Consider the following 144,179-nt stretch of genomic DNA (forward strand, 5'->3'; position numbering starts at 1 on the left):
GGATGGTTATTAGCATGTATACATGAATTGCTTGTATTACTTGTCTTGTTGTAAAGCATAAGTGATTTTCACTCCAAAGGCGTTCGTACATGTGGCATTATGCTTTAAGTGGTGTTTTGAGCATGATTTAGTTAACGTTGGATGATCTTTGCTAGTTTAGTTTCAAGATTACAATGAATGATTTATGATTACGTATGTGAATAGTCCTACCGCGGAGTCGTTGCATGAAAACGAGACACATAAATCGAGAAAGTAGAAACATGACACCTAGGGTGTGGTTAATAGAATGATGTGATTTGCAAAAGAGAAATGTTTTGGAAACTGCAATGTGGCCGGACTTGGTAGCCCATTGTGAGGAGTGCATGTGTAAAGTATTTTCGAAAAATCAATGGGAACCCGGAGCGGCGGAACCATTGTGGTATACTCGGGAACCTGGAGCGGCAGAACCGAGAGATGAATTGTGGTTTGGTTATCTGCGGAGAGGAGCCAACAATTGGTTTAATGATTTTCGAAAACCCACATGGTAACCCGGAGCAGCAGAACCATTGTGAGGATACTGGGGAACCCGGAGTGGCGGAATCGAGGGTTTTGAATTGTGGATTGGTTATCCGTGGAGAGGAGCCAATGCCAAATTCAATATTTTTGTGTGCCAATGGGAACCCGGTGCGGCGAAACAATTGTGAGGATACTCGGGAGACCGGAACGGCGGAACCGAGGTTGGGTGTGTTAAAACGATTTTGGAAATGTTTACTTGGTAAGTGATAAATGGAGACACGGTCCACAACGAGTCGCGTAGGAGAAACTCAAAAAATCATGGACACCAACGTTAGTTTAAATAGTGAATGTGGATGTGGATGTGTCATTGTGAACTGTTTTGTTAGATATGCATGTACTATGTGAAAATCGATAATATTATGATATAATGTTTGTAATTAAAGGGTTAGTGGGTATGGATTATTCTATTGAGATCTCGTAGCTCATGGTGTTACCTTTGGTGACCCTGACATATTATACTGGTGGCAACGCTGGTATAATGTATCAGACTTTGTAGATGATCAAGGTGAGCTGTACACCTTAGAGACCTTTGGAGCTGAAGAGTTGGCTAGGATGGAGGAGCAGGCGGAGCTGTAATTAGAAACCCTAGTCTTCCTCCCTTTTGTAATGAAAGTACTCTTATGGAGGCTGTGATGTAATAATGAGTCATACTCTATTTTGAAGTTCCAATAAAATTGTCTATTTAACGTACCCTAAATTCGGGGCTTTACATAAACTTTTCAAGTTTTGTTTTTCTTGCTACAGTATACCTTTTCCCTTCCAAATAACTTCCATGGACACTAATACTAAATTCATTATTCCTAAGCTTTCCCTTAGCAAAATCATATCATATAATTAAAGTGTGTGATAATATCTATGCCTCACTTCTTTTGTATTTTTATACGGCGCATGATTTTAGGAGTGATATTACCAGTTATCATTAGTCTCACTAATTCATACTAATAGACTCCTTGTTTCACTAATTTCCCAATAACAGCTACTTTATAAATGAGTTAGTTACAGTTTATAAATATGAGTATTCGCTTAAGTCATATTGATTATTATTATTATTCATACCAGTTCATAATACAGTACCTTAAATTTTTACAAGCTAGAACGAATATCTAAATTTTTCCTTTGAACCTAATTTGATACACATGCACGGACGAACACTTGAATTTAATATGTACATCTAGGGTTCAACAGTATAGTCCAAGCCATCAATAACAATAATTAAACATGCAAACAGTGACCAAATAGCACACACAGCAGATCAATCACAAATTAATGAATTCAAAAACAATTTTCGCTTTCAAGCCTAGAACACGGTTCCGTGAACGTGGGTTAGCAGGTGGCAGCCGTAAGGTCGAGTTACACGGCCTTGAGGTCGTGGCTCACGGACGCGAGGTGCTTGACTGGTTCGGTCAGTTTCTAGTTTCATCATTTCCTTTCAATCGGGCTTGCTAAAAAGCAACAACACTAACTTTAACTAGTACATTATACTTAGAGTTAAGGGATAAAGAAAAATCTATCTTGATCCTTGGAGTTCAAGCTAGGGTGGATAAAAATGGTCTTTTCGGAAGTGGAGCTTGGTGGCGGCAACGGTACGTGCGGTATTTTTTTTCTTTCTGTTTTCTTCTTTTCTAGTCACTCTTCTCTCCCTCTCGGAAAATTAGAAGAACAACAAACAAACAAAAAGAAAAAGGAAAAAAAATGGACAACAATCTATTAATGCTCTCTCTCTCGGCAAAAATAAGAAAAAAGAAAAGAAGAAGATAGTGGAGGATGATGGTAATGATATCTCTCCTTCTTCTTCTCTCTGCCAAAAAAAAGAAATAGGGAATAATGGGTAGTTAATATAAAGGAGGGGTGGAGTATATTGAGGGAGTGGTAGAGGAAAGTGGGAGAGTTATTGTTTTTCTCTCTCCTCTCTCTCAGCCGAATAAATGGGGGATTGGGTGGGTTTGGTTTTTGTTAGATAAAGATAAGAAGAGTTAATTTAGATTTCTAATCTTTGTATCCTTATCATCCTAGATCAATTCGAAGTTTATCTCTTATAATCCTATTTATCTTGATGGGGGTTATATATACACACACATATTAAAATTTAAAATGTTATATAGGAAATTCAAAGTAACTATATGAATTAAATATCTGGTTACAATAATTAAATCAATTAGTCTAATTTAATTAGTGAGTCTTAATAAAACATTGCAAATTTTTTTAAAAAAAATTAGGGCCAAAATTAGGATCGTTACAATATATGCAATTGAATAGATACTTAATACAGAAGATATAATATAAAAGTATATATATACTACCTATATAGGTTATACATTAAATCTTGTAATATCATCAACGAAAGAGTAAGTCGGTCTAGTCGGTAGGCGCGTAGCATGGATACCTCGGGTCCAAAGTTCAAAACACGGGGTGCGAGGAGCAACTACAGCAGACTTGGGTTTTTTTTTAAATTGACTTTTGCCGATGCAAAAGTCTCATTGCCCGTACATTCTCCAATTTTAGAACCCCATTTGCCGACAGGTTTTGCCGATGCAAACTTGTGTCGGTGAAACTATACTTTTGCCGACGAATGACAATTCACATCGGCGAAACCCTTTCCCGATATATCAAAGCCTACAACTTGCCGACGCAAAATTTTTCATCGGCGAAAACCTTTGCTGACCCATATATACTTTTACCAATGTGCTTCGTTGTATCGCCAAATCCGCATTTTCTTGTAGTGTAAAGTAGTAACAACGGAAAATCCAGAATTGGCCAAGCAAGTCAAGGAGATCAAACATGCTCTAGCCCGTTCACAGGGTGACCAAATTTTGGACTGTAAAGGACTTTGCCTCTTTCCAGATTCTCAATTGCCTGAAAGATTCAAAATGCCAAACATCGAGAAGTTCAATGGAACTGGTAACCCTACCAGCCATGTTATCAACACCCTGAAGCCAATGGGTTTGGACGACGAGCTCATTGCTCAATTATTCCAACGAACTCTCACGGGAAGCGCCCTCGATTGGTTCCTCACTCTGGAATTCATGCATTATCAAACTTGGCTCGAAATTGCCAATGCTTTTGTCAAGCAGTATGCATACAATGTCCAGATTGAGTTGACCACCTGAGATTTGGAGATGACCAAGTAGGAGTCGAGCGAAGACTTTGTTACCTTTGTGCTAGATGGAGAGAAAAGGCCGTTAAGATGAAGAACTGTCCAAATGGTGAGAAGGCACGCCCGCTTCGAGCCTGCCCAAATGGTGGTACCCATCAATCGTCCAAATATCCCAACGCCTCCCGTTGTCTGGGAAAGAATCAACCTTATAGAAGAAGTGAAGGAGTTCCAGATACAGCCATGGGTCAATCACTACGAGGAATGTGACTATAGTCAACGGATAGAAGAAGAAGATCTAAACTTCATATACATAGATCCATACAAAACAGGGGAAAGTGACTCTAACGAAATGGAAGGAGAATATGATAATCCGCTTGATGAAGTCTCCTTGGCTTCACTGTTTAACCAAGTGGAAGTAACTGATCTCTCTTATGACTGCACAATCGACGAGAAGGAAGAAGTGATGAAGACCCAGGCTGACATTTCTATTTGGGGACTGCTCATGTCCCAAAGAGGTGGCCACCATGCAAGCTTTGAAGTTGGACCCAGTTCAAAGGCACTGTTTGGCAAAAAAAAAAAGGGTGGAAAAGAGTATAAAATTGTGAAAGGCAAAGCAAAAGAAGACAACTCCGAAATGCTGCAGTAACTGAGAAGTCATAACATGGCAAAGAACATTAGACATTGCTTTTGTTTTCTAAATCAAGCTAGGACATGTTTTAGGCCCCAGTTTGGGCATTTTTATTTCTGCTAAATGAATTCCTATTTTATCTATGCTTAATAATTTGGTTCTCAAATTGTGATTGCTATATACTACAGTCTCTTTGCCAAACAAGAGAAAATTTAAGAAATCAATTTCTTTGTGTTGCTGACAGAAGGGAAAGTAGGGAATGAACTTTAGTTGCTTCTTGTCAAAACTTAGAAAGAAGACGCTATCTCCGCGAGAACACTGAGAGTTAGCTTGCCCATCATGAAAGTACAAACACGAAGGAGATTCAAAGGAAATATCTTCACCAAATTCCTCTCCAAGAAAAACAGAAGCGCTCTTGTGAGAAATGCTCGTTGGGTAACCAAAAGAACCCAAGCAAAAGTAAGAGCAAAGCCTACTAGGACAAGAAACTACAAAGGCACAGCTTAGGCAAAAGTTAAGGCATTTGAAGAAAGGCTCGCTAGGGACTCAACCTCCATCAGGTAACCTAGGCAAAATTTAGAGCATGTGAGAAGAAAAACCAAAAGTGGAAACCCAACCTCAAAGGTTGTGATTTTTGGAACTACGTAAAAGGCCTGATTCCTTGATTGAGATATGTAGGCAATCTCACATTGAGATGCGGCCCAAACATTTAGAGAGAAGGAAAAACATCAAGAGATTTGTGCTTAATGATAGGCATAGCTAACCCTGCGTATTGGGCTCGCAAAAGATGAGTATGCTTTTCTCAAGAAATTGACAATAGCAAAAGACACAAGAACTATCGTTCATCCCCTCTGACTTAAGAGTCGTTGACACAATAAGCAGGATATCTCAAAGATACTCAAATTTAGCAATAAGGCTATAAGACATAAAAAAAAAGCACGGCATAAGTCAAAACCAAGCATAAGAAGGAAGGGAAAAGAGGGTGCCACTTGGCTAAAACAAAATCTAGCTTCCTTTGAAGAATGGAAGTAATGGCCAAAGGATGGATACATCGGCTGCCATATCAATTCTTCAGCCGTGTAATAAATTCCTCGGCCGGTATTTCATTTCACACAGATTACTATATGTTTTCAAAACTCTGGTTGTTTTTCCAGGAAAAAGCAAATACTTGTTAAAAAGCCATGTTCTGACTTTCGCATGCAATCTCAAAACGTTTAGAGGCATTTTTCATTTCATGAACAAAAAGCTTGATTACAAAATCTTCACTGTGTTTGCTTTCACTACGTAAATACAATTTTTGCTTGTCTTTTTACTAACTATGAACATGAAGGAAAAGAGAAAATCCTAAATGCTAGTCATGATGGCGCCTCCGAGACAATCTCTGAGACAAAGACGGGGATTGCTCACTAGTCCCCATATCCTCCCTAGCCGGTACTCGCTCAGCCTCAAACTACAAGGAAGAGAAAACAAGCATTCAGATTCAAGAAAGGGTACAAAGCAAAGGGACATATGGGAAAAATTGGTTTGTAAAATGGATAAATCTCTTATTTTCGTTCAAAGCTTGTAGTTAATAACTTCCTTGACCGTGCGTCGGCAAGCTTATCTTGCCACGTGCGATGCTTGGAACCCTAGCACTACAAGTGTTCGATTAAATGACTATGAGTTTTAGTCCATTTTCGGACTCATCTTTACATTTGATTTTCAAGGTAAACCCTCAGAGTGAGAGCACACAGTTGTGACTCTCACTTGAGTTATCAAAGAGAACCATTAGCCGGCTGAGTCGCGGGTCGGTTGATCCCCGAGACCTTGCCGCTCGTTAATCTAGTTTAAAACTCATCTTTAGTGTCATTTTTTTTTGGCAGGATGTGGATAGCAACTACTTGGTGCCACACTGATAGTACTTCTATTTTGTTTTTTGATTTGGAACCTTGTTTTCTTCATCTTTTGGTTGGTAGAGTGTTCCAACATATGTGTGTACCTGTAAGTTGAGTGTTTGAGCTCCTTCCTTCTTGTGAGAGGAGGTAATATTTAGTGGGAGGCATTTTGTGAGGGAGAGTGGAGGGTGTTGAAGTTTCCCCTTTTGCTTCTAGTTGGTGAAGAGTTAGGCTTCGAGGGAGTAGCAGGTGAGCAGATATGGTTGCTTCTTGGTGATTCTGGTTGGCTTTCTTTGTGAGTGTCCCTGTTCTTAGGGCATTCTGTGTCTATTTTCTATTTTGCTAGTCCTTGTGTGGTACCAGATCTGGATAGGTTTTGGCATCTTGTGTGGTACCTAATTGCTGTGCTGGTTTTTTTTTTTTTTACTTTTGCTAAGTGGGCTACTCAGTTGCCCTGTGAGCATTTCACTATTTTTCTGTTGATAATGGACTTGTATTATATTTTGTTATATTGTGCTCTCAACAGTAGCTTTGTTATCATATCACTATTTTGTCAAGTGTTTCTGCTACTGTAGTGTTGTTATTCCCTTGGCATTAGTTGATTCTATCTTGTTTTAGCCTATCCTTGGGGGGTTGTCCCTTGGAACGTTTATGCTTTTCTAGGGGCATGTCCCTAGCCATTCTGTTCTTGTTACCAATTGTTCAACCTATGGCATCTGTCAAATTGTATTCTGTCAATATATTCACTGTTGCTGTTAGCATCTGCTGCATCACTGTTGCTGTCAATGTAGCTACTACTACTGCTATGCAGTCTTTGCTGTTGTTTTGCAGCTGTTTTGCTGCTAATACTGTTGTTGAGCCGCTGCTGGATGCTAACATAGAGGGTCCAGTGATATGGCTGCTATTCTGCTATTACTTTGGATGATTGGCATGATACGACTGTGATGCTTGCTGCTGCTTCTCCTACTGCTTGCTGTTGTACTGTCTTTAATCCAAGTTGGTGTCGAGTGAATTAGGGTCCAAGTTGGTGTATTCTACAATTGCAAACTATTGTTTCATACAGCTGCTGCTAATTTACTGATGGGTACAATCCAGTAAACTACTGATCTGTTCTGCTGTTCTGTTTTGTATCATATGGTTACAGCTGTGGTCTATATAGCATATCATATTGTTGATGTATCGTTGTATCGTTGTTGTACCGCTGTCAAGTACCGCTGTATGGCTGTCTTGTTGCTGTATTGCATTTGTTTTGCTGCTGTATCTTCAGCTATTGAGCTATTTTTTTGTCGTTGTCCTGCAAGTTCTGCTGCTATTTTTGCTGCTAGGTTGGATGGAAGATTGAAGGCAGATTGAGCAGCTTGCTCAGTTGCCAATTTGCAATGGTATCTATGATATTGGGTCTTGTATTCTGCTACTACTACCAGTAAACTGCTGTTTAGATTAGCTGTATTGTTCTACTACTAGCTGCTATCCATGGTGGTTTTAATGTTGTCTGGTTCAGTGAGGTTTTTCATGTGAAGTTCAGATTGTGCCATCCTCTGGCTCAAGCAGTTTTACCTAGGCATTAGGAATCTCAGTAAATTGGTTATTCCTTTTGTCATGATTGGATCTTTTATTATGTAGATTGCACTATGTGTAATCATTTTGCCATCTGTTTCGTATCCCTCTATTAGATGGATAAGAAACAGATGTTCTATTTTCTTCTAGTCCTATGTAGCCGGTTGGCGTAGACATTCTCTTTTGTTTTAGTTTTCCTTCTTTTCTTTTCCTCCTGGGGTATGCCCTTCGCAGGCTATATATTCGGTTAGCCTCCCTTTTTATTTCAAGCTATTTTACCCCAAAAAAAAAAAAAAAGTTGGCCGTCTAAATGCCGAAAACCCTTACACCTACAATCCAAACAAGCTTCTATTGTCCCTACGGGTATGATCCTGGACTTTCAGGATATTATGCTATCGACGACCTAGCCCTACGCTTGGGGTACTTCAACCTTATTTGAAGGCAAGGTTCATGGCTAAGCAGGCTGTTTGGTTTAGAGACTTTTGACGCTCACATAGAGGGAATGGGAGTGAGATGTGTGACAGCATGGCTTTGAGTCTAAGTGGAAGATTGTTAGAAAATTATACTAAAAGTCATGCTTTTGTGTAATGGATAAATATTTGTCATTTATTAATCAGTTTTATCCCCTTTTTATGAGAATCTTTTAGGAGCAATGTTTGAATAATATTATTGTATGTTGTGTATGTGTGTCTTTTATTTTATAAAGTAGATGATTCGGTGTGTATAGTTCGGCTTACACACAGAAGACCGGATCATTGGTTCTTGTGAAATATAAAATGTAGTTCACAATCGTAGATGGAACTGGACACACCATCGGTAGGACTATAGTACAATAGACTATGGGGAACGGTCTAGTTCCAACTTATTGTGCTAGTACACTTTGTGTGTATTGAACAGGACCGCATTGAGGTAATTGTCTTTATACCAACTTTATAAGACAATTAGAACCTCATGATTATTTTGAATGCTTATGCTCTTAATCCAAAGATAATTAATAGATATGTATATCTAATGTTGTTGACTTTGATTATTAGAGAGTGAGACATGGAATCCACGTCCCGGTAGGGATTGATGATACCCCCTTAAGTAAGCTTATAAGTTTCGATTATGTTAAACCCTGTAGGTGGATATTTGTATCCGACATATTGAATAAGTTAAGTGGGCAGTCTCAAGGAATTATAGATGTTGATTAAATATTGTTAAGGATTTGATTTTGATGATGATGTTTTGCTTAGAATGATCTCAATATTATTAAGATGAGATTTGTGATGATTTATATAATATTTTCTAACCTTGGTGTATTTAGAAGTATGGTTCACAGGCTTTTGGATCTCATGTCAAGCTCTGGATCTCACTTTTGGACCTCATTAGGTTCTGGACCTTAGTTTTGGATCTCATGGACTTCATCAGAATTGGACCTCAGTTTTGGACCTCATCAAGTTCTGGTCCTTACTTTTGGATCTCATGAGCCTCTTCAATATCTCTGGATGTCATTTTTGGATCTCATAGTGTCCTCCATTTGTGAAGACCAGACTTCTCTGTTATTACTCTCTCGGATCTCACTTTTGGATCTTAAAGTGAAGTCCAATATCGAAGACCAGTTTTATTCACCTCTTACTCTGTTCTCACTCAACTTTCTCTCTCCTACTTTACACATGGGTCCATATCTATTAACGCTATTTTTTGGCTCTTTAATGATTCTTAGACTTTGCATATCATCTTAGATATGATGTGGACAAATCTATTTGGTGGATTGACTTTGTTGCACATGTATTAACGTTCAGCCGTCTAAAGTTGTAAAAGGAAGAACAGAGCATTTATTTGCGAATTTCGGAGCTGTCTTTTGGAAGATACACTAAGATTTGCTTTTGGCTATATATGAAAAAGTATTCACCAGAGATTGACACTAAGAGAAAGTATTCAAGTATGATATTCACTTCACTGTAGAGTTTCTTCCTCAGACGTTTGAGAGAGAGTTTTCACTGTAGAATTTATATACTCTCTATGTGTGAGCTTACACTTGTATAATCACCCTTACTTATAGGGAATGAATTGCACCACTTAAACCCACCTTGTGAGAGAGAGAACCCAATCCACTATGTTGTCAGTTAGGATTTTGTTATAATCTAAATTGAGTTTATTTTTGGTTTGTAACTAGTCTGTGTGTACCAGTATTGGAAGATTGTAAACTGGTACGCATGTACCAGTGTTGGGAGTTTGCAAACTGGTCTGTGTGTACCAAATGAGCTGTTGTAAAGGGGTGTTGGCTCCTGTGAAATCCAACCCTATTGTAAGTACTGAGAACATAGTGGATACCAGTGAGTGTTCAGGGGAATATCATTGAATAGTGGACTAAGTAATTAGCCAAACCACTATAAAAATCCTCTGTCTCATCCCATATTTATTTTCAATACTTCATTATTTTAATTATCCGTTTGATTAGCTAATCAATCTGTTTGCAAGAGAAAAATTGTCTATTACAGGATTCAAACCTATTCACCCTCTCTAGGTTGCATTATCAAATATAATTATTAGTAATTTGATTTAATCAACGGGTATCGGTAATGTAACTCCCTGAATTTTGGGTACGTTAAAAAGACAATTTTATTTGAAACTTCAAAATAGAGTCTGGCTCATTATTACATCATAACCCCCTTAAGAGTACTTTCATTACATAAAGGAGGGAAACTAGGGTTCCTATCTACAGCTCCGCCTGCTCCTCCATCTTAGCCAGCTCCTCGGCTCCGAAAACCTCCAAGATGTAGAGTTCACCCTGCTCATCTACAAGGTCTGACACATTATACCGGCATCGTCCCCAGTATAATATGTCAGGGTTACAACAGTAACACCATGAGCTACAAAGGATCAGCAGAATAATCCCATACCCGCTAACCCATAAATTACAACAATAGGTCATACAAATAACATGCCAACACTTAACAATGACACATCCACATTCGCTATTCAACTAACGTTGGTGTCTGTGATATATGTATTTCTCCTACGCGACTCATCGTAGACTGTGTCTCATTTCCATTTACCAAATCAACATTTCCAAAACACATTTTGAACATGCCATGTTACCAATGACGCTACCATGTCCGGCTCCATTGGCAACACACAATGGGCTACCAAGTCCGGCCACATTGCGGTTTCAAAGCATCCTTACACAGAATGGGCTACCATGTCCGGCCACATTGCGGTTTCAAAAATCCATACACATAATGGGCTACCACGTCCGGCCACATTGCGGTTCTCTTGGCTCCTCTCCGCGGATAACCAAGTCACACCTCCAATGAGACTACCATATCCGGTCCCATTGGCAACACACCCCACACAATGGGCTACCATGTCCGGCCACATTGTGGTTTCAAAACACTTCTTTTCATTAACCACACCCTAAGTGCCATGTTTCTAACTTTCTCAATTTTTGTGTCTCGTTTTCATGCAATGACTCTGCGGCAGGACTTTTCACATAAGTAATCGTAAATCATTCATTGTAATCTTGAAACTAAATAAGCAAGATCATCCAACTCTATATTACTTATCATGCTCATACTATCACGTAATCATGCTCAAACATTTGGCACACAACTTAAAGCATAGTGTCACATGGACGGACACCTTTGGAGTGGATACCATTTATTCTTTATCACACATCAAACAAGTAATCTAAGTAATCACATATAAATGCTCATAACCATCCTTAAGATCATAATACGAATACTTTCATTCAAGTTTATGTTTCCAAAATCCGTTCTCTCTCCTATTTAGGAAGTTCTAAACAACATATGTTTTTCTGGAAAATAAAGTCGAGTTAAATATAAGTCATATTTCTTTTCAAACCTTTAGTAAAACACTTTTCAAGTTCTCATACATTTTAAACAATACAAACAATATGCACATTTTTATTTATACTTAGAGATAGCGTATGCAGGACTCTACCGTTCTTCTTGGCGGTAGGTACGGCTACAGAAAAGTAAGTCGACTATCGGACGGAGTGACTTCTGACGGTAAGCTTCTAGTAGTTTTGAAAGAGAAAGGTTTCTCTCGAAACTAGTTCTTGGCTAAACTACTAAACTTTTGGATCGAGAGGGTGGTCGAGTGGTGGTTTAATGGCGGCCTTGGATGAGTTTCTTGAAGAACTCAAAAAGAACTCAAGAACAAAGGAGAACAAGTTAGAACAAGGCAAGAACACAAGGATTTCTAGAGAGAGAAGTTGAAGGGTGAAGGTGTGAGTTGAATGGCATGAGGGGGGTCCTATTTATAGCAAAAACTTGGCTCCCTCTCCTCTCTCATGGCCAGCCTCCCTCTCTCTCTCTCTATCTCTCATGGATTTGCTCCATTGAATGGTCATATCAAGCCTTCCTAGCATGCTTAAGCCTTGTCAATCCAATTTAGGTGCAAGACTAGGTAATCATGGAGATTTTCTAAGGCCTTAAGGCAATCCCAGGTGAATATAACCTAGGTTGGCAAGTCTTACAAGTGTAAGAGGTTAGCCTTCCATGTTTAGTCAATCCTATGTCTAGGTTGTAGTCACAATCTAGGGTAATTAAGGGCTAGGTTCTAGGATGATTAAAGGCTAGATTGTGTGCTTGAAGTAGTTTAGGAATGGGTTGTCATGTAGTGCTAGGGTTGTGTGTAAGAATAGGCTAAAGGGTGGCTTGTGTAGGTGTACAAACACATGCACACACTTCACCATCTCTCTCTCTCTCTCTCTCTCTCTCCTCTTGGCCATATATATATATATATATATATGTGTGTGTGTGTGTGTGTGTGTGTGTGTGAGTGTGAGTGTGTGTGTGTGTGTGTGTGAGTAAGACTAAGTATGTTTAGGTCTATGTAGCCTTATAAGCCTAGGAGAAAGAGTAATGATTATGGTTAAGGCTTTCAAGTGCTAGACAATGTCCAATGGTTAATACATCTCCTAGAAAGTGTATATATCTATATATATACATATACATAGCTAAGAATACTTAGGTACTAATTAGTCCTATTAGGCCTAGGAGGAAAAGGGTAATGATTAAAGGTGGCTTCCAATGACAAGAATATTGTCCATTGGGTAATATTTTCCTAGAAAGTGTATATATGTATATATATATATAGGCATGTTTATAATAGACTATGAGGGGTGTGTGTGTGTGTGTGTATCTAGGAAAGCAACTTTGGTGGGTAACTAGGTTTAAGGCTATAATCCTTAGGTTTGCATGCATGGCAAGCATAATGATTACTCCCTCCGTCCCTTATTTTGTGTCCAGTATACCATTTTGGGTTGTCCCTTAATAAGTGTCCATTTTGTAAAGTTAGGAGGGTGAAAGTTGGTGCATTGTCTATTTTGTCCCTAAAAGTAGATTTCATTTTGAAAAGTTAGTGAGTAAAAGTGTAGTGATGATGGGTAAGTAGGGAAAGTGGAGGAAAAAGTTGATGTGAAATGTGTAATGATGATGTCTTTTTAATAAGTTGGAGTTACGAAGCAGGACACTTAAAAAGGGACGGATGGAGTACTACTTTTGGTAGCATAATGATGACTACCTTTGGTGCAATGGTCCTTAAATGTTAGGGAAAGGTAACTAAGTTGCATGGTAATTAGGTTTCTACTAACTACTTGGTTGGAAGCTAATTCTACTTGCCAAGTAGGATTTCTAGCCAAGAAATATAATTTAAAGATTTTATTTAACTCGCTAGGAAAATATTCAAGTACCTTTACAAGCATACTTGTCTTTGGGAAAGGACTAGGTTGTCTGATGTTAAAAGATATAATTTTATAAGTCTCAAATCTAATTATGACAGATTATTAAGGTTGAAAAGAATTTTTAAAGCAATTAAGCATTTTCAAATATTAAAATGAGATTTTTATTTACTAAAAATCGGAGTTGTTACAGGTAATCTTAACGTGAGAAGATATTTAAGTATTTAATATCATGGAGCTCGTAATATAATTGAGATAAGGAGGGGAGTGCAATTATATTTCTGTAGCGGGGTGAATTATAATTAGTGAAATAAGAAATAGAATCCTGGTGGGATTAGGGTTTCTTATTTACACTGAAAGCCTAGACTTATTGCTCCTTCGTCCCCTATCATAGCCCTATAAATACACATTATGCTCTCTAGGTTAGACACGTTTTTTCTATTATTCACGAATAGAGAGGCTTAGAGAGACCAAACAGATCACGAAAGAGTTCACACTCGGTTCGTGTTCTTGACGTGTGGGGAATAAAGTAGAAGATCGTAAGGTATGGTCGAGCAGAATTCATGGCATACACTAAGGTGTGCTGTAACACGTTCAACCAGCGTTCGTGACGTGGAAGTTGAGGTGAAACCCTAGTTTCGCTTTGTAGGGTTTTGCATGTTTTTTTGTTATCTAATATGTACGCGTTATTACTGGGTTCTGGGAATCGTTTCCCAATAGTGCTATTGTAGAGACCCGTATTTTCGGAATTAGTTTAAAGGTTTGATTAATGCTAGAATGTGGAACAAATGAGGGATTTATTGGATTTAGTTGATTTGGGGCCAATGCGATAGAATTGAAAGTGGGGGGGGTGAAAGTGTGATTTGTGTGTGTGTGTATATATGGCACAATTCTAATCGCAAAGAAGATTTGCAGAAAACCACGCAAGGAAAAATGCGTTTGGGCCCATTCCGGATCTCAGCTCAGTTCGCTCTTACGAATCCAAAAGTAATACTTATGGATACCGTTGGAGCTAATTTTTTACAGAGACCCACAAAATAATATTCAAAAATTTATGGATATTTTTCTAGATTTTATTGAGACCCGAAATGGAGCCAAACGCGTTTTTCTTTGCGTGGTTCCCCGGAATTCTTCTCTGCGAATAGCAGGGCTCATATATATATGTGTGTGTGTGTATTGCTCTCTGTGTCAATTTTGGAAGCTAGGGCTCGATCTCTCTTTGGGTTTTGTTCTTCGATTTCGAGGTAGGGATTTCTTGCTCATTCTATATTTTTATGAGTGATTTATGTGCTTTGATAGTGCGTCGGATCGTTGTGTTTCGTAGTAGTGCTTGCCCTTGAATTTTCTGCAGAATCATTGCTCGTAACCTTCTGGTATCGATACAACCAAAACGGTTGTATCGATACGTCAAACTTACTTTGACTCCTGGCGCTGGGGTATCGATATGCAAAATCACATCGTATCGATACCAGGATCTTATGGGACAGTTTTGCTCGCGCTGCTCCCACTTCATTGTTTTGAACCCCGATCACTTCTAACACCATTGGAACACCTCCAAACCACTTCTGAACTTGATTGTTCGTACCTTAAGTGATTCTTTGATCAATCTTTCTCCTTTGACTATCGTTGTACAAGAGGAACGTGTCAAATCCTTTGAGTGTGGTATCTCGTCTTCATCTATGTCTTAAAGTGAGCATGTGGACATTGTGGCATGATATGATGAATGATATAGACATGTTAGGTGCTATGACATGACGTGGTGATTGGTGAATTGGAAAACGTACCATAGAGTGGTTTCGAAGATCGTAGGCTATAAGGTATATCGTGGGGTGCATAGTTGGTCAATGGGGGCTTGCCTAATGGTCCGGATGAGAATAGGGTAACTCATATCCTCGTGATTCATCTCGTTGATCTTTCTAAGTTCCTTTGGTGTTCGTTCTATAAGATTCTAGTTTAGAACCTTGCGGGTGGTGCATCATAGAGTTATTTGTGGGTTTGGTACATGACGAAGGACGTTGTGATAAACTTAGAGGAATAACATGAACTTGCGTATTTGTCAATGTATATTGTGGCATGTTTACAATGTTTTCATTGCCTTGTATGACGATGAATGAAAGAATGTGAACTAATGAATGTTGTTTGCTTGTATATAGATTGATGGTGCGTGTGTGTGTGCATGAGTTGGGAATTTGAATAGGGGAGTCTCGCAACGCATGGGGTGGTAATGTGGAGACTCAAGTGGGTCCTACAACGCATGGGGTGGTAATGCGGAGACCCAAGTGGAGAGAGTTCATTGTAACACATAGGGTGGTAATACAGTTGAATTTCTCGAGAGATGGAGGGTGGTATAATCGACGTCAGAAGTACATGTTGTTTCTTGAACTATTTGCTACTTGAGATTGTGACTGTTGAAAAAGGGATAAACGATTGATCCTATCAAGGTTTTTGAAAAGAAAGGATTTTGGGTTTTGGAAAAGAATTTTTATTAAAAATCCTCTAGTATTCTTGAGCGAATCAACAGTTTCCGGTATTTGGGCACAAATCAACGGATTTCGGTATTCAAGCTCGAATCAATGGAGCTTGACTCATTTGGATTGTGTATTTCTCTAAATAATGCAAACAAAGTAAATGAGTTTTATGGAAACAGAGTTTGATTTCCGCCAATGGGAAGTTGAGAAAGATTGAGGTATTAGTGTGAGGTGTAATGAAATGGTTGCGTATCTATTGTGGATTTATTTAGATTGGAGTGAGTTTATTAATGCATATGGTTTGGCATGTGAACAGTTAGGAATACCTATAAGATGTCTAGAATGCTGTAGTCATAGTCCGTTTGTTCATTGCGGTGCCTTTTGTTTCTCATGATCGTTTATTGACACTCATTCACTCTAGCTTGTGTAAAGATATCTCTACTGGGCTAGTGTAGCGCACAACCTATTATCATTTTCAAGTACAAATCCTGATCAATAGCCCGCATGCATTGAATGCTTGGATGAAGAATAATACTTTTTGGAAGCTATCTTATGTAGTTACTTGACCATCTTTGTAATAACTTTCTTTGCAAAAAGGATGCATTTGTAACTAAGTTCTACAGATTTCCTTTCGACTGAAATAGTTGTAATCTCTTTAAACTTTGAAGTTGGATTTGTAAGTGGAACTTATGGGAATTATGGACTCTTTTGGGTATTATGCTAATTAAACGCGAGATTTTCCTTTTGAAAGATTTATCTATTTATGTTGAAAATCGAGGGCGTGATAGGTATTAGTGTAGACTGTAATCACACATATGGATTAAACAGGTCATGCTATCCGTTGATTGTAGAGGGTAGAATGTAGAACTGTGTTAATCCTTGTTTTGCAGCATTCTTACCCAGCTATTATGGCCACATACTTTTTGATTGATTTTGTGTGATTGGATCCCACGATGTTTTATTCGTGATTATTGTTATTTATTGGGTACCACGATTACTTTTCGTGGTTTTAATAATTAACATAGCATGTGTTATTTATTTGGTGCCACAAATTTTTTTTTTTTGTGGTTGTAATAATTAACGCTGCATGTGAACTTTAATGAAGGCATAAGATCGATGTATGTATGATTTTTCGATTTGAATAAAAATCAATTGGTTATTCGGAGATCGAAGATGATGAATACAAAAGACAAAGGAATTTTGACTCGCAATAGATTTTTTCCAGATTCATATGGTCTGATTGCAGGGCTATTTCGACCTAGTGTTTGGAATTAGAAAATTTGTTCTTCAAAGAAGTTTTAGATAAATTAATTTCAAATTCAACCCAATTTGAATCACTTCAATTGGAGGTCGAATGAGGAAGATATGGCCAAAATACTGAAAGCTGTGCAATTTACGCGAGAATGTATCAAATCCGATTTTTCTTATCTAAACACAATTGGATTTTGGTTTCCTTGATTGATTCAAAGTATCTAAGTCTTTCACACAAGTATTGCTGAAGGATTTCAAGTTGTAGAAGGATTCCTTATCGTTCAAAGATTGCATCTTTGACCATAATAGTTGAATTCTTTTATCTTGTGCTTCCTTATTATTTGTGTTTCTATATTGTTTGCTTATGTGATAGTTTACCATATTGAGACAACATGGTAATATTTGGCCTTTGACCTAGATCACGGTTTTTGCAAATTCGAAAATTTTGATAACCCTTACAAATTTTTTAAATAACTAAGTGGGAGAGAGAATTTATTTTGGATAAATCCCATGATCTCCATTACTAGTTTGTAGGTGATATAATTAATTTTCGGTGATGGTTTTAGAACTTTCCTCCCTATCGGACAAAATTAATTGTGGCATCATCGGTACAAACTTCCTGAAGGGATAGCTCTATGATAATTGTTGTGTGGATTACCTCTCCATCTGAGGTGGTTTATAAAGAAAAAATGGGTATAAAGCTAGGTAATGGTATACACTTAGCTATAAAATAATAATATCCTCCATATCTGAGTCATTGCTATTATTTATAGGACCGAAACTATATTGGCTATTTAATTTTGCTTGGCATGGTCTAGTGTCTAGATAGTAAAATTAAAAGGTTGTGCCTATCTACACGAATGATGAAGAAGTAGAGGACCTTCCCATCGAGGCATGCTCTTCACGATGTGTAGGGTTGCCAATCTTTTTCTTTTAACATATAGTTGAGTGAACCAATATTAAAATGAAATTCAAAGTTTTTATTGCCCTTCATAATTGTTGTTATGTTATGTTATGTGATTCTCAAATTCAAAAATGGGCTCTTTCAATCCACTTGTCATTATTCTCAAAGAAAACAAACTTACTGGACTAAATTATATTGTCTGGAAAAGAAACTTGGATATTGTGTTAGGGGCACAAATTTGTGCTATCTGTGGTGTGCCCTCGTAGACCTGATGAGCATGCCATAAAACAGAAAGCAAAGCCTTATAAAGATTGGGTTAAGGCTGATGAGATGACGCGGTGTTATATTTTGGCTTCTATGTCGAATATATTGCAATATCAGCATCAAGCTATGTTAACTACTTAAGATATGCTGCTAAACCTTGGATAAATGTTTGCGGTTTGTTTTGTTGTCTAATCTGTATGCGTTATTATTGGGTTCTGGGAATCGTTTCCCAACAATATGGTGGTCCAAAAATAGAGTGTCTATAAAAATACATTTTAAGAGACTTTGGATATACAAGGATAAAAAGTAAAGACTTATTTTTTGCTAATTTGTAAATTTTAAAAGATAATCAATCTATTAAAAACTTTAAGAACAGATAATTGATGATTATGGTGAAGAGGGTGGGTTGTGGGAGAGAAAGAGAGAAGGGTACTAATATAAGGTTATTGAAGATTGGAATTGATATTTTGTAAATTTCAGAAATATCATTAGATTTTGTTCGTTGACTTAACGGCCAAGTAACGAATCGGATTTGCAAACATCAGGAGGTGAGAATCATTTCTCACAGGCGGAGGGAGATTTTTTACATAAGGCAAACCTTAGGAGGTGTTGGTGAAATTTACCCCCAAAAAATGTTTCAAAAGTGTCTTTTGAAGGAGAAACGGGAAAAGGGACAGCAATTTCCATATTCCAGGTAACGCACCAAAGAAGGGTTAGATTACACGGATTAAATGAACAAGCGACAAACAAACAAAAAATAAAATTACAGCAACAATTTCTCAATCTATGACCCAAATTTAGATTAGGCTTTCCTTTTTAGGACGAGTTGGAAAAATTAAAAGAAAAACAATACACGTTTATCAGGAAAACCATTTCATCATTTTGCTTGTTTTCTTTTCGGTCAACACATCATTATGTTTAGTTGCTCCGATAGTACAAGTTAATCATTTTCCTTAGAATTTCTCACACAAGACCATGGACCATTCTCCTGCTAAATACTTTCTTTCTTTAGTCCAATTTTCTGAAGAAAACGCTTTAATTAGCACAATAAAAATAAAGAGGCCAATCCAATACTTGTGGATCAAAATGGTGTTAACAGGCAAGTTGAGTGGTTGCTCAATGGATAGGCAATGGTTGCCGAATGATAGGCACCATGTACTTCCATGCACTTGGGTGGTGGTTTCAAACCCCACCCGCCCCACCTCCAAGATTACGGTAAATAAATTTCTTGCCTTGTAGACACACAAAAATGGCATTGACAGTGTAAAAGGATATGCCAAGTCGCATTTTCGCTCACGAGCCAAGTATTGGTGCCAAATCCTCCATGTTTATTCATCCTTTTGTGATTCACACAATTTGTTTCCCTCTTTCAGGAGCAAACAATTCCGCACAGTTCAATAAATCAACGTCAATCTTACGCACAGAAGCAGACTAACTTGTCCCCAAGTACATGTTACTAAGTTTTACATAGGAAAAAAATCCTCACAACAGCCAACTTCCAACCGTGGCTATCTGGAGGGTTACCAAATAGGTTTGGCTTTATTAGAATTAGGGAACATAATGAGCATTTCCCATTCAAATTCATAACCAGAGAGTTCTTTTAGAGTCTGGCAGTGCGGATCTCTTGTTTTAGTAAAGGCCGTATGTATTGGTGGTAGCCGTCAGGCACAACCGATTCATTTAGAGGATCTTTCCATGCTGCTTCGTAGAGTTTTGGATATACATTTCCATCATAGCATCCAAGGATCGAGCCAAGGTAGTGGTCAGTGTAGTTAAATGCATCAACAAGAGCAATTGCGTTTGGACGAACCTAAAATCAGAAACAAGAATTTGAAGCTGCTAAGCAAATTGGTAGATTTGTTTCCAGCAGGGTTGAAAGAGAAGCAGCTAAGGAAATGTCATATGGACTCTTTCAAATGTATGACTATGAAGCAAAACACGTGACACTTCACTAAGGGTACCCGACATTTTTGCTTGCGCCAGGAAACTTAGTATTCAAGTTTACGGAAAAACACAACATAAAGCTCTCCTATGAGGCATGAAATGGTCTACAACACCTTGTAGACACTTTCCAAGTGAACGTGAGAGATATTAATAACAGCTTTTGATATTTTGGAAGAACTCCATCTCTATAACATGAAAATTAGATGAAACCAACATTAAGACACCTAAGCAGACACGCACCCATACCCAAGTCCATGTAACCCAAAAGGTGGCGTGTCCCATAAACTTCATTGTTTTTAAGCAGGGACATACTGGGGACACTGGCATCTCAATATAAACACGGATGAAAATATGACGCGAATCACTTTATAAGGTCAAAAGCTTATTTCAGGTATGATTTTCCAAAAAATAAAAGAATTATGATCAAATAAAACCCTCGTCGAACTTGTATCATTTAGAAAGGAAACAATAAGGGTCCGTTTGATTAAAAAGAAAATCATCATGGAAAGTGAAAATGAGAGTGACGTGAAAGAAAAGAAAAGAAAATTTATTTTTTTTGCTATGCGGTTGATTAAATTGAAAGTTTTTACAAGAATCTTGCAAGATACTCCTATATATAAGAGTACTAAGTTGCCCTTAATATATAATATTAATCATGATAGGAAAGGAAATGTTATGGGCATAATGAGAAATGCCATAAGAGGTGGCAACTTTCTCAAGAAAATAAAATTTCCTTGTTTTTTGCAACAAAATTCACTTTCTAGCACTTTCTACTATTTTCAGGCTAATCAAACACCAAAAAAGTATCAATTTTTTCCTCTTTCTTGTATTTTCTATACTTACACTCTCATCAAACGGACCCTAAAAATTGTAAAGATACTATTAGTTTCGGTTATTTCCGGATGGAATGTTCATATGAATAGTAACTAAATTCCTATCCTGCTATATACATAATACATCATTTATGCCGTGTCCCCCATCATGTCTATGTCACGGTTGTCACCATTTATTTAGAATTGTTGTCTCTTGTATCCATATCAGTGCTTCTTAGCCCACACCCATTCCCAAGTCCATGTAACACAAAAGGTCAAGTATTGGGTCATAGAAAGGTGATCGAGTATTCAGGACACACCTGGGAATAGAGAGATCTGAGCTCATCATTTGCAAGCGCAGCATGTTTGGGGGTGATGCAGCCAGTCAAGAGAAAATCACCTTGATGCTTGTGAAGAAGGAAGAGTGCGTAAATGTTACAGAGCACCTCTAACTGTTGCTTGACTCCCTTTCCAGGGATTTCTTGTTGCAGTTTCTCAATGAACCTGAATGAGATTAAAATTTCTTACACACAAAATATAGGAAGGTCAACAAAGATTGGATGTAACAATTTTCTTTGGGCATTCAACTCTATTGGAGATATAAGAATTAAGGATTTGAATTCTCAGAACCCGTGGTGAATACCAATTAGGAAGAGAGTAAAAGCTGCTCACTTGGAAACAACAATTAATTGGCAGTGCGCAACTGCTGCTTCCACCAAATCAGCTGAGAGTTCCGCAAAGCCTGAGGAGGAAGCATCAGACAATGTCGATCCAAAGAAGATAACTAACAATGAAAGCATCTTTTCTGTCTTTTTTTTTTTTGCTTAGCAATAGGGTTCAGGGGACGACCAGCTATGGCAATAGCAAACCCCCATGGGCGTTACCATACGGACTTTAAAAAATGCAGCAGGCCCCGCAAGGAACAAATCCTCCATAGGTTTCTACCATTCCACCAAGGGCTAGTGGATCATAGCAGGGCTTCGCAGGAGAGCAAGGTTCGAGTATGCGTCGACCGTGTGACTTGAACCTTGGACCACCCAAACCACTTAGGAGTAAGCCATTTACCACTAGGCAACAGCCCCTGGCGGTACAATGAAAGCATCTAAAGATTCTAAATATTCCCCAAGACTAATAAAGTAGACAGCCTCAGTTTCTCCCATCATTCCCGCGCCAATGTTCCTCCATGATGACTCTTCAAAGTAACAGCAGATGTAGGTATGTAGAAGATTTAAATCTTATAACATCTTGAAATACCTTCTTCTGGGTTGTCAAAGTTGCTTAAATTTTGAGCACAGGCAACAGACATTCTAGCAGCTCTTGCCTCAAATGCTTCCAATAGTGCACTAGGCTTTAGCCAATCCTTAGCTGCATGTAATCAAAGAAAACAGAATGCCAAGTAAAAAGCCAGGTTCAAAGTTGTCAAATCGAGAATCAGATTGACCCTTTTTTGAATCGTGAATCGTAATGATTCGGTCCAAATTTCAAAAATTGAAATTTTTTAAGCTTAAAGTTTGTTTTCTATTATTAATTGATAATCACATGGTCCAAGAGTCTAATAGGAAATACACTTGTACATGGTAGGAAAATAAATACTAGAGTGAAATGTATATGTGCATGTAGATGTCAAAGATTCGTTATAAAAATGAAAGATTAGCCTTAATAGTTGTGATCTTATTCTTGCTTTTTTATAAGAGAAATTAAGGCAAAACCACAAAAGTGGTTTCATATTAGTCGAATGCAAAAATTGTGATAAACCTCGATTCACCTATAGATTCGTATCGTTTTGCCGTGAATCACTAATCGAATCGTAAATTGTACAATTCACCACCGATTTTATATAAACCTTGATTCACCTATAGAGTCATACCGAATAGAATCGTGAATCGTGGGATTCTAACAACTATGGAGAATCTTAATGCATGACAGAAAAAATATACTCATGTCACACTTAAGAATGATAAAGTTGCAATTTCATAATCTCGAGGGAAAAAAAACCAGTTACATGGAAATTGTCATGCTTTGGTTGCATTGGACAGCATACCTCTTTGAACACCGCAACGACATTGCATTAAATGCTCGACTCGAGTCATATAAGCTATTGTACCGACTGGTTTCTTGCTGGACCCCAGCTGAGAAACAGTCTTCATGAGAAACCTTGCAACCTACACAAGAAAAGTACATGAGCAGATAATATGGCAGCACTGGAATATGTTTCAACTGCTTTACTAGAAACCTGGGCCTCCCTAACTCACTGTGATGGAATAATCCAGCTACATTCAAACCACATATAACGACCACGTGCTAACTTATTTAGTCAACATGGGAGATTGAAATTAGCCATCATCTAGCTATCTAGTTATGGATGAGTTGACTAGACATATGTAGGATCATATTCCGTGGTGTATGTGTTTGCAGATGATATTGTCTTAGTGGATGAAACTGCAAGGGAGGTTAGTGCTAAATCAGAAATTTGGAGAGAAGCACTAGAGTCCAAAGGATTTAGGATAAGTAGGAGTAAAACTAAGTATATGCACTGTAAGTTTAGTGACAATAGAAGTGCCCAAGCAGAAGAAGTGAGGATACAGGAGCTACCAAAAAGTGAGCATTTTAAGTATTTAGGATCAATTATTAGCAAGGATGGAGAGATTACGGACGATGCAACCTATAGGATCCAAGTTAGGTGGCTCAAGTAGAAAGCCGCTTCTCGTGTATTGTGTGATCTAAGGACACCTACAAAATTGAAAGGGGAATTTTATAGAATTGCTATACGACCAACGATGCTATACGGGATGCAGTGTTGGCCTATCAAAAAACATCAAGTGAATAAGATGAGTGTAGCTTGTTAGACTTGTCCCACATCGCTTATCTAAGCCACCTAAGCTTGGTTCATAAAATCTAGAGGCTACTCCACCTATTGCCAATTGGTTTTAGGTTGGAACCCTCCAAGAAATTTAACATGGTATCAGAGCTAGGTTTTGGGTGGCCTCACATCGTGTGGTCAAGTCTCCGTCGCCCAAGTCAACTCATCAATTCATACCTCCATGTGCATCCAAACTGCACGTGAGGGGTCGCCCGAGTCAAATCTCCTGGTTTCCTCAATTCGTACCTCCACATGCATCCGGGCTAAACGTGAGGGGGAGTGTTAGACTTGTCCCACATCGCTCACCTAAGCCACCTAAGCTTGGTTAACAAAATCTAGAAGCTACTCCACCTATTGCCAATTGGTTTTAGGTTGGAACCCTCCAAAATATTTAACATAGCTGAGGATGTTGAGTTGGATGTGTGGCAAGATTAGGAAAAACAGAATTAGAAACGAAACCATCCGTGAGATGGTAGGAGTTGTACCTATACAAGATAAATTGAGAAAAAATAGATTAAGGTGATTTGGACATATTGACCGCAGGCCTGCAGACGCAGTAGTCAAGAAGAGTGACATGATAGTAGTGGATAGTAGGGCTATGGGAATAGAAGACCTAAATAGACATTGGATGCCGTGATACAAAAGGATTTGGGCTTACTAAATCTAAGTGAACAGGTAGGCCTGGACAGAGCTCAATGGGAACATAGGATTCGTGTAGCCGACCCCAATTGATTGGGATACAAGGCTCGGTTTGGTTTGGTATCAAGCTATCTAACGCCCTAAAACAACAGTTGATAAAATGCTTGAACTCGTGAGAAGACACAGTCAGTGCATGAGGCAAAATAGTTGTGGGTATATGATGTATCTTGCAACCGGATGCACCTTTTCCAAGAACTCTGCCGGTGACCATCTCCTGGAGGAGCAAGGCCTCCTTCACAGGATTCACCTCCGGGAGGAGGCATGCTGCCTCCACAAGCTTCACCCCCAGGAGGAACATGCTTCCTCCACAAAGTTCACCTCCTGGAGGAGCATGCCTCCTCCACAACGTTCACCTCCAGGAGGAGACATGCCTCATCCACAAGGTTCACCTCCAGGAGGAGACATGCCTCCTCCACAAGCTTCACCTCCAGGAGGAGCATGCTTCCTCCACAAAGTTCACCTCCAGGATGAGCATGCTTCCTCCACAAAGTTCACCTCCAGGAGGAGACATGCCTCCTCCACAAGCTTCACCTCCAGGAGGAGCATGCCTCCTCCACAAACATGCCTCCTCCACAAGATTCACCTCCAGGAGGAGGCATGCCTCCTCCACAAGCTTCACCTCCAGGAGGAGACATGCCTCCTCTACAAGATTCACCTCCAGGAGGAGCATGCTTCCTCCACAAAGTTCACCTCCAGGAGGAACATGCTTCCTCCACAAAGTTCACCTCCCGGAGGAACATGCCTCCTCCACAATGTTCACCTCCGGGAGGAGCAAAGCTTCCTCCACAAACTGCGTCTCCAGAGGAGCAAGGCTTTCTCCAAGAATTCTCCACCAGCGGAGGGGTGAGGTCACCTCCGGGCACCTCACCTCCTACTCGACACTTCGAAGACTCCACGAACTCTTAAAGGCGACTCTATACACCGTCCTAGGCCAGGAGCAAGGCCTAGGTACCTCGCTCGGGACCTACGGAGGAATGTGGCTTGGAGGCTAGAGCAAGGGGTTTGTCAAAGAGGACGAGCTTGCCTCCGGCAAGCTCTAACTTGACAGGTCCTAGAGAGAGAGGGGGCATTGACCGCCATCTGACACCTCGGAAGAAGTATCATACCTACCGCCTACCACCTGGCACCTCGGAGCTCGTATCATACCTCGCCTGACTCGGCAGATGATACGGGTCTCCATGTATCACCGAAATAGCCCCTGTCGGCTCCTTGGTTACAAGCCCCAAGGCCTGACTTGGGACTAAGAGAGGAAAAGAGGTCAACCTCCACTCTGTCCACCAATGGGGAGGAGCCCTACACCTGGCTCTCCCTCATCTCCAAGGTTCATATAAAAGACAATCATTCAATACCGATCAACAACGATTCAACACAACTAACACCTACCTACTCTCCACTGCCATCCCTCTCTCTCTCTAAGTCCGCCCCGAGCTCTCTCCTCCTCCACCTCCGGTGGTTCCCGAGCACCGTCGTAGCAACCGCCATATACCCGGAGGGCGACCTCAGGTACTCTTCCCGCTCCTACCTCCCACATTATACTCTGCTGGGGAAGAGTGGTGCTTGCTACAATGCCTCCAAAAAAGCCAACAAGAGCTCCCGGATTGAGTGGTATTGAGGGCTTGGAGGCTACCTCCGACCCCGTCATAGAAGAAATGCAACCTATTACGCAAACCGCTATCGTCGAACAGTTGCGTTCGGTGACCGAAACCCTTGCCACGATGCAACAAAACCAAAACCTCTTGATGGAGACCGTACTCGCCCTGCAGAAGAAAAGCACCACCCCTCTTCCACCTCAGGCGGAGACGGAGGGAACTCATCCTACTGGCTCTCAAACCGAGACTCGCGACAACCAAACAGGTGAGGGAGCACAAAACCTCCAATCCAAGGAGACGCTTACTCCTCCTCCAGAGATTAGCTCCCAAAAGCCCCCCTCCACGGGCGTGGGTTCAGCCGCTGTAGTCCAGAACACGGCAAACACAACCCCCATCACTCTCGAGCAAGTGCAAGCACTCATCCAATCCGAAAAGAAATCCATCACCTTTGCTCCCGACGCAGACCTATGCCCTCCGTACCCCATAGCGGTCGCAAGCATGCCATATCCAGAGGGATACACGGTCCCTAAGTTCATCCGTTTCGACAGAAGGAAGGGGAACGCCAAGGAGCACGTCATTTGTTTTGTGGACAGCCTCGGCGTCCACAGCGGTGACCGTAACTTAAGGCTACGAGAGTTCTCCAAATCCTTGACGGACAAGGCGTACTCATGGTATGCCAATCTCGCTCCTAGCTCGGTCCTCTCTTAGGAGGACATGGTAAAAAAGTTCTACTCCAAGTTCTTTTACGCGGAGGATCGCCTCACAACCCTCCAACTGATGAAGGTGACTCAAAGGCCCTCCGAGGACTTGAATGCTTACGTCCGCCGCTTCCGCGAGCTATCGGTGGATGTTCAGGAACCGATATCGGAAGATCGCTTGGCCAAGATTTGTGTGGACGGAATGCAACCGACCTTCAAGCCTCATTTGGTCACTCACCATTTCCCAGATTTCTCCGCATTGTATGAGGCGGCCCGGAACTTGAACGAAACAGTGGAACCCCCACTTCCTCCACCTCGCTACCAACATTCTCCTCGCGCAAGGCATCCGGGTTCCAGACAAACGGCTTACGCGGCCTCTGGCCCACCACCTAGTCGAAGTCGGGGGTATCCGGCGAAACGCCCGAAGTACAATGAGCCTCCACCTCTGCCGGTAACAGCAGCGGAGGCCCAAGCATTCTTGGATGCTTGGGTACAAGACGGCAAGGTAGCACTTCCAGAAGCCAGGAAGGAACCTACTCGGAGAGATATGGAACATCCGGACTATTGCATTTATCATAGGATGGTCCGCCATCCTACCAAAGACTGTTGGGGCCTCCGAACTTTGTTCGAAAAATTTATGGTTGAAGAAGCCGTGGAGCTCACGGCGACCAAAGATGTCCTCCGGAATCCCCTCCCAAATCACAAAGATAATGGGAAAGCTGTCATGATGGTGACCATCTCCCACCATGAAGAGAATGAAGAACCCGCCGCGTGTGAAATAGCTACCACAGAAGGGCCGGAGTGCCCAAATTTTGAGGAAAGGCGGGCCTCCTCCCTCCAAAACTCTACGAAATTTAAATGGTTATTTGATCAGTTTGGCTTCTCCCAGGCAACAAGATTCGAGGCGACCAAGGCCATACTTCGCGTGGCAGAGGAGCACGGAGAGCAATGCATGGGCCTATCCGGCTCTGTGAGGAAGATTCTCCGTGACAATCATCTTCCCATCACTTGCACTGAGGCCGATCGACAACTCCCTTTCCCCCACAACAGGCCCTTGTATGTTCCGGTCACCATAAATGGGATGGAGTTTCAAAGAGGTTTTCTAGATGGCGGAGCCTCGCTCAACATCCTACCTTACTCCGTTTTCAAGGCGGCGGGCATCCCATCCGGCCATTTAGTCAACCAACCCATCACAATTTCCGGATTCGGAAACCATAGCCAACAATCCATGGGATTTGTCCAAGTGGACCTCATCGTGGGGCCGATACGATCTGCCACTAAGTTCCATGTGATCGACTCCGAGACAACTTACCAAGCCCTCCTCAGTAGGACTTGGATGCACCGATATGCAGCGGTCCCCTCCACATACCACCAATGCATGAAGGGAATATACAAGAATGGTCTGGTCACCATTGTCGGTTCTCAAAAGCCTTTCAAACCGGAAGAGTCTCACATGGCGGATGCCATATTCTACGACGACCCAAATGAGGAAGAGCCCCTGGCTCCTCCTAGGGGCATATCCCGATCCCCAAATGGGATGAGATCTCGAAGGAAGGATCTCCATCCACAAACAACCCCAACGAAAAAAAGAGGGCTAGAGATGTTATCTTGGCCAAGGCCCGAGCACCCGCGGAGGACAACGCCGGCCCCAAAGTGGTGAAGTACATGAGGCCGGACGGTAAGGAGGTCTATCGCTTGTGAAGGTGCGGGGAGCTAGCTTCCTTAGCTTCCTCCCCTGGGGAAGCCGGCTCCCAAGCGGAATGTCATGAAGTCCGCGAGGATGAAGGGGACCTCGTGGAATACCTCACTCAATGTTGCTCCTTATCTAGTCTCACGCAAAATCAACCAAACAAGCTAAAGAAGAACAAGAAGAAGAGAGAACCTCCCACAATCCAAAAGTTGACAACACCAGATGAGGGCCAGGAAGAGCAACCCCCAGCCCTCCAAGAAGTCAAGGTGGCTCCAGAATGCTTACAAGATGGGCCTCGGCCTTAGAAGCAAGAGTTAGAGGAAGTGAACTTGGCCCCGGAGGGCATGCCTCCAAAACCAATTTTTCTAGCCAAAGATCTTCCTGGAGAGAAAAAGAAGGCTTTCATTGCACTCATCCGTGAGTACATTAAGGTTTTTGCATGGAACTATGAAGAAATGCCAGGATTGGACCCCGGAGTCACCACACATAAACTCAATGTGGTGCCTTTGGCTCGTCCGGTGAAGCAAGGCGTTCGGTTTTACGAGCCTGACGTGGAGTTAAAGATCAAGGATGAAGTAGTCAAACTCCTCAAAGCCGGATTCATCAGGCCCATCCAACACCCCTCCTAGCTCTCCAGCATCGTCCCGGTGCTAAAGAAGAATGGGCAACTCCGCGTTTGCGTGGATTTTAGAGACTTGAACAAATCTTGCCCGAAGGATGAATTCCCTCTTCCTAGCATCGACACGCTTGTGGACTCGACCTCCGGGTACCACATGTTCTCATTCATGGACGGGTTTAGTGGACACAACCAAATCAAGATGGCCCCTGACGATGCACCTAAGACCTCCTTCCAGACTCCCAATGGCAACTTTTTCTACACTGTTATGCCATTCGGCTTGAAGAATGCAGGAGCCACATATCAGCGGGCGATGACCGCCATCTTCCATGATATGTTCCACGACATACTCGAGTTCTATATAGATGATCTGGTGGTCAAATCCAAAGGACAAGAGACCCATCTGGAGGACCTCCGAAGGGTATTTGAGAGATGCAAAAAGTATCGGCTACGGATGAACCCGCTGAAATGCGCATTCGGAGTCACAGTCGGCAAGTTCCTTGGCTGCATTGTCCACCGTCATGGGGTTGATCCCGACCCCGCCAAAGTCATTGCCATCCGAGAAATGCCTCGGCCCACCAATGTGGACGAACTCCGAACATTCTTGGGGCGCACATCTTATTTACGGAGGTTTATCCCCGCTATGGCTGAGATCACCCAACCGTTCAGCAATCTAATTAAGAAGGATGCCAAATTTGTCTGGACGGAGGAACACAACAAGGCATTTGAGGCTATTAAAACAGCATTAGTCTCTCCACTCACAATGACTCCTCCTCAACAAGGAAAGCCCCTCCTCCTGTACATCACCTCCACTCCCGCTCCATTGGGGCCCTCCTAGCTCAAAAGGTGGATGGAACTGAAAGACCAGTTTACTACATAAGCAGAGTTATACAAGGGGCGGAATCGCGATACTTGCCAATAGAACGCCACTGCCTTGCTCTTGTGTTCGCCGCACAGAAGCTCCGCCACTATCTCCTTTCATACCCTCTCCACCTCATCACAAAATGTGATCCAATCAGGTACATCCTCAATTGCCCTGCTCTGGCTGGTAGGCCGGCCCGATGGCTACTTTCTTTGGCAGAATATGAGATCATTTGTAAAGCCCCTCGGGCAGTTAAAAGCCAAGCTCTGGCCGATCTTTTGGCTCATTTTCCAAGTGGCCAATACGAACCCCCATCTGAAGATTTGCCAGGAGATGAGTTCCAAGTAGCCCAAGCGGAGGTTGGAGAGTGGAGCCTCAGTTTTGATGGATCATCCACGACTAAAGGTGGAGGTGCTGGAATAGTTCTAACGGCCCCTAGTGGAGGAAAGATCAACCTCTCCTACAAACTCAATTTTCATTGCTCCAACAACGAAGCCGAGTATGAAGCGCTCATCCTTGGCCTCATGGCCGCCCTGAATTGCGGCATAACCCTCCTATGCATTAAAGGGGACTCCAAACTAGTCATCCGGCAAACGAACGGCGAATATGCAATTAGAGAACCTCCACTTGCCTCTTACAGGACCATTGTACAAAGATTAACAAGCAAATTCGACGCCCTCCGCTTGGAACATGCCCCCCGCTCAGAGAATCGTCATCCCGACGCCCTCGCGACCCTCGCCTCTAAGGTGGAAGTTTCAAGGATATGCCAACCAAAATCGAAATTCTCAAGAGAAGCGTGTCTTGCTCCGTAGCCGAGATCTTCCCCGAAGAAGAAGTTGAAGATTGGAGAACCCCCATCTCCAACGAACTAAAGAGTACCTCCGCCGCCATAACCCTCAGCAATTTGAAACATTTCACCATTTATCAAGGAGTTCTATACTATAGGGGCTCCGGAGGGTTGCTAGCGCGTTGCATTGGGGAGGAAGAAGCCAAGGTCAAAATGCAGGAAGTTCATGAGCGATCATGCGAAACCGGAGACGTAAGCCTCTACAGACGACTCCAACGCCAAGGATATTATTGGCCCACCATGGCGACAGACGCGGCGGCGTTGCAGAGTAAATGTCCCAAATGTAGAGAAATCCTGTCCAAGGCAGAATGCAATTTCATCGGAGTATACAGTGATTGGAGGAAACCCTACATTGATTTTCTGACCGATGGTACCTTACCTCCTGATCGAGTTGACATGGCGATAGTCAAGAAACGAGCTCCAAAGTTCTTTGTTCACAACGAAGAACTCTTTCGAAGAAGTTTCGAAGGAAAACCTCTGAAGTGCTTAGCAGGTCCTGAAACTTCAAAAGCATTAGAAGTCGCGCACGAGACCAAGCACCAGGGAGGAGCCAAGCTATTCCAACACTTACTCCATGTAGGCTATTATTGGCCCACCATGGAAGAGGATTGCTAAAAACCATGTCAAAAGGTGTAAGGCGTGCCAAGTTCACGGCAATATGATTCATGCCCCCGCCGTTGACTTTAGAGCCATTGGAACCCCATGGCCATTCCATACTTGGGGCATGGACTTGATCGGTCCAATCAACCCTCCCTCCAGAGGAAACATTTGGATACTCACCGCCACAGAGCTCTATACAAAATGGGTGGAAGCCATCCCTCTCAAAAGGGCAACCGGACCAGCCGTCTCCAATTTCATTCGAGAGCACATCATATGCCGATTCGGAATTCCCAAAGTCATCCTCTCCGACAATGGCACACCCTTTGTCAACCGCCAAGTCGGGCAGCTCCTATTCTCCTATGACGTCACTCACCACAAGTCCACGGCCTATTATCCTAAAGGAAACGGGCAAGCGGAGGCGACCAACAAGACTCTCCTCAAAATATTGAGCCGAACGTTAGAGGATCACCAAAAGAATTGGGCATATGCCTTCCCCATGGCTCTCTGGGCTTATCGAACCTCCAAAAGAAGACCCACCCAGATGACCCCTTTCTCCTTGGTTTATGGGGCCGAGGCCGTCCTCCCCCTAGAAATTGCAATACCATCGGCACGGGTGGCGCTACGAAGCGAGGTCCTCCATGATGCAAGACCAAGCGAGTTGGAAGCACTGGACGAACGAAGGGATCGGGCGCAGGCTAACCTTCGCGTCTATCAGCGAAGGATAGCCCGAGCCTACGATGCCTTGGTTAGACCGCGACAATTCGCGGAGGGAGACTTGGTCTTGAAGGCAGCACCTCATGTCATGAAAGGGAAGTCAGCCTCCAAATTTGCCGCGAAGTGGGAAGGACCGTTCGTGGTGAAAGAAGCAAACGAGAATGGATACTACCGACTCTCGGAGCTGAACTCTAGCGTCCTCCTCGCACCCATCAACGCAAAGTGGTTGAAAGCATACCACCCTTAGCAAATGTTCCTCCTTCATTATGCAAGCTTTTATTTGGTGTAATTTACAGACACTAAGTGGGTACAAACACTAAGTAGGTTAGGATCGTAGAGAGAACACAACACAGGATTATAAGTAACTGGAATATTATTACTTGGACTAGCCTGGATTTCATTACGGGGAGAGTCCCCCTTTTATAGGAGTAAAAGAGACCTCCGGTTACATCATGAAGCCTTCCGCTTACATCATAGTACAATGCAACCATTATTATAGGTTACTATTACGTAGGACTATTTCTACAACTTCTGACTACTAAAAATTACAGACTACTTTTACATTTATTACTTACCTTTACATTTATTACCTTCCTGACTTTTACCCCTCTCCGGAAAGAGGACAATACTACCACACTTTATATTACAGTACATACCAATAATATGATACAGGAACAAACAGTAACCACCAATAATTTACATCACAGAAAAGAGAGTTGGTATGAGCACGTGATTTTCACTCTGGATCATCTGAACTACTTTCTTCATCTCTGTCAGTCAAGTGATACTGGGTCAAAAGATAGCGAATATTTTGGCGCCATTCTTCTGGATAAGCATCATTGAATTTTCAGTTTGCAGACTCATAATGGAGGAGAGATGAGGGAACGTCGGCAGGTGTTAATCCATTGAGTGAACACATTGTTTGAGTCATGACCAGATAATTTCCACTGTGGATCTCAATGCTTGGGGACTCTTGATATGCTGAAAGGAATATAGTGTGATACTCCTTTTTCCAGGTGATAGAACCATCAGGATTAGGAACACATCTGTTGTTGCGAGTTGTCCAAAAAGCAAATTGGAGATCTTCATCTGGACCTGTGGGAACTTGTCTGATCTTTTGCTGCCAGTAGGGTATGCTTCCAAAAAGCAAAAGAAATTTTAAAAAGAAATCTTCTGGGCGTTGGACTTGATTGAACGCCACATGAGCCAAATAAACCAAGACTGCTGATTTATTAAAACAGACACTTATAGTATACACATCGACTAAATACCATAAGAGGAGAAAGGCTTCTTTTTTAAAATAAAAGGTATTATGGTAAGATACTTCAAACTGAGTGAGAAAAGGATAGACAGGATGAAATGGTAGACCTTTTATGGGACCTTCATCAAGACCATACTTGAAAATACAGAGATGTTGAAGGTTTTGACACATTTGGACACATCTAGAAAGAATGGTTAACTCTAAAAGATGACACTGAAGGTGGACAGAAAAATTGACCGGATGGAAACAGGAAATCATGGGAAAACAACCAGGAACATAGGGATGTGGTTTTGTTTTGGAAAACTGGTTGATTTCTTTTTTGAGCCTTGATAAAAAATCAGGGAGGACATTTGTTTTTCCTTTTATGTGAACAGCATCAAAACTCCAATTGGAAAACCAATTTGCCCATCTGAGTAACTGTGCCTTTGGAAGGTGCTTCTGTTTGAACTTGAGCATGCTGGGAAAACTCATCATATCAGTCTCAATTAGGAAATGATGACCGATTAGATGAAATTCAAACTTCTCAATGCTCCTTTTGATTGCCAGAATTTCTTTGTAAGTAGAGTGGTAATGAAGTTCTGCTGGAGAGAATGCACCACTCTTGTATCCACAAATTCTGCGCTTTTGATCTGAATTTTCTTCCAAAAGAATTGCTCCCCAATATAGATCAGAGGCATCTGTCTGAAGGACTCTCTTTCCATCTGAAGGTATGGCTAATGGAGGAAGAGTTTTGGTTAGGGCTTTGAGGTCTTTTATAGCTTTGGTACAAAGGGCTGACCAAGGAGGAGGGGTTTTCTTTAGTAGAGCTGAGAGAGGAGTTCGGTATTGGGCCAGGTTGGGAATAAAATCAGCCATATAGTTAACAATTCCAAGGAACTGTTGAACTTGTTTGACTGTGAAATTTTCATCTGAAAAATGGTCAAGTTGGGAGGCTATATGAGGCTGGAGGGTATATTGACCTTTAGAGATGTGCATCCCTAAAAAATCAATTTCTGGTTAAGCAAGAAACATCTTTTTCTCTGAAAGCATGATGCCATGGGTTTGGACTAGGGAATGGAAAATTTGTAGTAGGACAACATGAGACTCAATATCTGGTGAAAAAAGTAGGATATCATCTATATAGACAAGGGCTGAGGATAATATAGGAGCAAATACCCGAATCATGGCCTTTTGAAACAAGGATGGAGCTGTCTTCAATCCAAAAGGCATGACTGACCACTGGAAGTGGTGATCTGGAATGCAGAAGCCGGTTTTGGGACGATCATCTGGATGGATGCCCAGTTGCCAAAAACCTGCTTTTAGGTCAAACTTTGAGAAAATTTGAGCTTTAGGCAAGTTTGCAAAAAGAACACTTCTCCGAGGAAGAGGGAATTTGTTATCCTGCAAAAAATGATTAAGAGGCTGGTAGTTGATAACCAGGCGAAGCTTTCCTCTTATCTGCTCTGTTATTTTGTTGACATAAAATGCTTCACATGCCCACTGAGAAGTTGTGGGCTCAATCAAACCCTCTGATTGAAGTTGCTGAAGTTCTTGAAGAGCAAGCTGGTAGTGTTCTGGGTTCATTCCATGATGGATAGCTTTGGTGGGGTTGATGTCTTCATTTTTCTTAAAGGGAAAGGAAATGAAGAAATCTGGATTTTTCCAAAGTGGGTTGGAACATTTGGTGAGGAACTGGGAATGGAATTCAGCACAGGAAGTTTGGATTATGGCTTCTTTAATGGTGGAGAAAGTTTTTATGGAAAAGAGATTTGGTTGGGTGGTCCAGGGTAACAAGTAGTTTTTGTATTTCAAACCTTTTTTGAGCCAGGAAACTTTGCTGAGATTTTGGAGAATATCAAAGCCTAACAATAAATCTTTCCCTGGGAGATCAGAACCATAGACTTGATGTTTTATGGTGTATCCAGGAAAAAGTTGAATGGAAACAGGCTTACTTATCAGAGTGATAACAAATGTTTCTCCATTGGCTGCTGTAAAGGGTCTGAAACAAGACTGCCAGTAAGACCTGGGGAGAATTGCTGGATTGAGAATGGAGGCTGCTGCACCAGTATCAAAGAAAGCGATGACTGGTATAGGTTTCTCATATTTTCCAAGCAATATTTTGACCTTGGCTAAAGGTTGAGCCAGCATGATGTTGGGGAACCCAATTGTTTGGACTTCATAAGGGAATGAGTCAGGATCATCAGAAGAGTCATCTGATTCTGCTGAATCGTCTGAGTCATCAAAGGTAAATGCAAGGACTGCTTCATCTGTTGCTTCATCGTCGATGGAAAATAGTGATTCTACATCAGCATCTTCAAGATCATCATCAATGAGAGCCAAAAAGTTCACCATTTTGTCTCTTGCTGCCTTATTTGGACACTGTTTTGCATAGTGCCCCTTCTTTCCGCATATGTAGCAGCGATCAGTCTTTCGCTGCCCTCTGAATTTTTTCTTCTTGAAAAATTTCCATTTTCTCCGGCGTGGGAACTTGCCAGATTTTGGAAACTTTGAAAACTTGCCAGGAGATTGAAACTTCCATTTCTGAAAGTGTTTGGACTTCCGGTATGAAGGACGGCAAGTGCACTTCTTGTCTTTGCATTTTATGGATAAGTCGGGTCGGTCACATGCTTTACCAAGAAGTTTTCCCTGTTCTTCAAGAGTTCTGAGGAATTTCTGGTGATTGCACAATTTTTCCAAAGCAATCAAAGAGTGCTGGTAAATACCACCAAGAGATGTTGCATTCAGCGTCAATCCTTTTGTCTGAAGTAATCTTGTTGTCTCATTTCCCAATGGTTCTGGAAGGGAATTGAGAAAGGCTTGCTTGAGATTGACATCATCCATGCCGTTGAGAAGATAAAATCTCTGAGACATGCGGTCATAGTGAGTCTCGAGATCTTTCCTTTTGAATGAACAGCACTTCATGCTGAGATATTCTTCTCGAACAAACTCTTTTGTGTTATTGTGGTCATTAAGAAACTCAGTATGCAGGACTGAGATGAATTGATCAAGGGTTGGCAATTGTTTGAGTTGTAGCTGTCGGTATTCACCAAGAGCTAAGTACCATTGACGTAGGCGGCCAAGAAATTTTGCTGTACACTTAGTAATGACATCACTGAGTGTAGCGTTTGGGGAAAGCATAGCAGCTGTGCACCAAGCATGAATCTCATAAAGTTTATCCAACCATTTTGATGGGGGAATGGTGTCAAAAGAGAAACCTTGGGTATGCATATTGGAATGTGAGAAGGAATCAAAGGTGGGAATTTCAGGGGGTGTATCAAACTCAGGACCTACTTCAATGATGGGATCTTCAACATGTTCTTCTGGGTTTTCAGGGTTCATCATGAAAACAGTAAGAATTGGCATAGAGTTTGTGGATTCAGTATCTGAATCAAACTCAATGGTTGGTTCAAGAGATGGGGTTTCTGGTATAGTGGCTAAGGTATGTAGGAGAGTGGAGATTGGATTTTTAGCAGGGCTAAATGTTGGTTGAACCATTAACTGGGGTGATTTAGAATTTGGGTCTGATGGTTTGGAGGGAGTGGAGGTAATTGGAGTAGATATAGATGTAGATGGTGGAGACGGAATTGTTGAGGGCTGGACAGGTTTTATCTGGGGCTTTGGGAAAGGAAGTTTTGGTGGAGATGATCTTTTTGGTGGAGGAAGAAAAGCTGATGAGCTCCCAAAGATATTGGACTCACCAAATCCTGAAGTAGGATTTATAGGTAAGGGTTGAGACATTTGAAGATACCCAAACGAACTTTGTTGAGAAGAAGATGTGAACATATCAAATGGGCTTTTTTGTTGAAAATTCTGCTGAGCTTGGAGAGAATGAAACTGGTTCTTGAGATGCTTCATTTCAGTATCCTTGTGGTAAAAGGCTGCTGAAAATGCTTGGTTGGCATAGGCCATCTGGAGAAGTTCCTGGTGAACATTCTGAATTTTCTGCTGCAAATCTCTGATAAGAAGTTCCAAGGTTGATAACTTCTTATGAACTGCATTCTCCAAATTTTGCTGGGAGTTAGCAATTCTCTGAAGAATTTTGTTCTGAGCCAGAGAATTTGCTGACTGCCAATTTATTGCTGCTTCTGCTGCTGACACTGCTTTGGTACTACCATCAGGGAGAATGGTAGTACCAAAACATCCACTCGGTTGACTCGACGAACCATCATCAGATGGAGGTTGAGGAGGAGGTGGAGATTTACAAGGAGTGGGAGGTGAAGAAGGACATATGGGACATGGTTCTTCAAAATCCTCGTCATCTTCTAGGAGACTGTCTTCTAGACAATCATCACAATCACAGGTATCAAAATAACAATGACCTGTTTCTGGATTTTTGAAATAGAAGACTGGAAGGCCACTGGGTTCAAAATATTTAATTGGAGGGCCAGGTCTAGAACCATCCACAAACATGTTAATTCTCGAGGGAAAAATAACAGGATGGGTTGAAGATGAGGCAGAGATTTCTTTTGGAAAAGTAATTTCCACGGTACCATCAGGTTTAGTGATGAAAGTTGGGTTTGAGGATTGGACAGGTATGGGCTTGTTTTGATTTTTCTCATAAGCTGTAACCCAGGATTCTGGGAGAAGCTTGAGAAGCTCAGGACGGGAAATTTGTCGTGGAACATGAACACAAGAGGCTTGGTGAGGTGCGTTAACGGTGAGGAAAAGGGCTTCATCTGTGGAGGATGGTAAGGACATGTCAAAGGCATGGTTTTGGAGACGGTAGGCCATTTGGTAGTGAAGGGTTGCGGCATATGTGGAGGAGATTTGGGAGGCACCACCAATTTGGACTTGAACCTTCAAGGCGGATAGCAGATGAGGATCTGCTAATGGCATGTTGAAATTGGGGTAGAAGGTAAAAATCACAGTTCCAGCATTTAGAGTGGTTTGAACTGTAGCAATGCATGCGTGCTGATACTGTAAAAACCTGGTATCGACCAGAGCAAGTCTGGACGTAACAGGCAAACCTTTTCTACCATGGAAAGTGACAGCAAGTCGGATTGCTCCAAAGTGAAGATGGGTAAATCCTTGTTGTTGCCAAAGACGAGGCAAATCAACCGGGATTTCCAAAGGTAAAAGTTGTTCAGCTTCAGTTGCTGCTATGAAGCACTGATCAAATTTAGAGGCTTGAACATACTCTTTTACGGAGGTTGGGCGTTTTGTGGAGAAAAGTTGGGTGACAGTCTTTTTTACAGAAGTTTGTGGTCTGACAAAAGCATTATAGGGATTTAGGAAAGGGAGATCAGTAAGAGGAACCTTACTATCATCAGGTAAGTATTCAAACTCATACAAATATTCAAGATTAGAAGAAGAAGATTAGGAATTTCTACTGGTAGAGGAACATGAAGGGACTAAGGATGACGTAGCAGAGGAGTGGGTGGTAAACAGGTGATTCATTTTTAAGAGTAGAATTCTGGGTTGTCCTTTTCTTTAGTACAACAAACCTTTTTCCTTTTTTCAACGTATAGATCTTCAACCAACTTTGATTAATAAAATTTTGTATACTAGGGTAGATAAACCGAGACACACTGCTCAATAGCCAAAAGTCTCAAGGTACTTTAACCCACTGATACAAAATTCTTTTAACCAAAATAGTTGATGAAGTTTCTGATGTGGAGGATCCTGTGAAGGCAACCACAGAGCATACGCTTCAAGTTTTTCTTTTAGAAAAGATTTGAAGTAGTTTTGGAAAAGAAGTTCCCAGAAGAGGGTTTAAGCTAGAATGGATGACAAGGCTTTGATACCAAATTTACAGACACCAAGTGGGTACAAACACTAAGTAGGTTAGGATCGTAGAGAGAACACAACACAGGATTATAAGTAACTGGAATATTATTACTTGGACTAGCCTGGATTTCATTACGGGGAGAGTCCCCCTTTTATAGGAGTAAAAGAGACCTCCGGTTACATCATGAAGCCTTCCGCTTACATCATAGTACAGTGCAACCATTATTATAGGTTACTATTACGTAGGACTATTTCTACAACTTCTGACTACTAAAAATTACAGACTACTTTTACATTTATTACTTACCTTTACATTTATTACCTTCCTGACTTTTAATCAAAGAAGTTCAAAATTCTTAAGAGCTCCATTTTATGATTGCCCTACGAGTTAATCATGTGATGGAACTCCACAAGAAGGTGAACACTATGTATTGTAGCTCCTTGTTAGGAGCTTTATCAAATTATGAGTTCAATCCCCCATGTCTCAAGTCTTTCTCCATACTTATGTATTGTACCGCCTCGTTAGGAGCCTTATCGATATGAGTTCATTCCTCCACATTTTAAGGCTTCCTCCATGATTGTTTGTTGCTATAGAAAGACTAGAAGAAAGGGAATCATCCCAACCTAAAGTTCGGCGAGCTTGATTAGACGGATAAATGATAAGTCATGCCTACGGAGTGACAACTCTACAATAAATGTTACGATTCATCCTTCGGACCACCAAGCACAAGGGAGTCCTGCATTTATAGGCCTGGCCCGAATTCCCTCATTTCCTAAATTAGTCCTACGCTTGTAGGCCTGGCCCAGATTCCCCCTACTTCCCGAATTCACTCGCCCCTTTTTCGTGAAAATCCATTTCCTAATCCCGATTCTCCTATGATTCGGGATGACGCGTCCACATCCATATTTCACCTCAAGCCATGAGACGTCAAGTCTCCAAGATTCTCCAAATGCTTTTAAAAAGGACCGGAACTCACACCATAGCAAATACAAAAAAAACCAACATCAAACACCTGAATCCTCAGGTCCTCCTCTCTTCCATTTACCTCAACCATGGCTCCTCCATCACCAATCACAAGGTTCCTCCACACTCCGACACCTCCCCAGCGGGACCTAATTCTCCGGTGTGGAGCTACATCCCGCGGATGAGGCGCCTCCCAGCCACAGGGGACACGCAATTCCTCCTGCTAAGGGAGGGAGTCGAATCTCCACCAGATTGGTTTATAAAAGGAGGTGTATCGCAACATCTGGTGGAAGAATACAACCACATGGCATCGTCTGGTCGAGCCTCCCTCACTAAGGAACTCATTCAAGCTTGGGATTCACTCCCATTGCGCCATCTCCAATTTCACCGGTCACCAAACGACCTCCCGACGCACACTCACCAACTCCGAAAAGATACAGAACTAATCCTCCCATCTAAAGTGCACCATGCCGAGGTTCTTTCAGCTCACGGCTTTGATCAACTGAGAATCACAGCCGAACAACTGATAATGTACGGCCAACCGTCGTACCGCCTCTCCGTCACAACTTTCGTCACCCCCGATCAATCCCAAGACCTCGGACCAGCCTTCCTTCCCACGGCGGAAGAACACCCAATATTCAGCAGCGACACACCAAGACCCTCCACCCGTCGCTCAATAACAATTCTATGGTGGAACTGCGAAGGAGCCACCCGCATGAGTTTCTACAAGTACTTTCTTGACACCGTCACACTGCACCAACCAGATTTGGTGGTGGTTTCCAACACATGGATCGGCGGGCATCTCGCCAAGCAAATGAGCTTAACTATTGGATTCGCCAATTCCGCCATCGTGGATCCCCTTACCCCCTACTCATTGGGAGGGATATGGATACTGTGGACTAACGAGCTCCACTGCACTATCTTGGGCACCTACCACAATGAGATCACCGCGCTGATAGACGTGCCGTCTATGTAATAAAATTACCGGAAGATCGAATCCTCCTTATAACTTGCCGGCGAACTACCCTTTCCCTACATAAAGAGGATGAGGACTTAGCTTTTCTGTTTAGGCTCTCTCCACTGCAATCGCCGCCGAGCATAATTTCATTCCATGTTTGATTATCGTACTCTAAAAAAAAAAAAAAAGACTCCATACATGATTCGCCACGGCAAATATAACTCCACGTTTCGCCTTACTCAATCGCCCATTGAAATATTGTCTAACAATATTCTCCGCCACTGCGTTGTGGGAATCGCAAGCCTAGCCTAATCGGGGGCTTGTTGATCTCCCCTTCCGGTGCTTGGCCAACCTGCCTGGCATGGGTTGACTGCCAAAGCACCGCCGGACTCCATATAAGAATCGCCATGGAAAATATAACGCCACATATCGCCCATTGAGATAGTTTACCAATATCATCCGCCACCACGATGCGAGAGTCGCAAGCCTAGCCTAATCAGGGGTTTTGGCGACCGTCCCATTCTCCATCCTGGGCTTGGCCGACCAATATGCTTAGCACTGGTCGACAGCCGAAGCACCACAGGATTATCTCCATACACGAATCGCCATTGAAATCATAATGATACCGAGCGTCGCTTTACTTTTAAATTGCCAATAGAGATATTGCTCATGATCACACAATATTCTCCTTCCCACACGCCTCGATGCTCTCATTCCGCCAAATAAAATAAAATAAAAACGACGAAATGGGGAAGACATGCCTTCCTCCTCAGAGAAATCTGGACGATACACCTAAATGGGGAAGACACGCCCCCAATGGGGAAGACACACCTCCCTCCTAAGAGAAATATGGAAGATACACCCCCCGCCTAAGGGCCATTCCCTCCTACATACTCTAAAAGTCGCGCTATTTCGGCGAAAAGAACGAAAAAGATCTCCTACGCAGCTTGTTGAAAGGATAACCAAAGGCCGAATGACAAATACAAACAAGAGATTACAAGACAAGGATGTTTCATGCATTCATTACCATAAGTCTATTACAAACAAGAAGTGAAGGCACAAAAAAAAAAAGAAAGGCAAACTGCCGAAGGATTCTCCCTCCAAACTTTTCTTTTGCTACCAAAAGTTAATTACATGAAGGTCATTACTACAATTGATAATGCTCATAAATGTGACAGTTCAAGACATTACAAAGGAAATGAGCATCAACAAAACAAAAGTGAACAACCCGGCGCCCAGTCCGTCTTCACGGCCGCAACCCTTGACCGGCATGACTAGACATATCGAATTCTCCCGAGAGGGCACCCTCGCGCTCGGCTACTTCACCCTCAAGCTTTTTCTTCCTCTTCCTCAACCGCGCCGCCGTTACTTCAACCTCCTCCAATTCTTTACTTACTTTCTCCAACCGATCCCGCCAAGCCGGGAGCTCAAGAAGAAAAGCCATTTGATCTATCCTCTTACGGAGCCAATCAACCTCCAATTGATAACTTCCCAACGCAGCCAAACCATCGTAAACAGATATAAACTCCTCAGGCGTAGCTTTTGGCAAACTGACATCCTCCAATAATTCCACAAACGATGCCAAGGAAATTAACGCCAACCTCCTAGAAAAGGTACTCACGTTGCCAAGCCAAACAAAAGTATTGGGCCACTGAAAAAAGATGTCGGACAGCAAAGGTCGATGCTCCTCCCGGGCCTCGGCAAACAACACACTAGGCTGCAACGTCACCTTCTCCTTCGTCTCCAAAGTCACAATGACACTCCCATCAGGATAGCGCGCTATCATAAAGGCACCCTCTTTCCACCAACGACGACTACTGCGCATTTCGGTCTCATTCGCCCCCTCTGGCAGGCTCGATGGTGCTAAGTCTTGCGCAATTGACTCGCCACCACCGCCCTCCTCCACATGGTTGAATCCCACCTGGTCCTCCACTAAACCAGCCTCTTCCTCACCCTCCTCCTCATCCCTTCGGTCACCATCACAATCATCCTCTTCACTCCCTTCTTCCTCCTCCATTTCCTCCTCTCCCTCTTCGCTCGGCACCACACCCGACGAACGCATGTGACGGAGTGATTTACCCTTCCATGGATGAGACCCCCCATTGCCGATTCCCCCTCATCCCCCCAGATATCATTCATAACTCCATGCACCGCCACATTTTGATCGAAAGTGCCTATCGCCTCCAAAGAATCGGAAGGCACCTCCAAACCTCCTCTGGCCGCCATTGTTGAAACCTCCACTTGTGGTGTTTTTACCACCTCTTCCACAGCATCAGGTTGAATCGCTTGCGAGCTCTCCTCACTACCTTTCCCCGGCTGAAGCACTCTCCCGGAAGACACTCCCTCATCCCCCCAGATGTCGTCCATACCTCCGTGTGCCGCCGCATGTTGATCTAAGGTATTTATCACCTCCACGGAAGTAGAAGGCACCTCTGAACCTCCTCCGGTCTCCGTTTCCAGAATCCCCACTCGTGGCATTCTTATCACCTCCTCCACAACACCAGGTTGAACCGCTTCAGAGCTCTCCTTGTTTCCCTCCGTAATCTAAAAAAAAAAGAGAGAAAAGCGTCATTACACCAACAATTTAACAAGAATAAAGAAAATTAAAGACATGCAAAGGTGACAAACCCCAACCTTCTTTCGCTTGCCGGGCTTGGCCACCTCCATAGCATCTTTTGCAGGCCTCTTTGAAGTATGCTTGCCACTCAATCGTACTCCCTCCGCCCGCCCCTCTCCAGCCCCGTCACTCACGGATACACTGCTTCCCACATCCTTCTCCACAGTACCATGTATATTTTCAGATGTTCTTTCACCCTCCCCAATACCTCCTCCTTAACATATGGCGAACGGGCACCAAACGATGCAAGGACCGGATCTTTCACCTTTGGAAGACACAACTCACCATCCTGGCTCACTACATCCTCCACTCCCAAGGACACGGGAACTCCTTTCACATATTCCAAGAAGCGTACCAGGTTATCCCTCCAATACTCCCTATAGAGTTTCGTACATCCTCCCATCCTTTTAGCCCCAGGCAATGTGATTGTATTCATTGACCTAAGCTCTGCCGGGAAAGCCGATTTCAGGAACCTCTTCCACCCATCTCCCACACCCCCCGACGGCAGAAATGGTTTCGGCACCCCCTGATCAAACCCGAATTGGCGTGCAACCCTCATCGGATCATACATCACAGAACTATACTTCCCATTCACAAAACATGGTAATTCCCCCCTCATCATACAACTCATCCTAAAAAGCTCCGCCGTGGATGCATCATCCTTATTCGCAAAGGCCACCACATCCTCCTCCGAGTACACATTAAAAGGAAATACCCCCTTCGGCGTGTTCACATACAGTCGAGCAACAAACTCTCCCTCAACATCAAGAACATCGGCAATACTACCCCGCACATCCCGGATGCCACTTCCTGACCATCGCGCCGACCGGCATACATTTCGGCACAGTTCCCCCCTCCCTCTACTACCACCCGCCCCAAAATCATTCGGTTTAGGCGCAACTTTAGGAAACCGCTCAAACAAGAACATATGAAGAAAGTTGGTGGCCACATAAATCGGCAAGTCATACCTCCCGCAAGAGCGTCGCGCCGCATCTTGAAGCATGTCTAATCTTTTGAACAAAGTCCCCAAAAACAACGGGGCCAACGGTACGGATTCCCCGGAAACAAGGATCGCCGCAAGTTCAAACAATGTCGTATCAACACCATCCTTCGGAGGACCAGGAAAAATGTACCAAGTTAGCCAATAGGCTAAGAACGCTGCCAAGTGAGCCAATTCTTTCAATCCCGGCCCGTCCGTCACTACGTGATCTTCCTCCCTCGGCCTTCGACGCACCCAAATCCTTATACCAATATCGTGCCCATTCAGTAAAGGTATTCTTCACTCCATTGTGGCCCTTCTCCCGGCGAACGGATCACCGCAGTGCATCGACCATATCTTGTTGTGAAGGAGAAAGTCTCCCGGCGGACGGGTCAACTTTTCCTAACATGGGCAACCTCAACAAACAGCTCACATCCTCCAAAGTGGGTCCTGTCTCACCCCAAGCTACCGGAAGAGTATGAGAATTGGCACTCCATCGGGACACCACGACATCCATCCACTTCCGCTCCCGCAAAACAACCAATCGCAAACTGTTCACCACGGCACGATGGACATCGGCTTTTCGCAGTAACTCCACAAAATCGGCATTCCCCAAAATGTCATCCGCCCAAGTCGCAAATGCAGTCGGAGGAACAACGTAATTCCTGTAAGCAGACAAGCAGTGTGGAAATTCACCACGCTTAACCTGGAACCTCAGTACTGACTTGGGAGAAATAAAACAACCCTCCTCCACTGAAACCTCCTTGTACCCTAACAACGGCTTGTCAACCACTTTCCCAATCTCTGCATCCGCCTCTACTACGGGGAACAATTTATCACCGCCGCCAAGATAGGGTGCCCGAAACCAGAATTCCGGACTAGGCAAGGGAGGAGGTGGCTTGTCTTTCTCCGTTTTAAGAAATTTATTGGATTTCAAAGCCGCGGAAGAAGCACGTTCCCGCCGTGGTTCTACCACGGTACCGACACGACTAGTGACAAGAAGCTTGGGCCGCGCCGTCGTTTCTTTCAACCACAATGTATCCGAACCCCAGCACCTGTCAGACAATTACCAAACAAGACAATCAAGATTCAATTTTGCGAGGGAAGGGCGCTGCATGCATCCCTTTTGCACCCTTGGCAAAAACAAGAAAGTTTCATTTTTTTGTTTTTTTTTTTCAGCAAGGGGAGGGAGCTGAATGCATCCCCCTTGCACCCTTGGTCTACAACAAAGATTCGTCATCAAGGAGGAAGCGCCGTGGCACTCCGCTTGCTCCCTCGACAAAATTACAACTTCGAAATAAACTAAAAACAAATTACCTCGAAGAACTTCGTGAAATCCACCGCACGAATCGCCTTCACAAGCTCGAGTTGCCTCCGCGAGATACACCCCACGAGTTGATTTCGATGCCCCCTTTAAACCTCCTCCTGCCGAAACACCCTCGTCGCCGAAACCCCCTCCCGCCGACACCCACTCGCCAAAACCCCCTCCAACCGACCACCCACCCGCCGACGCCTCCCCCAACCGACCCCCCCCTCCCTCGGAGCCCTCTACCCGCCGAAACCCTCTCACCCTCCTTCGGCCCGAAGCCCTCTCTTCCCCTTCTCGATTTTGCCCTCTCCCCTCTCCCCCTCGGTTTCTCTCCCTCTCTTTCTCCTCCCGCCGGCACCCACCCGCCAACACCCCCACTCACCACAAGCCCTCCGCCGAGACCCCCCTCTTGCCGAAACCCCTCCGCCGAGACCCCCTCCAGCCGAAGCCTTTCTCCCTCTCGTTTTTTTCTCTTTCCCTCTCGGTCCGGAGCTACCTCCTCCCCTCTTGGTTTATTTCCTTCTCCTCCCTCTCGGTTTCTCTCCCTCTCGGTTTCCTCGTCTCTCTCTTACCTCCCTCACCAAAGGAAAGACAAAAGGGGGAAGAGCTATTAAAAAAAGAGGGTGGAGGAGAGACTTTGGGACTTTAGTTTTGTGAGACTTGGCGGAGGACCACACCTCCCTCTTAAATTTAAATTTTTTTTTTTTCGGAGGTGTAGGACTCGGATTAACTTTGGATGTCACCTCCTCCCTCTGCAAATAACCCACTTCCTCCGGGAAGATCAAAATTTTACAAAGTCCAGGAAGTTCACTTTCTCTCTCTAAAAAAAATCCCAAGGCTCCTAAACTTTTCTTTTGGGTCGAAAGTTAAAAAAAAAAATGAGAAGGTAAAATGCATTTATACTACTCCTCCTCGCAAACTGAAGAATCACACCATTTTTGGAACGCAAGGACGTCCTTTCATACTCCTAACTCTGATCAGATATGAATTCTTCCATAAAAAGATGCTGCGAAGATCCGGTGGATATACAGTACAAGGGGACATTATTGCCCACACACACTCACCCCGCAACATGAGTCCATGCGCGCAAGGGGACATTAATGTGGATATACGATACACATCACATCCGGACAAGCATCCTTCAAAAAAAAAAAAAAACTCTTCCGGCAAGTCATCCTACGAGGAACGAGGTTCCCTCTGTGATTCAATCATGCCCGCACACACCCACCTCGTGACGTGAGTATATGCGCGCAGGGGGACATTAATGTGGGTATATGATATATCTTGCAACCGGATGCACCTTTTCCAAGAACTCTGCCGGTGACCATCTCCTGGAGGAGCAAGGCCTCCTCCACAGGATTCACCTCCGGGACCACAAGCTTCACCCCCAGGAGGAACATGCTTCCTCCACAAAGTTCATCTCCTGGAGGAGCATGCCTCCTCCACAACGTTCACCTCCAGGAGGAGACATGCCTCATCCACAAGGTTCACCTTAGGAGGAGACATGCCTCCTCCACAAGCTTCACCTCCAGGAGGAGCATGCTTCCTCCACAAAGTTCACCTCCAGGAGGAGCATGCCTCCTCCACAAAGTTTACCTCCAGGAGGAGACATGCCTCCTCCACAAGCTTCACCTCCAGGAGGAGCATGCTTCCTCCACAAGGTTCACCTCCAGGAGGAGACATGCCTCCTCCACAAGCTTCACCTCCAGGAGAGGCATGCCTCCTCCACAAGCTTCACCTCCAGGAGGAGGCATGCCTCCTCCACAAGATTCACCTCCAGGAGGAGCATGCTTCCTCCACAAAGTTCACCTCCAGGAGGAACATGCTTCCTCCACAAAGTTCACCTCCCGGAGGAGCATGCCTCCTCCACAAGATTCACCTCCCGGAGGAACATGCCTCCTCCACAATGTTCACCTCCGGGAGGAGCAAAGCTTCCTCCACAAACTGCGTCTCCGGAGGAGCAAGGCTTTCTCCAAGAATTCTCCACCCGCGGAGGGGTGAGGTCACCTCCGGGCACCTCACCTCCTACTCAACACTTCGAAGACTCCACAAACTCTTAAAGGCGACTCTATACACCGTCCTAGGCCGGGAGCAGGGCCTAGGTACCCCGCTCGGGACCTACGGAGGAATGTGGCTTGGAGGCTAGAGCAAGGGGTTTGTCAAGGAGGACGAGCTTGCCTCCAGCAAGCTCTAACTTGACCGGTCCTAGAGAGAGAGGGGCCATTGACCGCCATCTGACACCTCGGAAGAAGTATCATACCTACCGCCTACCGTCTGGCACCTCGGAACTCGTATCATACCTCGCCTGACTCGGCAGATGATACGGGTCTCCATGTATCACCGAAATAGCCCCTGTCGGCTCCTTGGTTACAAGCCCCAAGGCCTGACTTGGGACTAAGAGAGGAAAAGAGGTCAACCTCCACTCTGTCCACCAATGGGGAGGAGCCCTACACCTGGCTCTCCCTCATCTCCAAGGTTCATATAAAAGACAAGCATTCAATACCGATCAACAACGATTCAACACAACTAACACCTACCTACTCTCCACTGCCATCCCTCTCTCTCTCTAAGTCCGCCCCGAGCTCTCTCCTCCTCCACCTCCGGTGGTTCTCGAGCACCGTCGTAGCAACCGCCATATACCCGGAGGGCGACCTCAGGTACTCTTCCCGCTCCTACCTCCCACAATAGTTCATGTCCATTTTCTCAAATAATAGCACTTAAACAATAAGAATTCATAATCACATAAGATTTGGGTTTGATCTTTGTGATGGAGCTTGGAGCTGTCAAAGTCTTCAACTTTAAAAAAGTGGAATTTAAAAATACAGAAGGATAAATTTACAAGACGATGCATGCCATCCAATACATAACATGTTTAATCCATGCAGATTGGATTCAGACATCTTAATCAAAGTGCATACTTTATCCAAAGATGCAAAATGCCAAATTTAAGATCAAAATTTCAATGCCACAAACGAAAGTCCTGGATGAAGACGAATCCAAACATCTCAATCAAAGTGCATACTTCATCCAAAGATGCAAAATGCCAAATTTAAGATCAAAATTTCAATTCCACAAACAAAAGTCCTGGATGAAGACGTGTAAGGTTAAGATTCAGAAAGCAAGGTTTGAATACAGACATGAATACTCGTAAACAAGGTTCAGATTCAAGAATATTAACTCATATCACGGACCTGTAGAAGCAGCACGGTATTGTCTCCTTCATATGTACAGGCAGGGACATAAACGGCAAATAATTCTGGAAGCCCACTGCTGCAAAGGTATCCATGCCCGCCACATAATTTTCGGCACTCTTCGATGCCATCCTGTAAAAATAATGAGTGGTAAGCAATTGAGCACCATTCCATGAAACTAAATAATAGTTTATACTTGTCATGTAACTATTGTAAAATTAGATACACATCGATATATACAACTTAGGTGCACAAAATCAAAATACACGCTTGAGCAATTTTTTGAAGAAAAAAAAACTCATTTTATCGAGTACAGTTTGTCATCACCTTTCGTAGAACAAAGAAATGAACTTCCCTATCCGATCATAGCTTTCATTCTTGAACCTCACCACCTACCCGATGATTCTAATACTTGTCATTTGGCCCACTTGGGGAGCAGAGCACAGGTAAAGATATGTGTTGAACGTGGAGGAATAGATAATTGTCTCTCTCACAGGCAATTTAAAAAGGCAAAAAGAAAAGTAAAGTGAAGGCGTCAAACATCGTAAATCAGTGAACACATCCTCGGTTATTGCTTTTGATTCGATAATCGCAAGTGGGCATCTCTCACACAAATTAAAAGAATGAAAAATCTTCATATAATAGGTTAGTTGCACGAATGTCAACATAAGTTGTGTCTTAATACAAGTCTAAGCTACAGGCATCACAATCAGTGTTCTAAAAGGCGGCCACCTAGGCGCTAGGCGGTGGTCCGACGTCTAGATTAGATAGCCGACTAGTCGGGCGCCTAGTCCCTACCTAGGCGCTAGGTGGCCGACTAGTCGGCGCCTAGGCGCTAGGCTCCCCTTTCCCGCACGACTAGTGCCAAGCGATTTTTAGAACATTGATCACAATCAAGTCCTATGGAGGGAAGGGTCCAGAATGAGAAACCAAACTTCCCATTCCAGAGTAAGACTTCTCTTCCTATAATATCTTCTAGAAAACGTATTGGGACTTCAATTCCAAATTGCAATATCAGGATACATAAGGGCACCAGAGAGACGGCCATATATAGTGTGATGCCGAACAGTTTAAGCAAATACATAGTTAAATAACATCGGAATTCCAAAAATAACTTGTGTAACAGCCGATACAATAAGTACTGGCCGATATTTAGAACCCTACGGTGGGAAGATACTTGGACATTGAAACACCCCGTATTTTTCTTTCCGGACAAAAAAACGAGAATGAACATGTGCATAGTTTTGATTGTGTGGATATATCTGTTTAAAAGATTAGTCAGCACATTTATATTTAGATTATAAAGTAGTTGAGGCAGTACTAGAGGCATGCCCCCCTTGACCTATCAAATTAATGTACCCAAGCCTTGTATATTCTTATATATCAAAGCTCGTGCATGTTTTCCTCCACACCCATTTTCAATTGCCATTTCCAATTGCCAGCAATAGCATCCAACTATCATTTTAAGAAACTATACCTATTATGTCTTCATTTTACCAGAAAGAGAGAAACCCATTTTTAATACAAGAGGGGATTAGCCGTAGGCTGGTTGAAGGGAAAAAAATGGAGGTGTGGATCTAAGGTGGTCAATATTAAAGCTCAACTTTAACTAGGTGGATTTTGAGATGGAATTTACATACTTGACGGCCATGATCACGATTGATGTACCAGGTAGTGTTGCAATACATTCCTAACTAAATCTCTTTGCAAAGAGTATTCTTTTGATTATCTCATATTTGTACTCCTTTGATCTCTAAGCTATGTTGCTCGGACTCAGGTATGGGAATCGGGTGCGGGTGGTACATATCCAAGGGTCGGACACCTCAAAGCTTAAAATAGAGGATCCGGGGATATGTATCCGAATTTGGACACGGGTGCGGGGATTCGCTGAATATTTATATATAAATAGAAATTTTTATATTAGTTACAAAAAATAGTATATATATTTCTTGGATATGTATTTTTTATTTATATTATATTCAGGGAAATACTAATATTTTTTGTAATTTTTTGTTAGATAAGTCATAAGTTAAAAGATGGTGGGCTCCAAAGTAATTATTTAAAAGATGGGGTGTGGAAATTGTAAATACCCTGATTATAAATACAACAAAACGCAGCAGGTCTAGGTCTCGATAGATATGTTCTCACTTCTCTCTTCTCCACCGACATCACTGCAAGTCTGCAACTCGACCAGCCTCTCCTCAACGCTGACAATGAAACTCGACCAGCCTCTCCTCCAGTGACTTATCTTCCGCCGGCAATGATTCTTCCTCCGAAGGCGACCATCTGCTCGACGACGACGGCGAAACGATCTGCTCCGACGACGACGATGATCTTTGTCCAGGTCTCTTCTTCTTCCGACAAATCCCGTACAGATCCTGCACCCGTGTCGGGTCGGGTCGACACGGGTACTCCACCAAAAATGGCTAGTCCGCGTAACAGTCTCTAAGTTTATTGATTCAGTTATTGTCACCTTTTGTATCGTGACATAGAGAACATTTGGCTAGAAGCCATGGAACAGATTGGTGCATGCGCAAACCCACCAGGTCCCAGAGTTAAGACTTAAGAGTATGATTTGATTGCCCCATGGGCAGTCCAAAGTATTTTTATGCAGCCCATGTGGCGCATACACAATTTTGAGTTGGGTGGTGCTTGGCATGTTACCGAGATGAGCCAAGTGCGAGACTACTAGTCGTTCAGATTGACTCCGTTTGATTTGTTATCCATGTTAATTGAGCATATTCTTATTGCTAGCCATGTTTATTGTTCTCGTATTGCACATACTACCCGGCCCTTATATATTTTTCAGGTGAGGAGCAAGTTAGTGGCGGCCGAGTTGGAGATTAGAAGATTATTTTTTATTTAGAGAGTTTTGGAGCATTGTCGTTTATATTATTTGAGGATTTTAGGGCTCGTCAATTGTATGTTTTGGAGATTATTATTTTTTAGGCAATGTAGAAATTCGGGTCATCACAGATATGGGGGAAGCTACACCAGTTCTAAACCATACTTGTGTGAAAGCTTAAGGTCCTAGCATAGCCATGTAGAAAGTTGTCTCTATTCAGTGTCCAAAGCTCTCCAATAAGAGCGACATGTGGCAATTATTCACCTCTACTGTCTATTATAGTATTGACATTCAGTTTTGCCACGTTAAAAGTGCAAGGAGCAAATTGTAAGAGGCCAAATACTAATAGTTGTGAGCAGATAAACACAATCAATTAACAATTCCAATAACTAAATTCCATTCATCATGCGATTGTGGAGAATCATGTCAGAGAAAAAGCTTGATGAGCAAGGTAGTAATATGAATCAAGTAAACACTTACAGCAGTAGCAGTAGTAGTCAACGACTTCAACCCAGCAGTGCACGCATGAGCCTCAGGCAATGTTGAGAAATCATTAGCTTGCAATCTTTGGGTCACATCCGCATACAACCATTTCAACCATTCACCAATAAATCTGAAAGCATAAGCAGATGCCAGCAAAGGAAAGAGCCTACTTTGCTGCGTTTTGTAATCAATCACCTAAATAGCATCCAGGTAGCAAAAGCATTACTGAAAACAGAGCTAATGCAACAATTAAGAGTTTCTGATCATTACCAAACAGCACAAGAGCATATCCACAAACCAGTGTTGTAAAACAAGGAATTTATCACTGATTAATAGCTGGCGGGGCCTATCCGATTAGGTCCGATTAACGATTAATCGCCGATTACTAATTAATATGCACCGATTAATCGCTCAAAGGTGGCCGACCGCCCGACTAGCACCGAGCGACTTTTAGAACATTGCCACAAACATAATCACATCAAGGTTAAGCACAGTTCTTCAGACTTCAGAGACAACACAAAGCATAACTAGCAAATGAACATAGTGCCATACATCAATATGAGGCTTGCTCCATAACCAAATAATTATTTCAAAGTAGTTGAATAATACATGGCATAATCCTATCCTATCCAAGTCCCAATGTCCATACAAAACACAAATGTTGGACGGACACTGCACGAGGACGTCATCCCTTTGAAAACAAATTATGAAATTAGTACCCTTAATGGCCGGACTGGTCCATGTCCCACCCATAGACGGTTCCTAGGAGAGTCTAGACTGTGGTGTTCGGATTTGGATCAGCAGGACTAGGTGGGTTCTCTAGTTCATTCTGAACCGCTCCATCCATCTTCCTCCTTCCGACCAGCAAGAAGTCATTAGGGGTCAGCCCAACGACCCTCCGTCAACCAAGTCAGTCAAGGTGGGAGAAGAGGGAAGCACTGTTTTAGTCTTTCCTTTATATAGAGCCTCTTGGCTTGCTCTCCAAATGACGTATCGGGTTGTCCAACTGGGGTTTGATACTCAGAGACAGACCCATTCCCACCTTTTCTTTTCCTGCTCCTTCTCGCGGAATGTGTGGCATGTGGTTAGATGTAAAAGTGGGGTGATTAGCGGTCCGTGGTGACTTCAGGAGGTATCCGAATTGTTTGAGCAGCGGGTTACTGGAAATAATCTCAGGAGCTTGATTCTGAGATGTTCTTTCACTGCTACTATATATTTCCTCTGGCTTGAGAGGAATCAGAGGGTATTCCAGCATAAAGCTATGCCTGAGGAGCTGGTGGTTAGGAATATTGTTGGTAGCTTTAGAGATTATTTGTGTTCTTTGCCAAAGGTGGTTCCATCTGCCCAGAATAAGCATATATGCCTTCAATGGGGTATTCCTGCCACTGTTTTGCAGAGTAGGGAGTGATTTTGGCTGTAGAGTTTGCTTTTCCTTTTGTTGTTTAGCCTCTATGAGTCGTATAGTGGTGCTATGTTGTTTCCTTATGTATAGGTTGTGCTGGTTATAGCTTGTTCTGGGGTAGGTTGGAGACCTTGTGTATAGCCAAGGGTATGCCCGTGTAGCTTGTATTTTTGTTTGGCTTTTAAATGAAATGTGTGCTTATCGAAAATAAATAAATTGACCAGATTAGATTGATTACTGGAAGTAATGATCACTCCAAAGATCAACAACAGGTTGATGTGATGTTAAGAATTCCAGGACTGCAAGGGCATAACTCCACATAAACTAAAATTAGATTCCTTTACAGCTGTAATATGGAGACTTTTGTCAACTACCTGAGTTTCAGGTCCACCATTCTGTGGTCCAAACTGTCTACGAACAGCACTATACCGTGTAGCAATACAAACTGCACGCGATAAAGCACAGGAAGCATCTGCTACAATAGTTTGTCGGACATACACCATAGTACCATAAACTAGCTGCCTGGGAACATCTGACTGCTTATATTTCCCTTCACATGTGACCTGTGAAACCCTGAAGCATTCAAAAGAAGCTTCAGAACAGTTTTCTCTCATGGTCAAAATATAAATTAGGCAGAAGCACCCACTAATCATATTGTTTAAAGAAAGACTGCAAGTGAAATTCAATATTTAACACAAAATTGAAGGCTGCTAAATGTGGGCTGGCGATTGCACCTACGTGTAGGTGGCCATGTGTCAGACATAATCTTGTATACGTATGCTATACTGTTTATCTACTTCCTCCCCTCTTAACAAATAGAAATCAGGAGCTTGTATCAAAGCAGCTTCCATTAACCATGGAACTAATGCTTTCAAGCCAGCAACAGTACTCAAGAGTCAAGACAATACTTAAAATATGGTAGAAATGGATGAATTAAATATTTGAAGTCCACAATTATTTTGTAGTACTTACATTTGCTTGTGACTACCCAACTTTCAATTTTGGTGGTTTGTGAAGCTTAAGAACAGTCCTCTCTACTATTGCACCATCAGCTCAGTAAGTGACCAACAAACCAGGAGTCTCCTACTTAAAAATAAAAACAAAAATAATCAGTGCCTTTACCTATGTAAATAGATTTCTACAGTATGCCGTTTATTACAACCTCTGTTTGGGTTAGAATTTGGGTTAAACTTGAGGCCTTAAAGGAAGCCAACAACTGCAGCAGCCATCCTGCCCCTTGTTATAGCTGCCACTACCAAGACCACCACAACCTGCTCCGCATGATCGACTGAGGCAATATCACAACCACGACACAACCACCAGTAATCCAGTAGTCTGAAGTCTCTAGCCACCACCTCCTCGCTACCACCACAGCACAGCAACTACTTTTCTATGACCACCACCATAGTTGAATACTCGAATACAACCTTGCCAAAAAACCGATAGTACCACAAGAACAACCTTGCCATTAGCACCCACAGGACCACCACGCAGAGCACTCCATTGTGAATAGACAAAATCAGTCTTGCCACCCCATGGACCCACCAACCTACCTCCCCTCCCCAACACCTAATGGCTGAAAAAGCAATTAAGAAAAGAAAAGAAGCACTGGTACTACTACCGCAGCAGTCCTAGAAGCACTCATTATAGCCTCTGCCAACAGAAACACCACCACAGTACATCACCATCATTATCAACCCACGTCACCCACACCATTATCACACAATAATTGCTTGAAACTTGATGTTCTTTGCCAAAACAGAAAGAAAAGCTAGACTAACATGGTTTTCATGTGCTTCTTTCGTTGAACACCTTCACCTCAGACTTGCTATCTACTCAAAAAAAAAAAAAAACTGTCCAAGCACAGCCCACAGGTTATCAGGATATTTACATCATTTCAAAGTTAATTAACAACAATTCTCAGCATCTCTGTAGTCTAAATGGCAGAGCCAAAGACTGAATAGGTCGTGATAACCTTTTACTTCATTGTGGAATACACATCTGAGTATATGAGCCAACATAAGTATGCAGAAGGCATCAGAAGGCATGCATAGACAAGTATACTGTGCACACCTCATCAACATCTGATTTCTGGGGATATGCACATGATCGAATCGTAAGACCCCATTGTCCATGGTGTTGTATGCTCCATTGCCAAATTTCATTCCAATATCCCCAACAGTTATGCCCGGAAGAGGAGAGTGATCTTCCAAACTCCGTAATTGGACAATAAAACCTAAAAGGAAAAAAAAAAAAGGATAGAAGTCTTATTATTTTTGCTGCTTTTGCATGAGAAAAGGCTGATGTTTTATACTGAATTTATATAGACCGATTTCAACGATATGATAAAGACAGACTTTATAGTTACCATTTACACCATGTTCCCGACCCCCTACTATAAGGCGCGCATAAGCAATAGCATGCGTGGCCACTTTACCCAATCCACCAGGCCACCACTGTACAGAACAATGAAAGCAAGAATTATAAAAACCACTTTGAGAGAGAAAAAGAAAGGGAACAGAGGAACCTTTCCAGGTCAAAACACTAGCAAGTAGCAATGATAGATACTGAGAACCAATCACCAACAGCCAAACAGGTAATCAGAACTCAGAAGACTAAATGACACAGGGACCATATGAGGCTGATGTGCATCTTAAGTAATGAAAAGTTAACCACCAACAACTCGCCAGAAGAAACAGCTGAAAACTCTGTTAACCATTTACTCACTTTGCTAGAGGTCAATGTAGGACTATGAATAATAAACTCATCCGTTTGGGGATGGAATGTTGCTGTGGTTTCAAGACCTTGTACGTTAGAACCATGTCCTAGTTCAGTTTGAGCATAGCAGCCAATAATTTGCATCTTATATGCCAATGGCAACCATTTCTGCTGCTGCTCTTCAGTGCCTTGTCCTTTTATAGCAGGTATAAACATTCCCTGAAGACAACATAGAGAACAGTAGTAGTATGTGAGAATGTTGAAAGTTGAAATACATGCTTTCTATATGAACTGTGGCAAACCAAAGGAATATCAAACATGGTTCCACTAGACTTTGATACAATCTACTACAACAAAGGATATATGAGGAGTTGAAATGTACCCAGTGGAGATCAGTGAAAGCAGGTTCATCCACATAAAACCTCAACTTAGCCGCCTCTTCTTCTGCAATTATTAGAAATGCAATCCAAGATTAAACTAACAACCTGAAACATCTCTTAACTCTGACCAGCTAATAAAATAAGCATGGTCAAAAATCATACTAAAATGAAGGCATACCAGAGAGACGGAGGTCGACGATGGTTTTCCATGCATAAGCTGCTTTTCTAAGAGTATTTTTGAACAACTCCTTCCTGCTAAGCGTAGATCTGTTATCTTTCCGGAAGCCCTAAATCCCCAAACGATGCACAAAAATGAAAATTAGATACCAAAACGACAAGTGGCTACAAGAACCATAACAGCATCCACTAGACTTCAGAAAAAATGGCAGCAATGCCCAAGTGTTTGTTGTTTAAAGTACTTTCACTAGCTGTACCAGGATAGAAATTAGAGTCAGCTTTCCCCTTAGCCAGGTAAAGCCCAAGCTTTCGGCCTCCATTTTGGGAAGGCCCCACATTTTTATATACTAGCTATCGGGTATCTGTATATATAGGAAAAGAAAGTAATATATATATATATATATATATATATATATATATATATATATATATATATATATATATTCTCTGCAATTAGGAAAGAAGGCCCAAAATAGGAAACAAGAAGTCCAAGTACATAGTGAGGTAGTATTTCTTTCCAAAAGAACTATGTATCCAATCTTAATTGCAAACTAGTATCACCTAATACTTTTTCTTGACAAAAAGAAATCACACATTTTTCTCCTCTCTCAAAAACCAGAGGAGGAGTTTTGGTGGACTCTATAGTAACCCACTAAGTATCTCTCTCTGCACTCTGTCTCTCTATCCCGCTCTGTTCCTGGGGTAAAACTCACAAAAGGTTTTCGACAACATTATGTTACCAGTTGTATCTTGTTCAAATACAAGGCATTATGGTTTACTCAATCAATATTTTGAGGTAACAAGTTGCTTTCAATTGCTCATGGGTACATTTCAACTGAATGGTTTTTTCAATTGTTCATGGGTATATTTCAAGTGAATGATTTGTACATACTACATTGTTCGTATTAACTGCATTTTGATTTTAATTGCTTCTCTTCACATAGAAGATAACATATAAATACTATTGCTCATCCTTGTTCCATCTTTATCAGCGAAGGTGACAAATCAAGTGCTATTGTCCTGTAATTGAAGCGTTTTCTTTATTCACGTTGTGTTTAAAGTTGTTCATCACATAGAGTGTTCATTTGTTGTGATTGTTACTAGGAATAATAAATATGCCTCAAGAGAAATTAAGAGCATTAGATGTACTACCAATTTACCATCATTTGTTCCAAAACTAGACTACAAAGATCTAGGTAGTAATTTTACATCTCAAAAAATAGAAAAGTAGAAAACTAAATTTAAATTATCAAAATTATTGAAAAAATAGGAAAAGGCCCTTTTGAATTATCGCTCTAGACCTACAATTGTCTTCAGCCGGCCCTGATTGAAACCCTCAACTAAACAACAAGCATATGTCGATCCATCCATCTGCACATTGAGCCCTCTTTTCTACATTATTTATCATATAATTACATGAGAGTCTACAAGGTCCAACACAAACCAAAACAACTTTGCAACTATTTCAATTAGTAGGAACGAAGTCTACCTCAGTTAGACTTCAATAAAAGCACCTTTCAGCCTTTTGGGCTGACATTTTTACAAGAACAACTAATGAGTTCAGTAATATCATGTTTATCCACTCCACAAACTCAACCAAGATTATAACATGCTTTGTCTCATGTTAATTTATTAACCTTACGGTACCAGAGAATCATAAAACGAATTCACCTGAAAAATCAAGTCTCTAAATCAGCAATTTTAAGAGTGTCAACAGAGGTGTGGGATATGAGAGAGCAGATGGCCGAAAGCCTAAAGAAATTCACTGGAAAAAGAAAAAAAAACTGGAACTAAGGATCTGAAAGGATAAAAACTAATCCCATCCAAAAGATCCAAATCATAACTGACCATTTGTTCTCTAACTTTCTAAACAAATAATTATCTTACAGCACCAAACTAAGACATTTGGTGGCTTAAAGAGCACTTTATTTGTTTTGATAACTCAAGGTAAGCACACCTCGACTTATCCCTGGGGACCAAATCTCACCGTCCACTAGCGAAGAGTCTGATCACCGTCCACTAGCGAAGAGTCCGATCACCGTCCACTAGCGAAGAGTCCGATTAAAGTTAGGGTAAAGCCCAAATGGATTAGCGCCATAAGAATTGATAGCACCCGAAAGTTTTTGAACCTAAAACCTTAGAAGGAAGCAAAATCCTAAATCTCAAGCCTTGACCACCAGCCAACCCCCTTGGGATTTGGTTTAAAGAGCACTTGCCCGTTAAATGGTAAGTGCTACTGGTCATATCGATATACTCCCTTCTGTCACATGTTTGCTCCCAAAATTTTTGCATTCTTTGAAAAGTCAACAAAAAAGTCGTTAAGTTTTCAGAAATTACCCCTCAAAATTTTTGCATTCTTTGGCAAGGGCTCGGCACATTTAGAAACCAACCAAGCTTGAACCCTCCAAAGCTCGGCTCAGCTCATTTGAACCCCTAGACTTCCCCATACATAGCAAACAAAATGGCATGGAGATTGTAACAAACCATCCAATTATAACCTTGATTGTAATATAGATATATAATTCACCCAACAGCATTCGATACTAACTCAAAACACGCTCTGAATCAGAAGAATTCACCGAACTGACAAGATATCAAACTACCACTACCAAGTCATCAAATAGCAAGTTCAAGGGTAGTGATTAAGACAACAAAATACAATTTTCCCTAATTTGAGGAACGCCGTCAATACACACAAAACAAATCAAATCACAAAGATAAACAAATCATGAGAGAGAGAAAGGGAGAGAGTCACAGGATCGCTGGCGACGAGCTTGGAAATTCGATCGGAGACATCGAGGGCATGAGGAGAACCAGCCCAAACGATCTTCATAGCATCTACATCGAACTCGGACTTGTTCCTCTCGTGAGCCAAGTGATCCACTCCCTCCATTTCTTCTTCGTCTCCCTGTCCCTCTCCCTCTTCAAACCCTAGCTCTTCACCAATATTGGACGATAAGTGTATATTCGCGTACGTATATACGTAAATGCTAGATTAGAGGTAGTTGAGGAGTTACTAATACATATTAGTACTCCAGTAGATGCCAGATGGGGTTGTATCAAGGAGATTAAATTGTGCACGGCCCCGCCGTGTACAATGGTTGCACGGCAAAGGCATAGATGAATGCCACGTCACCTCTTGGCTTATCCAGCCCGTTTAATTTTTCTTTTTCGTTACTTTCTCATAATCAATTAGTTTTAATTTTTTTAGACTATTTATATATATTAAAAATTTAATTGTTTCAATTTTCAATCTTATTAAACCGGTGTAAACATCGTAATTTTATGTTCTCTCTAGAGCTCTCATAATTAAGTATTTGCTTCTTATTTGGGATCCTATAGAGCAGAAACTTGATTATAAGAGCCTTAGAGACAAAATTTAATTATGAACTTTTAGAATAATATGATCAGAATAAAAAGATCTTTGCATCGGTTCAAACGGATTGAAAATTGAAACACTTAAATTTTTAACCATATTTTTTTTAAATATATAAACGGTCTACAAAAATTAAGTGCTCTAATTTTCAATCTGTTTGAACCAGTGCGAAGATCTTATTATTTTGATCATTTTATTCTAAATGGTTATAATTAAATTTTGTCTCTAGAGCTCTCATAATCAAATTTCTGCACCATAGGATACCAAATAAAAAACAGATACTTAATTATGAAAGCCGTAAAGACAAAATTTAATTATGACTATTTAGAATAAAATGATCAAAATAATAAGATCTTTGGATTGGTTTATACAGATTGAAAATTTGAGCACTTAATTTTTTTAGACCGTTTATATATTAAAAAAATATGGTTAAAAACTTAAGTGCTCCAATTTTCAATCCATTTGAACCGGTGTAAAGATCTTTTTATCATGATCATATTATTCTAAAGGGTTATAATTAAATTTTGTCTCTAAGGTTATTATAATCAAGTTTCTACTTCATAGGATCTCAAATAAAGAGCAAATACTTAATTATGAGAGCTCTAAAGAGAAAAAAATATTACGATGTTTGCACCGGTTTAATAAGATTGAAAATCGACACAATTAAATTTGTAATCATATTTTTAATATATATATAGTCTAAAAAAATTAGACTAATTGAGTGTGAGAAAGTGATGAGAGAGAGAAATTGAACGGGCTAGATGGACCAAATGGTGACATGGCATTCATCTATGCCTTTGCCGTGCAAACATTGTACACGGCGGGGCCGTGCACAATTTAATCTCTGTATCAAGACCCTGTAATGATCGAAATAGAACAGAGATGTCGAGAAAATTGAGAATTAATTGGACATCAGGTAATAAGTGGAATAATAATTAAAAATAAGGATAATAAATTGATAAATAAATATGATAATGATTAGAATTCAAAATTTAAAATTCAAAAATTTTAAGGAATAAAGTCTAAAGAGTTCTACAGTCATACATGTATTTTGCTACTAGGAGTACTATATATAGGATATACGGAGTCGTATAGCTTAGATATAGATATACATCCATATCGTCATCCGTCGATAAATACCGATTGCAAGGATTTTGTGCTTCCCTATGTCATTTTGTTCTCTTCTTAGAGCATCCCCAACATCCTCGGCTGTTGGAGATTTCCGGCAAACTGGTGAGATTTACCGTCCAACAACACCCTTGCTTCGAGACCTCACCAGTACTAGCGAGGTACGGAGCCTCGCCTGTTAACTCTCTCTCTCTTCCGTACCTCGCCTGTTAACTCTCTCTCTCTCTCTCTCTCTCTCTCTCTCTCTCTCTCTCTCTCTCTCTCTCTCTCTCACACACACACACACGGATTCGGCCATCGTTCTGGTCATCGCCGTCATTGGCCTTCGTTGCCATCGTTGGCCTTCGTTGCCGTCTTTGGCCTTCATCGCCATCGTTGGCCATAGTCGGCTGGGGGTAAATCCGAGCAGAACCCTAACCAAAAAGGACAAAGTTCTGTCTGTTTTTTTTTTGTTCCATCTGCTTTTTTTTTCGGTCTCTTTATATAATATATATATATATATATATGTGGGTGTGTATATGTATGGCTTTTTGTTGTTGAGCCAAATGGCTAGACTGTTGGGTATTGCACTTGTTTGGAGGCTAGCTAAACCTTAATTCCTAACCAAAATGGCTAAAAAAAATGCTTAGACTTTTGGAAATGCTATTAAAGGGTGTGTTTGATGGCAAGGTTGAGAGGTGGGATGAGATTATGAAGGTGGTGCATGGGGCTTTCATATTTCATGTTTGTTTTGGTTTTGCCTTGTAGGATTGGTTCTTGCAATCCGAGGGGACTACGGGTCCCCCCAATCCACCGGATTGGCCATCTAATGGGGGTGTCATTTTTTTAATCCCATCTCATGGGTTTGAAGGTGGTTTAAAAGTTGAGATGCAAAACAACCCTAATCTCATTACTGTTGAACACAAATTTTGAGTCTATGAAAAAGACGGGAAAGATGATGATCAAAGTCAATTTTATTGATTGGAGAATTTGGGGTTACAATCTCTGATGAATTTCTAAGCAAAGAAATTAATTCTCTGATTCCTTTTTTTGATTGTTGAAACGAGAGTTTGATGCTTGATCTCTTGAATGATGGAATCTTCTCCAAGATTTGTGAAGAAAATGATGACTTGGGTTGAATGTTCTTCAAGACATTGAAGCTTTGATATGAAGAACTTCTTGTTGGATGCAAACTTGAATAATTCTGAAGGGTTTGAGAGCTTTGATATTCAGAGCTCTAAAGCTTGTATGCTTGAATGTGTTGATTCTTGATGGAAAAATATGAGAGGGAGCACCTCTATTATTTGAGAGGTGAGATGGAGAGTTATGGAAAATCCAACCTCCTTCGTATTTATCTCTCTAATTATTTCTCTACTTAATGTAAAATAAATAATTTGTAATTTGATAACTATCCATCTTTCTTTATTACTTTAATAAGAAAGACAATTATATGTGAAGAGAAGTACAATTATTTATTTCACCAAGTGGCTTAATTTAATTGGTCGGGCTTAAGAAAAATAATAACTGCATCACTTAGACACATGGTACCTGTGGGCAACCTGCCTGGAAAATTCTGCCGAAGGGCTCGATTTCGAAGATTTTAGAGTCGCCACCCGTGTTTTTATAAAATGGTTTGTCACCCGAGAAACCTAGAACTTGAAAATGATATTCAAATTTGAAAATGAACCAGAGATTTTGGATTCGGAAGCCAAGCTACGAGAAGGGAAGGCTTTTGTTCGGCACCCTTCTCGCCCAATACGAGGACCGGTCTTACTAAATACTTGTGGGATTTTGAAAAATGCTTATATTTTAACTTTTTAAACACATAACAAGTTGAATGTGTAGTGTTGGCATGTGCTAGAGTGTACAGTATATACAAAAGTGAAATTGAACAGAAAGTTACATGTTATAGGTGACTTGAATGCAAATTGCTCCTTTGCGCTGAGGAGTTAGTGCCCAGCACAAAACACCTTCCAGTACAACTCCTTTGTGCTGGGGTATCAGTGTCCAGCGCAAAGCAGTTGTCCAGATCAGTTTTTGAAAATGTTTTATTATTTTTTATCCAAACAGTGGATTAATTGGTAAAATGCATGAAGGGTAGCTTTTCGAGAATGTTTTGAGGTATTTCTAAATAATAAAAGACAATATTAAAGAGTATTGAAAACAAATAATAAAGGCTAAAAATGGACGTAAAAGCCCCTAGACCCCACTGATATTTGAAATGATTAGCGAGCTCAGGAGGAGATAAACCCATGATCGCGTTAGCTTGCTCGTAGCCTTGCATTGGGTTTCTGGTTTCCTCAGATCAACAGAAACCAAAAATGCAGGTAGTTTACTACCTTTTGAATGCTTGGATGAGACTTTGAGCTTCACTTTGGATGATTTGAAGGTCATTTGGAGTTGATAAATGACAAAGAAGATTTATTATGGTGGAGTATTTGAAGAAATAGAGATTTTTGGCATGGAAGTGGAATTTTTCTCTTCAAATATAAGACATTTCAGATTTTTCTTCAAGAAAAGTCAGAATATGTATATATTCTAGAGAGAGAAAGGAGTTTCAAGGATGGGGAGGGTGTGTTGTGTATTGTATTATGGAGTGGAGTAGAGTCCTTGAATGTGGCTTTAGACACCTTTATTTATAGGGAAAAAAGGACGGGGAACATCTGTGCAGGCTTAGAGTCAGCTCGATGCTTTGTAGGGTCATGATGAGATTCCTGCAACAGTCAAAGCTGTCAGTAACATAAATTTATTCCCAATGCTAGAGAGTGAGAGCGTTGGAGAGTTATTGGATTCTGTTATGCTTGACAGTTGGTGCTTTGCGCTAGACACGTGATGCCTTGTGCTGGGCAGTTGATGGGATCAGGTTCTGGGATGGTCAAAAGTCTTTGATCAAGCCTTCAAATTTACGGTTTTGTCCCGTATCATCATTGGAGATCTAAGGTAGTTCAGGGAGTCTCAATTTGGAGTGTCTATAGTTGCTCCTCTTTGGTGACTACTCGGGTGCCACAGAGGGATACGAGTATGCGTCAAAGATCAGGACACCCCAATAGAGCATCTTGGAAACCCTTAGACCGAGTAGTAAATAAGTAAACATGAGGTCGCGCTTGAGAAGCTGCCTACATACCCCTTTTGTAGGGATCAGACCTGCGTAGTTCATTGGGGTGAATGCAAATAAGCAAGACTACATTCATGGTAGCATTTCAATGCAAGAAAATAGATGGGACGGACCCTCGCAGTAGAAATTGAGTTTGAATAATTCGCAGTAAATATTGAAAGTGGGACAGACCCTCGCAGCAGAACTCTCTATGCTGAGAGATTCTTGGAATTAGAGATGGGACAGGCCCTTTGAAATTTTGATTAGAAATGGGATAGACCCCCAAGTTCTTAGAAATGGGACGGACCCTTGAATTTTTTTAGAAATGGGATGGACCTTTGAAATTAGTAGAAAATGGGATAGACCCTTGCAGAAGTTGATTGAAGTTTTCTTTGATGAAAAAGGGGCGGAACCTTGAATTTTGAATTTCCTCTTGATCGAGAAACGAGACGGGCCCTCTTGATAGAAACTGAGTTCTGAATTTGAAATTGGCCCAAAAAGTTGATTGGGATACTTGAAGTTGGATTCGGACCTTGGCGATCAAAAAGGGATGAAGTAGGCCGAGGCCTAATAGAGGCCCATTGTTTTCTGGAGAATGCTCACAGTGCTAAGGAAGTGGTCTTTGGCGCTGGGGAGTCGTTTCAGTTTCCAAACTTTTTAACTCATAACTGCCCACTTTTCAGGCGTGCCTTTTTGCTTCCTGTGCATAGTTATGACGTTTTGGACATCCAAAATGCCTTTAAAGGTAAAGGGATGACTTCCTTTTTTAATACCCATCAATATTTTCCTAAGAGGAGTTTCCTTGAATTCTCTTATTTCCAATGGCGGACCTTAGAGCTCGAGTACAGATTCTGGAAGATGAAGTGGCTCACCTGCGAGAGGTGGTCATGCTGCTTCGAGCCCAACTCTCCTCTCTGCAATCCACTGCGCATATGCTTCAAAAGGCGGTTTCGTCTCTCCAAGACGACATCTTTAAAGTGAAGATGGAGGCTCTTGACCTGGAGTTCGGGAGCTCCAAGCTTGCCAAAAAGGAGGATGACGTTGAGGGGGAAAGCGATGAAAACTCGTATGATTGTTCCGACGCTGCCAATGATGCGAGCGACAAGGCGAACTCTGGAGATGATGATGGCAGGGACAATGTTGATGACTCTGCTTTTGCAGTATTTAACCACCCCGAGAGCAACTAGGGGATGGTGTCAAGTAAATGGTCGTTTTTCTCTCTTTTCTTTTCTTGTTTTTTGTTGTTTCCTCTTCTTCTTTTTTTGTGATGCCCCGGGCCTTCGTGTCCCAGAATGTAGGAGGGCCGCAATGCTCAATTTTAGTAAAATCGGAATGGGTTAATGGAATTTATCTATTACTATTAGCAAACAAATGTTGTTTTTGCTTTAATCGACCCTCAAATGATTGATTTTAAACAAAAATTGAACAATCTTGATAACTTGGATGCTTTTTGTGCTTATCAAAAAAGTGCTTTGCGCTAACTCAAAGCACCCTTGTGATGTGGTGTTTGGAGAAAAATCCATGGCCCCTTTCAGAAAGTGTCCAGCGCTGGACATGAAGTCCTTTGCGCCGGAGACTTACACGTTGGACCTAACCCAGACGAACGGTTTTCTTTTCTTTTTCTTCCTTTTTCCTTTCACCCTTCTTTTCATTCGCGCAAAACACTGGAATTTCAAAAGGCATTCTCCCTCTCTCATTCTCTCATCTCTCCCAATCTCTTTGTTCTTTCTGAGCCTCTCTCATCCACCAATTTCTCGACTATGGAGCAATTGGACAAGTCTCCTGGTTTGGGCATAAATCTCGATACGATTATAGGGGTGTCAGAGCCAATGGGGGCTCCGACTGGTGCAGCGATAGGGCAGGAGACAACAGTGGGGGAGGAGCCGCGGGCTCCATCAACGATGGCAAATGTGGGCGTGGTGTCCCCTTTGATCTCAGAAGCGTCGGAGCCCAAGGGGACTCCGACAGTTGCAACGACGGCGACAGGGGAGGAGCCATGGGCTCTGGTGGCGACGACAGCAACTGAGGGTCGTAGGGATTAGCCGAGCACAGCAGTTGGGTCCAGTTCCGTTGACGGTAAGTGGCTTCCATGGCGTTACGTGATCGATTCTCCTAGAATCCTGGTTGAAGATATTTTGAATGAAATTACAACGCGGGAGAGTGACAGCGATGTTGGTGATACATAAGAGATAATTACAGACGAAGGTGGCGATGAGGTGGTGGCTGAGATGGAGGTTGATGTTTGTTGAGGCGACGGGGATGTTGGGGAAGACTCGAGAAGAGATAGGAAAGCCCCGATGGTTATGGAGGATGCCGAGACGCCGGTCCGCATTTTTGACAGGCTAGCCAGAGATTCAGGAGCAGAGCCGACTCGATGGGTCACTCTTTTGGATTATGAAGAGTTTGTAGAAGACGAGGATGTTTTTAAAGCTGAGCTGAGGATTATGGCGATGGTGTTTGAGGCTCGTGCGTGGGAGGTAGAACGGGAAGAGTTGTTGCGGTGTTCAGAGCTGAAGGGAAATGAGGTGTTGAAGGAGTTTGAGCAGGAGGTCGCGGGGGCCAAGATTGTGCCGAGAGTATCGACGATGCAAGAGGCATAGAAGGCTGCTAGGGTGGCCTTTAATCCAGCAACGTATGCACCGAGAGTACACTTTTTTGTTCCCCAATTGCTAGATCCTTACAAGCCGACTCGAAAGATTTTTTACGAGAATTCAGTCTTACAGGACCGGACCTTTCTCTTGAGAGAGGGCTGTTTGGAGGTACTTTCTTTGATCTTACTTTGTCAATTTCAATTTATCAAGTTATCGTATATTAATCGAAGCCTGAGTTCAATTTACACACAATACACTTGTTAAAAAGAAATAATCAAATTAATGAAGAGCGATAAGCATCATCATCCTGAAAAGATCATTCAAAAGGGTTGCCTTTGCATGATCTTTCCAAGTTTAATAACACTTATTGTGCCTCCTGTAAGGCCAAAAGTTTTGCATGCTCAAAAATAGTTGAGATTGACAACTTATTCGTTTTAATGCAGAGGAGGGCGACGTTGTTTGGCTTTGGAGGGTCGGTTCAGTCCTTGGAGTTCTACAATGAGCTTCCTGTCGTGGTTCAAGGGTTGGTGGATGCTGCGGGATTTGACACATTCATCCAAATTTTGACAACACTTGTTCGGAATGACCACGGGTTGCTGACAGCCTTAGCGGGGAGGTGGTGGCACACCACCAACACCTTCCACCTTCCGCCTGGGGAGATGACGGTCATGCCGCTTGACGCTGTGGCAATTATAGGTTTGAGAGTGGGCGATGACCCAATCCCTTTTGACACGAGCCTTGCTGATGACAACGTGGCACTGCAGTGGTTCTTGGGTTTCGTGCCCAAAGTGGAGAATGGCTTGATCATCTATACAAGTTTGAGACGACGATGGAACCATGATCCAGCCAGTGATGAGGAAGCCGAGTAGATGGCTAGGGCTTACTTGCTGTACATTTTCAGTGCGTCCTCGTTTCCAAACAGATGTAGCCGGATGTAAATTCTACAAATGGATGTGAATTCGGGGGTTGTGAATTCTTGCAAAAGTGTGTGAATTCTGGAAAGGTGTGTGAATTTTTGAGGGTGTGAATTCTTCTGAGATGTGTGAATTCTGTGGGGGTGTAAATTCTTGGGGTGTGAATTATGTGGGTGCGGAAAAGTGAAAAGGGCAAAATAGTAAAAGCATATTTAAAAAGGGCTTGGATGGGATAGCACTTATAAAAGAGGGTTTGCAAGGAACCCACACAAAAAAATAGGACTGGTCAGGAATTTCCCGTCCAAATTTGGAGCCCAAAATAGGGCCTCCTTCGTAAATAAGTATATATATTATTTTTTGTTCAACATGAGAATTGTCTTTCTTGGCCCAACGATATGTCGATTTCATTCTGTATAGAGTGTCCAGGTTTGAATCCATGGCTGATGAAAGGACGGCTGGCATGCGCGAAGTCCTGAAAAGTTGTCTTGTCTGTGCCACGTGTCAGGAGCTTATTGGTTATTGGTTCGACGGTGTAATGATGGGCGGGAATTTTGAATCCCCAACCCTACCTCTATATAATGGACGTCGAGAGGAGAGAGAGAGGTGTTAAAAACTCTCTCTCTCTCTCTAAAACTCCATAGCCAGAGCTCTTCTCTCCGTCTGTTCATCTTCCAGTCTTGATTCTCAGCGGATTCATCATCAGATCTATCAGAAATTTCCAGGTATGTGTTCGATTTTCACCCTTCTTCACATTTCTGAAGTTTTTATGCACTTTTTCCTTTGTTTTTCTGGGTTTCTTGGCGTCTTTGGTTCTATATGAATAATACACCCCTGGGGATGAACAGTGATGTTCATCCCTACGTTCAACTTGTTCTTCCGAGCCCCGACTCTGATGTTGGTGTGCTTTGGCCAATACTGGGTAAGGCCGAGCCTCATGACTCAAATCTCAATGTTTCTCGAGCTTGAGTCTTCATAGAGTGAAAATAGGGTGGGCCAGTAGGGTAGCGGAGCTTAGGGAGATCCTCGTCTGTCGCCGACAATAAGGTTTCTCACTATTTTCTTGTGTTGATAGGTCTGGCTCACCCAGTCATAGTTATCTCTTCCAACTCTGAAAGCTCAGGGGACAACTCCGGAGACCTGATAATCCGAGAATATTTGGAAAGGAACAGAAGCCGATGCCAAACCTCTTCAATCACCTCAAATATGTTAGCCGACACTAGTGACTCAAACGCCGAACGTGATTATGAGAGTGGCGGGGAAGGGTTCAACACCAAGCCCGAAAATCTCGTTCACGCTATTCACTCATTTCGAGGTCGAGCCCGGCTAGGGGCAGAAGACGAATCCAAATTCAACCCTCAAGCCGAGGCCACTTCCTTTGCGCGATCCGGGCACGACGAAGTCCCTTCTGAGGATAGAGAAGTCGCCGACCTCTATGAGAGGGGTCAAGTTTGTCCCCACGCTCATTTCTTCAGTGGGAGGCCCGGTGAGTACGAAAACTTTTGCCGAGACTACAATATTCCAGACGACGTTGTTGTTAGTCAGGTGGCTAGCAACCGTATTAAGGATAGGAGAGAGCACCACCCCGAGCACATCACAGTTCCCTTGATGGCAATCTGTGAAGCTAGGCTGCTGTTCCCACTTCATCCATTTTTAGGGAACTTTTGGCTCGGTTCAGCCTAGTTCCTCATTACTTCGCAATCAATAGCTATAGGATTGTGATGTCAGTGATTGCACTGAAGGAGCTCCACGATCTGGAGTTCACCATCGCCGAACTCTTTCACACGTACATAATGTTTAGGCACGGCCAGACCGAGCGTCGATACCTGTCTACTCGTAGGGAGAAGGCAACCTTAATAGATGGGTTGTTCGACACTGATAAGTGGGCAAACTTTTACGTCGAAGTGAACGACAACTATGAGTTCGGTGACCAAACCAACCGTAGGTATGCAATGCCGAAGATAAAAGACTTCTGAGGTAGTTTTTCTTTTGATTTGCCGTTGACGAGCCTTATTTTGATTTCGCATGTCTTGTTTTACAGTATCGATTGCCTTTATTCATTATAGATCATTGATCCATAACTAAGACTCAGCAGTACTCGCTTGCTGTTGAAAAGCATATAGATATCCTGCTGTGCCAAGCTGTCAGAGATGCACCAATGCTACTCGGTTACATCCCATCGTACAAGGACAAGCTCAAAAGGAGAGAGAAAGAGGTAGGGCCGAGCAAGAAAGCTGGTGGCCACACGAAGGGCGGAGGGCAACCAGGGAAGGGTAGGCAACCCGAGTTGAGCAAGAAGGGGAAGGAGCCAAGGGTAAAATTCCCCACATTCAAGAAGCCAGCAGAATTCTGGTTTCAAGAGAGTCAGAAGGCCGACCTCACAGGCATCAACGTTCCTCTTCGGACCCTCATACCTGAATTTACAGAGGAGATGTCAAGGCAAAACGTTATTTGTGTCAACTTGAAGGATGGTGCCTCGGCTTGACGCATTGCGTCTGATCCGCCCAAGCCCATTGAGAAAAGACAGAAGGTGACCTGTGATTTTTTTTCTGACAAAGCCATCGACTCTGCACCTGATCGAAAAAGAGGGAATCGAGTCTTCATCCGCAGGTGGCTCTAGGGTCGTTGAGACGCCGGTGGGCTCGGCCGATCGTATTGCGGTGCGTGAGTTCGCTCCATCATTTGCCATGGCCAAAGGTAGGGTGATCTCTATTGAAGATAGTGTCAAGTTGGAGCCTGGGCTTGCCATTACCATGCTTCAAGGCCTTGCCTTGCCGAACGACATGGAGAAGGTGCCGCAGGACCTTCAACCGAGCATGATCCATGCAAGTGCTTACTTAGTTCAGGTTTGTCCGAGCCCCCTTTCTTCTGTTGAATTTATACCGATGTTGACGTGTCTCTTTGTACAAGCTGGACAGGTTTTACTTCGTGCTTTCAATAAGGCCGAGCTTACGACGGCCGAGAAGTCGCACTATCACGACGACCTTAAATCCGAGCGTGAAAAGGTGAAAACGTTGAGGGGTAGCTTGAAGGCTGCTAAGGCTAGGGTGGCGGAGATGGAGAAGGAGAGAGACGAGGCCGCGGACAAGGCCAAGAAAGCCAAGCGCGAGCTGGAGAGGGTGCAGAGGAGAGAGAAGAGAAAGATGAAAGAGGTTAATGGGAAGGCCTTTCAGCAGGTTTTGACCGGGCTGGTGCCGCGTACATAAGGGAGGCTAGGAAGATGGTAAATGAGGCTATCGAAGAACGGGTGCCGATCGTGTACCGAATGGGGTACAAAGATGGAGTGAGGGCTGCATGCAGCGTTCTGCAGCTGGAGATGGAGAAGGAGAGAGACAAGGCCGCAGACAAGGCCAAGAAAGCCGAGCGCAAGCTGGGGAGGGTGCAGAGGAGAAAGAGGAGAAAGAAGAGAAAGATGAAGGAGGTTAATGGGAAGGCCTTTCAGGCAAGTTTTGACCGGGCTGGTGTCGAGTACATAAGGAAGGCTAGGAAGATGGTAAATGAGGCTATCGAAGAATGGGTGCCAATCGCGTACTAAATAGGGTACAAAGATGGAGTGAGGGCTGCATGCGGCGTTCTGTAGATAGAAACTGATAGGAATTTAACCAAGTTGATTCCTGCTACTGTGGTTCCTGAACTCGTTCTACCGTACACTAAAGAGGAATGTGCACCTCTCCCTCCGGAGGAATATATTCCGAGAGTGATGAAGACATTGAGGATGTTTCTGATGCCGAGTGTGAGGATGGTTCTGGCGTGAAAAAGGTGATTGACGGTTCTGGGGATAAAAAGCTGGCCAAAGAAGCTAGGAACGAGGAGATGACTGTTGATCCAAATGCCAATGCCGATGCCGAGGTTGGGAATGTTGCTTGAGACCAAGGAAAGTACCCGCAGGTGCCGACTTCAGGGTGGTCGGTTACCGTAGTTGTTAGCCCTTTCATTTCCACAAACTTGTGTTTTTTGTTTTTGTTTTGAAGTACTTTGAATTTCAATGAATGGATTGGATGGCTTTAAATGTTGGAACTTGCTGTACCAGATGTAATAATTTGTGGGGGGTCGGCGTCGAACGATTTACCATGCCGTGCCTCCCAGCTTAGGGATATTCTACAGCACTTTTTTCTTTTGAATGAATGATTTGATTTCCTGTTTGCAATGTATCAAGTTCCTGCTTCTTGGTATTCCATTTCCATGCCTTGGAACAATTTTGACATGCTTGTTTATTGTTGGAAGTTAGCTGTAGCCCCCACTTTGGTCTAGATTCAGCTAGGTAGGTGAACGTTGGCCAAAGTAGAAATAAGAAGCTAATATTAGATAACTGCCGAGCCTATAGTTGTCGTCGGCTTGTATGTTAGACTTTGGTGTTGGATCATAGGTTCGATTGGTGGCCCCTACCTGTGGCTGGGGCTCGGACAAAGTGCCAGCCCTTGGCCAAGGTGTAAGGGATGGAGTTTGTTAAATGTTTATGGGTGGTTTGCTCACCGAATTGTGAGTGTAACCAGGCTGTGGTCGACCTTAATGTCTTGCCAAGCCCAACCGAAGCCTAAATTCCAGCCGTAATGCGTGTTTTTAGGCTCGGTGGACCATATGTCCTATTTTTTGCTTCCTGGGGCAATAGTAGTGGCCGACGCAAGGGCATGAAAGCCGTTTGTGGGTGTGATCGAGGTCAACGTTTGCAGTAAGCAATAAGTGCCAAGGGTAGATTATGGTAATGAAATAAGATTGAAACAAAATGAGAAGTGTAGAAGACATCAATTGCCAAACAAGATTATTCCTTATAGATAAACGTGGAATACAAGCGGGAAATGCAGACTTAAGGCCGAAGCCAAGTAAAAACAGTTATGATGGCTGAAGCCAAGACTACCCAAAATTTTAAAGTCAAAGTTGGTAAATAACGGTTTAACGAATTATGTTGCCGAACGCACACTACAAGAAAAAACACATTTGGCAACCAAATTCCCCGACCAAAGAAAATTTGGTCGCCTGAAGGTCACAAATTGCCGACCAAAATAGTTTTGTCGGGGGATGGTTAACTTTCGCCAACCAAAATATGTTGTGTCGCCATTGGTATATGTTATACTGACTAAAATATTGTTTAGTCGGGGAGTGCTTGCGCGAAAACTTCCTACCGGCGCCAGAAGGCGGGAATACATTTGGCAACCAAAATTTTTGTCGTTGAAGCATAAATTTCACCAACTAATTAATTTTAGTCGGCGATAAATTTGATTAGTCCGCCATAAAATCCCGTGAAAATATTTGGCGGGGGCTTTAAAATAATTTATCCATGAAAAAAAAAATGATAATGGAGAATATTTACCCAAAACTACGTAGTTTTGGTAAGTTTTTGGGTTAGGGTAATATATACTCCTATCTCGATTTCCCCTTGCTTCACTTTGCTATGCCCGCTCCTGCTCAACATTGCTCTAGCGAAAGCGTATGCCTCTCTCTCTCTCTCTCTCTCTCTCTCTCTCTCTCTCTCTCTATCCGACTCCGACTCTTTCCAACTTCTTGGAATTTCTGTGCAGGTGGGCTATTGGTGTGAAATCAGGGCTCAACGTGGTGTGTGATTTTGGAGAAGTGACCATGACAGTAGGCCTGTAGCATAGCGTACGTCTCTCTCTCTCTCTCTCGTTGCAATTCCTATGCATGTGGACAAATTTGTGAAATCTGGGCTGCTCAATGTGTTTGGAAACATTACAAACGGCAATAGGGCTCAATCTGCTGGCATAGAATGTAAAACTTGTTTGGTTCTTAATTTTTGTCAAATTTTTACTAAAAGATGGAAGAGAGGGGTAGGGTTTTTGTTTTTCTGTATTTTTTCTAGTAAAAGGTGGAAGAAAGGGGTAGGGTTTTGGTTTTTCCATATTAATTTTAACAAAAAAGGTGGAAGACAGGGGTAGGGTTGAGGGTTTTCCGTATTTGTTTACTAAAAGGTAGAAAAAAGAGGCAGAGTTTTGATTTTTTCATATTATTTTAACTAAAAGGTGGAAGAAAGGGGTAGGGTTTTGTTTAATCCCAAAAAGTGGGTAGGGTTTTGGTTAATCCCAAAAAGTTAGTATGTTTTAACCTCAAAAGGGGTGGTATCCTTTTATGGGGTTTTCTTAATTGCTAAGAGTTACTGAGGAATACTATCCTAGTAGGTTAGTGCTGAAAAGGTCCTATTTCTCTTTGCCCACTAAAAGTGGAAATAAAAGCTCAAGGTGGACCAGTTTGCTGAGGGCTATGAGGTCTGGTGGTCTCTCGTAAAGTACATGATGTTTCAATTATAACTTCAAACTGTTTGGTGCTGCTGTTTTTTCCAATAATGTGAGGGCCAAGTGATGTGGGGGTCTGCAATTCTAGAATATAAGTGCTGAGAAGGTCTTATTTCCTTGCCTATTGAAGTGGAAGCAAGTGCTCATGGTGGTCAATGTTCATTTGAATCTGTGCTCCAATTTTTTTATTTTTTTTGATCGGCGAATCTGTGCTCCAATTCTGGTGATGCTTTGGATTGTAGCTAAAAAGCCTAAAATCTCTGCTTTGCTGCCCAAAGGGTGTTCCATGTAACGGCCCTGATTTTCGGTAAATAAAAATTTTGTTAAATATTTGATCTTTATTTTAAATTATTTGGTATTACTTTTAAAATTCCTTTTTAATTTCTAATAATCCGTCATAATTAGATTTGAGACTTATAAAAATTATATCTTTTCACACCGGACAATTTAGTCATTTTCTAAAGACAAGTATACTTGTAGAAGCACTTGTATATTTTCCTAGTGAGTAAAAAAATAAATTTCTAGTATATTTCTTAGCTAGAGGCCCAACTTGGCAAGTTTAATTAGCTTTTAACCAACTAGTTAAAGAAACCAAACTAAGAAGTCACCTAGTTATATTTCCCTAATCATAGATGGACATTTTTGCCTATCTTTGAACCTTGTGAACCTTTTCAACCCTAGACTTGAAAATTGTTTATTTATTTTCTTTTATTATTTTGGTTTTCTTCTTTATCCATTGGACGATAAAAGTTAGGGGAACTTTTATCCATTGGATAATAGAAACCCTATTCTTTATATTAAAGGTATTCATTGAAAGATTTGATTAAGTACTAATATCTATAAAAGAATAGAATTTTATAATTGTTTAAAAGGACATTTTTGATTATTTAACTATAAAAATTTCCTTATTACTTTTGTCCATTGGACAATAATTACTAGGGGATTTATTATCCATTGGATAATAGGATAAATCTTTCAACAAGTACTAGGGTTCATTAAATAAATCATTTTCTTAGATTTTCCATGTGCTTATTTGCATAAAAAAAAGGGATGTATCCAAATCCTAGATTGCTAAGTACTATAATAAATAAATTAGTACTAGTACCTTGTGAATTTTATTAATAAGAGAATCCTAGCCTTACATTTTATTGGATACTTAGTACCTACCTATATATTTAACTATGTGGACATGAGTACATATATATCATATTATATAAAGCCCTAGATTTTCTAAAGTACATGATCCAATAGTTTAATAAGAACATGTGCATAATTAGATTACTTTAATGGGATATTTGATTTGGAAATCTAGTACCTTGTACCTTTTGGCTTATTATTTTTCTAGGAAAATCTTTACCCATTGGATGATAATTGCTAGGGAAAATTTTATCCCTTGGGTAATAACCAAGACTTTTGCTATAAATAGCACCTCATTCTTGCCATTCAACTCACACCTTCCAACCTAGCAACTTCTCTCTCTAGAAAAACTTGTGTTCTTCCTTTGTTCTTGCTTGTTCTTGGTGTTCTTGAGTTCTTGTTATGTTCTTCAAGAAACTCATCCAAGACCGCCACTAAACCACCACTTGACCACCCTTCGATCCAAAAAGTTTAAGTAGTTTAGTCGAGATCTAGTTTCGAGAGAAACCTTTCTCTCCCGAAGCTACCGGAAGCCTACCATAGGAAGTCACTCCGTCGGATTGTCAACTTACATTTCGTAGTCGTCACTACCGCCAAGAAGAACGGTAGGATACTCTTACTCCTATCCCTAAGTATATGTAGAATACCTCTACTCACTTATCCTAAGTATAAGTAGATTATCCTTAACGGATTTCGAAAGATAGAACTTATCGTTTGTTTAGAAGTATTTGTATTTTGATCTTTAAGATGATTATGAGCATGCATATATGAATTGCTTGTATTAATTGTGGCGTGATAAAGCATAAGTGATTTTCACTCCAAAGGCGTTTGTACATGTGGCGTTATGCTTTAAGTGTTGATTTGAGCATGATTAGCAATATAGAGTTGGATGATCTTGCTAGTTTAGTTTCAAGATTACAATGAATGATTTATGTTTACTTTTGGTAAAAAGTCCTACTGCGGAAGTCTATGCATGAAAACGAGACACCAAAAATCGAGAAAGTTAGAAACATGGCCCCTAGGGTGTGGTTAACTAGAAAAATGTGTTTCCGGGGAAGGAAATATTTTTGAAACTACATAATGACCAGTTTTGGGTGGCATTATGTGTGTGTTGTGTGTGCCAATGGGAACTCGGAGCGGTGGAACCATTGTGCGGGTACCCGGGAACCTGGAGCGGCGGAACCGAGGTAGGGTGTGTGGCTTGGTTACCGCGGAGAGGTGCCAATGCAATTGTGTGCCAATGGAAACCCGGAGCAGCGGAACCATTGTGTGGATACTCGGGAACCCGGAGCGGCGGAACCGAGGTTGGGTGTGTTAAAAACAAATTTTGGAAATGTTGATTTGGAAAAAGAAAAGTGAAAAATGGTGACACGGTCTACGACGAGTCGCGTAGGAGAAACTCCGAAATCTTGGACACCAACGATAGTTGAATAGCGAATGTGGATGTATCATTGTTGACTGTTTTGTTAATTATGCTTTGTACCTTTGAAAATCATTAACTTATGATCTGATGTGTGTAAGTTTAAAGGTTAGTGGGTTTAGATTATTCTATTGAGCTTTTTAAGCTCATGGTGTTACCTTTGGTGACCCTGACATATTATATCGATGGCAACGCTGGTATAATGTGTCAGAACTCGTAGATGAACAGGGTAAACTCTACACCTTGGAGGCGTTCGAAGCCGAGGAGCAGGCTATGATGGAGGAGCAGGCAGGACAGTAGATAGGGACCCTAGTTTCCGTTCCCGTATGTAATAAAAGTACTCTTGTGAGAGTCATGTTGTAATAATGAGCCAGACTCACTTTGTTTTTATAATAAAATGTCTTATTTAACGTACCCAAAATTCGGGGCGTTACACTCCAGCTATGATGTTTGGTTTTTTTTTTTTTCTGATTTAGGATATCTTCTTTCCATCTTATCTTCCGGCCTGCTGTTTTCAGCCTTTGCTTTCTTTCTTCCAATGCTCTATTGGAAGTCTTCTTTCCCTTTTCCATGTATCAATATCGTGGTTTTGATTTCTTTTTCCTTGATGTACACCCTTATCAAGTTTATAATAATATAATCTTTTTGCCGATAAAAAAAAAAAACATTACCTATTTTTTTAGGTTCTGGGTACCTAATTTAGAGTTATAATAATGTTGTATTTACAATGGGAAACCTTAGCTGCTTCTCAAATTATGATTTCTCTGTAAGAATTTGAGGACACTATTCATTGGATCACAACCCTCGTCTTTGCTAGCTCTTCAGATAAAGGTGCCTTTTTTTTTTTTCTTCTTGCACATTTTGAGTTTCATGAAACTTCAAATTCTAATAGCTAGTCCGAATGGGTACTTGAAAAGGAAAATGGTGACCACCCAGCATCCTTCAATGGATGTTAAAGTGATTTTGACAATATTCCATAATCACAAGGAGATGTGCTAGAGACACGCACAAAACTAGTCATTCTTGGTATTTTGGGGGCTCGAAATGAACTTCAAGATTGAGCCCTTTAAGCATTTTTATGAGCAAATAAAATAACAGTAATCTATTTGAAAAGTAAAAAATATGTGATGTAGTAGATTTAATTTCTGAAAGTAGTGACCATTGCAAGTATGTGAATGTATCTTTGAAGTGTATTTCTTCGCAATTGTCGAAGAGGGGACTATGTAGCGCTCATTTGTTACGGTTAATGTGACATGCTTTTATAAATTGTATGTAGGCAAGGATAGGGTGTGGGGCTTGCAAGGTTTTTAGTGTACAAAAATTGATAGGGTATACTGTTAAACAAAGTTATAACAATACCTGTTTTATGATCCAGAGATACATAATATGGCAATTTTAAAAGCCCTGCATCCTTAGTTTGGTACTTCAGAACAGACATTCTCCCATATTCATCTCCAATATACCTGTTTTTGCAACAACAGAAAAGGTTATTGAGCATATACCATTATTTCCTTCTGCAGCCACGTTAGCTGATCACGTTAAAAAATGTAACAAATAAAGTTATTGTCTTAAGTACATGAAATGGGAGGCATAGATTACAGAGAAAGCAGTTATATTGGATTCCCATTGTAGACTGCCAGTAATACACCGCTCTCTAAATCCCAAACCTGAGAGAGAGAGAGAGAGAGAGAGAGAGAGAGAGAGAGAGAGAGAGAGAGAGAGAGAGAGAGAGAGAGAGAGGAGGGGGGTCGGGGTCATTGAACAGTTAGGATATTCTCTTATCATCACCATAAAATAGGAGTAGAAGAAGTTAGGTAGGCGACAAAACAATTTAGAAGCACCTCACGCCAGGGCAGCAAAAGTTAAAATATACATATACCAACACAAATTCAATATAGGGCTAAGTGAAGGTATGCCCTCCAATTTGATTAATGTGCCAATATCCCCCCTTATGGTCACATTTAAGCACATAATTCCATTTTCCTACTTTAGGCTTGTTTACTGATCAAGCCCCCAAGTATACCCTAGCTCAGGTCAGTAAAGCTCGTGAACACAAGGTTATATTGATAAAGTTTTAATCGTATGTAAGAGTTCAAAGTTCTTGGGTTGAGATTTGCTATCCTTTAAAATCAGTACTATTCTCCTAGTTTCTAATAGTTACTTTTTGGGAAGGAATTAATTTGTTTTCATATCTGGTCTTTTCCTTTAAAGACAACAAGAAGACATCTTGCTCTAGCTGTTCGGTAATTTCTCGCTTTTTCGTTATTCCTTTTATTTGTACACCATCTGTATTCCCATTGACCAAATTTGGCACCTAGTTAAACTTTTTGATCAAATTGCTAAAAAAAATTGGTCCTAACTACAAAAAGACGAACAAGTTTACTAATAGGCTTACTCGGATATTTATAAGTTAGCTTTCTTCAGTTTCAAATAGCATGGTCTCTGTATCTCCCTTATAATAGTACAATAATGTATAGATAAATTGAAATGAAAAGTTTCTTCTATGTACTTTTAGAAGTTTCCAATGTATACTATTAGTTGATCGATTAACTTTGAATTACCATGTAGAAGTGCTAGGAAGTTGCTGAAAAGTTTCATTAGTTATTTATTGTTCAGTTCTTTATTTGCATCTTGTTTTACTATTACTTATTTTCTTTGCACGCATTTTGCATGCATAACCATCTCACCTCTAACAGCTTGTATTGAAAAAAAAAAAGAGAGTGACAATTCAAAAGCATAGTTGTTCGGGTTTTGTAGGAGCTGATATGTTAACAATTCTTTGAATGGCCTTTAGAAAGAAAATTAAAAGTAATGGTAATTGATGTGACTGGAAAAATGTATCTTCATGATGTGTGGCCCCAATCCTAAAATATTATAGTTGCACCATTCTTTTTTCTCTAATCTCATTCAATCTATTTTTCTGCCTTTTTTGGGCCCCTCTGTTTTCTCTACTTTTTTTTTTTGGTTTGTAGGTGATAAGAAATGGACAAGAATTGGATGACGATTAGAAATAGAATGAGTAGTCAATATCGAGAAGGAGTCGATTCATTCATTGAATTTGCAATGAAAAATGCTGCACCCGAGCTTGCCATTAGGTGTCCGTGTGTCAATTGCTTTAATGGCAAAAAACATTCAAGTTCGCTTGTTAGGATTCATTTGATCCGATTTGGAATCTCAAAAAATTATGAGACTTGGATTTACCATGGGGAGCAATTTCCATCGCATCAACCTAGTGCACCCTACAATGATAACCATGACAATGATGAAACTATTGACAGTGGACTTGCAGGGCTGTTCCCGGAGAATGAGGACCAATTGCCCGAATTGTTGGAAGAAATATTAATGGCAGGTGTCTTGGATGATGATATTGACGAACTTCCTTCTACTTTTGAGAGGAAGGATGCGCGGAACTTTGATAAGTTGTTTGAGGATGCTCAACGCAAAGTGTTCCCCGGATGCAATGGTACTATATTGTCGTTTATTGTCTAGATGCTTCACACGAAAGTGCATGGCAAGATTAGTAACTCTATGTTTGACATGATGATGCAAGTAATCAAAAGTTTGCTGCCAGAGTATGATGAGTTTGTTCCATGGAACATACGTGAAGCCAAGAAATTGTTATGTGATTTGGGCTTGGGATATGAGTGTATTGATGTGTGCAAGTATGATTGCGCACTTTTTTGGAAGGAGAATGCTGATTTGGAGAATTGTCCTAGATGTACAGAGTCTAGATACAAGGTGAATGATGGAACGGGTAAGAAAATTCCTCATAAAGTATTGAGATACTTCCCACTTATATCAAGGTTGGGTCAAAGAAAACATCTACTGATATGAAATGGCATAAGGAGAAACGTGTGGATGATGGGGTACTAAGGCATCCGGCTGATGGTGAGGAATGGAAGAATTTTGATGTCCGGTATCCTACCTTTGCTGCGGATCCGCGAAATGTGAGGCTAGGATTGGCCACCGATGGTTTTAACCCTTTTGGAACTATGAGCACTTCATATAGTATGTGGCCCATTATTGTGATGCCTTACAATCTCCCTCCTTGGAAGTGTATGAAAGAACCCTTTTCATGATGTCATTGCTTATTCTCGGTCGATCTGCACCTGGAAGAGATATTGATGTGTACTTGCGACCTTTGATTGATGAGTTGAAAGAGTTGTGGGAGGATGGCATCCAAACTTATGATGCCTCTAATGGGCAATTTTTTAAGATGCATGCAGCTATCATGTGGACCATTAACGATTTTTCTGCGTATGCCAACATGTCTGGATGGACTACGAAAGGTTATTTAGCTTGCCCCATATGCAATGAGGATGCATCATCGCAACATTTGCGGAGTAAGATAGGCTACATGGGAGCTCGTCGCTTCTTACCTAAGAACCACTCTTGGAGAAAAAGCAAATTGTTCAATGGCCAAGTTTTGAATAGGTCCAAGCCTTCAGAGTTAACAGGGGAAGAAATATTGAGGCAAATAGAATCGGGAGTGTACAAGCTGCATGGAAAGCATCCAACCAATAGAAAAAGACAAAGGGATGAAAATCCAATTTTGAATTGGACAAAGAGAAGCATCTTGTTTGAACTGCCTTATTGGAAGACACTCAAACTTCGACATTGTCTTGATATTATGCATATAGAGAAGAATATATTTGACAATTTGATTGGAACGTTACTGGGTGTAGATGGGAAAAGTAAGGACACAGAAAAAGCATGTAGAGATTTGGAGGATATGAGAATATGAAAGGAGTTGCACCTAAAGAAACGTGCAGATGGGTCATTTGAGAAACCCCCAGCGTTGTACACATTGTCCCAAATCGAGAGACAATAGTTTTGTGAATTCTTAAAATCGATAAAGTATCCCGATGGCTATGCCGCAAATATCTCGAGTTGTGTTAGTACAAAAGGTGGTAAATTAACTGGTCTTAAAACTCATGATTGCCACGTCCTTCTTCAAAAGCTTCTTCCAATTGGGATGCGTGGGTTCCTTAATAAGGAAATCAGTACTGCATTGTTTGAGTTAGGAAGTTTCTTCCAACAGTTATGCTCGAAGACATTAAGGGTAGAGGATCTCGACAAACTTGAGGATGACATCATACTTGTACTTTGCAAGCTTGAAAAGATTTTTCCTCTAGCTTTTTTTTTGATGTTATGGTGCACTTGGCTGTTCACTTACCGCATGAGGCTAAGCTTGGAGGTCCTGTGCAATACAGGTGGATGTACCCAATTGAAAGGTAATTTTCTTGTACTCTTACAAATTAATAGGAAGTAATTGAATTATAGTTCTAGATAGAGTTGTAGAATAATATTGTTATGTGGGTTCTTTATTTATAGGCTACTTGGAGTACTAAAAGGTTTTGTTGGCAATAAAGCTCGTCCAGAAGGTTCAATTGTAGAGGCGTATGTTTCAAAAGAGTGTACAACTTTTTGCTCAATGTATCTCGACGGAATTGAAACGGTGTTCAACCGAGAAGAAAGGAATGGTGGTGAGCGTGGCCCAGGTTTAGATGTATTTACTCAAAGTGTTCGTCCGTTTGGGCAAATCCAAAGGGCACCTGATCCTCCCACTAAGCAACGTGAGATGGCACATTGGTTTGCCTTATATAATTGCTCCGGAGTCGAACCATATCTAGAGTATGTTTCATTTAAATACACATTGTATCTCATAGTTAGAGTGGAAAAAATCCCATAATTATGGTTATTCAATTATACTGATTATAAATTTTTAAGTAGGGAACACAAGAGCTTGTTAGCTGATGGAAGTGCTGTAGATATCGCAAAGAGACAACGCAAAGAATTTCCAAAGTGGTTCAAAGAATGTGTAAGACGAACAAATTAATTTTAAACATCGCACATTATCGTATTTTTTATTGGAAGTTTCATAACACCAATTCTTTATGTAGATGAATGAGTTGCGAAGGCAAGGGTTGCCAGAAGCAACCAATGAATTGTGGTCATTGGCCAACGGACCCAGTGCACTAATAAAGACATATTCGGGATGCATTTCCAATGGTGTTCGATTCCATACCAATGAGCGTAACAACCGTCATAGAAGTTAGAATAGTGGGTTAGTTGTGGAGGGGGACCATGAAGGCCATACGGTTAATTTCTATGGTTACTTGACCAAAGTGTGGGAAATGACTTATTTATTTAGACATCGAGTGGTCTTATTCCAATGTGAATGGTTCAACACTGGTAGTAACAGGACTTTGCAGACTGATCTGCATTCTACAAGTATTGATATATGAAGTCGATGGTCTAAAGATGACCCATTTGTGTTACCAAGTCAAGTGCAACAAGTATGTTACATGAATGATACCAAACTAGGTGAGAATTGGAGAGTTGTGGAGCGGTTTGAACGTCGAGGGATCTGGAATGTGCCTGAGTTGGATGATTTTGAAGCTAATGATGCTCCCAATGATGAGTTCCAACAGGAGGAAACCTCTGAGTTTGTAAGAGTTGTTGAAGATCTCATCACAACCCCTTTGCGTAGAAATGACATTGAACCTGAAATTATCCGAGAGGAGTCTAGTAGAAAACGAGCCCGAGCAGAGAATATTGAAGTCGATGGGTTCATCTGCGATGATGAAGAAGATGAATTATTGGATGAGCATGACAATGATGATGAATTTGATACTGATTTGGATACCGATCTTGATATGTAACCGTAATGTATTTTGCTGATGAGACTTGCATAATAGTGGACCAACTCTTTTATAATTTAGGATCTAAGTCTTTGGAGCATTATTGAGTTGTTATGTTTGAACATTATTGAGTTGATATGTTTGAACATTATTGAGTTGATATGTTTGAACATTATTGAGTTGTTATGTTTGAGCATTACTTAAGATCTAAGTCTTTTGACCAATTTTTTTGTTATTTAGGATACTCGACTACTTTATTACTAGGTTTCTACTCGTTACTTTGCGAATTAATTTGTGTTCTTATCAGGTCTCTTCCTTTAAAGATAGCAAGAAGACATCTCAGTCTGTTTGGTAATTTCTCGCTTTGTCTCTATTCCTTTACATTTTTACGGCATCAATATTCTCATTAACCAAATATGGCACATAGATATACTATTTGATCAAATTGCTAAAAAGAAATTGTCCTAACTAGTCCAACTTGTTTGGTGAGGAAAAAAAGACCAAGGAACTTACTTATGGGCTTACTCATATGTCTATAAGCATCTTGCCTCTAACAACTTGTTTGTGTTTATTTCATAGTTCATAGTTACGCAAAATGTCCGAACGAGGAAAATTGTTGCTCCAACCTGGTTTTCTTGCAACTCATGTCAAAACAGATTATGAGAGGAAATAAAATGAGTGGATAAAGAGGAACAATGAGATACATAAATCTCATGGGGTGAAGAGTAATGCAACTCCTTTTATGGATGATGATGACAATGAGTCTGTTTCTTTTGAGCAGGAGGTACAATATATAAGTATACGTTAATGATCAGCAAAAATAATGGATCTTTTTCTATCTTTCTTTTCTTTCTATTATCGGTTTGTGTTATGAATTATGTACATTATATATTTATGCTTGGGCATTCAATATTATGTTGTTAAAGGCCATAGAGATGCCACCAGGTCGTCGAAATGTTAGAGGCCATAGAGATACACCATCTCCTCCTCAAAGTGTTACACCATCTCCAACCCAAGGGTTAACCTCATCTCTACATACACCATCCCCCCTCCAAAATGTTACACCATCTCCAACCCAAGGGTTAACCTCATCTCCACATACACCATCTCCCCCTCAAAATGTTACACCATCTCCACCCCAAGGGTTAACCCCATCTCCACATACACCAACTCCCTATCAGAGTGGTACGTCATCTCCACCCCAAGGGTTAACCTCATCCGCACCCCCTATCGTTGCACAATCTGATCAAGTGAGTGGCGCAGGTAAGATAATTTTAGCTTATGTTTCATGAATGCTTTGCTTTCATCATCGTACCCTATTTCGAATCTATTGTTTGTTCAACAGGTCCATCATCCTCAAAGCGCGTGCGGGGACCTATTGTTGGCAAAAGTTTAGATAAATTCATAGCACACCACGAAGGAAAAAATCTCGTAGTTACTGTCCCAGAGGAGACGAAGGCATTCTGTGGGGTGAATGCCACCATGGCAGCAACTGATCTTGGGGTACAGATTAGGAGGTTTTGCCCTATTCAAGGCTTTGCCCATTCATGGAAGTTTGTGGATCCAATGGCTAAAAAAGCCATCCTGCAATCTAATCGAGTAATGATTCTCTATTCCAGAATTTAGTTAGTGTTCTTGTAAGAATAAAGCGTATCAATTAGTGTATTATGGTTGCAGGACAAGTTTGACATCGTAGATGGAACAAAGGGAAATTCACTAGCTGATGCTGTAACTGACAAGAAGGCCTCCCTTTTGTATAAAGATTAGAAATGTAACATGAGGCATCATTATAGAAAACTTAGGAAAGCGAAAGTGAACCCATATAGTTGTCCATATCCAGGGATGCATATGGATGATTGGAAGTACTTAATCGACAAAGTAGTCAAAGATCCAAAAATTCGGGTAAGTTACTACCTATTAGTTTTAAACTCTTATGTGCCATTCATACATAACCGCATAAATATATTTGCAGAAGCGCTATGTAGCTGGAAAAAAAACAGGAAAAAACTCCCGTATAATCACACTATGGGGTCCAAATCTTTTCCTACTGCGATGTCCATTGAGGTGAGAGGTTTAGAAAAGCAAATGTAATAGTAGGAAATTATTGTTATTTTTGGTGATATTAATTGGTCAAACTTTATCGACTTGAATTTGACATGCTGAAGGACATGATAATGAACTTCCCAATTTCTGTGAATTCTTCAAAAAATCACATACGCTGAGGAAGACACAAGAGTGAATCAAACCTACTTGGGCAGTGCTACATGTATGTCTTCCAACTGTGTTATTCTAGGCCCTTAATTTCGATGCCGTCCTCAGGGACACCTCGGCCACCTATGCCATTGTTGAATTCTTCGCTCACTGGTCAGTTAGAATTTTTTCAGTTATCAGTGGCAGTGAAATATGTAATTTTTAACTTCGATCTGGATTTGGATTGCTGTGCTACAGTACTATAGTGTAACTGTTAGGCTCTATTTGGAGCGGCTCAAGTATTTATTCTTTTTTAGGGCAGCTGAAGGTTGAGAAATGAGTCATGTTTTGTAGAAAGATATAGATTCTTGAATGACTACAATCTGCAATATGATTACCTTTTGATGCTCAACTACTGAACTTTTAACTGCTAAATCCTAGTTTGATGTTGTTGGACTGCATTGACTCTCATGCTCTGCTATATGTTGAGTGTTCGAATGTTCCCTTTGATGTTGAATTAGAAGACTAATGCTGAACTACTGAGCTTTTAGCTGCAAATTCTGGTTTCATGTTGCTGAATTGCATTTATTTTCATATTAGCCCTGACCTTTTGGAACTGTTGACCATGGATCTGCTGCTCTTTTTGCATTTTCATGGAACTGCTGCTCGACTTGATAATGCTGATGCTTGCTTATATTTCTCCTTTGCTGAATTAGAAGACTAATTCCATTACTGAGTCTTTTTTTGAGCTGATTATTTGGCTGGGGATATGAAAGTACTCTATGGAGAAGCTTCTATCACTTTTTGAAAGCTTCCTTTTAAGGTTTATATTGTAATTTGATGGGGTTGATCTCTTGTCAATCCTTGGGCAGGAATAGCATATGGTTGTCGTGTGGCAGGGTGCCAACCTAGTTGGGATGTTACCCACATGTTGTGATGCTAACTTATCTTGTCCTAAATCTTGATGTACTACTTCGTTGTGATCAATAAAATTCCTTTTTCGCCGTTCAAAAAAAAAAAAGAACTCAATGTTGAAAGTCATAGGCAATATGAATTGGGATCTTGTATATATAGGGCAGTGGCTAGTGAGTTAGTCAATGGTGTTTTGTTTTTGTTGCGTTGGCACTATCCTTTATTTGTGTGGTGTTAGTTACAAATCTGATTAAGAATGTTTACGAAATTTCTTTTCGTGTATGCATAAGATACAATTATTTGATTATTTGGAAGGTTTTCAAACTCTTAGGATCAATGTTTCAGTTCCTTGGACAACTTTACAAGTTACACTATAGTACGTGCATTGTACTATAAAAGCTGTTATCTTCAATAGAGCAATCTAAAAAGTGGGAGACTTCACCATGCACGTTCATCGCAAACTGGCCAAATTTGGATCAAAGGTGTTGGGCTTGTTGTTTGTATGCATTAGAATCACATGCATAATTGATGAGCTGATATGTCTGATGTTAATGTTGACATGGAAAAGGATTGTTCTAACGCAATCTATGCTTTGTTCAAGTCTTTGGGAGTGAAATGATCAAGTCTTTAGGAGTGAAATGATCTCATTTTTTCAGTTTAAGTTAACGTCTTGTGAAGGTGAATTTTGTTATAATCTGAATTGGCCTTCATTTATTGATTCAACGTAGTTAACTGTTTTGATACAGAAATTTAGAAAGCGTAGTTACTGAATTAAAAAGTCCCCTACTTTTAGTGCTGCTGTCTCATACTCTTGGGGGTCCTGTTTTTTGCTTTTAGTGTTGTTGTCTGATACTCTGATTGGAATTAGATGATAAGCTTAGTTAGTTTAGCTTTCTCTCTGTCCTGATCAGAACATGGTCGTAAGTTTTTTTTTATGTACTTTGGGTTTTCCTTGGTGGTTGTAACTTCTGATCAGAACATGATCATACACCATTAGCCTACCAATTGTTGTTCTTGTTGTTTGGGGTGAAGTCAATCTATTTTTGCAGGTTGTTCACTTTATTTCTAGTGGGTTTCTGTTTTTATTATCTCGTCTATATAATCTTTTCTTTGGCACTGATAGGCGGCGATGGAAAAAGCGCGAGACGAGGCATTGGAGTTTGGAGTCTCGTTGACACATGAGGAGCTTTCAACAAAGGTGTTGGGAAAAGGAAAGAATCCTAAATACCTTAGAGGACTTGGGGTTGGCCCAACGCCCACTTCCTTATATTTCAAATCACATCTTGAGTCATGAGCACATTCAGAGCTGCTGAGTATCAAATCTGAAATGGAGTTACTTCGCGAGGAACAACAGCGAGAGCGAGAGGTGTATCAGTGTGAGCGAGAGGAGCGAGAAAGAGAGCGCCAAGAAGAGCGAGATCGCTTTGCTAGGCTTCAAAGCCTTGTCACAAAATTCCTGGACACTTGTGGAACTCCTTGGTAAGTGAACTTCATGTACACTCATTTTTTAGGCCATTCAGTAGATTTTCTTGTTGCCCATTTGACTTATTTTGTGATTGATCAAACCAAATTTTCTTTTTGGGACGTGGGTCAATCCTGTTTATTTCAGAGTTGGGCTATATAGTTGTATCACTCTGTCATTTCATGGCCCTATTTGCCAAGTTGTAGGGTTTTAGATTTGTTGGGCATTGCCTATACAGAAGAATGAAAATTGTGTTAGGTCATGCAGATTTTTGGTTAACCTGTTGAAACTTTTGGGATGGTGTTGGTGCTAGCCTTGGGGGATCTTCACATACCCCACAGGGCACCTTGATAGGCTTTGATAGGCTGCCTTGCGACAAAATTCATTGGCTGATATTCTTCTTTTGTATGGTAAAAAGAGGGAAATTATAAGCTATAGTATACCTTCGGCTTTTCAGTAGACAGCCTTGGTCCCTTCTAGGGATGTTCTGCTGACATCTTTGCCTTCTTTTTTGAGTTACTGGTAGACAAATGAGTAGACATAGGTAGGTTATAATTGTTTGTATATTGGTGCATGGTAATTGACAAATAATTTGTTGTTTATCACTTCTTCGCCTACAGATACGAGATCGGTCAAGGGATGCTTTTTGTAAATGAAGCAATTTGAAAGATGATTTTTGCTTTTAATGGACAGATTTTATATATGGAGTAATTTGGCAGATGACTTTTTGTCGTGATGGAAATACTTTGATGGACAGATTTAGTATATGGAGTAATTTGGCAGATGATTTTTTGTCGTGATGACTTTGATGGACAGATTTAGTATATTGGGCAATTTGATGGAAAGACTTTGATGGACAGATTTTGTATATGGAGGATTGGAAGATGATTTTTTGTCGTGATGGAAAGACTTTGATGGACAGATTTTGTATATGGAGCATTGGCAGATGATTTGTTCTTGTGATGGAGGACTTAGATGGATGGTTTTTGTTTACTTAAGACTGTTGACTTGTGGTTTTTGGTTATGATGGATATGAATATGTAATCTATGAAAATTTGGAGTTGGAATTGATTTATGCTTGGTGGTTATATATATATATATATATATATATATATATATATATATATATATATATATACTAAATTGTGCTTTTGGATGGACTAAGTTTGAATATTATGTTTCATTTGTCATTGCTTTTGGTTGGATTAAATAGAGTGATTTCAAATACTGCATGAAGATTTTTGGGTCACAAATTATTAAATATTTTGAAATTTCTAAAAGTATGGTTCTAAACTTGGAGTCCGCATTAAAGTTTGTTTTCGCTGACAAAATATTTAGTCGGCATAAGTTGTTTACTTTCGCTGACAAAATCCTTAGTCGGCATAGTTTTTTACTTTCGCTGACAAAACATTTAGTCGGCATAAGTTGTTTACTTTCGCCGACAAAATATTTAGTCACCAAAAACTTTCCCAGACCAAGTGTCAACGACCAACCTGGCGACCAAAAATTTAGTCGCTGAAATATTTGGGCGACTAAAATTTGACATTTGGCGACTAAACTTTTAGTCGGCGAATGTGTAATTTCTTGTAGTGACAAAGCGAATCTGGAAAGGTTGATCACATGTATGCCTTCTTAAGATTCTGCGCATTCATGTCGTCCAGCACGTAGGCCTCGTCACCAGCAATCTTAACAACACGAAAAGGTCCTTCTCAGTTGGGCTTGAATTTCGTTTTCTTGCTAGCTTGCACAACTTTTCGCCAAACCAAATCATCTGGCTTGAAGGTATTGGTTCGCACACTTCGGTTGTATCCTTTGGCCACTTGCTGCTGGTATTCGGTGAGCTTTAGACGAGCACCGTCACACATTTCTTCGGCCAAGATGAGTTCTTGCTCCACGGCTTCTTCGTTTGTCTTGGGGTCGAATGTTTCCGTTCTGAGTGTTGGGAACTTCGACTAAAATGGGATTACGACCTCCATGCCGAACACCATTGAAAAGGGTGTCTGGCCGGCGGAGCGTCTTGGTGTAGAATGGTAAGCCCATAGAACGTGTGGCAGTTCCTCAGCCCACTTTCCTCTCTTGGAGTTTAGCCGACGCTTGATCCCAGCACAGACAGTCTTGTTTGTTGCTTCAGCCTGTCCATTTCCTTGAGGGTATGCGGGGGTAGAATTGAAAAAGCGTATCCCAAATTTGGCACAGAGGCTGGTGAGGTCCTTGCCGACGAATTGGGTCCCGTTGTCTGAGACAATGGCATACAGAACGCCAAACCTTGTAACAATGTTTCGCCAAACGAATCTTCGAACGTCGGCCACTGTGATTGTCACTAAAGGCTCGGCTTCTACCCATTTCAAGAAATAATCCGTTGCTGTGATGAGGTACTTAAAGCCACCTGGTGCAGTTGGTAACTTGCCCACAATGTCGAGCCCCCATTGAGCAAAAGGCCAATGGCTCGTGATTAGGGAAAAATTCTGGGCGGGTTGCTTCGGGATGGGGGAGAATAGCTGGCATGGTTGGCATTTGCGGACTACTTCTTCGCAGTCTTTCTTCATGTTCTTCCAAAAGTATCCTTGGCTGATTGCCCGTTGACAAAGGGAACGGCCGCCAGAGTGGCAGCCGCAGCTACCTGAATGGAGCTCGGCCAGAATTTTGAGTACTCGTGTTGGGTGGACAACAAGGAGGTATGGCCCGGAGATAGATTTTCTGTAGAGTTGGTCGCTTTCGGCAAGCCAGTAGTAAGTAGCTTTGTTCCTGATGCGATATGCTTCCTTCTTGTCTTTTGGAAAAGTATTATGCTTGAGGAACGCAACGATCTCGTCCATCCAATTGGGGTTGAGTTCAACGTTGAGTACTTCTTGAGTGGTGTCAAAGCTTGGGTGATCAATGCTGCCAAAGTTGATGGTTCTGAATTCTGAGGCTTTTGCAGCCGAGGCTAGGCTAGCGAGTTCGTCGGCATGCGCGTTGTGCTCGCGGTTGATCTGTTCAATCTTGAAATTCTCGAATTGCATGATGAGTTCGGCTACTGTTGTTTGGTATTTCAACATTCTAGGGTCCTGAGCCTTATAGTCACCAAGTACTTGGTTAACTATGAGTTGAGAGTCGCAATAGACAACGAGATCGGCGGCCTTCAATGCTATTGCGGAGCGTAAGCCAGTAAGGAGGGCTTCGTATTCTGCTTCATTGTTGGTGGCGGAGAAGTTGATGCTGATAGAAGTTTCATGGAGTGTCCCACAAGGTGAAACTAACACTACCCCTGCTCCGGCTCCATTGCTGTTGGAGGCTCCATCAACATGTAGGTGCCAAATATCTCCTTGAAAAATGTGCCATGGCTTCGGTGCTGAGTTTTGTTCGGCCACGTGTTGAGGTGGTGGGGGAGTGTTGAGAGTCTTTGTGTCTTCTGGAGTGAGTTCGGCGATGAAGTCAGCAAGGATCTACCCTTTAATTGTCGTCCATGGCTCAAAATGAATGTCGAAGTTTGCTAGTTCAATTGCCCATTTGGAGATCCTATTGGAGAGGTCCGCTTTCCGAAAAAGGCTCTTGAGAGCGTGCTCCGTTAAGACGATAATTGTATGGGACTGGAAGTACGACAGGAGTTTCCTTGCTGCTGAGACAAGTGCAAGTGCCAACTTCTCGAGAGGTAGGTATTATGTCTGTGCAGGTAGGAGCATTTTGCTCGTGAAGTAGATTGGCATGTCATCGGCGCCTTCTCGCCGAACAAGAGCTGAACTGACAGCATGAGCCGAGACTGCAAGGTATAAGTAAAGAGTTTCAAATTCCTTTGGTTTCACCATTAGGGGAGCTGAGCTTAGGTAGCCTTTGAGTTCGACTAATGCTGTGTCGCACTCCGGGGTCCACTCAAAACTGCGTCAGCTTTTACCCTTCAATGTGTGGAAAAAGGCATGGCATTTATCTAAGGATTTGCTGATGAAGCGGTTTAGAGCCGCTGCCATTCCCGTAAGCTTTTGTACTTCTTTGATTGTTCTCGGTGGCTGCAATTTTGCAACGACCTTGATTTGGTTGGGGTCGGCCTCGATCCTGTGCCTCGTGGAGTTTGAGGATTTTGAAGACTTCTGCTAATTCTTAGAGGTGGTTGTATTCCTTTTGGCTTTTGACGACGAGGTCATCAATATAGGCCTCCACGGTGTGGCCAATTTGTTTGTAGAGCATTTTGAAGATGGCATGATTGAAAGTGGCACCTAAGTTTTTGAGCCCAAAGGGCATCACTCGATAACAAAAGATACCATATGGTGTGATAAAGGCGGTCTTTTCCATGTCTTCCGGGTCCATGGCAATTTGGTGGTAGCCACGGTAGGCGTCGAGGAAGCTTAACCTAGCGTGACCAGCCGTTGCGTCCACCAGTTGATCAATCTTGGGAAGTGGAAACCAATCCTTTCGACAAGCATCGTTAAGATTGGTGTAGTCAACGCAAACTCGCCATTTGCCATTTTTCTTCTTGACGACCACTGTGTTGACAGCCAGGTTGGGTATTGCACTTCTTGGATGGCGTTGGCTTCTTATAAACGGTTGACTTCTTCCACCACGGCGTCGGCGTGTTCGACTACCGATCGTGGTGCCTTTTGGATGACGGGTTTGGTGTCTTTCTTTACGTTGAGAGAGTGACTGATAAAGTTGGGGTCGACTCCCGGCATCTCGTTAGGGGTCCAAGCAAAAACTTCAATGTTGTCCTTAAGGAATTGGAACATTTCTTCGCGCTAGGCGTCACTGAGGGAAGAGCCGAGTAAGAAAAAATGAGAACCATCCTCGTTGATGGGCATTTGGACGAGGTCCTCTTGTGCTTTGTCCTCGGCTTTCTCGCTGATGTTGTCAATAACCTCCATGTCTGGGACTTCAACCCATTGCACTTGCTTAGCTTTGGTGAAATTATGGACAACTGAAACGTAACACTTCTTGGAGGCAACTTGATCGCCGCGTAGGTCTTCCTGCCTTCCATTGGTGCCAATGAAACGGATGACCTGTTGGTAAGTGGAAGCGATTGCTTGCATACCATGGAGATAGGTTCGGCCAAGAATCGCGTTGTACGGGCTCGGCACATTGACGACGATGAATTCAACGCTCAACGTTTTCGAGCCTACAACGATTGGAAGGAAGATCTGACCAAGCGGCCAAACAGGTGCTCCATTGAATCCAATGAGAGGTACTTTGGCGGGTTGCAATGCCGACTCTAATAGATCAAGCTTCTTGAACAAGTCATAGTACATGACCTCTGCCAAGCTTCCTTGATCAATGAGAACGTGTTTGACGTCATGAACTCCAATTTGGACAGTTACAACAAGGGCATCAGAGTGACAGGTTTGCATAAGCTCGAGGTCGCACTCGGTGAAAGTGATTGTCCACTTAGGCAATTCTTTTGGACATGGGCGTTTGGACCCAGGTCCTACCGCGAGTACCTGCTTGGAAGTAGAGGCACAATCAAGGTCGGTTTGAAGACTTGTTTCAGACTCTTTTGTCACAGGGCTGTGGATAACATGTATTGCCGGTCGCGGCGCATTAGGGTTGGGGTTTTTGGTAGGTTGAAGGGTGGGTGTTTTGGTTCGATCAATGTATTGGTCGAGGTGACCTTGGGCCGCCAAACGTTCTAACAGTGCCTTGTATGGGGCGCATGCTGTTGTGTAGTAGCCGAGCTCGTTATGGTACGAGCATTTCTTCCTTTGGTTATGATCTGGTTGGCCAATTTCAGTGCCGGGCTTTCCTGTTGGCCATTCGAACCATGGTTGTCTCATAATCTCCTTTAGGAAAGACCAGATGGGCTCTTTGAAGTATGTGGTTTCGACCATGTAGTCGTGTACCTTCGGGGGGCGCTTCTTTCCTTCTTTGATATTGTTGACGTGTTTCTTTGGCTAGGACTGTTGGGTTATGACATGAGGGGGGTAGTTGGGTTCGATATTCCTTGAGCCACACGATCCGCATAAAATTCTTCAAGGGCACAGAATTGCTCTACGATATGCATCAACTCGCCCATGCCGTGGGGTGGGCAGATAGCAAGTTCGTCCAGGATCTTGCTGCCAGTTTCCAAGCCATTTTTAAAGGTTCGTGCAGCCCAGTACTTGTCGATTCTAGGGATTTCGTTGAACAATTGCCAGTATCGTTCAGCATACTGTCTCAGAGTTTCAGATGGGGGCTTCCTCATCAGAGATAAAGATTCGGGCTCCTTGGCGGTCTTGTTGCTTGTGATGAAGCAAATGTTGAAGGCACATTCAAGGTCGGCCAAGTTCTATATGGATCCAGCGGGTAGTTTGTTGAACCACTGGAGTCCAAGGGAGTCGAGGTAGGACGGGAATGCCTTGCATTTGATTTCGTCCTTTGTGGTGCATAGTTCAATTGTTTGACGAAAATGAATCAGGTGGGTGTAAGCTTCGCAAGTGGTTGGGTCGAACTTCGTGAACTTTGACAAATGGAAGTTGGGTTTGGCTGTTGTGTTGATTGTGTGGGATGTGAAGGCAAGACGCCGAGATCCTTCAACTGCTGTTCAAAGCCGGGGCGTGGTGGTTTGCCGTGGACATCTGTCTTCGTTCTTTTGGAATCTTTGTCAGAGGATTTTTTGTGGTCTCTGTGCCGAAGCTTTTCATGCAAATCTGTCGTCTGCTGAAGGCCGTCAATAGATTTCTCTCTGTCTCGACGGGTCTTGGTTTCATTGTTCGACCCTTCGATCTGTACGCCTTTCCCGTTCCACCGAGCCTAATTTCCATTGTCCAAGTTTTCTAGTGGGATCTCCCCAAGGCGTTCGGAGACATGGCGCCTGGTTTCCATAGAGTCTCAGCTACGGTGTGAAACCGTTGTGTGAGAGAACTCCACGCGACCAGTCCAGTATGTGCTCGTGAATGACTTGGTATCCCTTGTGTTGGTTCGCTCATGGTGGCTCCTTGAGCGATGTGTAGGAGATGTTGTAGGCCGCTTGTAAAGGATTATCTCCCTTGCATCGCCCGTGTCTGGTGTGAAGCCAAGGCGGTCCTTTACGGAGCTGCGGATGCTTGCTTCGTGAGGATGCTCCTATGGTGGTGGTGGAGGTGGTGTTTGCCTTCGTCGCCTCCCACCTCCAATAGATCTGGATGTGATAAGAGCGGCGTCTTGCTACATTTTTTGTTTCATTTGGGCCACCTCTGCCCTCAGAACTGCTAGTTCGTTGTCCCTCTCATTGTCGCGCCGCTGTAATTGGCGGACGTAGGCCGCCGTTACGTCGTCTGTGGCCGGAGATAGCCCAGAACTTGCGGGGATGGAGATGGACATGTGTCTCTTCGAGAATGGTGGGAGGATCGTGTTTCCACTAGCTTCTTTGGCTCCCGAAACTGTAACATCTGGTGGATCTCCGCCCATGGTGGTTAGATTTGGAAGAAGAAGCTGGTTTGAAGAGGGTTTGAGCCGTTTGAATCAGAAGCTTGAGGGTTCATGTCGGGTTCACCAATTGTGTGGCCTGTGTTCCTCGATCTGAGTTCTTCTTCCGCTGGTTCAGGGGTCGTCTAGCCTTCTTGACCTAACCTACACAGTGAACGCACGACTAAGACCTGACCGGAGTTATCCGGCAAGGCCCTCCAGCGAGAGGATAAGTATGTGTAGAGAGAAAGGTAAGTATAGGAATGTGTGTACCTCTCAGGGTATGATCCTTCAGTATATATAGAGTCCCCCTTGGCTTGCCCTCCAAGTACCGTGTGCCTTCCACGGGCCAAATGACACCATCATGACATCACTGAGTAGATCTGGTAACCGTTTTGGCATGAGCTGGCACCCCCATGTGCGCTCATTGTTATCCTTTGGTGTAACCGCTTCAGCACGTGACGTAGCACACGTCATTGCAATTGGCTGAGCCAATGCTTGGCCGAGCCTAGCGGGCGACTCATGAGGAGAATACGAGGATGGGACTTCATTCCTTAAGGTGGCCGAGCCTGAATCAGACTCTCCCGTTATCAGGCGTAAGGTGAGTGCAATGTTGATGACTGATAGTTGAGCCCTAACTCAGATACAGCCACATGGACTTGGGCTAGTCATTTGAAACTAGCATATTTGATTAGGTTCGGCCTGCCACAGAATTTATCTATTACTATTATCAAAGAAATGTTGTTTTTTGCTTTAATCAACCCTTAAATGATTGATTTTAAATAAAATTGAACAATCTTGATAACTTGGATGCTTTTTGTGGTTTAGAAAACTTTTGGTCATTAGAAAAGTGCTTTGCGCTGACTCAAAGCACCCTTGTGATGAGGTGTTAGGGGAAAAATCTATGGCCCCTATCAGAAAGTGTCCAGCGCTGGACATGAAGTCCTTTGCGCTGGAGACTTACACTTTGAGCCTGACCCAGACGAACGGTTTTCTTTTCTTTTTCTTCCCTTTTCCTTTCACCCTTCTTTTCATTCGCGCAAAACACTGGAATTTCAAAAGGTTCTCTCTCTCTCTCTCATTCTTCCATCTCTCCCGATCTCTTTGTTCTTTCTGAGCCTCTCTCATCCCCCAATTTCTCAACTATGGAGCAATTGGACGAGTCTCATGGTCTGGGCACGGATCTCGATGCGGTTAATGGGGTGTCGGAGCCAATGAGGGCTTTGACTGGTGCGGCGACAGGACAGGAGGTGATAGTGGGGGAGGAGCCGCCGGCTCCATCAACGATTGCGAATGTGGGCGTGGTGTCCCCTTTGATCTTAGAAGCGTCGGAGCCCAAGGGGACTCTAACAGTTGCAACAATGGCGACAGGGGAGGAGCCATGGGCTTCGGTGGCAATGACAGCAACTGAGGGTCGTGGGGCCCAGCCGAGCACAGTGGTTGGGTCCAGTTCCGTTGGCGGTAAGTGGCTTCCATGGCTTTACGTGATCAATTCTCCTAGAATTCTGGTTGAAGATGTTTTGAATGAAATTGCAGTGCGGGAGAGTGACAGCGATGTTGGTGATGCATAGGAGATAATTATTGACAAAGGTGGCGATGAGGTGGTGGTCGAGATGGAGGTTGATGTTGTTGAGGCGACAAGGATGTTGGGGCAGACTCGAGAAGAGACCGAAAAGCCTCGATGGTTATGGAGGATGCCGAGATGCTGGTCCGCATTTTTGACAGGCTAGCCAGAGATTCGGGAGCGGAGTCGACTCGATGGGTCACTCTTTTGGATTATAAAGAGTTTATAGAAGACGAGGATGTTTTTGAAGTTGAGCTTGAGGAGCTGAGGATTGCGGCGATGGTGTTTGAGGCTCGTGCGCGGGAGGTAGAACGGAATAGTTGTTGCGGCATTCAGAGCAAGAGGGAAACGAGGTGTTGAAGGAGTTTGAGCAGGAGGCCGCGGGGGCTGAGATTGTGCCGAGAGTGTCGGCGATGCAAGAGGCATAGAAGGCTGCTAGGGTGGCCTTCAATCCAGCAACGTATGCACCGAGAGCACACTTTTTCGTTCCCCAATTGCTGGATCCTTACAAGTCGACTCGGAAGATTTTTGACGAGAATTCAGTCTTACCGGACTGGACCTTTCACTTGAGAGAGGGCTGTTTGGAGGTTCTTTCTTTGATCTTACTTTGTCAATTTCAATTTATCAAGTTATCGTATATTAATCGAAGCATGAGTTCAATTTACACACAATACGCTTGTTAAAAAGAAATAATCAAATTAATGAAGAGTGATAAGCATCGTCATCCTGAAAAGATCATTCAAAAGGGTTGCCTTCGCATGATCTTTCCAAGTTTAATAACACTTATCGTGCCTCCTGTAAGACCAAAAGTTTTGCATGCTCAAAAACAGTTGAGATTGACAACTTATTCGTTTTAATGCAGAGGAGGGCGACGTTGTCTGGCTTTGGAGGGTCGGTTCAGTCCTTGGAGTTCTACAATGAGCTTCCTGTCGTGGTTCAAGGGTTGGTGGATACTGCGGGATTTGACACATTCATCCAAATTTTGACAACGCCTGTTTGGAATGACCACGGGTTGCTGACAGCCTTAGCGGAGAGGTGGTGGGACACCACCAACACCTTCCACCTTCCGCCTGGGGAGATGACGGTCTGTCACGACCCTAGCCTGCCCCTAAAGGCTCTAGTCACAACAAGGCGCCAGTGATCACATCACTAAGGCCATATTAAAGTTAAACACCTCATTAGCAAATGACTAAAGGGACTTAATTAACGACAAGCGGAAGCAAATTCTATTTTATTACATATGCCAAACCAAAAGTCTTTACAAGGATCTCTACATTGCAAACCACCCAGAGCTGTGCATATTTACATACAAAAATGCTCACCAAAAACAACTCCCTATCTACAAGCCAACATCTACTTAGTGCGACCAAAAGAAGAGTTGCACGCCACCACTCTATGTCCCGTTGCCTGAAAGGTGGGAAAATTCATAAGCCAAAGCTCGTATGAATGATTAATACGCAATTCACATGCTTTCCATGGACAATGATAAAACCATTTAAAAAAAACGAATCATTTCTCATAGCAACATAGCATAGTAATGCACATCCTCTATTCATTTCATGTCTACCAGGCGTCCCCGGTAGTGGATAAGTTAAGACGTCTTTCGTTATCCGATTTGATAGCCATGTCTTGCTAGCCTTTTAGCACGTGTCCCCTAGCAAGCTGGGACGTGGGAGGATGCCATTAATAGATATAAAACATGTCCACCTTCCATTGATATTCCATGGAGTTCATATCAAATTATAAAACATCATTGAAACGTAAAGCTTGTAACAAACCATGTGTTTTGGGTATTAATCACTCACCTCGTAGCCACGTGTCACCCGAACCTCCTAAGGCAATTAGGCAACAAAACATGATTAGAGGATGTCAAGCAAGCCTATTTTAAATGAACATAAGGTCCTATGGTAAGAATATGAAATTAGATAGCTAGCCTTAAAAATTAATCACAGAATCTGCAGGTTCATAACCTTTAACCTAAAATCTGACTTAGCACAAGAATAAATAAGACACAATCTTCATGCATTTTTTTAGGTCTATGAGTCTAGTTTCAAAATCAGAAATCGGATCGCAATTTCATCGCCCGAGCTCAAAATTATAGCCGTTCCCGTAAAGTGCGACGATACTGTCAGCACTGCAGAAACCACAACAGCAGGTCGGTTAACGAATTTTAACTTCTTCCACATTGTGAATTAGGTTCTGAAAATTTTACACAGTAAAGTAGACACATACAGGCATCTTCAGTAAAAATATCAAAAAATATTAAGGTCGGGAAGATGGTGAGAAAAATTCCTCAAGAACAAGGCAGATTCAATTCTGCAGATTTTTTTCCAGAAAAACCCAGCCTGTTCCTCCTGCGATTTTCAACCCATAACCCAAATCCTACTTGAACCCAATTATCTAAAGCATGTATTCAGCAATTAGAACATAGAATTTAACATAAGAAACATGAAATTAAGTATAAGAGAGGGTTGAATTACCAGATTAGCACTCCAATTCAACTCAAATAGAACAAGCCCTAGGTTTCTCTCCTTTTTCCCCTTTCTTCCTCTTTCCTTCTTCTTTTCTCTCTTCCACCGTTCTCTCTCGACTCTCTCCCTCTTTTCTTCTTCTTTTTCCTCTTGCTGACTCTCTCTCGTTTGTTCCCAGGCGGACGAAGCGGTGAAGTTTCAAGAGAAAAAATACACGTATGTTTTATTTTTGTCTTCCTAGGGAAAAATTATTCTATGTACTCTTGTCTTTGCGTCTCACCTATCAAGTTTTGGCCAATTAATGATATCCTAAGCATATATATGTGTTTCGTCCCGTACAACTAAGGTAACTACACTATTTAACCACAAGATTAACTTTAAGCATGCCAAGTAGTCACGTATTATGAATAATTAAAATCAGGGTTGTTACACGGTCATGCCGCTTGACTTTGTGGCAATTACAGGTTTGAGAGTGGGCGATGACCCAATCCCTTTTGACACGAGCCTTGCTGATGACGACGTGGCGCTGCAGTGGTTTTTGGGTTTCGTGCCCAAAGTGAAGAATGGCTCGATCATCTACACAAGTTTGAGACGGTGATGGAACCATGATATAGCCAGTGATGAGGAAGCCGAGTAGATGGCTAGGGCTTACTTGTTGTACCTTTTCAGTGCGTCCTCGTTTCCAAACAGACGTAGCCGGATACACGTGCCCTTCTTGCCTGCCTTGCGGCATTTGCAGACGGCTAGCTATTTTGACTGGGGCAGTAGCGCGCTTTCGGCTTGCTACAGCTTCATGGGAGATGTTTCTCGAGGCGCCTATACCATGATTGGCGGGCATTGGAGAGTTTGGGAGGTAACTGACTTAGCATTCTTATTTGGTTTTGCTACCTTCACCATTTGATTGATTTGCATTGACGTTCTTTATTGAAAATTTACAGCTTTGGCCCTACGAGGTATTGGGAATGTACCCTTCGAAGGTTAGGGGACCCAACTAGCATCTGATGCCTCGAGCTTTATGCTACTACCTTCCGAATAAATTGAAGAAGCACAATGATGCTAAGTTGAACGCCAATCGAGCTTTTTTGGACGGGATGACAGGCGTGTTGGTAAGTAAAAAATGCTTCATTGAATCTGATTGAAATTGATATTAAAAAGATTTTTGAAACTTGATCACCAACATGTAATTGGTTTCCTTGTCACAGGTGCACTGGGACCTTTAGGACGGCTTGATGAGCCCTACCTAGCGCGGAGGAGGGAGGTCACTCGAGGGCGAGTGCTGCTAGAGTCACCCTATGGGTGGCCATGGTACTTCAGAGAGAGGGTGACTCGACAGTCACCTCGCTTGCAGGCATTCTAGGTGCCTGCTCTGCCTCCGGCTTACTTGACATGGCCTTGGGGGTACACCATTGCAAAGTTGGAGAGGTTCACAGTGCTGGAGACTGCTCTCTCCTTGTACTTACGTCCTACTGAGGACTATGCCTCTTGGAGAGAGAGGAATCTGGCCGGTCCTCTTAGGCTTGGAGAGTTTCGGCAAGTCAAGTTTAGTGTTACCGTAGTGGAGAGGAAGAAGAAGGGTCAGGGTGGTGCCACAAAGAGAGTTCAAGGTGGCAAAAGTGGCACCAAGGTGACTGGAGGTCTTCCCGAGCTATTGTGGGAGATTGAGGTGATGGCGCCTTCGGGGGCCCATAGAGTGATTGACTTGCCGCAGCTGGAGGAGCCGTTCGAGTCGATTACTTGTCAGGTATAATTTAGATTGTGGCTGAATTATTTAGGTCTACGCACTTCTTTTTCTTAAACTTACAATTTTCAGGTGCCGGTGGAGTGGGTGGATATGGCGCGTCGTCGAATGCTTGCCATGGAGAACATGTTACGACGAACTGTTGCAGGTCACCCTTTGCCCATGAGACGGCCGAATGAGCCCCCTTCGACTCAGGTATTATTTATTACAGAAAGTCTACACACACATACAATCTGTGCACAGATTTCATTGTGGGGCCCACCACGGGTCCCACACAAATCATCCGAGCCGTTCATTAAATGTAAAACATTTTTTCAAGGGTCCCCGTAAAAAATAATCTCAATCCGATACCTATAGGTGCTCAATCCAATCATATAACTTTTCATTATCCGGAAATCTGAATGAAAAGTTAAATGGTTGGATGAAGCATCTATAGGTATTGGATTGAGCTTATTTTTTACGGGGACCTTGAAAAAATGTTTTACATTTAATGAATGGCTCGGATGATTTGTGTGGAACCCGTGGTGGGCCCCACAACGAAATCTGTGCACAGATTGCTGTGTGGGTAGCACAGTTCATATTTATTATTAGCTTTGCTTTCTTTCTCTTTTTTGATTTTCTGAATTATGATTTCTGAATCTATTGTTATGCATTTATGCAAGGTCCTCCTCCCGAGGCTAACGGGCTTGTCGGTAGCGAGAGGCAAAGCAAGAGGGCGAAAGACACTCCGGTAGTGTCTTCGAGGACCTCTCATAGAGTGATCACCTCGTCGAGGAGTTAGAGTGTTGTAGGGCCCTCGATCAAGGAGACAGGGGGTAGCGAGGAGGATGAAGAGAGTGAGGAGGATGATGGCGAGATCGTGGACGCTTCCAGCTCTTTCGCGGTCGTGCCAGATCCATCATGCTCAGGGTCTCTTTATGGAGAGGATGGAGATGACGATGACGTTGAGCCTCCAACAAGGAAGAAACCTCGCACTAAAGTTTCTTTTGCTTTACTGTCTTTTCTTTTGATATTGGGTCTGCGTACCCTCGTAGATTATAGGAGTAGAGGTAGTAGTTGGGCTTGCATGTCCTCTTTTATTTTTGAGCGCTTGTTTTGCCCCTTTTTAGACTTTGAAGCCTGCGTGCCCGGGTAGTTGGCATGCTGCATTTTGGACATATATTTTTGTACCTCAACTCATGGATGGATAGGTATGAAAATTGCACTTTCTTTTGATCATTTGTTATCATTAGCCTAAACAGCTTAAAGATTATGAACAATCCTTTGATAATTTGCACTAGTAACGACCTCAAGACCTAAGACAAATTAATCTGTAGCTGTATGCCATGGTCTAGCTAGCAAGAAATGGATATATAGGAGAATAAAAATGATGCCTTTTCAATTTAAAAATAATGAGATTTTGGCGATTTTCATGCCTAAAATCTTGAATTCTGTCATTCCAATGAAACCAGAATCTCTGATTAGTCACAAATGCATAACATGACCTGTACGAGCTTCCCGAATAACCAAAAATTCGGTTGAATTGAATTTTGGTGTGCCGCGGAGGTATTTGAGTGGAAAAATGACACTTTTTGTACCAAAAACTCAAACCTATGTGAATCGACAAAAGTGACACTTCCATACAGTCATAAATACATAGCATGACTTGCGCGAGGTGTTTGAATGACCAAAAGTTGTTTAGAAATGAATTTGGACTTCTTACGGGCTCACTTGAATGGAAAAATGACATTTTCTATACCAAACCCTCGAATTTTGATCTAGATAGACAAAGAACACTGCTGTAAAGTCATCTCATCTCATTGAAACATGTTGGAATAGTTAGAAGTGAGTTTGGAGGCTTAGAAATGGTTTTGAGTGATTGGAACCAGATTCTGCAGAAAATTACATACTCGTACCCAGCGCTAGGCACTTGAATCCTTACGCTAGAGAGTATTGGGCATGATCTCCAGCGCTGGGGTCTAACTCTTTTGCGTTGGACACATGCTTCAGAAGATAGTTTCTGCTGATTCCCAAGGTTACTTTGTCTGCCATTATGTCTGTTTCCCATCTTTTGATCGAGCTAGCACCACTGCATGGAGGTTGTGGGGAACCATGTATTGCCTTTGTATCTTCCCTAAACAAAAGTTTACATAGGAAAATGAAAGACCTTTGAAAATCTTAAAAATTTTGAATTTTCTCATTTAATGCTTGTCCCCTCTAACTCCCCTATAAATAGCAGGACCTTCTTGCCATAATCCTCACACCAAAATCCCTCCAAAATCCTGCTGCCCCATGGGTTTCCCTCTCCCCACTTTGCTCAAACCTTGGATGGACCAATTCAAAGAAATGGATTGGCTTAATTTTAGGAGTCGAGGGATATCTTCTCTCCGCTTTCTTCGAGACTTTCGCATTCTCCCGGACCTACTACATGCGGCGGTACAGTTCTGGGATCCGGAGGTGCATGCCTTTTGGTTTGGTATTGAGAAGATATGTCCCACCGTCGAACAGTTTCACGTGTACCTTGGTTTCTTTGAATCAAACATTCCAGTCATTCCTCCCCTTCGGGCAAGCATGGCGGGGGTCTTGCGAGACAAGCTTGGTATGAGTGGCGCTCTCCCCAAATTCTTGGTGAGGGGTGGCGAACTTAATGTCTTCTGCTTGATTGAAATGTTCATGCAGGAGGGTGATCCTTATGACTTCATTTGGCAAAGTAAGCGCATGTCGACTCTGTGTATGTGCTTGCTGGCTGCTTATCTACTGGTTTCTCCTGATGGTCGTGCTAGCCATCTTCTTGTCGGCATTTCTGCCCAAATGGAGGAGCGTAGGGACGTTGTCCCCATGGTTCTAGTAGAGACCTTGATCGGTTTGGATGTGGTTCAAGCGGGACAGACTAGGTACTTTGGGGGCAGACCATTGTTGCTGCAGGTAAATCCTCACTCTACTCTCCTTTTTTTTACATTCTCTCTTTTATTTTACCTTAACGCTTGGTCTAGGCCTAGGCCTTATGTAGGGTTTCTTACTTGTTTTTCCTCTCTTTGGACAGACGTGGCTTTGCGATAAGATCGGGGTTCTACGGCTTCCATCGGCTAGCTGGAGTTACAATCCCTATGTCTTTCCTTCTAGACAATACCAAGCGCCGTATGCAAATGTGGCGGGCTGGTTGTCCATTCTTTCCTTACTTTCGGGAGAGGACATCTTTTGGAGGTGCTTGTGGCTGTACCTTCCTGACATGGCCATTCGGAACATGAACACTCAAAGAATGGTATTGGGCGGCTTGAGCAGTTTCACCTTCTATATCCCCAGCCGTATCCTTTGTCAACTTGGGATACGTCAAAGGATTTTGTTTGGCAGCCCCGAGGAGTTTGAAATGCCCAGATTTCGCATAGCCAATCTTGAAGCCTATGCTCGCACTTGGGGAGTTAGAATGGTTCTGCTGGTGGAGCCCGATCCATCCATCGTGATTCGAAAGAGTTACAAAAGCATGCTGAGGAGGGAATTAAGGGCAAGAGGAATTCGTGTGTGACTGACTCACAACCTGACCACTTTGTGTTGAAAAGAAAGCGTAGACCCTTTTGATGTTTTTTATTTTATTTTTTATTGTTGTTGTTTGTTACTTTCATGCCCAGCCTTGTATTTGAAGAGTGATTTGAATAAAGTTGAATTATGAGGGTTTTTCCCTCTTGGTTCATTGAATTTGCACTTATTGTTATCTCGATATTGCAAACACTTGTCAATTTTGGATTTTATTTGAGAATGTGACCGAACCTCAAGATGAGGCTGCCTACGTATCCTCTTTGCAGAGAAATTAGGTCATGACGTAGTTTAGGGTAGGGTTCACTCAGGTATTGACACTTTCCTTTTGCGCTCTAAATTTTACCTACTACCGCCCTTTCTGGTTTTCGGCCTAGCAAGCTCTTTTGATTTTTGATTATTTTTTTTTAATTTTTATGCCTTAACTTTTGCCTAGGCCGCCCTTGCGGGTTTTCAACCTAGCAGGCTTTTGCTCTAATTTTTTCTTGGGTCTGCCCGCCCTTGCGGTTTTCAGCCCAACAAGCTTCTCTCAAAGGTAGTAACGTTTGAGTTGATCCAAATTGACAAGTGTCGAGAATTCATTGTCGTCGAGGTCAATGAGCTGTGCTGCTCCTTTGAACAAGATGGTCTTGATGATGTATGGCCCAGCCTACTTTGGTCGGAACTTTCCCCTTGGATCAAAGAAAGGTGCTCGAATTTCCTTCAGAATCATATCCCCTTCCGTCAAATTCCAAGTTTTCACCTTCTTGTTGAATGCACGAGTGATCCTTCGTTGGTATCCTTGCACATGGTAAAGGGCTTTCAATCTTCTTTTGTCAAATAGCATGAGTTCCTCGAACCTCCCACTTAGCCATTCTGCTTCGCTTATGTCACATTCTGCCATGACTCTTAACAATGGTACCTCTAACTCGACGGGGAGGACGACTTCCATGCCGTACACCAAGTAATAAGGTGTTGCCCTCGTCAAAGTACGTACAGACGTTCGGTATCCCCACAGTGCTAGCGGCAGTTGTTCGTGCCAGTTCCTTGCCGACTCAATGATTCTTTCAAGGATTGTCTTGATGGTTTTGTTTGCTGCCTTTCAACCCCATTGGTTTGTGGTCGGTATACCGTTGATTTGTGCATTTGAATATGAAATTCCTCGAGGACTTCTCTAGCTCGTCCCTTGAAGTGTACCCCATATCGATAAATGACATTTTGCTTTATGACGTGAGCCACTTGTATCGCTGTCAAAGTCATGTAAGAAGCTGCCTTTACCCATTTGGTGAAGTAATCAATAGCAACTAAGATGAACTTGTGGCTGTTGGATGCTGTTGGTGTGATTTTGCCAATGACATCAATTCCCCAAACAGAGAAAGGCCGAGGTAAGGCCATTAATTTGATGTAGCTCGGTTGGTGGGACGTGCATGAAATTTGTTTGGGTTTGACATTTGTGGCACCGCCGCGCATACTCTATACATTCTGTCTCCATGGTGGACCAGAAATAACCTTGCCTCAGAATCTCCTAGCGAGCATCATAACATTCATGTGGGGACTGCAGACACCCTCATGGATTTCCTGCATTACCCTTGTTGCTTCGTCACCATGGATACATAACGTGCAATCCGCAGTGTGACCTTCGGTATAACCTTCCTCTGCAAATAATATAGTGAGCTGCCATCCTTTGGAGTGCGATTCGATCCTTCTTGCTTGCTTCAGCTGGATATTCCCCTTTTCGATTAAGTTCCAAATGTCATGGTACCATGGTAGGCCATTGTCGGGTTCATTGTAGGTGGACAAATTCAATTAGTGCTTTGAACAACACTAGATTGTAACGGCCTCTCGTGCCTTTTGACCGGAACCCTAATTTGTCGACGGAACCCTTGACCTGCAAAACAGACAAGGAGTGAGTGCACCTTTGCCTCTCGTGGCAAAGGCCCTCCGATGCCTTTGTTAGTCTCTCGTACTGATAATAAACCCTAAATATCAATAGGAAGTCACGTAAGAATGCAATGTATTGCGTACCTTTCACCTCTAGGCTTACTTTATATTTATAGATTCATGGATGCTTGTTGCCCAAGTATCCATATTGCCCTAGGTTTCCTACCTCGTATAGGAAAACCAGGATATCTTGGATTCTTGTTCCCTTATCAGTTTATTTCTTTAATCCTTGTAGGACTCTTGTCCATAACAAGCCAAACATCCCATTCCCGTTGGGTATCTTTTACAGATCCTACATTCTCGGGATATCATTCTTTAACGGAATACCACTCTTTCTGGACTCTTCCAAAGTGTTCCCTCTACTTCGACATCTGATAGGACTTCTCTCCTTGTTCGGCCACCTTATGGACGAGTAAACGGCCTGGACCAGTCACTTCTCATGTAACTGGTCCTTTATCAATTATTTGGTCCATTTTCCTCTTTAGAAGCTCTCTGCTTGTTCGGCTTTCTCATTGCCGAACAAGTTACTTGAATAGTGGCTTCACATGTCACTTTCCTTTTATTTGGTCCAATAACTTCTCATGTTTTCTGAACCGAGACTCGTACAACTTCTCTGGACTAATGACTTCTCTTGTCACTAGTCCAGAGCGCGATGACCCTTCCTTCACAACGTGTTCGGGCCTTTCTTGGACCTGTTCGGGAGTACCTCCCTACATTCGTCAATGACCATCACATGATCGTACACGGGGGAATTCTTTTTGTTCAATCATGATTGGTCTCATCTTAACACCGATTGGAATTTCTACCATGGATGCCAAGGTTGAAAGGGCGTCTGCGAATTGATTCTTCATTCTCGGCAGATGGGTGAAGTTCACATTCTTGAAGCGACAGATTAGGTCGTTTAGCTCCTTGTGATACGGTTTTAACTTTTCCTCCTTGACTTTACAGTCGCCATTAGCTTGTGATACGACGAGGTTCGAGTCTCCTATTACTTCGAGTTTCTTGACGGTGATTGCTAAAGCGGCCTCCATCCCCACAATGCATGCTTCATACTCGGATTGATTGTTAGTGATTTCGAAATTGAGCTTCAAGGAAAGAGGGATGTGCGACCCTTTAGGTGATATTAGCAATGCTCCAACCCCGAACCCCTTTTGGTTGGTAGCCCCATCAAAGTATAGTTTCCATGTATTGTCTTCCATAGTCATAACATCCTCGTTAGGGAACTTGAACTCAGCGTCTTCCGGCCCTTTGATTGGGTGATCTGCTAGGAATTTTGCGATTGCCCTTCCCTTGACAAACTTTCTTGTGACATACTTGAGCTTGAATTCTGCTAGCAACAGCAGCCAAAGTGCTAGTTTACCAGTGAGTGTAGGCTTCTCGAACAAATATTTGAGAGGATCCATTCGAGAAATCAACTCCACTGAGTAAGCGAGCATGTAGTGTCTTAGCTTTTTGGAGGCCCACACGAAAGCCAAACATGTCTTTTCCACGGAGGTGTACCTTTCTTCGCATCCAGTCATCTTCTTGCTCAGGTAGTAGATTGCCTTCTCAACCCCATCTTCTCCTTCTTGTGCTAGCATACACCCCATCGAGGATGTGGTGACAAACAAGTAAAGGATCAAAGGTTTTCCCAGGACCGGTGGCATCAGGACATGCGAATTTTGGAGATACCTTCGTACTGCATCAAAAGCCTTTTGACACTTCTCATCCCATTTAAAGGGGACACCCTTTTTGAGTAAGTGAAATATCGGCTCGCAAGTCGTGGTCAACTTGGCGATGAATCTGCTAATGAATTGGATTTTTCCAAGGAAACTGTGTACATCTTTTTCGGACCGTGGTGGCTCCATTTCAAGAATAGCTTTGATTTTGGAGGGATCTACTTCGATACCTCGGGCTGTGATCACGAACCCAAGCATTTTTCCTGTCGTGACCCCGAATGTACACTTCGCTGGGTTGAGGCGCATTCTATACTTTTGGATCCTTTCAAAGAACTTCCCGAGTGCAGAAAGATGGCCATCCCATTCCTTGGATTTGACAATCATGTCATCAACATAGACCTCCACTTCTTTGTGAATCATATCGTGAAGCAATGCCTTCGCAGCCCTTTGATAAGTTGCCCCAGCATTCTTTAACCCAAATGGCATAACTCGATAGCAGTAGGTCCTTCATTCGGTGGTAAAGGTAGTCTTTTCACGGTTCTCGGGTGCCATGAGGATTTGATTGTATCCTGAAAATCCGTCCATGAAAGAAAACAAAGCATGCTTAGCAGTATTGTCTATAAGTACATCAATATGAAGCAAGGGAAGTCGTCTTTGGGACAAGCTTTGCTTAGATCCCTAAAGTCTACACAGATTCAAATCTCGCCGTCCATTTTGGGGACATGCACAATGTTTGTGACCCATTGAGGGTATTCAGTTACCATTAGAAATTCGGCGTTAATCTATTTGGTGATTTCTTCTTTTATCTTTAGTACCCAATCAGGCCTCATTTTTCTCAATTTTTGCTTAACTAACTTTGCATCGAGATAGAGGGTAATTCGGTGTTCCGCAGTTTCAGGATCGATTTCGGGCATGTCTACGTGGGACCATGCAAAGGCATCTTCAAACTCTTTGAGCAAGCTTATGTATTCTTGGCATTCTTTTGGAGACAATGCGGAGCCGATTTGAACCATTCGGGGATTCTCCTCATCTCTCAAGTTTATTGAAATTACTTCTTCTTTTATAGGCTGGGTATGCCTTTCGTCTTCCCTTTCGATTAGAGATCTCAGTTCCTTGGGGATGTCCCCTTCGAACTCTATCCCTTCATCATCGGGGTCAATGCAATTTATTTCAAACACAAAGGGGTAAGTGGAATCAGTCACTTCATTGATTTCATTAGAGGTTCCCACAGAAGGATGCATGGCAATGGACTCGAACTCGAAATAAAAGCTGCGATGTGGAGGGCCCAAGGGCACAAATTTCGACTCAAAGCTAGACTTAGAGGACTCAGTGTTAGTCTCAGAAGACTCAGAGTCAGTGTCAGTACAAGTTACAACAGGTGTTACAGTGCAATTTTTATAGTCTCCAATGGCTTCCACAATGAGCAAGGTTGGGTCTTCGATAGCTTCGTCCCCCAGCATCATCACCTCTACATCCTTGACCGAACCCATAGGACCAGCTTCCCCAAATAGAGACTCAAGATTGCCTGAATTGAAAACATTTTCCCAATTTGGTGCCAAAGTCTTTACCAGTGCCTTCAGCTTCTCAATTTCCTCGTCCTCCCAAGTGTCGATAGCGAAGATCTCAAACCCAGGGTGTTGCTTTTTTGTCTCGGAATCCCAAAATGGTTCTGGATGCCCCTGATAGGTAGCCTCTTTTTCTGGCACAAAGCGAAAAGGGACGAGATCTTGGAATAATGCTCTTCGGACCTTGTTTCCCTTCCTTTCTTTCTCAGCCTCCTCTTCTGTAGGGTCAAACCCCAAACCATACTACCCAAGATTTGATGGAAAGTTAGGAAATTCAGACAGGCCTTGCAGATTACGCCCCAAACCTATTCCAGGAAGATAGGAAAGTTTCCTCATCATCTCGATAGCCATGTGTAGACACCCCAATTTGGCCTAACAATTACTTCAAGTCCCACCTTGGGGACCATCCCAATGATGAATGAATACAGTGATTGCTAATTGACTTCTAGTAAACCCATGGACTTTTGGTGAGCACTTTTAGCCATTTAGAGGACCCAATTCAGAGCCAAATAGCCTTTCAGACAGAAATACAGCATCCTAGAAAAATACATATGTCGGCTGTAATGTTGATCTCACAACCCCAACTTCATTCTTTCACCCATGAAACATGTTGTTTGAAAATCTCCCTAAGAGATTGATCCCTCGCCCACGAAAACCATTCCTTGGCCGCCAGATCGTCCTTTTTTTAGATTCTAGAATGTTCTGTCAATCGTTTGATCCGATGCTTAAAACCTTAGCAGCCAAATTTTGATTCTTTTGGGCTACGAAAGGAGATTTTGAGAAGATATCTTATGCATATATACTTCCTATTAATTCGTGCATTATGATTGGTTGGAGTGATGTCATCCGGTGTCTGTATAAAGGACCCTCAGAGTTCCAAAATTATACACACAATTCACCCCCAATAGCCACGATATTCTACGGAAACACTCTCTTAAACTCCCTCTACAAAAGCCATAATGTAACACCCTTTATATTTGAGGTGCTTTGAAGTTACATTTAATAACTTAAAGGGCCAAAGAGTGAATTTCCCCTAGTGTTGTGCATGTGTGCTGTGTGTGTGTGAGGTGTGTGTAACTTATCAAAAAAAGAAAAAAAAAAAAAGAAACCCAGAAGAACGTTCTGTCTTCTACGTTAGAGAGAGAGAGAGAGAGAGAGAGAGAGAGAGAGAGAGAGAGAGACCAACAGTGGAAGAAGAAGAAGAAGAAGAAGAAGAAAATTAGACTTAGGTTGAATTGAAGCTTAATTAGGTAATTTTCATCTCTTTAAGTGTTGAATTTCATGTTTCTCATGCTAGGTTTCATGTTCTACATCTAGTATGCACTTTATTGAAGTTATAAGAGTTGGATTGAATCCATGGGAGAGGGTTTTAGAGGTTGGAGTTGGGTTTTATTACAGAAAATTTGTATATCTTATGAATATGCTAAACTGTGTTTTGAACAAGTTGAATCTGTCCTGTATTTTCTGGTATTTTTACTGGATATGCCTCTATGTGTTTAGCATATGCTGTAAAAATATCAGAATTTTATATGAAGTTTGGAAAAAGATAAAAATCACGCACCAAACTGCTGTCAGATTTGTGTAGGTGCAGATAGCACTGACACATCTTGGGAAACGGGCATATCTCCTAGCTCGGGTAACAGTTTTACGTTCCGCTTGATTTTTCTGAAACTAGACTCGTGGGGCTCTCATAATTGATCAGCATTGTAACCTAATTATTCTTGTGGAATAGCAGATTTCAGTTTGAAGTAGTTAAAAATCTGTTCTGCAAAATTTGCTGCAAGTTCTTGGTTTCGTTGTTATCTGCTTAGAAATAGATGCAAAGCCTGGAAAATTTTGAGATTTCAATATAACGTTCCTGTACGTGTCTATGGTTTGAGGTAAAAAATATCAGGATACGCGGATGAGTAGATTAACTCCATAAAATCATAGACCGCAGGGTTATCGGATTGTCTCTTGTGTGTGTTTTGCGAGATTATTGGTTTTGGGGTGTGAATTGGTGAACTTACCTAAGTTTTATATTTGTTAAGCCTTTCAAATATTTCTATACTAAAATGTTTGGCTTGTGGATAGGTGACGAGTCGGTGAACCAAGGAGCACCGAAACAATAAGTAGTACTTTCTTTTGGAGTACAAGGTGAGTGTTTGATTCATAGATGTTGTTCTATATTGAATTGAACTTGAATGTTGGATGTGTGCCCGGTGATTGGCTTTATGCCAAAAGGTTTGTGCCTTAAATTATTGGCTGTGTGCCCAGTGTTGCTTTTAATTTCTCGATAAACTGTTGACAAGTTGAGATTATCTTTCAGTTGTACCTTTAATATGGAATTGCATCCATGTCTCATAAACACTTCCGGATTCCATTATGGAATCCAGTTTTGCAGGTGTTGTAGATATCCACTGTTGATCATCGTGTGGTTGTACCTTCGCTTAGGGTAGCATGTCAGGAAGGTTGGACGAGTTTTGGCGAAATATTGTAGATAGGGATGTAGTTGCAACCTATTTTTAAATCTAGTTCATTGTTTAGTTTAATGCTTTCTTGAGACTTCCGCTGTGTTTGTAAGAATGATATGCTTTGTGTTATCAATAAATTGACTGTTGGTTAACTTAAATGCTAGAACTTGAATTGTAGGAATGGGTTAGTGGTTGATGTTGCACCCTCATGTCGGTTTGGGCTCATTTGAGTGCTGGCCCGGGGTGGAATGTGAGAGCTTGGTATCAAAGCCTAGGCTTATCTAGATTCTGAGAGTCGTTGAGCAAGCAGCGATCTAGCAGTGGATTTAGGAGTCGATTATATTTTGTCAAATAGTTTAGTATTTGTTTATCTAACATGATAAAGATAGTATATGTTGTTGCTGTTGTTAAATTGAATTGCAACAGGTAAGGAAAATGGAAGGAGAAGCCTCTTCCCATCCTAATCAAGCTGATTCGGCTGCTGGGACTACACCGGCAGGAGTTCAGGCAGGGGCTAGAGATATAGATAGACTTTTGGCAGCTTTAGCACAGTATGCTGAACGACAAGCTGCACCTCTGGTTAATTAGAATGTTGGATTACTAGAGAAATTCAAGAAGCTTTATCCAATGGAGTTTGAGGGTACTTTTAAACCTCAAGAGGCAGAGGATTGGTTGAAAATGATTGAGAGGGTTCTAACAGCTATGAGAGTTACTAATGAATAATAGGTGACCTTGGTAACCTTTTCCTTAAAATGGCAAGCTTTAATATGGTGGGAGTCAAGTCAGAGGTTGCTCTCAGCCCCATTACTAAATGTTTAGCCACCAGCGTCGCAAGTAATTGCATGGGCGAGGTTTGTGAAGGCTTTTAATGATCATTACTTTTCTAAGATGTATTGTTTCCTGCAGGAAGCAAATTTTATTAATCTTAAACAGAGGAGTATGTCGGTGGCCGAATATGAAGCCAAGTTTAATGCTTTTTCAGCCTATGCTACAGATATGGTGGATACTGAAGAAAAGAAGGGTAGACAGTTCAGAAGTGGACTGGAGGAAAATGCTCAAACCAAAATGACGGCTTATAAAGAAAAAGACTATGTGGATTTGATTGAAACGGCGAAAAAGATTGGCAAGGATGTTAAAGAAATGTTTAGCAAATGAGAACAATCAAAGAAGAGTAAATTCGAGGCAAAGTAGGCAAGCCAGGGGGGAAAACCAGGCGGGTTTTATGGAGGTGGAGGTAGATTTCAACATTTGAAAGGTCAAAGTGAGGGTAAACAACAAGACAGTCAAGGCTATGAGGCAAGTAAGCCAAGTTTTGGCAGGGGGAGTAGTTCAAGTGGACGTGGGACTCCTTTTTAGTGTTATCGATGTGGGTCGCCCGATCATCGCATGACAGATTGTCCGGAATCGGGGAAAGGGTTTAAATGTTTTAGATGTGGAGAAATGGGGCATTTCAACTCATTGCACGAAACTGCAAGCTTCAGGTGCATCATTTAGTGGCAGTGTTCTGGCTGGCCGTGGAACGAATTTTGGTGGGTCTGTTGGTCGGGGTGGTGGAGCAAGTGAACCTACAGCACCAGGGAGAGTGTTTGCCATGACACGGCAAAATGTTCATGCAACTCCGAATGTGGTGACAGGTACTCTTATGGTTTGTGGTGTTAATGAACAAATTTAATTAATCTTGGTTCTACGCATTCTTTTGTGTCGAACTTGTTTAGTTTGTATTTGAATAAGCATTATGTGTTATTAGACACTGCTTTGGTGATATCTACTCCCATTGGAGAAGTGGTGATAGTTGGGGTATTTTTTCCTAAGTATGTGGTGAGTATGTGTAGTAGAAATCTAGAAGTTGATTTGATTCCTTTAATAATGTCCGATTTTGATGTTATTCTAGGAATGGATTTATTATCTACACATCATGCATCTTTAGATTGCTTTAGTAAAGAAGTTGTCTTTAAAATACCGGGTGAGTCGGAAATTAAATTCTTTGGTGATAGACAAACTTCTGTAGTTGGTATGTTATCTGCTCTTAAAGCTGTGAGTATGTTGAGGAAGGGATGTCAGGGGGTATTTGGCCTATGTTGTTGACACGGAGAAGAAACCGTTAGAGTTATTGGATATATCGATTGTGAGGGAGTTTTTGGATGTCTTTCTAGATGAATTACAAGGAATTGTGCTTGGTAGGGAGGTGGAATTTACTATTGAATTGATACTAGGAATGAATCCTATTTCTAATCCACCGTATCGAATGGCGCTAGCTGAGTTGCTAGAATTGAAAATTCAATTGAAAGATTTACTTGACAAAGGGCTTATTCAATCAAGTATGTCACCGTGGGGTGCACCAGTTTTATTTGTGAAGAAAAAAGTTGGTACTATGCATATGCGCATTTATTACAGGCAGCTAAATAAGGTGATGATACGGAATAAGTATCCGTTGCTAGAATTGATGATTTGTTTGATTAGTTGCAGGGAGTGGTCGTCTTTTCAAAAATTGATTTGAGACTGGGATACCATCAGGTTAAGGTGAAGGACAGTGATGTCTCCAAAATGGCTTTTCGAACGAGGTATGGCCATTATGAGTTTCTTGTTATGCCTTTCGGAGTGACTAATCTCCAGCGGTATTTATGGATCTTATGAATAGGGTGTTTGAGCTGTAGCTGGATTGTTCGTCATTGTGTTTATTGACAATATTCTGATCTATTCCCGAACTAAGGAGGATCATGAGCAACATTTGAGAATTATATTGCAGACTTTACGCGATAAGTGATTGTATGGTAAATTGAGCAAATGCGAATTTTGGCTTGAAAGTGTTGCGTTTCTGGGTCATATGATCTCTAGAGATGGCATTTGTGTGGATCCAAAGAAGGTGGAGGTAGTAGTGAATTGGGAAAGGCCGACTAATATTTCTGAAATCCGAAGTTTCCTTGGTGTAACAAGATATTATCAGAGATTTATTCAGGGTTTTTCTTCTATTGCGTTGCCCATGGCCAAATTGACTAGAAAAGATGTAAAGTTTGTATGGTCTAATGAATGTGAAGACAGTTTTCAGGAATTGAAGACTCGGTTGGTATCTGCGCCGGTATTGACTATTATGATGGGTACCGTGGACATGGCAATTTACATTGATGCTTCTCATCAAGGTTTGGGTTGTGTTCTTATGCAATGAGGTAAGGTTATTGCTTTTGCTTCGAGGCAATTGAAAAATCATGAACATAATTACCCTACGCAAGATTTGAAGCTAGCGGCTCTCGTATTTGCACTTAAGTTGTGGAGGCATTACTTATATGGAGTGACTTGTAAAATCTATTCCGATCATCAAAGTCTTAAGTATTTATTTACACAAAAGGAGTTGAATTTGAGGCAAAGACGGTGGATGAAATTAATTAAAGATTATGATTGCTCTATTCATTATCATCCAGGGAAAGCGAATGTGGTTGCTAATGCTTTGAGTCGGAAGACAGCAACAAAAATGGTTTGTATCCAGTGTTCAAGAGTTGTAAATTTTACTGAGCTAAAACAGATGGGTATGGAGTTTTTCTTGAATAGCAATGATGTTTTGTTGGCGAGATTCAGTGTTCGGCCTTTATTTGTGGACTGTATTCGGGATGGACAACGTGATGATCCACATATGGAAGAAATTCAAAAGAAGGTAGTTAAAGGTAAGACTTTTGAATTCAATATTCGAGAGGATGGTATGCTTTTGTATGGACATAGAATGTGTGTTCCTGATGATGCAACTCTAAAAAGGGAAATCTTGGACAAGGCACACAGTTTAGCTTATGCTATGCATCCAGGAAGTACAAAGTTGTATCATGACTTGAGAGAGTTTTATTGGTGGGTTGGCATGAAGAGAGAGATTGTAGAATTTGTGGCTAGTTGCTTGACATGTCAGCGAGTGAAAGTTGAGCATCAAAGACCGGCGGGTCTGTTATGGAATCTTCCTATACCGGAGTGGAAATGGAAACATGTAATAATGGATTTTGTGACAGGGCTACTGCGTTCTAAGGGAGGTTATGATTCGATTTGGGTTTTTGCGGATCGATTGACGAAAATGGCTCATTTCCTACATGTCAAGACTACGTACTCTATAGATAAGTATGCTCAAATTTATGTCAGTGGGATTGTTAGATTGCATGGTGCGCCTTTGACTATTGTTAGTGACAGAAATCCAAAGTTTACTTATGGATTTTGGGTGGGTTTGCAGCAAGCTATGGGTACTTCACTGAAATTTAGTATAGCTTTCCGTCCTCAAACCGACGAGCAATCTAAACGGACCTTTCAGACTTTGGAGGATATGCTGAGGGCATGTGTTCTTGATTTTAAGGGTAGCTGGGATGAATATTTGTTGTTGATTGAGTTTGCCTACAATAATAGTTATCACAACAGCATTGGTATGCCACCGTATGAAGCGTTATACGGTAGGAGGTGCATGACACCAATTTGTTGGAACGATGTTGGTGAGAGACAGATGTTGCCTCGGCAAAAGGAGCAATTGGGTGAGGATCGGATGCTAGGTCTTGAAATGGTTAAACAAACCATTTATGGAGTTCAAATTATAAGGGAGCGTTTAAAAATTGCACAAGATTGTCAAAAGAGCTATGCTAACAAAGGAAGGAGAGATTTGGAATTTTAGGTGGGTGACCGTGTGTTCATTCGTGTATCACCTTGGAAAGGGGTTGTTCGCTTCTAAGGAAAGAAGAAATTGGCATCGAGGTATATTGGGCCGTATGAGATTACCGGAAGAGTAGGGGCAACGACTTATCAATTGGCTTTGTCGGTGGAATTGGCACGGTTACATGATGTATTCCATGTTTTAATGTTGAGAAAGTATGTGCCAAATGCGACACATGTGCTGAATAATACAGAACCAATTGTAGAATTAGAAGTTCCTTCTACTCATATGCTTTCAATTGCGGGTCAGTGTTCAAGAGGTATTCGGCTTCAAGCTATCCCCCTTGAGATTGGATTATAGCCTCCTGTCCAGAAGGCTGGGCTTCAGATACAGACTAGTTCAGTTAGAACATGACATTGAGCTCTTATTTACTTCTATTATTCAGGTAGTTACCATAATCCTTATTGGATGATGTGGTGAAATACAGCTTATGAGTGTCTTTACTATTGTGTGTTACCCTTGCGAGTTGTGTGCTAGAGCCCCATCATTCCTTGAGAGAGGAGGTAATAATTAGTGGGGGAGTCATGTGAGGTCCAGTGGAGGGAGTAAGTGTATTCATAGCTCTTGAGTTTGTTTGAGAGTGGGAAGAGTGAGGTTTCAAGAAAGTAGAGGTTGAGGTGGTGGCTTAATTTGAAGTCACATTTAAGACTAGCCTTTGGTTCTATCCAGATTGCTGTGGCATACTTATTTGGTACTCATTCATTGGTGGCTCATTCCAGTTTGCATTTATCACTTCTCCTTTCTGCTTAAAAGCAGTCCAACAGGGGTTTTTTTTTTGTTGGCTCTGTTATGAAATTGCAATGTGTCTCTTGGCATCCATGACTACTAATGTTAGATTGCTTGTAGATAACCTTGAGCAGATTATATCAAGCTGCTTTGCTGCCTTATCATGCAGCTGTTTTGCTGCTGTTTCTGCTGCTACTTCAGACAACCATTAAGCTACCACTTTCTACCACTTACTTGCTGTCAAGATGTTTACAGCTGATGTTTGCTTCTTTTGCTACTGTTAAGAAGTATTCTGCTCTTATGTAGTCATTGGGATTTGTAGTTTATGCCTAACCATCAGGGGCTGACGTTGGGATCTCCCTTCGTAGAGGGGGACGTCCTTTGCATAGTGTATAGTGCATAGTGTCTATTCTGCTGTCTATTCTGCTTTAGCTGCTGTTCTGTTTCATGATGAACAGCTATGGCTGCTTCTGTTGACTAGTTAGATACCTGCCTGTTAAGGCTGCTGATGTTGTTTTGCTGTGGCTACTACTATTCCTACGGTTCCTGTTCTGTAATGGATACTGTTTTCATATGGTGTACCATGTTAATGCTATATTCTGCTGCTGTTTTCTGCTACTGCTCTACTGTGTTCAGACCAGCAGCTGAAGTTTTGTTGCTACTGTACTGTTGAATTCAGAAATGTTGTCCAACTGCTGCTGTTTTGTCCAACGGCTGCTGTCGTATTGGTTCACTTCAAATGTGAGCTGCTGTTTGAGGCTACAATGGTTCCCTTGCTGTTCAGTCAATCCAACTACAAATGTGGGCTATACTTTTGAGTATACCTTCTTTTGGCATGTGTTTCTCTCCCATCTCTTAGATGGTAGTGAAACATGTGAATCTCATGTTTCTTAAATTTGCTTAGATCCCTTTTCATTGTAATCCTAAACATTGGTCAATGTAGCCATTTGGCTTAGGTCTTTTTTCTCAATCTTTGATTTTATTTTCCTTTTTTCCTCCTGGGTTATACCCCTTGTAGGCTGTATATTCGCTTAGCCCCATTTTCTATTTCAAGCTATATTACCCAAAAAAAATTGAACTAAAGGAGAACTTGACCTATGTGGGGGAACCAATTCGGATTTTAGAGTGAGGGGAACGTGTCCTTCATTTAAAAGTAATACCGTTGGTGAAGGTTCAATGGCGTAATCATTCGGAAAGGAAAACTACGTGGGAGACGGAGGAGTCTATGCAAAAGAGCTATCCGCATTTGTTTGAACTTGGTAAGTAATTTCGGGGACGAAATTTCCTAAGAGGGGGAGAGTGTAACACCCTTTATATTTGAGGTGCTTCAAAGTTACATTTAATAACTTAAAGGGCCAAAGAGTGAATTTCCCCTAGTGTTGTGCATGTGAGCCGTGTGTGTGTCTTATCAAAAAAAAAAAAGAAACCTAGAAGGACGTTTTGTCTTCTACGTTAGAGAGAGAGAGAGAGAGAGAGAGAGAGAGAGAGAGAGAGAGAGAGAGAGAGAGAGAGAGAGACCAGCGGTGGAAGAAAAAGAAGAAGAAAATTTGGGTTAGGTTGAATTGAAGCTTAATTAGGTAATTTTCATCTCTTTAAGTGTTAAATTTCATGTTTCTCATACTAGGTTTCATGTTCTACATCTAGTATGCACTCGATTGAAGTTATTAGAGTTGGATTGAATCCACGGGAGAGGGTTTTAGAGGTTGGAGTTGGGTTTTATTCCAGAAAATTCGTATATCTTATGAATATGCTAAACTGTATTTTGAACACATTGAATCTGTCCTGTGTTTGACGAATTTTTCTCATCGACACGCCAACCATGTTATTTTATGGTATTTTTACTGGAGATGCCTCTTTGTTTTAGCATATGTTGTAAAAATTTCAGAATTTTATATGAAGTGTGGAAAAAGTTAAAAATCACGTACCAAACTGCTGTTAGATTCATGTAGGTGCAGACAGCACTGACACATCTTGGGGAAATGGGCATATCTCCTAGCTCGGGTAACGGTTTTACGTTCCGCTTCATTTTTCTGAAACAAGACCCGTGGGGCTTTCATAATTGATTGGCCTTGTAACCTAATTATTCCTGTGGAATAGCAGATTTCAGTTTGAAGTAGTTAGAAATCTGTTTTGAGGAATTTGCTGCGAGTTCTTGATTTAGTTGTTATCTGCTTAGAAATAGCTGTAAAGCTTGGAAAATTCTGAGATTTTAATATGACGTTCTTGTACGTGTCTATGGTTTGAGGTAAAAATATCAGGATACGCGGATGAGTAGATTAACTCCATAAAACCGTAGACCGCAGGGTTGTTGGATTGTCTCTTGTGTGTGTTTTGTTAGATTCTCGGTTTTGGGGTGTGAATTGGTGAAGTTACCTTAGTTTTATATTTGTTAAGCCTTTCAAGTATTTCTATACTAAAATGTTTGGCTTGTGGATAGGTGACGAGTCGGTGAACCAAGGAGCATCGAAACAATAAGTAGTACTTTCTTTTCGAGTACAAGGTGAGTGTTTGATTCATAGATGTTGTTCTATATTGAATTGAACTTGAATGTTGGCTGTGTGCCTGGAGATTGGCTTTATGTTAAAAGGCTTTTATGCCTTAAGTTATTAGCTGTGTGCCCGGCGATTGGCTTTATGCCAAAAGGCTTATGCCTTAAATTATTGGTTGTGTGCCCAGTGTTGCTTTTAATTTCTCGATAAACTATTGACAAGTTGAGATTATCTTTTAGCTATACCCACTACAACAACTAGAGATTTCAATAGCATAATTTAATAGCGTTTTTTTATAAATGCTATGGTAGAGGTGGTGTAACGACCCTGATTTTTTGGTGAATAAAAATTTCGTTAAAAATTTAAATTTTATTTTAATTACTCGGTATTACGTTTAAAATTCCTTCTTAATTTCTATAATCAGTCATAATTAGATTTTAGTCCTTTAAAATTATATTTCTTGACTAGAAATCCTACGTGGCAAGTAGAATTAGTTTTTAACCGACAAGTTGGAGGAACTGAACCACCAATTCACCTAGTTACTTTTCCCTAACCCTAATTGGACCCTTTTGACCATCTTTGAACGTTGTGAATCCCTCCTAACCCTAATTGAACCATTAGGCCATTAGAGGTAATCATTACACCCATGACTAGTCATATCAAGGCCATACCATCATCATTATCTCTTTAACCATTGGATAATATTTGCTAGGGAAATTATTATTCCTTGGATAATGGACATTAGTATTTGCCAATGAACATATGATTTGAAAAGACAAATCATGGCCTTAGGAAGCCATCATTTTGCTTCCAAAAGAAGCAAACTTAGCTTTGTCATGCATGCCATCCTAAGACTAATTGCCTTAAACCTAAATTGCCCACCAAAGTCACTTTCCTAGATTTTCTCTAGATATGTAGATATATATATATATATATATATATATATATATATACATTGTACTAGAGAGAGAGAGAGAGAGAGAGAGAGAGAGAGAGGGAGGGAGGGAGGCCGAGAGTGAGAGAGGGAGAATGAAGTGTGTGCATGTGTTTGGTCACTCAAGCAAGCTACCTCTTTTACCATCTTTACACTCAAGCCTAAGTACAATATGACAACCCATTTCTAGTCGTTTTCAAGCACACAATCCTAGCCTTAATAACCTAGAAATTGACTACAAACCTAGAACTAGGATTGACTAAACATGGGAAGACTACTCCTTAGCCTAGCTATCATTTCCTTCTTACTTGCAAGACTTACCAACCTAGGTTATAATTACCTAGGATTTGCCTTTAAGCCTTGGAAAATCTCCATGATTACTTAGCCTTGCACCTAGGATAGATTGACAAGGCATGGGCATGACTAAAGTTGAGATTTGACAACACAATGGAACAAATCCATGGGAGAGAGAGAGAGAGAGAGAGAGAGAGAGAGAGAGAGAGAGAGATATGGCCGGCCAAAGGGAGGAGAGGGAGTGCCAAATTTCGTTATAAATAGGACCCTTGTCCAAGCATTCAACCCACACCTTCCAATCCTCCAACTTCTCTCTAGAAAATCTTTGTGTTCTTACTTTATTTTTCTTGTTCTTGAGTGTTCTTGAGTTCTTCCTAAGTTCTTCAAGAAACTCATCCTAAAACACCTTTTCGATCCATAAAGTTTAGTAATTTTAGTCACGATCTAGTTTCGAGAGAAACCTTTCTCCTTCAAAGCTACCGGAAGCCAACCATAGAAAGTTACCCCGCCCGACTTACTTTTTCTCTCCGTAATCGTCACTACCGCCAAGAAGAAAGGTAGAGTCCCTTTGTCCACCAACTCCAAGTATAATCGTAGAACCGTATGTTGGAAGTATAAGTAGATTCTCCGTAGATAAGGTTATCTATCACTTATAAAGTTTTGAAATGCATGATAGTTAATAACTTATTTTCTCTAATGGAAGTATGAACATGTTGGAATAATCAACTTTTACCCTAATAAACACGTGTTGTTTTGAATTTCCCACAAAGGAAGAAAGAATGGTTTTGCAAAAGATAAGACTTTATCGTTGATAGAAGTATTCGTATTTTGATCTTTAGATGGTTATGAGCATGTGTTATGAATTGTTTGCATTACTTGTCTTGTTGTAAAGCATAAGTGATTTTCACTCCAAAGGCGTCCATACATGTGGCGTTATGCTTTAAGTGGTGATTTGAGCATGATTAGTAATATAGAGTTGGATGATCTTGCTAGTTTAGTTTCAAGATTACAACAAATGATTTATGATTACGTATATGGAAGTTAGTCCTACCACGGAGTCTAAGCATGAAAACGTGACACGAAAATCGAGAAAGTTAGAGACATGACACCTAGGGTGTGTTAAAGGCAAGGTGTGGATTTGAAACCCCAATGTGGCCGGACTTGCCCATTGTGTGGTATGTGTGTGTAAAGGAATGATTTTGAAAACCCAATGGGAACCCGGAGCGGCGGAACCATTGTGATATACTCGGGAACCTGGAGCGGCGGAACCGAGGGATGAATTGTGATTTTCGAAAACCCAAATGGGAACCCGGAGCGGCAGAACCATTGTGGGAATACTCGGGAACCCGGAGCGGCAGAACCGAGGGTTTGAATTGTGGATTGGTTATCCGTGGAGAGGAGCCAATGCCAAATTCCATGTTTTTGTGTGCCAATGGGAACCCGGCGCAGTGGAACCATTGTGAGGATACTCGGGAGACTGGCGCGGAGGAACCGAGGTTGGGTGTGTAAAATGACGATTTTGAAAATGTTGATTTGGTAAATGAAAGGTGAAACCAATGACACGGTCTACGAGATGTCGCGTAGGAGAAACTCAAAAAATCACGAACACCAACGTTAGTGGATAGTGAATGTGGATGTGTCATTGTTAACTGTTTGGTCAATTATGCATGTACTATGTGATCTATTATTGGTAAGTTAAGGGTTAGTGGGTATGGATTATTCTATTGAGCTCTTGTAGCCCATGGTGTTACCTTTGGTGACCCTGACATATTATACCGGTGGCGACGCTGGTATAATTGTCAGACTTTGTAGATGATCAAGGTAAGCTATACACCTTGGAGGCCTTTGGAGCTGAAGAGCTGGCTAGGATGGAGGAGTAGGCGGAGCTGTAGTTAGGAACCCTAGTTTCCCTCCCTTTTGTAATGAAAGTACTCTTATGGAGATTGTGTCGTGATAATGAGCCAGACTCTATTTTGAAGTTTCAATAAAATGTCCTTTTAACGTTCCAAAATTCGGGGCATTACAACTTGGTATTAGAGCTTTAGGTTCAAAACCTCGGCCATGGGTAGAATAGGTAGAACCATAAGATGGTTTGACTGTTGCATAAAACGTGAATTAAGTTTAAGTTTACCATCCCAAATTGGGTGAAATTTTGACAGCACAATCTTCGGATTGAAGCAAGGTGTGGAAATTGGCAGTACCGCTGAGCTGGAAATTCCCGAACAATTGGATGATGACTTGAATCAAGGATCGAACGTGGAACTTAGAAACTTGAAGGTCTTCTCTAGAAGTTTATAATTCCTGTTTTAAGACGTTACTAATTGAGGTTTAAAACTCTTCCCTTGTAGATGAACCATCTGGATCACCTAGTCGACCTGTTGGCAGGAGCTCGTCAACTCAAATCGCCATAGAAACCATGACAACTCAACTAGTGGAGGACCCCGAATTTGTTGCCGTTGTACTCATAGAAAAGCGAGATTTCGTGAGAGTACAACAGAATACCCTTATTGTCACGCCCTCGATTTTCAACATAATTAAGTAATACATTTCAATAAAAGAGAAACCTCGCATATCATATACATTACCCAAAGGAGTTTCCCACCGGTTTAATTTACAAACAAGTCCTTAAGTTTAGATAATTACAACTTTATTCAAAAGAAAATTCAGTAGTAATTAGTTACAAAACCATCTTTAACAAAATGAGATCTTCACAACGATGACGAAATAACCAGGGATGTCAGCTTCCAAAAGTCTTTTACTGTCAAGCACACAATGCATGCAATCTTTTGCCCAGTGTCTGAACCTGAAAAGAAAGATTTGGTTGAGCTACACTAGCCCAATAGAGAAATCTAAGCTCAAGCTATATGTAATTTGAATGAATCATATACCGAGAATGAATGAGTACTGACAGATACGCCTATACTACAAATGACTACCAACAAGCTGCGAATTATCGCCTAAGAGTCCTAGACTTCACATCAATGTCACTAGCCGTTTACTTCTTTAACTAGTTATATTATTAAACTCACGTCATTCCACATTTGTCTTCATTAAATCCCTTTATTGAAAACCTTTCTTTTCCTTTAATCCGGTATTTCCCACCAATAATCACTAGGGTCACCTCGGGTCTAGTTCCCCCGAGCGCAGGGTCACCCCGAGTCTTTTCCCTTAATAATAATAATCAGTTGGGGTCACCTCGGGTCTAGTTCCCTCGAGTGCAGGGTCACCCCGAGTCTTTTCCTCCAATAATATGAATCAGTTGGGTCACCTCGGGTCTAGTTCCCTCGAGCGCAGGGTCACCCCGAATCTTTTCCCTCAATAACGACCACTTGGGTCACCTTTCACACTTTTCACAATCGACATCATTTCATAATCAATTTCATCATCCCTTTGACGGTTATACCACTGAATTTTAATTAATCATTACGCGACTCCACAAATGTACATGTTCATGCCTTTTCACTAGTTTACCCATTTGCATCAGACATAGCGTATCAAGCCTGTACATATAATCCTACCAATCCACCACGTTGATTACATCTCAAACCGCTCCTAACTATCATCCATATCAAGACTCTGACTAATTAATTAATACAAGCCTTTTCCTTTAAGTACACCATAATCCCACACGTCCTCACCGTACCTCTAAGTACATTTCCCATACCTTCACAAGCCACATATTAACCCACGACTAGACTCTACGATGCCCGATTATCTAGTTTCTATACTCGAAGTCCGTAAAAGCATGTACTAAAGGAATCTAAGAATTTTACGAGTCGAGAGAGAGAACGGATTGCAATACTACTCGTCGAATCCCTAGACATGTTCACTCTAGTCCAATGAATGCCACTCTAAGTGAAAAACGAGTAATACTCACCAAAACACTTGGAAGGATGCGTAAACAAACTCATTAGAGTCAATGAAAAGCTTTGACATGCGAGTTGAAGGATATAGGGAAGCAGCTGAAAGATACTGCAGCAGCTCAAAGAAGCAGCTGAAAAGAAAGCAGCACAATCTCCTAATCTCCTACCGGTAGGCAAGCAAGTCCTACCGGTAGGTAAAAGGCCCCTACCGGTAGAAACTGAAAACAGAAAGGCCAATACTCCAATTCGTGCCTAACCTACCGGTAGATGAAAGGTTCCTACCGGTAGAAACTGAAAACAGAAAGGCCAACATTCAAGTTCGTGCTTGACCTACCGGTAGGTAAGGAATTCCTACCGGTAGAAGACTGAAGACAGGAAGGCCAACATTCCAAAGTAGAAGACTGAAGACAGGAAGGCCAACATTCCAAATTTTGGCTTGACCTACCGGTAGGTAAGGAATTCCTACCGGTAGAAGTTAGGTACGTTGAGCAGCTTTTGAGCTGCTGCTATACGTTGAGCTGTTTACTAAGAATTTCTCACTTGTTCTACCGGTAGGGAAAAAGCTCCTACCGGTAGGGAATCGATTTTCTGGTAAAGTAACAACGTTCTACCGGTAGAAAGGACGGGCCTACCGATAGGAATCCAGGAAGAACAGACAATTCTGACAGCAACTACGAATTTTCAATCCAAACTTAAACACGACATTACAAGCACGATTCATGCACCAAATCACTCATAAAACATATAAAGAGAGGTAGAATTCCCTACCTCAAGTCGAGAAGCGAAACCCACGCAAGTTAAGCAAGCCCTAGCTCTCCAAACTTCGAAAAACAACTGAATACTCCTCCTCCGAGCAAGACCCACGAGATACGAACCACAATACGCATAGGGATGAATGATTGAAGGTTGATTTGAGTGGGTTTTGAGTTTGGAGGAGAGTTTTTGGGTGAGGGAGTGAGAGAGGTAGAGAGAGAGCCGAGAGAGAGAACGGGAGAGAGAATGGGATGGGGTTTATGGGAATCAATTTTCCCCTGGCACACACTCATATACACACTTGCACTATATTACACCAACACCCACATCTTTCAAACTCTTGCACATTGACCCACAACTATAATTTTCACACTTAACCATTATTTGTCCACTTATAAAATGTTAAAATTTAAAAGAAATTTACGGGTCTCTACACTTATTCCCGTTGAAGAAGACCCCTGGTTTCCTGAAATGTTTCCCATCCTGAATGCCTTCTATGGATTCTTCGGTGCCCTACCCCCAATGGAAAACTTTGAGGTTGGTGATGATGAAGAAGAAAATGGTGACGAAGTAGATGCCAATGAGGCAACTAAGGAGGAAAACCTTACAGATGGAGGGAATCTCGAAGAAGACGAGACTCCAAAAGACCCGTGAAAGCCAAAGATACTACTTAGGCGCACCTAGAATAAATCTAGTAACCATTGTAATTCTTCGGGATATAGGATGTCAAAGATCAGGATCACCGTTGTCTGTTTTTCCTAGGTTGTACTCGTGCTATGTTTGTTAATAAAAAGGCTTGTTTCAGTTACTACGTATTTTTATATGTTGCTTTTAATACTTGATCCTTAATCATGTACATACTTATCTTTGTGCCTGCCTATACCTCACACCGTAAAGTCTAGGATATAATTCTCCTTATTATAGATGTCAAGCGTACGACAAGGTGGATGCCCACCTTTCACCCCACGAGTCCTGGCCGACTATTAGTCATTACTAACAACCTGTAGGAACGTATAGTAGGAGTATGTAGGATCGTTTCAACTTGTATTAGGAAAAATCTTATCTTTGGTCCCTACTTGCCATTATAGTGGAACTCTATGCTTATGATTGTATTATCTATAAAAACCTTGCTTTATTTAAAAGAGTATTGTTGCATACTACTTGATAAATTACTTTCGACTTTTGAAAGAAACACCATTTGCAAAAGGAAAATTGTTTAAGTAGACTAAAACCCTTCTGAAATTCTACTCGTAGATGGTGAACCGACGCAATGGAGTAGGACACGATAACGGAGGACCCTCAAACGCAAACCCCGACCTAGCCCAAATCATGCAAGCATTCATAACCACCTTGAACGCTAACCGCCAAAACCAAAACCATAACGACGGACCCATGAACCGAACTCAAGCAATGAACGAGTTCTGCAAACATCGACCTCCGGCCTTCCACAGAGACACCAACCCCGTCGTAGCCGAGACGTGGCTGAATGAAGTCAAGATGATCCTTAGAACCTTAGGGATTACCCAGAACGGAGATCGGGTGGCCTTGGCCACATACCATGTAAAGACCCGTAAATTTCCATTATATATATATTTTTATAATTTATAAAAAAAAATGAATGATGGATTAATGAGAAAATTAAAGTTGGGGGTCAAAGTGCAAGAAGTTGAAAGTCATGGGTGCTAGTGTAATTTGTGCATGTGTGTGCCGTGTATATGCCTGGGAAATTTTTTTCCATTTTTACTTTTCATCTCATCTCTCTCTCGGCTCTCTCTCCATTTCTCCTCCTATCTCTCACTCAATCACTCAAAAACCCACAACAATCTACCTCAACTCCATCGTCTACTTGCATATTTGAGCTCGTATTGCGCTGAATAGAGCCCGGTTTGGCGTATTTTCACTTGATTTGGATTTCGGAAGCTAGAGTTCAATCAATCTCTTTGTTTTGGGTTTGGATACTCGAGATAGGAAATTCTACCTCTTGTTATATGTTATTTGAGTGTTCCTATGCCTCATTTGAACTTGTATTGGTTTTTACTGGAATTGGAGCGAAACCTACTATGCTGTGAAAAATCGCTAGAATTTCGGATTTCCTACCGGTAGGACTTTTTTCTCTACCGGTAGAACTTTGTCATCTTGAAAATTTGTACCCACTGTTTTGAGTTTGTACCGGTAGGATTTGTTCCCTACCGGTAGGATTATAAATTTTTCCCGGTCTCTATCGATGCCAATTTCTTATCTACCGGTAGAACTCTTGCAAGCTAAAACTGTGTACCCACTATTTCCGGTTTGAACCGGTAGATTCATGTTCCCTACCGGTAGGCCTCCAGTAAAAGACCAAATCTTCCTGGGCCGTTGTTCTTTTTCTTCTTTTCGAAAGTCTTATGCCTTTTCCATAAGTTATATGATTGTTTTATTATTATGTATAAAAGAGTATGAATAATTATGCATGTCTTTTAATCAACGAGAAATTCGTAATGGAATTGTTCAAATTGGTGGAACTATGACATGATAAGTATGTGCTTCTTGCACGAAGTTTGTACGAATGGTACATTTGTGTATCACGAACACTCGGGGCCCATCGACGGGTGGGTGCCTGGTAGGGGATATCGGGGTCCCATAATTAGCCCGACAGGAGCTTATGCTCATATTGAACACTCAAGGCCTAACCTTTGAGGTGGGTGCTTGGCAGGGGATATCGGGGTCCCATAATTAGCCCAGCAGGAGCTTCGGCTCAGACACACAAATGATACGAAATGTTGAGACACAAGTTGAATGAACATGATTTATGAGTTGAAATGAAAGAAAGATTGGAGATATTGGGATACTTGATCATGATAGTTGTGCTTCATCCATTGTCATTTGATTTCCCATCATTTGTTCTTTCGTTTAGCTCATTTGCATATAAGGTTTGCGTAGACTTTTCTACTGGGCTAGTGTAGCTCAAGTCTATATTATTTTTAGGTGCTAACCCGGAACCATAGCTTGCATTACCTGAAGTGCTTGAAGTGTGGACGACACTTTTGAAAGCTAACCAAATGAGTTATTCATCCATCTTTGTAAACCTCTTTTGAAAGATGCATTTGTAACTAAAATTGTAATTCTTTTGATTTGGAATATTGTAACCCCTAATCCTCCTTTGAAATTTGATACTTATGTTAATTTAGGGCCGTCGAGTCGATGTTGTAATATTTTGGAACCTTGTGAACTTGGAAGTATTGTTATGGGAATGAGAATACGGTAATCTTTTGGGTAATTAAGGGATATTTGTGCGGATTTATTTATGAAAAACCTTTTATATTTATGTTAAAAATTCAGGGCGTGACATACCAGCTGAAAGGAGAGGCTCGCTAATGGTGGGACTTGATGGAGGCAACGCATGCCGTAGCCACTATGATCTTTGCCGAATTCGAAACCCAATTTCTTGATAAGTACTTTCCCACACCCCTCCGCTTAGCCAAGGAACAAGAGTTCCTGAACCTAGCGTCCACATGACCTCAAAAATTTAGACATCCTAAAAACCTCAAAAATGTTCAGTGTCCTATCAACCTCAAAGATCAGCATGAATTCTAATGACCTCAAAGATTGCCCAATCCAAAATAATCTATTTCAAAGGCCTCTAAAAATGGAAATCCTAATAACCTTAGAAATCTTAACTATGCTTCCGCTGCGAACTTTGATAAACAAATTTTTCTATAACCCCAAAAGTCACAAGCCTCAAAATTATCTTGCCCATCAAGTCCCATGTAAGACGTATTCCCTAAGCTCTGATACCAACTGTGACGACCCGAATTTTTACATTGCCTCAAAATAAATACATCTCGAATAATTACAAGTCTTCAAGATAAATGTACACGGTGGGCCCTAAAAACCTCCAAAAATGATACGGACTTTCTAAGCAATCTCTAAAATTGAGTCTTTTAATACTCCAACTCAGGTCCCCACTAATCTGCTCTGCACAGAAAAAATATAAAACGCCCGGGTAGTATATGCAATACGAGGACTATTAACATGGCTAGCAATAAGAATATGCTCAATAAACGAGGATAACAAACCAAGTAAGATCATTCTGGACCTTTCATTGGTAGCCTCATACCCGGCTCATCTCGGTAACATGCCAAGCACCACCCAGGACAAAATCTGTATAGCCACTTGGGGCCCATAAACATTCTAGACTCCCCGTAGGGCAGTCAATCATACATCATTCATACTCCTGTGACCTGATGGGCTTGTACACGTACCAATCTGTTCCATCGCTTTCAGCCAAACATTTTCCTTGTCACGATACAGGAGGTGATAATAATTGAATCAATAAACTTAGAGATCAAATGAGTACAAATACGAGAGAATCAAAGAACACTCTTTGCAAAAGGATCCATCTAGGAATGTATTACATACAACCCGGTACCTCAAATAGTGATAGTTGTCATTCAGATCCAATGCGACCGATTGATTCCCATGCTCTCTATCAATATTGTCAAGTATTCCTGAAAGCCGAAAGGCTGTCGATGAAGGCTAAAGTGTTTTCTCATTTTCTTTATCTTGAAACTCACCTATTTCTTCTTCTAATACATCACGAGACCTCCCTTTATAAATAGAACTTAATTTGTTTTCTTTATGCCTTCTTTTCTCATGTTAATACAGATGTCAAGAGCACATGCTCTTTAAGACATATGGGTACACCTCACTTTCCCTTTTAAAAGCCCACATTTTGCCACCTATACACACCCATGCTTAATGCCACATCTTTTTTCTTCCCTTTTTTGTTTCTCAAATGGCAAATACACCTTTGCTCCATATAATATTATTGTACCATCTCAATAATAATAGTTTTTTTATTCAAAATTTAAACATAATGATAATTATAAACACCAAAATTAGGGTCGTTACAATCTCCCCACCTTAGGAAATTTCGTCCTCAAAATTTAGCATCCGCATAACCTCAAAAATTTAGATATCCTAATAAGCTAAAAATGTTCAGTGTCCTGTCAGCCTCAAAGATCAGCATGAATTCTAATGACCTCAAAGATTGTCCAATCCAAAATAATCTATTTCCAAGACCTCCAAATATGGAAATCCTAATAACCTCAGAAATCTTAACTATGCTTCCGCTGCGAACTCTGATAAACAAATTTTTCTATAACCACAAAAGTCGCATGCTTCAAAATTATCTTGCCCATCAAGTCCTATGTAAGATCTATTCCCTAAGCTCTGATACCAACTGTGACGACCCAAATTTTTACATTGCCTCAAAATAAATACATCTCCAATAATTACAAGTCTTCAAGATAAATATACATGGTGGGCCCTAAAAACCTCCATAAATGATACGGACTTTCTAAACAATCTCTAAAATTGAGTCTTTTAATAATCCAACTCGGGTCCCCACTAATCTGCTCTGCACCTGAAAAATATAAAACGTCTGGGTAGTATATGCAATACGAGGACAATTAACATGGCTAGCAATAAGAATATGGTCAATAAACGAGGATAACAAATGAAGTAAGATCATTCTGGATGTTTTCATTGGCAGCCTCATACCCGGCACATCTCGATAACATACTAAGCACCACCCTGGTCAAAATTTGTATAGCCACTTGGGGCCCATAAACATTCTAGACTCCCCGTAGGGCAGTCAATCATACATCTTTCATGCTTCTGTGACCTGAGGTGCTTGTACACATACCAATCTGTTCCATGGCTTTCAGCCAAATATTTTTCATGTCGCGATACAAGAACTGACAATAACTGAATCAACAAACTTAGAGATCAAATGAGTACGAATACGAGAGAACCAAAGAACACTCTTTGCAAAGAGGTCTACCTTGGAATGTTTTAAACACTACCCGGTACCTCAAATAGTGATAGTTGTCATTTTGAGCCAATGTGCCCGTTTGATTCCCATTCTCTCTATCAATATTGTCAAGTATTCTTCAAAGCCGAAAGGCTATCCATGAAGGCTAAAGTGTTTTCTCAATTTCTTTATCTTAAAACTCACATATTTCTTCTTCTAATACATCACGAGACCTCCCTTTATAAATAGAACTTAATTTGTTTTCTTTTTGCCTTCTTTTTCCATATTAATACAGATGTCAAGAGCTCATGCTCTTTAAGACATATGGGTACATCTCAGTAACATGCCAAGCACCACCCAGGTCAAAATCTGTATAGCCACTTGGGGCCCATAAACATTTTATACTCCCCGTAGGGCAATCAATCATACATCTTTCATACTTCTGTGACTTGATGGGCTTGTACACGTACCAATCTGTTCCATGGCTTACAGCCAAACATTTTTCATGTCACGATACAAAAAGTGACAAGAACTGAATCAATAAACTTAGAGATCAAATGAGTACGAATACGAGAGAATCAGAGAACACTCTTTGCAAAGAGATCTAGCTAGGAATGCATTACTATCACGCCCTTGATTTTTAACATAAATAACAATACCATTTTAAATACGAATGCTCACAATAGTACATACGGTACCCCGAATTACAATATAGTTTTTGATTATGACAAATCTGTCAATTCATACAGTATTCCAAAATAGAGAGAATAGTACAATGCAATTTAATTTACGATGAAAGACAAGTACTTCAGAAAATAACTTTAGTCTGTGATGTCTGCATGCACTTCACACCCTCAAAGACTGTGTTCCTGTAGTGTACCTAAAAATGATAGGTTGAGCTACACTAGCCCAGTAGAGAAATCTATACTTAAGCTATGTGAAAATGCGAGAGAACATGCAGCAAGAGTGAGTGAAGTTCAATAAGCGAACACAAGAAAACAAGGTTTACCACAACAAACAAGCGGGCTACGACCTTAGGATTCTAGACGTCTTATAAGTATTCCTAACTGTTCACACATCAAACTAGCAACATTAATAAACTCGCATCTGTATACCTCAATTAATAATCAATCCTCAATCATCTCATCGTCTCTCGTATGATACCACAATCTTTCTCGCTTCCACCTCATTCATCATCAAACCCCTTCACCATGAAACTTTCCCTTCTGATTTCAAAAAAAAGATAAAGTATTACAAAACTAGATCAAGCTCCGTTGATTCGAGCTTGAATACCGGAGTCCGTTGATTTGTGCCCAAATACCGGAAACCGTTGATTCGCTCAAGAATATCGGAGGATTTTTTTTTATCAAAATCCTTTTCCTTTCAAAAAAAAATGATTAAAAGCCAATCTTTCATCATTTTTCCAATAATCACACATTATTCCACATTTCATCATTTACGGTCTTCGCATGTATCGCTCATAGTCCGGTCATATCACCAAGTAGTGATACCCGTTCATTTGCATGGTCCGGTCATATAACCGATTGGTCATGATGATACCCGTTCATTTGCATTGTCCACAATATCAAACAATCATTCATTGTCCCATTTTCATTACAAACAAAGTACCATATCATACATCAACAAATACACACGTCCACGCCATACCTCTGGATATGTTCCCGCATCCCACACAACGTATTAACCACAAATAGTCTCCACTAAACCCAGTCTGCTAGTTCCTATGCTTAAATCCCATAGAACGAATACTCAAGAAATTTAGAGAAAACAATGAGACAAATCGCGAGGATACGAAACGACAAGCCGAAAATGAAACAATCATGTAGTTCACCATCACATTCAAAGTGTCCCGTGTTTCATAGTTAATAAGTCTTTTGTTCCAAGTGCACATTCCGGGTATTTGGGACCCCGTTCATCCGCTGCCGGTCATCACACCAATAGGCGGACCCGTTCATTCACTACCGGTCATCGCACCAATAGGTGGACCCGTTCATTCCGGGTATTTAGGACCCCGTTCATCCCCTGCTGGTCACCACGCCAATTGACGGGCCCGTTCAAGTTTCTTTAAGCCATTTCATTACTCATGTCATCGATTCTTATTACATCACCAAGTTACGAAGTTCACAACTTGCATTCGGTGTTCGTGTGCTCCATTTGAATCATATTCCTCACATAGTGTCTTAAGTTCTCGTTTCGGCATTCGGCAATCGTATACATCAAGCTATTCGTCATATTTCCCGTTAAATGTAAATTAACGTCCTTGAACTCATAAAGATACATACCATCACTTATGTAAACGAACCACGACATTAGAATGTGAGAACAAGAGTTTCTACAAAAATCTGCAGTGGATACGGGTGGGACCAAAAACGGACTACAGGTAGCGGAACAAATGTTCAGTTTCTGATCAGTGGCTACGGGTAGGACCAAAAACGGACTACCGGTAGAGCTTGGAAATTTCAACGCGATACACAGATTTCAAGGGCCAACAATACACTTCAAAACAACAATCAGACACAATATTTAGGTACAAATTCTATCCATCAACGTATAGAACAAGTAAGAAATCCCTACCTCAAGAGTTTTGAGCAAAACCCGACCTTTTGACCAAGTCAACCGAGCTCCCACGAGGTCCGATCATGAATTTTCTTGGATATTCGGAAAGCCCATGCTTCGTATAGCAAATTTAATTCTCGGACCTTGTCTGGAATCACACCCTAGGTAGATGAAATCGAAGAGAGAAGAGAGGAGGGAGTTTCGGAGGAGAGGAGGAGAGAGAGAGAGAGAATGGGAATATTTCTCCTCTTGGAGAAATAATAAAGGTGGGGGAGTAATCCCCTACTTCTCACACCACACACTCACACGTGCACCTTTCGCAAAATCGCCCTTTTATCCTTCCACGAATACGCCACACCAAATATTTGTACCGTCTATCTCGACGTGCCATGCGATTACAAAAGAAAAATTCAACCTCAAAAATAGGGGTCTCTACATTCTACCCTCCTAGAAAGAAATTTCGTCCTCGAAATTTGATCACCCAAGTCCAACCGAGTCAATAACCACAATACCAAACCTCATACTGCCATGTCATAATCATCACATCATCCCCTCCTTTCTACGTAGACTTTTCTTATCTTGATTACTCCACAAAACCCTCACCATCGATATGGTTCGACCACTCAACACTTAATCACAAACCACTATCATCTTCACCAAATCCTCAAGTCCTCACATCTGTATGAAAGTTCTGGATTCCACATACCTACATGACAATTATACCAAAATCCAACAAATTAAACTACTCATGAAAACTCGAATTCTAAACTCCAAGTTCTATCTTTCCCAATCAATATCAATCAATGAATCCAGCATTTACTCACCAATCCAAATAACCTCAAACACCTCCACTGGAACAAAACTAATAAGCCTCGAACCCTTAAACCACATAACAACTCATCACCTTTTGCTCAGCTATAAACATTCACTCACCACAGTCAAACTCCTCACGCTTCCAGCTATTGATATTTCTCTTAACTTCAAGTATAAACACATCTCAGATCTCACAATTGAATCATTCTATTGGTACTGCTATTAATAGGCATCGTTATCACTCCCTTAACAATTATCAAATGGCCCCGTGCCTCATGGCGCACTCACTTCCCTCTCATAAGGACACAATTAACCTCCATCGGCACATCAATACATTTATAACACAAAACTGCTAGCCATTACCTCCATTTCACATCTCTGTTACCCACATTACTCTCATATCAATTTCACATAAATCTCAAATGTCTCTCCCTTTTTTTTTTATCCATCTAACATTCAAATACAATCAAAAGTCTAACACTATTCCATTTTCCTTAGCTTACTCAGTAACACCACCGACTCCCATTCTAGAAATCCAAATTCACTTCTATGGAATGCGTCCCGTCTACATAACTCTTCACAACACAACATTAAAACCGTTATGGTAAACTATCAATCCACTATTTTCCTTAAACCCAGTCCTTCATCTATCACTGCTGCTACTCAAAGGAAGGCATACACTACTCGTAGCAAATACTCACATACGCACCACTATTTATTCTACATCGTATACTAAAAGCAAATTTCACGCATTGAGATTACATAACGAATCAAACATGTAGGTTAAAGCTAAACAACAACACATTTCATACACAAAATATTTCAACAAACCCACGGTACAATTTAATAGCTTACACAACACCGAACACATCCACGGATTGACAGACTCACTAAGTATCTAGCAGATTCATAGAGTGTCCAATAGACTCACAGAGTATCCAACAGACTCACTCAGTATTCACGGACTCACAAAGTATCCAACACTCCACATTTCATGGCTCTAGGAAGTCCAACAGTAATCGCGTTCTCTTCAATCTCGTAATACGTCACACGATGTCTATTCACTTTACCAATCTTGGGCATTCTCATTCATTTAGTCAAATCAAATCACATATTTCTCATGTTCACAATCTTAAACATCACATCATAAATACACGTATCATCAATACTAATCATTCCTCTATTTCAACAACATCACAACCTAACAACATCTCATCATTCTGACACCTGCACAATGTGTGCAATAGCTGCACCAACTAACATACAATACTATTGATTGTTTCCATACTGAAATCTAGTCACCGATACAATCCAATTGACAGACTTCCCCCTGGATACCCTCAAGACTCCAGGGTTTCAAACAACATATCTATTCTTTTCATTATACTCTAAGACTTCTACTACCTCATCACTTAGGAACCAATTCTCTCGCACCAATAACTTTTAACAATTCCGCTCACCACAAGTTCCACAGCTCACAAATTTCTTCTCTTAACTAAGTAGTCATAACGACATCAATTTTCCTCAAAGATATTTACCACAGTTGCACTCAACCTCAATAATATTAACCACATCATTCCCATCACCATCACTGCTATCACTACCACTATTTAAACCTTAGTCCCTTTCAAATCTATCACCTCAATGGCATACCGTAGTGCATCGTATAATGTCATTAGTCTAGTCTACGTCTCCAATTGCATCACACACAATCTCTACACTTGAATCTTTCAACTCACAACATACTATTTCTCCACAAGCCTATCGCTTCAAAATTTCTACTATTTCCACCCAGGACATTGACTACACTCCACTGCATAATCAACCACAACAGTTTTCATTCATATTGCCCTCACTTCAAACAAGTTTCTCACTACATACTGACATTAATCACTCGCCTCAAGTCACATCAATGTAGTACACCTCAAGCCTTGTCTCTTTTTTTTCTTTTTTTTTACCAAACAATGCTATCACTATTTTCTACCATCCTGTCATAATGACACCACCATGATATTCACCTCGACAATGGAGACTGCAACACCATAACACTTCCCTTTTTCTACGAACTTTCTACGTACAACCATCTATCTCAAGCCTAGAGATCTAATCCCTATACACAATACTAGTGTCCAATTGACTTTCCAAGACTTCCATCTAGAAGGAGTGGTGATCAGGCGCCTCTTCCAACTGGATCTCATCGGTAGTCGCCTGGGTGTCCAGAAGACACATACCGTATCCTGACACCCTACTTATAACCCTCTTTTCCTAAGTCAACTTTAACTACGTATAAATCACTATAGAGGTTTAGCTTGCCCTACCTATGCTCACAATCACAACCTCATTAACAGTCACAATAACGACTACCCATAAGATAACCAACCACAAATGTTACCTCAACTGCTAACACCTTAAGACACTTTCTAGCTCATCTCCTAACATATACGTTACTCTCCTCGTACTTACACTTAACACAACTCAAATCTCACAGGATTTACTCCATGCACATAATACTTAGTACGTAATCCACACAATTCAAATAGATACACATCAAACATTCATCTCAAGAGTCATATCAATAATCTATCTCTTTCATCGCATGCCAACGTATATTTTGTTTCACATGTTGTCATTACCACGATCACAACCACAACAATGAGGTCAAAGCCTCCAACTTCCCAACACGTGTCAACAATTCTATGTCACTCTGCCATAATGCAAAATACAATACCTCAATGATGTACAAATTCGTTCATGCAAGCACACATGTGTTGAAACAAAACATGTAGTGAATTTTGAACCCATGAGACTAAAAAGTCTCCCCACGGTCTCTAGGTATTCTAATACCAAGTTGTCACGCCCTCGATTTTTAACATAAATAACAATACCATTTTAAATACGAATCCTCACAATAGTACATACGGTACCCCAAATTACAATACAGTTTCTGAATCTCACAAATCTGTCAATTGATACAGTATTCAAACATAGAGAGAATAGTACAATGCAATTTAATTTACGATGAAAGACAAGTACTTCAGAAAATAACTTTCGTTTGTGATGTCTGCATGCACTTCACACCCTCCAAGACTGTGTTCCTGTAGTGTACCTGAAAATGATAGGTTGAGCTACACTAGTCCAGTAGAGAAATCTATACTTAAGCTATGTGAAAATGCGAGAGAACATGCAGCAAGAGTGAGTGAAGTTCAATAAGCGAACACAAGAAAACAAGGTTTACCACAACAAACAAGCGGGCTACGACCACAGGATTCTAGACGTCTTATAAATATTCCTAACTGTTCACACATCAAACTAGCAACATTAACAAACTCGCATCTGTATACCTCAATCAATAATCAATCCTTAATCATCTCATCGTCTCTCGTATGATACCACAATCTTTCTCACTTCCACCTCATTCATCATCAAACCCCTTCGCCATGAAACTTTCCCTTCTGATTTCAAAAAAAAGATAAAGTATTACAAAACCAGATCAAGCTCCATTGATTCGAGCTTGAATATCGGAGTCCGTTGATTTGGGCCCAAATACCGGAAACCGTTGATTCGCGCCCAAATACCGAAAACCGTTGATTCGCTCAAGAATATCAGAGGATTTTTTTTATCAAAATCCTTTTCCTTTCAAAAAAAAATGATTAAACGCCAATCTTTCATCATTTTTCCAATAATCACACATTATTCCACATTTCATCATTTACGGTCTTCGCATGTATCGCTCATAGTCCAGTCATATCACCAAGTAGTGATACCCGTTCATTTGCATGGTCCGGTCATATCACCAATTGGTCATGATGATACCCGTTCATTTGCATTGTCCACAATATCAAACTATCATTCATTGTCCCATTTTCATTACAAACAAAGTACCATATCGTACATCGACAAATACACACGTCCACGCCATTCCTCTGGATATGTTCCCGCATCCCATACAACGTATTAACCACAAATAGTCTCCACTAAACCCAATCTACTAGTTCCTGTGCTTAAATCCCATAGAACGAATACTAAAGAAATTTAGAGAAAACAATGACACGAATCGCAAGGATACGAAATGACAAGCCGAAAATGAAACAATCATCTAGTTCACCATCACATTCAAAGTGTCCCGTGTTTCATAGTTAATAAGTCTTTTGTTCCAAGTGCACATTCCGGGTATTTGGGACCCCGTTCATCCGCTGCCGGTCATCACACCAATAAGCGGACCCGTTCATTCACTACTGGTCATCGCACCAATAGGTGGACCCGTTCATTCACTACCAGTCATCGCACCAATAAGTGGACCCATTCATTCAGGGTATTTAGGACCCCGTTCATCCCCTGCCGGTCACCACGCCAATTGACGGGCCCGTTCAAGTTTCTTTAAGCCATTTCATTACTCATGTCATCGATTCTTATTACATCACCAAGTTACAAAGTTCACAACTTGCATTTGGTGTTCGTGTGCTCCATTTCAATCATATTCCTCACATAGTGTCTTAAGTTCTCGGATCGGCATTCGGCTATCGTATACTTCAAGCTATTCGTCATACTTCCCGTTAAATATAAATTAACATCCTTGAACTCATAAAGATACATACCATCGCTTATGTAAACGAACCACGACATTAGAATGTGAGAACAAAAGTTTTAACAAAAATCTGCTGTGGCTACGGTAGGATCAAAAATGGACTATGGGTAGCGAAACAAATGTTCAGTTTCTGATCAGTGGCTACTGGTAGGACCAAAAACGGACTACAAGTAGCGCCTGGAAATTTCAGCGCGATACACAGATTTCAAGGGCCGACAACACACTTCAAAACAACAATTAGACACGAGATTTAGGTACAAATTCTACTCATCAATGCATAGAACAAGTAAGAAATCCCTACCTCAAGAGTTTTGAGCAAAACCCGACCTTTTGACCAAGTCAACCGAGCTCCCACGAGGTCCGATCATGAATTTTCTTGGATATTCGGAAAGTCCATGGTTCGTATAGCAACTTTAATTCTCGGACATTGTCCAGAATCACACCCTAGGTAGATGAAATCGAAGAGAGAAGAGAGGAGGGAGTTTTTCGGAGGAGAGGAGGACAGAGAGAGAGAGCCGACAATGAAAAAGAGAGAGAATGGGAATATTTCTCCTCCTGGACAAATAATAAAGGTGGGGGAGTAATCCCCTACTTCTCACACCACACACTCACACGTGCACCTTTCGCACAATCACCCTTATATCCTTCCACGAATACGCCACACCAAATATCTATACCATCTATCTCGACATGCCATACGATTACAAAAGAAAAATACAACCTCAAAAATATGGGTCTCTACAATTACACACTACTCGGTACCTCAAATAGTGATAGTTGTCATTCTGAGCCAATGCGACCGTTTGATTCCCATGCTCTCTATCATTATTGTCAAGTATTCTTTAAAGCCGAAAGGCTGTCCATGAAGGCTAAAGTGTTTTCTCATTTTCTTTATCTTGAAACACACCTATTTCTTCTTCAAAAACATCACGAGACCTCCCTTTATAAAAAGAACTTAATTTGTTTTATTTTTGCCTTCTTTTCTCATATTAATATAGATGTCAAGAGCACATGCTCTTTAAGACATATGGGTACACCTCACTTTCCCTTATAAAAGCCCACATTTTGCCACCTATACACACCCATGCTTAGTGCCACATCTTTTTTCTTCCCTTTTTTGTTTCTCAAACGGCAAATACACCTTTGCTCCATATAATATTATTGTACCATCTCAAGAGTAATAGTATTTTTATTCAAAATCTAAAAATAATGATAATTATAAACACCAAAATATGGGTCGTTACAATTAATCTCCCCACCTTAGGAAATTTCATCCTCGAAATTTAGCGTCCGCATAACCTCAAAAATTTACACATCCTAATAACCTAAAAAATGTTCAGTGTGCATCAACCTCAAAGATCAGCATGAATTCTAATGACCTCAAAGATTGTCCAATCCAAAATAATCTATTTCCAAGACCTCCAAAAATGGAAATCCTAATAACCTAAGAAATCTCAACTACGCTTCCGCTGCGAACTCTAATAAACAAATTTTTCTATAATCACAAAAGTCGCATGCCTCAAAATTATCTTGCCCATCAAGTCCCATGTAAGTCCTATTCCCTAAGCTCTGATACCAAATGCGACGAGCCAAATTTTTACATTGCCTCAAAATAAATACATCTCCAATAATTACAAGTTTTCAAGATAAATATACATGGTGGGCCCTAAAAACCTCCAAAAATGATACGGACTTTCTAAGTAATCTCTAAAATTTAGTCTTTTAATATTTCAACTCGGGTCCCCGCTAATCTGCTCTGCACCAGAAAAATATAAAAAGCCCGGGTAGTATATGCAATACGAGGACAATTAACATGGCTAGCCAAAAGAATATGCTCAATAAACGAGGATAACAAATCATGTAAGATCATTCAGGATGTTTTCATTAGTAGCCTCATACCCGGCTCATCTCGGTAACATGCCAAGCACCACCCATTTCAAAATCTATATAGCCACTTGGGGCCCATAAACATTCTAGACTCCCCTCAGGGCAATCAATCATACATCTTTCATACTTCTGTGACCTGATGGGCTTGTCCACGTACCAATCTGTTCCACGGCTTACAGCCAAACATTTTCCATGTCAAGATACAAGAAGTGACTATAACTGAATCAATAAACTTAGAGACCAAATGAGTATGAATACGAGTGAATCAAAGAACACTGTTTGCAAAGAGATCTAGCTAGGAATGTATTACACACTACCCGGTACCTCAAATAGTGATAGTTGTCATTCTGAGCCATTGCGACCGTTTGATTCCCTTGCTCTCTATCAATATTGTCAAGTATTCTTCGAAGCCGAAAGGCTGTCCATGAAGGCTAAAGTGTTTACTCGTTTTCTTTATCTTGAAACTCACCTATTTCTTCTTCTAATACATCACGAGACCTCCCTTTATAAATAGAACTTAATTTGTTTTCTTTTTGCCTTCTTATCTCATATTAATACAGATGTCAAGAGCACATGCTCTTTAGGACATATGGGTACACCTCACTTTACCTTATAAAAGCCCACATTTTGCCACCTATACACACCCATGCTTAATGCTACATATTTTTTCTTCCCTTTTTTGTTTCCCAAACGGCAAATACACCTTTGCGCCATATAATATTATTGTACCATCTCAAGAGTAATAGTTTTTTTATTCAAAATCTAAAAATAATTATTATTATAAACAACAAAATATGAGTCGTTACAATCTCCCCCCACCTTAGAAAATTTCGTCCTCAAAATTTAGCGTCCGCATAACCTCAAAAATTTACACATCGTAACAACCTCAAAAGTGTTCTGTAACGCCCCCAATTTTGGGTATGTTAAATGAACATTTGATTGATAAAACCAAATGGAGTCTTGCTTGTTATTACAACAAAACTCCCTCAAGAGTTCAATATTTACACAAATGAAGGGGGTTCTAGGGTTCCTAACTACAGCTCCACCTGCTCCTCCATCCTAGCCAGCTCCTCAGCTCCAAAAGCCTCCAAGGTGTACTGTTCATCTTGATAATCTACAAGGTCTGACACATTATACCAGCGTCGCCACCGATATAATATGTCAGGGTCACCAAAGGTAACACCATGAGCTTAAAAAGCTCAATAGAATAATCTAAACCCACTAACCCTTAACTTACAAACAATAGAAATTATACAACAGACAGTAACAATAACACATCCACATTCGATATTCAACTATCGTTGGTGTCCATGATTTTCTGTGTTTCTCCTACACGACTCATCGTAGACCGTGTCACCAATTTCCTTTTTTTTTTTTTCCAAATCAACGTTTCCAAAATTTGTGTTTAACACACCCAACCTCGGTTCCGCCGCTCCGGGTTCCCATTGGCACACAATTGCATTGGCACCTCTCCGCGGTAACCAAGCCACACACCCTACCTCGGTTCCGCCGCTCCGGGTTCCCGGGTATCTGCACAATGGTTCCGCCGCTCCGGGTTCCCATTGGCACACACACACCCCCCCAACTCACATAATGCCACCAAAATTGGTCATTATGTAGTTTCAAAATATTTCCTTCTTCAAACACTTTTTCCTTGTTAACCACACCCTAGGTGCCATGTTTCTAACTTTCTTGATTTTGGTGTCTCGTTTTCATGCATAGACTCTGCGGTAGGACTTTCCACATAAGGAATCATAAAGCATTCATTGAAATCTTGAAACTAAACTAGCAAGATCATCCAACTCTATATTATTTATCATGCTCAAAACAAAAGTTGACGAGTTCAACATATTCCCCATCCTTTTCATTATTTCTAGAAAACACCTTTCAAGTATTTCATGAAATTCTAACATTTTAGGCAACAGATAACCTTATACACTTATGACAGATAACCTTATATAGTTATGACAGATAACCTTGACAGTCAACAGATAACCTTATATACTTATGACAGATAACTTTAACAGTCAACAGATAACCTTATATACTTAGAAAACGGTTAAGATCTTTGAACTAAAGACATTCTACTTTCCAACATACGATTCTATACTATACGTAGAGTTAGTAGGCTAGGGATTCTACCTTACTTCTTGGCGGTGGTTGGCTACGAAGATTTGGAAATCGGTTTTGTGATTCGGCGGCTTCGGATTGCTTCGAAAGGAAGAGAGATGGACTTTTCTCTTCCTAGAAACAACTTGCTAACTAAACTAAGCTATGTTACAGATCTAGTGGTGGTTTT

General features: G+C 41.6%; 4 protein-coding genes and 2 long non-coding RNA genes across 11 annotated transcripts; 2 read left to right on the forward strand and 4 right to left on the reverse strand.

The window, feature by feature from the left end:
• Positions 1–19,591: 19,591 nt before the first annotated feature.
• On the reverse strand, positions 19,592–110,158 carry LOC131308156 (peroxisomal acyl-coenzyme A oxidase 1-like). 3 transcript variants are annotated; one of them, XM_058334972.1, is made up of 15 exons: positions 110,155–110,158; positions 59,961–60,159; positions 57,207–57,315; positions 57,031–57,092; positions 56,658–56,867; positions 56,299–56,386; positions 56,004–56,166; positions 54,305–54,503; positions 52,526–52,723; positions 49,201–49,332; positions 23,082–23,202; positions 22,295–22,405; positions 21,713–21,782; positions 21,361–21,544; positions 19,592–20,094 (listed from the first exon to the last, which is right to left on the reverse strand). In XM_058334972.1, the coding sequence occupies exons 2-15, from the start codon at positions 60,096–60,098 to the stop codon at positions 19,885–19,887; spliced, it is 1,995 nt and encodes a 664-aa protein (XP_058190955.1). In that variant the 5' UTR covers positions 60,099–60,159; positions 110,155–110,158; the 3' UTR covers positions 19,592–19,884. The 3 variants fall into 3 exon arrangements, with proteins under 3 accessions (XP_058190955.1, XP_058190956.1, XP_058190954.1); XM_058334973.1 differs by lacking the exon at positions 110,155–110,158 and having other exon boundaries at positions 59,961–60,109; positions 60,149–60,198; XM_058334971.1 differs by lacking the exon at positions 110,155–110,158 and having other exon boundaries at positions 59,961–60,243.
• LOC131308159 (uncharacterized) lies at positions 22,661–23,075 on the reverse strand. Its single transcript, XR_009194350.1, has 2 exons — positions 22,908–23,075; positions 22,661–22,836 (listed from the first exon to the last, which is right to left on the reverse strand). It is a non-coding gene; the product is annotated as an uncharacterized LOC131308159 (long non-coding RNA).
• Positions 80,898–83,145, forward strand: LOC131308158 (uncharacterized). 2 transcript variants are annotated; one of them, XM_058334976.1, is made up of 3 exons: positions 80,898–82,720; positions 82,820–82,907; positions 82,990–83,145. In XM_058334976.1, the coding sequence occupies exons 1-3, from the start codon at positions 82,521–82,523 to the stop codon at positions 83,143–83,145; spliced, it is 444 nt and encodes a 147-aa protein (XP_058190959.1). In that variant the 5' UTR covers positions 80,898–82,520. The 2 variants fall into 2 exon arrangements, 1 of the variants encoding a protein (XP_058190959.1); XR_009194349.1 differs by having other exon boundaries at positions 80,898–82,907; positions 82,990–83,121.
• LOC131308157 (probable Rho-GTPase-activating protein 7) lies at positions 84,088–89,369 on the forward strand. Of its 3 annotated transcripts, none has more exons than XR_009194348.1 (9): positions 84,088–84,514; positions 84,657–84,874; positions 84,914–84,993; positions 85,076–85,329; positions 85,408–85,632; positions 85,703–85,801; positions 85,896–86,094; positions 87,956–88,311; positions 88,915–89,369. XR_009194348.1 is itself a non-coding variant. In XM_058334974.1 (9 exons), exons 1-5 carry the CDS (start codon positions 84,473–84,475, stop codon positions 85,495–85,497), a joined length of 684 nt encoding a protein of 227 aa, XP_058190957.1. In that variant the 5' UTR covers positions 84,094–84,472; the 3' UTR covers positions 85,498–85,632; positions 85,703–85,801; positions 85,896–85,996; positions 87,956–88,311; positions 89,155–89,369. The 3 variants fall into 3 exon arrangements, 1 of the variants encoding a protein (XP_058190957.1); XR_009194347.1 differs by having other exon boundaries at positions 85,896–85,996; XM_058334974.1 differs by having other exon boundaries at positions 84,094–84,514; positions 85,896–85,996; positions 89,155–89,369.
• Positions 93,001–94,083, reverse strand: LOC131306775 (uncharacterized). Its single transcript, XM_058333201.1, has one exon. The coding sequence runs from the start codon at positions 94,081–94,083 to the stop codon at positions 93,001–93,003; it is 1,083 nt and encodes a 360-aa protein (XP_058189184.1).
• A 28,096-nt stretch (positions 110,159–138,254) lies between the features above and the next one.
• Positions 138,255–140,503, reverse strand: LOC131308160 (uncharacterized). Its single transcript, XR_009194351.1, has 2 exons — positions 140,295–140,503; positions 138,255–138,514 (listed from the first exon to the last, which is right to left on the reverse strand). It is a non-coding gene; the product is annotated as an uncharacterized LOC131308160 (long non-coding RNA).
• Between the last annotated feature and the right edge of the window lie 3,676 nt (positions 140,504–144,179).

The sequence above is a fragment of the Rhododendron vialii genome, chromosome 11a (assembly GCF_030253575.1).
Source record: "Rhododendron vialii isolate Sample 1 chromosome 11a, ASM3025357v1".
Taxonomy (NCBI): domain Eukaryota; kingdom Viridiplantae; phylum Streptophyta; class Magnoliopsida; order Ericales; family Ericaceae; genus Rhododendron; species Rhododendron vialii.

Coding starts and splice junctions, on each gene's coding strand:
- LOC131308158 (XM_058334976.1), top strand. CDS start 82,521: ATGTATCTCGACGGAATTGAAACGGTGTTCAACCGAGAAGAAAGGAAT. Junction 82,721..82,819: donor GGAGTCGAACCATATCTAGA/GTATGTTTCATT, acceptor ATTTTTAAGTAG/GGAACACAAGAGCTTGTTAG. Junction 82,908..82,989: donor CAAAGTGGTTCAAAGAATGT/GTAAGACGAACA, acceptor TTCTTTATGTAG/ATGAATGAGTTGCGAAGGCA.
- LOC131308157 (XM_058334974.1), top strand. CDS start 84,473: ATGGATGATGATGACAATGAGTCTGTTTCTTTTGAGCAGGAG. Junction 84,875..84,913: donor ACACCATCTCCACCCCAAGG/GTTAACCCCATC, acceptor TCCCTATCAGAG/TGGTACGTCATCTCCACCCC. Junction 85,330..85,407: donor CCATCCTGCAATCTAATCGA/GTAATGATTCTC, acceptor TTATGGTTGCAG/GACAAGTTTGACATCGTAGA.
- LOC131308156 (XM_058334972.1), bottom strand. CDS start 60,098: ATGGAGGGAGTGGATCACTTGGCTCACGAGAGGAACAAGTCCGAGTTC. Junction 21,783..22,294: donor CTTTGACAACCCAGAAGAAG/GTATTTCAAGAT, acceptor CTTCCTCCTCAG/GCTTTGCGGAACTCTCAGCT. Junction 20,095..21,360: donor TCAGATCTCTCTATTCCCAG/GTGTGTCCTGAA, acceptor TTCTGATTTTAG/GTTCGTCCAAACGCAATTGC.
- LOC131306775 (XM_058333201.1), bottom strand. CDS start 94,083: ATGGTCGAAACCACATACTTCAAAGAGCCCATCTGGTCTTTCCTAAAG.